This window comes from Amphiprion ocellaris, chromosome 7 (assembly GCF_022539595.1).
Source record: "Amphiprion ocellaris isolate individual 3 ecotype Okinawa chromosome 7, ASM2253959v1, whole genome shotgun sequence".
NCBI classification, from domain to species: Eukaryota; Metazoa; Chordata; class Actinopteri; family Pomacentridae; genus Amphiprion; species Amphiprion ocellaris.
Genome location: NC_072772.1, coordinates 21,335,703 through 21,457,598, shown reverse-complemented (window position 1 = coordinate 21,457,598; position 121,896 = coordinate 21,335,703). Strand labels below are relative to the sequence as shown.

Below are 121,896 nucleotides of genomic sequence, written 5' to 3'. Positions count from 1 at the left end.
ACGTGGAATCTTCCACTTCCTGTTTGTCAAAGTGGCCTTCTACCTGGACAGGTTTTGTTGGAGCTCATGCAACAAACATTTTGGGTAACTGCACTTTAATATGGATGCATGACACTGAATTAGAGTCTGTTTTAATGAGACTGAGTTAAGATGTGTAGCTCTGTCATTAAATAGGAAATTATTTCTCAGAATTCACAGAGGAAAGTCTGAAATGTTTGCTAGGTTAGCGTCCCACATGTTCTTTGGCTCAGCTAAAGCTAACTCTCTCCAACTTCTGGATCTCTTGAGTTGCTTGTTGTTAAAATATCTTGCTGTAGGTGCTGAAGCTCAGAAAGTCTGAGATGTTTGTTCAAAATAAGCTCATTCTCAGGTCTTATCTGAACTGTCCTCTTTTGTTTGAACTTTCCCTAAACTTAGGAGTTAATGACAGAGCAGCACATCCAGACTCACTCTCATTTATGTAGAGATTAAACTTCAGTGTCATTCATTGATGTTAAAGTGCAGTTTTTCAAATGTTTGTTGCACATGCTCCCGACCAAACCAGTCCAGGTGGAAGACGATGTGAAGAGAAAGCTCCAGAGGATGAATATCACACATTTACGTTGGAAATAAATGTCCTTTAATTTGACGTTGTCATGCAAAAGTTGGATTTCCCTTTAATGATGTTCAAATCTTTGTTGAGTGTTTCGTGGATGTTGGTTTCTAAATGTTTTTTGACACTCGGCCCCAAAGATTAAAACCTTTTACAGCTCGCAAGCTGCAAAAATTCACACATTATCAACTATGTTTCTGACTAAACTAAGATAAAAAGTGAAAAACTGCCTGACTCCTGCATCATGAATGTAAATCTTTTTGGTTTTTATGACAGTAAACTGAATATATTTGGGTTTGACATTTTATAAACCAAAACAAGAAATGAATTACTGGAGAAAACAATCAACAGATTAATGGACAAAGAAAATGTGTTTTCCAACATATATGGCTGAATTACTCCAACATTACAAGATACATACAATTTTAATTCAATTTTATTTATATAACGCCAATTACAGGTGAAATATTCTCAAGACACTTTATTTTTCCATTTTCTGTCACATTTAAAATATTACAAAGTAAGAAATTTAAACCTCTTGACTAATCCAATTTATTATTTGGTTTTTAAGAGACTAATGGACAACTAAAATAACTTTCTCCACTAAAACTAATAAACATGAGGTCAAATAGAAGGAACAGTTTTAAATACTGCAGTCCCACGATGACAAGAATAAAGTTTCTCAACAAAAACTAAATCTGCTGGTGGATTCCGATAAAGTCCTAATAAATGATAATAAAGTGTGATACTAAAGGTTTGTGGTGCTAAAAATCTCCAAGTAAAGATATGAAGTTGAACATCTGGATGGAGGTTGATAAAAAATTGACCTCCCTTCATTTCTCTGGAGTCGACTCCATGGATTTCATGGATGGTGGTTAAAGACCTGCTCTTCTAGTCGTCTTCCTTCTAGTCGCTGTAAAAAGTCAGTCCATGCTGGCCGACTTCAACACCTCTTCATGACAACTTGTTCTGCCTCCGACCTCGTGGAAACTCCAGAAACTCGGGAAAACCTGTCGAGACTCGAAGAACTCGTGGAGACTCGAAGAACTTGTTGGGTGGGGGAAGGTGTGGTGGGTGGTGGGGGGAGGTGGGGGAGTAGATGGGGGAGGCCGCCACCCACCTCCCTGCCTACTCTCCGCCCTGGCTCCACCCAGACTCCGCCTTGGCTCCACCCATGTGGTCGCTTCGGAAACTACGATGCCAAAGGGACGACGAAATTATTTCTTTTTATCTGATCTGTAGCTCAATGAGTTAAGGATTTGCCTGTGGAGCTGCAGGTCGCCGGTTCAAGACCAGATACTTCTTAAATTTTTTCAAAATCCTGACAAAGACAAACAAAGAAAAAGGCCGGTGGCGGGTCTTGAACCTGCGACCTTCCAGTTGGTAGTCTTCTTCTTATCCTCCTGAGCTACTCGCTCAGATACTAATTTTTCTTTTTTTTGCGCATTTGTCATCGATTTTTTGTTGTTTTCGAGTTTTTTTTTATCTCGAGTCTCGACTCGACCGTTTTTCTCAGGAGGTTGGACTTCAGCCTTTGTGCTGGAGGGTTGAACCCTCAGTTCCAAGACTTTCCAAAGCCTCCAGACCTCCCGAGTCCTCAGGACCTGAGCTTTCACACAGTCTGAGGGCTGAAATTTTCTAAGTCCCACAGTAGTTCTCTGTTAGATTTAACTTTCACACAGTCTGAGGGCTGAAATTTTCTAAGTCCCACAGTAGTTCTCTGTTAGATTGAACTTTCAGACAGTCCAAGTACTGATATCTTCGAAGTTCCTGAGTAGTTCTCTGTTCGTTTGAACCTTTAGACAGTCTGAGGACTGAAATCTTAAAAGTTTCTCAGTACTTCTGTTAGTTTGAACTTTCTGGTTAACAGAAGCCTTAAAACTTGTGACCATGAGTCTTGATTTCACATTTAGACCATCCATCTGAGTTCTTCTCAGACCTTCACCTGTGGGTTTTTTAGAAATCCTCAACAAACTTTGATTCTCTTCACTGAACAGTCAAGTTTGTGGAGATCAGAAGGTAACATTAGTTTGATAAATGCCTTCAACTACTAGTAGACTTTATCTGGAAAGCAGTTTTCTGAAATGAGTTCTTAGTAAATCTGTCCACAATCAAACAAAGAACATAGAAAGAGGAAATGTTTGAAGAAACAACGTGATGTTTTCATTTCAGACTAGAAAACGCTTTCAGACCTTTATCTTTTTTTGCTCTTTTGATCATTTTATTGTTTCTTCTGTTTAATTTGATCTTCTAAAGTTTAACTGGTGTCTTTTCAAATGTTTTGTCTTTAGTTTGATTCTTCTTAAACGTTTAGTTTTGCTCTTTTCTCACCTTTTATTCTTTTCTAATGTCTGATTTGATTTCCAAATGTTTTATCTTTTTAATGTTTAATTGTTTTTTCAAATGTTTTATCGGCTTGTTTGAAAAATTTCCTTTTCTTTCCCCGTGTTTAATTTTTCGATTAAATCTTTAAGGTTTTTCTTTTTAAATGTTTTACCACCTTTTAATGTTTAATTTTCTTTTTAAATGCTTCATTGTATTTTCTGTTTAATTCCTATTTAAAGTTTTATTGTCTTTAAGATTTAATTTTCCAATTAAACATTTAATTTTTAATTCAATGTTTTGTATTTTTAAAGGTTTAATAATCTAATTTAATGTTTTGTATTTTAAAAAAATGTGTAATATTCTTGTTTAATTTTATTTTTTAAATGTTTAATTATCTAAAATATTTAATCTTCAATGTTTCATATTTTTGTTTAATAAATTTTGTTTAATTTCATAATTACGTTTTGTATCTTCTGTTTATTTATTTTGTCTGTTTAATATAATTTAATTGTATTTAATGTTTAATTTTCTTTTTAAAAGTTTTGTTGTATTAAATGTTTTTTTCCTTTGATTTAATTGCTTTTTTAAAATGTAGTGCATTTCTTTAATCTTTTTTTCTGTCAAGATTTTAACCTCAACCTTAGAAATGAAACAAACCCTTAAATCACAATGAAAATACTTCTGTTGTCACAATCATGAGTTAGTCAATTATTCAGTTTATCAATTGAGCTTTATTTGTTCAGCACCTTTTACACAGATGACAAAACTGTGAAAAAAGAGAAAAAAATATGCTAAAACTATGATTAAAACAAAAAACATATTTTTTTATAAAAAAAAAGATTTAACATCATAATAAAATCTGTTGTGTCCAGGGGATGGAGGGACTTTATTGAAGTCTTCTTGGGCTCACATGGGAAATCATTTAATATATAAACTTTATTTTCAGTCTAAGGAAACTGCAGAGTGACAGAAGAACCAACGTCTCCTGTTTTCTCCTTTAATGAGTCGATTCTTGTGCTTTCAGACCAAAGAACTACAGACTCTTCACAACCTGCTCAAACTCTTAGTACAGGACCTCACCACACGGGTCAAGAAGGTTTCCTTCTCATTTCTACTCTGAAGCTCACCTTCTCCTGCTCAAACTGCTGACAAATGTTTCTGCTGCTCTAAAGTCTGGTCTCCAGAACTTCCTAAAAACTCTCAAAGTCTCTTCTGCTGCAGGTTGCTTTGTAGAACTGTTCCAGAAAACCTCACTAAACCACATGGAGGGGCCTCAAGATAGTCGTCCAAATGAAACCGTACAAAAACCAAACTAGCACAACCCAAACGCTAAAGTCTCCTGCAGCCTACCAGAGAACCTCTGAGAACAGAGAATCAGGACAGGAACTCTTACCTTCTGGACAACCAACGATGGTTCTCAAACAAGAATACAGAATGTGTCTGACCAAAAACCTCTAAAGACTCACTACAGCCAAGACAAAGAAACAACTCAGCTGCACCAAATCCACTAATCACTGCACACATTAGCACCATGTGCTAACTGTGGCTAAAGAACCACATTTACCAAGACAACTATCCAGTACAAAGCCCTAAAACACACCAAGAAACACATTAAAGATGATTTTACTGCTGGAAGCTGCAAGCCAACACCTAAAGAACAAACTAAAGCAATGGAGCCAAACCCAGTTCACTGGTGAAGAGAAGCAGAGGAAATGTTTGTCTGCAGCTAAATAAAGCAGGAAGACACTGAGCTGCTCAGGTGTTCCTGATAACACCAAGCTGCTCAGGTGTTCCTGATAACACCAAGCAGCCACCTGGACAGCCAATAGGAACACAGCTTACTGGAAGTCCAGAGGGTTGGGTTAGTGAAGGAAATTTAGTTTAAAGTTGAGGCAGAAAGTTAACAAAGAAAGTTGAAAACCATCTTCTGATACCTGAAATCTCTGAGTTTTCACACAAAGAACGCCTGAACATGTCAAACTGGTTTCATAGTAGAACCATCATTGTAAAAACGTCATAGTATTGTGTGTTGCTCAAAAAACATTACGACCCGGCTGTCTAGGGTCGCCGAGGAGCAACACAAAAACAGGTGGTATATTCCACCCAACATCCTTGAACGTAAACTTAAAAAGTTCATTCAAAGGAATATTCCACCCAAAATCCTTCAATGTAGACCAAAAAAATCTTGGTGTAAAGGAGTATTCCACCTTAAATGTAGAGCTAAAGGATGGTTTGGAGTAATATTCTACTCTAAAATCTTCCAATGTAGACCTAAAAGGTTGGTTTAATGGTATATTCCCAGAAGAACCCTTGAACATTGGGCTTAATGGTATATTCCACCCAAAATACTTGTACATATACCAAGAAGTCAGTGTAAAGGAAATGTAGACCTAAAAGGATTGTTTAAAGGAATATTTAAACAATTATTTTCATTATTTAATAATCTGTTATCAGTCAGAACCCTGGCAAACTTATTTTCATCAGTTTTTTAGTGGAAGTCACAAATAAAGGAGCTCTTGGTTTTTCCCGGCATTAGTGAGTCAAAAGCTGCTGTTTCAACACAGACATGTTCACATGCATCCACAAACCTCTCAGCACTCAAACACCCACAGACAGGAGGTCAGCTGGACCGAGGCTCGGCGGCGTCCTCAGACCCACGAGTCGGGGAGTCGGTGAACTTGTTGGTCCGGTTTGAAGGCCTCCATGTGGTCCAGTAGAAGTCCACGTAGTCGGTGTTGGCTTTGAACCGCAGTGACTGGCCACCATCAGGTGGACCGGCTCATCCTCGTAGGACTCCTCCTGTAATCTTGAGGGAACCACAGGAACATTCAGTAGCTGTTGGAGTTCTTCCTGTCAGGCTCGTGGTAGAACGGCTCTGAAGAATCTTGTACTTGTCTTATCTGGAACAATCTAACAGCCTAAACTGTTAACAGTGGTGTAAAGAAGCAAACACACAGGCATAGATTAGGACTCAAACTAGATTTATTTTAGAAAACAAATCAGCTTAGAGGCATTTGTTCACACATGTGGCTGAATAGGAGGCCGTCCAATCAAGATTCAAGGTCTTCACTCTGTAGGTTGTTTGTTTGGTGAGACTCTTGGACCTCCATCAGCTGACGTGGATGTTTGATGGTCTTCCTCTCTAGTGGCAGATGATTCATCCATGAATTCAGCAGCTACAGACTGAAATGAAGCTCATGCTGCTGTTATTGAATTCCTGTTCCAGATCAAATGTTCAGAGCTCACCTTGAATGCAGCCGTCTGCTGTCTGATAGTTTTTCTCATTGTAGTCTTCAATAAAGTCTTTTTCCTCATGTCAGGATGTGGTGAGACTCTTTCTCAGTCTCTGCAGACGTCCCTCATTGTGCATCTCCAGAGAAGAAACAGAAAAACTGGTCACTGCTTCAGCATCACAAACGCTCTCCAGCATTGAGAGTGTTTTAGGAATTCATTCATTGTGTTGTGAACTTTGAAGGAGCAGAAACTTTACAGCTGCCAAAGATATGAGCTCCAATTCTGGATGTTTTAGGAAATGAAGTTCATCAAATGAACACTTGATTTTTGCTGATAACTCTCATTAAATTACTGAAGAAATCCAACATAAAAACCTGTAAACTCTCAGGCAGCTTTTGTTAAAGTTTGTCTATAATTCTATCATCATGTTCTGGAACCAGGACTCTGCAGAAGTTCCTTCAATCAGATACTTGTGTGTTTCTATTTAAGGCCTCAGGTTTGAACGTACAGCAGAGGATTAGAAAGGAGTGATTTTAATATTTAAATCAGTCCAGTAAATGTTTGGAGTAAAAATGATTAAAATTTTGATTTAGATAGATTTGTGTCAAAGAATATTGTAGAGTCTCACTTAAATATATCCAAATGAGTTCAGTGTATTTACATTTTATAGAATATTTGATTTCTTAATCTTAATACTGTAGAGTCTGACCCTAAATATTATAATAATGATGTAAATCTAAATAATAAATAATATTGTAGTGCAGAGTCATTAAATTTAATCAGTTAAACTTACATAATAAATATCACTGTACAATCTTAACCTGAACATTCATATTATTGAGGTAAACTTACATAAATCATGATATTCTAGTCTTAACTGGAATATGTCTAACATGAATCTTTTTGTATTGTGCTGATAAAAAACAATAACCCGACTTTCAGATAATATCTATTCACTGTGTATTGGCTAGTACAGAAGTATTAGTACAGAATATTATTTCTTGTTTTATGTGTGATAATTGGCAGGAAACATTCTAAGAAGTGGAAATTGTCAGGGTTGTAATAGTGCTGTTCTTGCACAATATTTGTCACTTAATTGCCCTCAGGATGCTGTCGTTGAGCTACCAGTTTTACAGAACAGGCAGATGTTGCAGCTAATGATGTTGTAATTCACATAAACAAGGAAACAAGTCCATCATAATTTGAATGTTAACAGTCCAAAATGAAAAGGTCATATACAGCTTTCCTATTGGGTTAAAGAGCCAAAAAAAAAAACATGAAAAAAAACTTTGTAAAAGCGAGAGGTCGGTAGCAGCTTTAATTTTTTCTTACAACCCCCCCAAAATATCTGTTGTACCCCCCTGTGACCCCCGCCCCACACTAAAATTAATCTGGATCCGCCCCTGTCTGACATGAAAGCTGGGATCGTTCTGCAGTTACTGTCCTCAACAAGCAGCAGGTGGCGCTGTGAGCTCCTCCCCTTCCCAAAGCACAGGGGGTCAGTCTAGTGACCTGCAGCATCCCACTGTCTGATTAGAGGAGACCCACATCACTCCATGTCCAGACGGCAGATAAATCAAAGTCTCTGCAGATCCTGTCCTGCTTACAGAGCGGGATGGAAATGAAAATGTTTCTTCACTGTCACACTAAAATAAATCACTGCATTTAGCCTCTAGTTCAGAAACATATTTTGGGTATTTTAAACTCACTTTTTGTCTCTCCCGCAATGTTGATTACAATTACATGCAAACGGGAAATTATGAAAATTAGGCGATGACATCATTTAGCGACTTCTAGTGACTTTTAGGACAGCCAATAGCTACTTTCCTTACTGAGGAGTTGGCAACACTGGTCAAAACATAAACGATGCCTCTTTCCCACCGTTGTAAGGTAGACAATGTGCTACAAGCCCAGTTTTATCAACAGTAGCTGTCTTTCAAGCTGCACGAATACCATTGATGTCTATGGAGTGAACAGGGACCGTGTGCAAATTGCAAAACTGCTGCAACAGCAAAGAGAGACACAAATATTCAACAGTTTCTCTCTGATACACTGTAGTGTCACCAAAATCACTGCAGCCTTCAACTGGCTCCTGTTGACACCAATGTTATTTCTGCAGCTTGAAAGACAGCTACTGTTGATAAAACTAGGCTTGTAGCACATTGTCTACCTTACAGCGATGGAAAAGAGGCATCGTTTATAATGAGTTATTGATGGTGGAATTCTGAATCTATGAATATCTTTCCGATTTTACTGAACTGTGGCCCCAAGGAGCCGTGGTGGGCGTCCTTTATTTTCATTTCTGAAAGGTGGCAACCCTACTGCTCTGTGACTTAACTGCATTTTTGGGCGCATAAATCACACTTCCACCCATTTGTGCGTTTATAAAATTGTTACTCAACTACCCAGCTGCAGAACGTGCTGTCTGTATGACCTCATTACTGTGCTAGCGCGGCTAACACTGTATTAGCGCGGCTAACACTGTATTAGCGCGGCTAGCGCGGCTAACGCTGTGATAGCGCTGTGCTAGCGGTGTATTAGCGCGGCTAACGCTGTGATAGCGCTGTGCTAGCGTTGTATTAGCGCGGCTAACGCTGTGCTAGCGCTGTATTAGCGCGGCTAACGCTGTGCTAGCGCAGCTAACGGCATGCATTACAGCTAACTGACTCTCACAAAAACAAACCACATACAGGACAAAAAGGATTAATACACTCACTGAAACGCCGTCGTTCATGCTGGTAGCCGTGGTTGACCCCGGTCTTGTGAGGTGAACCGTCTGCGTCACATGACCGGAGGAGCGCCACGTGATTGGCTGGGCATTGGTTCGATTTTGGCCAGGATCGATTGTTTACTCCTGAGTCCCCCAGATGTGAACAGCGAATTTTTGACAGCGAATTTTTTAACACTGAATTTTTTGATGGCGAATTTTGAACACTGAATTTTTTGATGGCGAATTTTGAACATTGAATTTTTTGATGGTGAATTTTGAACACATCGAATTTTTTTGATGGCGAATTTTGAAGACATTGAATTTTTTTGATGGCGAATTTTGAAGACATTGAATTTTTAACTGGTTTTTAGAATTTCGATGAGCTAAATTCAGGCATAAAAAAATTCACATACGAAATTTTGATGCAAAAAAATTCAAAGTAAGAAATTCAGCAGCTTTTAAAATTCAGAATCTGATGAGTCTGATTTGCTGCCATAGATTCAGTATTCATACATAACGTACACATGTATAACACACGCCTGTGTCAGTGCAAGGTGATTTTTTATTAAAGATTTAATCTGTTGAAAATGATACAAAGACTGAGCAGCCTTTGCAGAGTACTGCGCTCTCTGAGTGCTTTCCTTGTTTCTACATTTGACTGTCAATCAGACAGTTACTGGCACTGGATTATATATTATTATATGTGAATTACTAGCACAATATCAATGTCTAATAGTTCAAATACTACTGCTATCATTAGGGCAGTATGTTGCGACACTCCTAGTTGCAAAATTGTTATAAAATCTATTTTTTCATAAATCAAGTCATTATTTAAAGGTCAAAATTTTTCTCCTCTCTCTGCTCCTGAAAACAAATATGAGAAAATAAAAGTTTCATTTAAAACAAATAAACAATAACACCCAGTAATATAATTTTATTCAGGTAGGAGAGTTCATCAGTGTGTTTGGAAATGGTCCAAAAATTGAGTCTTGTATATAAACAGAAAATATATGACAATATAATTAGATGCAACTGTAATTTTATAATTTATGTCTTTATAGAAATGACATAAGTGCTTCTTATGTGTAGGTACTTCAGAACGTTCTTTGGCATCACCCTGGAAAAACAGCCATAGCTCACAGTGGGCCATAACTGTATCCTATAAAACCTTACTGTTGAAAATAACTCAAATGTTTAGATAGACTTTAAAACTTTTATTGATCCTGCAGCGGGGAAATTTTAGGTGTTACAGTTTGAAGTCTGATGTGTTAACAGTTTGAAGCAGTCAAAGAAAAAAAGGAGAAGAAAGCTTCCATCTGGCTGCTGTTGCTCCAGGACAATGTATCCGTTCACACAGCTCAGACAACAGAAGCAGCCAAATGTGGCTTTGAACTGTTGCCCCACGAACTACCCAGCCTGCACCATCTGACTTCTGTTTCCCCAAATGAAGCCCCATGTGCAAGCTTAACATTTTCAGAGTGTTGATAACTTCATGCTGTTGAAGAGAATCTAGAGGCTAAAGATGTGACTGAAAAGGGACTTGAACCTGAACACTGGTGGGCAAAGTGTATTGAAATTAAAGGAGACTATGTTGAAAAATAATCCAAGAACAATATCTTTCTCCTGTGATGTTCTCCGGTTAGGCCATGAACTTTTTGAAGCACTCTCATAACTATTACTGAAATTGCAGTTGCAATTATTTGCTTTTGTTGCCACAGCCAAGAAAATTGATTCCTTGAAACATTACTTTAAGGAGCTTTTAATGATCTTGTCTCCTTCTGGACCTGACTGCTGCCTCTGACGCTGTGGATTCCTATTGAGTGTCTTGAACAGTGTGCCCTGCAGTACTGTCCTCAAATGAACCTCAGTTATCTGACAGACAGGAGCTTCTCAGTTCACCTGGGAGAATTTTCTTCAGCTGCAGGTCTGTTTAGTTTGCAGGGTCCTTCAAGGTTCCACTTTGGTCCCAGTCCTCTTTTAATTTTATATATGGCCTTTGGGAATCACTCATTGTTTTGCAGATGAAATACAAGTCTATCTGACCGTAAAAATAAGATTGCCTAAATGATAGAACCTGGATGGATCTAAACGTTCTCAATTTTAATGAAAATGAGACTAAAATCATTATGTTTGGTCAACCAAACCTTTTGAATAAACCTGACAGCACTCCTGACTCTGGCTTCATACAGTTGATCTTTTGTGGAAAAACTGGAGTGATTTTTGACAGCTCCTTCAGATTTGTCAGACAGATCAATGCAGTGGTTAAAACTCGCTTTTTACTATTTTGATTTTTTAGTCAAGGCAAAGGCCTATATAAAAAAGTTATTAATGGCTATATTACTACTCAGTTAGACTATTGTAGCTCTTTCTATGCAGGTGTAGAACAGTCATCACCTCCACATCAGCAGCTGGTATAAATATGCATCCTCTTGCAGGAGAGAGAAAACGTGATCACACCAGTACCAGTACTGTCCTCTCTCCACTGGCTGCCTGTCCGTCTCAGGATTGATTTTAGTATATTTTTTGTCTGTTTATAAGGCTTTGAATTAACTGTGTTATTATACCCCATTTATATCACTGAGGTCGACCAACCAGATGTTTTGGGATATTGAGAGACCCAGACACAAAAATAGAGGTCAAATGTGGCTGCCCAGAATCTCTGGAACAGCTTACTTTTGTCTTGTAAGAACTGCTAAAACTTTAGAGACTTTTAAGTTACTGCTCAACACCCACATCTTCTCTTTGGCATTCAAGTAGAACTTGACACGCTGGCTTCATCTCATATTGTGTGGCAATTTTATTGTCTTTTTATTAACATTTGCCTTTTAGTAAATGTATTTTAATGTATTTTATACTACTTTAATTGTACAGCATTTCAGTTCAACTCTTGTAGGTCTTCAAGATGTTTGATAAATAAATTTGATAACTTTGTAATTATTACTGTGCCAGTATTTTTGAGATATTTAGCATAGCTTAGCATAAATATTACAAGCAGAAGGAAAACTTCACCTAACTTTCTATAAACTAAAATGGTCATTTCTACATTTCTTCTTGTGACCCAAATAAAGATAGATAGATACAGCATATGAATTAATGAGCTTTAGAGATTATAGGTAAGAGTCTTTTTGAACTTTAGACAGAGGCAGGCTCACTGCTTCCAGTATTTATGCTAATCTAGGCTAATCTCTCCTTAGCTCTACATTCATACTTATTATACAGACACCAGAGTCTGTAATATTATTTAATTCCTGGCAGGAAAGAAAAAAGATTCAGTTCACAAGACACTGGTGAACGTTTAATAGCCATTAAAAAGTATTAATTAGCACCTAGAGTAAAGTTCTTCTGAGAGAGGTAAAGTACCAAGCATAAATGTAGTTGATGTATGGTATTTGTCTCATTTCTATGAAGTAAAACATTTTTGCATTTTTCTAATTTAATAAATTGTTACTCCTGTTTTTTTTTTTTTTTTTTATAATAAACAAAGATTCTGAAAGTGAACGTCTAACCACAGCAGTGAGGTATGTTTTAATAGTGTTTGACTGACACCTAGTGGTCATTAATACAAATTGCAACTCATCCGTTATACTTTGGAAGTTAGAAATGCGAGGTATTATTTGAGAGATAATAAATGATTGTGAGTGCAAAACCTAAAGTGTCCACACTGTAATTACTCTACCGCTGCTGATCTGGTGCAATAATGAGGTAAGCTGCGGGTTTCACAATAACACGAAGGACAGACTGTCAAGTGCAACAGCGTTATTTCGAGCAGAGAAAGCGGTCTACTGACTGTTACCAACATAAAAGCTTACAAATGTGGCTCTTTTCTAAACTAAGTAAAACGTCCAAATACTGGGCGATAAACGACAGCAGCGTTACATAGTAAGATTTACCAAACGCGGCTGTCATATTTGTACGGTATCTGTCAAGTATATTTGCAAAAAGGCGTCTCTGTAAAATGAAGTTTTATTTTGAAATAGGAGTCGCTTAATGTTCGTTTGGCTGTTTGACACGTCAGTACGTCACATCCGGTGAGTGGGGTCTTTTTTTGTTTTCGCGTATCCGCCATTTCAGTTTTTGAAGTTAGTTGTCATCGGCGGCTGGATTGTAGCTGGAATTCTGCCGCTAAAACCTCCTGTGTGACTGATAGAGCTGAATTCTGACCTCAAACCAAACAAGAGTCCCTTTTACAACACAGTTGAGCTCCTGTATCGGCGAATTGATGCCCAAACGGCCAGCTGCGGAGGTCGCCTGTTTACTAAACGTGCTCTAGGCGCTAAAGTTTTTGTATGAGTTGAAGGCTCTGCTTCTGGATAACGGGAGGGAGAGCAGGGAAGGCCCCGGTGAAGCCTCGGCTTTGGAGTGGATATCATGGCCGGAAATTTTGACGCGGAGGACCGCGGCAGCTGGTACTGGGGTCGGCTGAGCAGGCAGGAGGCTGTGTCTCTGTTGCAGGGACAGCGGCACGGCGTGTTTCTGGTCCGGGACTCCATCACCAGCCCCGGCGACTACGTGCTGTCGGTGTCAGAGAACTCCAAAGTCTCGCATTATATAATTAACAGCATCAGCAACAACCGACAGTCCGGTCCAGGTAAGACAGCGGAGGTGGAGGGGCTCGGTGTATGGGGATGCTGATGTGACCATTCTTGCATGACTTGCACCAAAGGAGATGCGCAATAGTGCCTTTTCCAGTCTCCAGTGTGGGAATACGGCAGGCCAGACTCGGGGAAACGTGTTCAGTTCAACGTTGGCTTATGAAAAGGCAAATCATACCTATAGTGATGATTTCAGTGTTAAGACAGACCACTCAGTACATATTATACAACACATTGTTGGAGAAAATCATACATTGACGGACGTCTATGTCACTATAGACACCGTGGTGGGCGGTGTGACTTCTGAAATAGCAGACTGTACCAGTATGACTTCTGGCCTGGGCACCGTTCATATTAGCTGAATGTACCAACTGGGAGAGTTGCAGATGTTTAAAAGTCTCTCATTTCATGTTGCCAGGTTGTGACAGACTGTGACCAGACGCTGCCCCTTCTGGATTTTTTTATCCTGTATTTGAATTGCAGCAGAGTATTTGTTGTATTTCCTCATATCTTTTTTTTCAGAATTACGCAGGCTTTTTTTTAAGGAACAAAACAAACACGCATGGGGGGAAAATGGGAAAATAAGGAAACAATAATACTTCCTGGTCATTCTGGAAATCACCTCCATCATACTTTGGTGCATAAATAGCCCAGAGTTCAGATCACCCTGATGTGAGCATGTCTGAGCAGGTGTGGTGTGTTTTAGATAACAAATGATACCGTTTTGTGTTTCTGCCTCATCTTTCTCTTCCATCTTCCTGATTTTTTTTTTTTTAACCAGGTTTGGCTCCTCCGAGGTTCCGTATTGGTGACCAGGAGTTTGAGGCTCTCCCCGCTTTGTTAGAGTTTTACAAAATCCACTACTTGGATACTACGACCTTGATAGAACCCATCAACAAGTCTAAACACCCAACCTTCATGAGCAGTGGCCCCGGTGGAGGCCCCCCACCACGCCTGGAAGACGAGTATGTCCGAGCGCTTTTCGATTTCCCCGGCAATGATGAAGAGGATCTCCCGTTTAGGAAGGGTGATATACTCCGAGTTCTGGAGAAGCCAGAGGAGCAGTGGTGGAACGCCCAGAACTCTGAAGGCCGGACGGGGATGATCCCAGTGCCATATGTAGAGAAGTACCGACCGGCATCTCCAAGTTCGGTGGCAGGGCCTGGCGCACCTGGAGGTGCACTGGGTGGGATGGGGATGCTAGGGAACTCTGATGGCTCTGCAGCCCAGTCTGGTGCTCCACTACTGGGAGACCCCAGTCAGTACGCCCAGCCCACCCCCCTCCCAAATCTGCAGAATGGACCTGTGTATGCCAGGGCCATACAGAAGAGGGTGCCCAATGCCTACGACAAGACTGCCCTGGCCTTAGAGGTAAATATGGATGCGAATCAAGTCTTTTTCTTGAACCTATACATTAATTTTCCATGCATCGGAAAATAGGAGACCGTTAGGAATAAGGCTGTAGGACCAGCTCTTTAAGCTTATCAAGACTGAGCTCATATTCTTTGGCTTTCTTTCCCTGTTGGGATTTTGGTTGTTTCTTCCTTGTGGTTGTTCAGCCTGGTGAAGAGCAGTCAGGGTCAGAAGGTGCTCAGCTAGTTAGGTTTTCTTGATAATCTGGTAATTTTATTTCTCTTTCTCACAGATCAATCTAGTGACATTACGGATTAACCTGCATGAAGTTTGTCCATGATAGTTACTAACTCATCCTAGTGGACTTCTGCTTTTGTCAGATGAGGGGCACTTGGTCTCTTGCTTAGATCTGAACCTAACAGGCTACTCAAATATGAAAACAGCCATTAAGCTGTGCTTGCTGCTCACAGTGGCTGGGCTGTTAAACTGTCCGGAAGTGAGAGCGGGGCTCCCACGGAGCAGGTCATTGGGGGAAGGAAATAGTTTGTGTTTGGGAACAGCACCATTTCCTCTGGTCTCTGTGAAGCCAGGAGTCCAGCTGAGCCAGGAGAGGGACTAGGAGGCAGGCTGGGCTGAGCATGCTCTCTTCACTCCTAAAGATACCAGCACATATCCAGTCTTGAACCACTTAAATCTGCATGCATATTTTACTTTTTGTGTGGAATCGAACCACTAGAGAGCTTTTGCTGGATGATTTGGAGTTTTTTTCCAGCTCATTTTTTACGTTTTTTTTTTTTTTAATTTATGACAGGGAAATCTTTTGTACGAGTTGGTTTCTACCACTCCCACCTGTGGTAGTCTTCTCTGGGTTTGGCCCATGTAAGGCAATCTGTTTTCTGACTCTAGTTGGCCATTAGTGACTCAGCATGGCGGCACTGGACAGTTAATAATTAGCTTGCGTTTCCTCGTCTCAGTAAACCCACAGATTGCAAAGATCTTTCTTTATCTTAAACAACTGAAACAAATTTGCAGTGTGTAATTTCTGTTTCATGCAGTTATATGAAAGTCTTCCTCTGTTACTTGATTTCTAAACCCCAACATGTAAAATGTGTCAGCATCATGGAGTTCCCATTTATTATAAAGTTGTATTTAAGCTCCAATTCCAATCTTTGCAAAGCTCAAAGTCCATGCATATAGTTGGAGATAAGGGCAGTGAGCATTATACATGAACGCCTGTGCAAATTTGATCAGTCCACGTCAGAAGCCCTGGAATAAATTAGCACTGCAGCTACTAGTTCTTTACATGATAGTTTTATTTTCTGGTCTGTAAGTTGCCTGTCACATTGTGAAAAATATCTATAACAATTTCTTACAGCCCAATTTCCACCAGGTATTAACATATTTGCATAAAGGCTTTAAAACTTTCAAATCAATAGATGTGAGAAATGTTAAAGATGCTGAAAACATTCTACTTCATTAAACGACTAAAATGAGCAGCAGACTTTGACACGTGAGAACCGGAGAGTACAGAACTGTTTGAAATATGACGAGAACAATAAAATCAATCTTCGGAATAGTTGATCATTGAATTGCATAACACTGGTGTTTGCAGTATTTTGTGTCCCTCCTACATATGTAGGGAGTCAAACACCTTCCGGTACTTTGTGAACAAATGACTGTGATCAATAATATCAATATGTGATCTTTATGTCTTGTTATGTAAGAATGATAGTTTCTAAAGGTGGAGCCTGTGATTCACTATTCCTGTGTTCGTCAGTGCTCGTGCACAGAACAAGGGCAAAGGGGGCAGTTGGAGCAAAAGGGATGCTAACTTTGACACATTCTAACTATCCAAATATGCTAACAAGCTAAATCTCAACAATCTTTCCCCGGAATCACAGACTCTAGAGGTAAAGCATTTCACAGACCCCTCAGCACCTGTATTTAAAGCCTCCTGAATGTAATGCTTGGGGATGTCCTGGGCTGAACCTCGGCTCTGAGATGGTTTGCATTCAGTATTTTTTCAAAATGCTTTGCCACCTGCTGACTAAAGATTTAGCAACCGCTGGTCTTTTTGTCATTGTACGTCAGGTGCGCCATCTTTGGAAAACACTGACTAAACACTGACTAAAACACTGGAATTGTTTCCTAATGCAAAATTATTACAAGGGACCCACAAAACACACAGACAGCAGCCAGCAGTTTTAATTAATGATATCCACGAGCAGCAGTGAGGCACACACACACACAGTCACTTTGAGTTAATATTGTCGTTTTGCATCACAAAAGATTAGAGCTGAAACCGTACTTGTCAGTTATTTTCTTAAGTCAATTTTCAAGCACAGATGGCGGACTTCTCCTGTTTCGGGTTCGTGATTGTGAAGAGCTGCTATTTTTTGACTTATGTGAAAATATTTTTGGTGAGAAAATTAGAATTTAGTTTACTGGAAAAGAGTTGTAGACAGCTAAAAAAAAAAAAAAAACATTTGTGGCTGTCTTGTCATTTTGAATGTGTTTTTTCTGATGTTGTTTACTTGTATGTTTTATTATGTGACTTAAATTCACAAGATAAAGCACTATAAATATTAAGCATACAATTGCTGACAACCTTAATATTCATGAACAATTACAATCTTTGTTCTTTACCCATATGTGAGGTTGAAGTTTTTATTATTCGTCTAAAATGTTTTTTCTTTAAGCATTCTTTTTCAAACAACGTACAGAAAATACATTTTAAAGTTGATCTTCATGTTCTTCCTTAACCTGAAGTTCCAACTGCTCTCAAAGAATTCCTGTACTTTGATCACTTATATAATCCACAGCAAACTATTGGTGGGACAAAACAAGCTTTTTGCCTCAACCCTTTCGTTCTGACTTTAAAGAACAAATAATTCATGTAAAAGATTCCACAGTTTTTAGTTGCAGCCCTACATATGATGGAATCATACCCAGGACATTCAAACATGTCCTGCAAATGCTGCTAGTCAGACATTTAACACCAGCATGTTTGTCAGCACTGGTAACAGGTTATCAGACTGATCCTTTGCTGACTATTCAGTCGTCGCTCGTATAGACTTGAACTTTGGAACTGTCTGTTAGTAATTGTTTGCTCAGGTTCAGTGACACAGGAGCAGCCACTCCTCTGCCTGTGCAGGTCAACTGTAATCAAACATGTTTCCACCCAACTGCTTCCCCACAATTATGGATCATTTTCACATCGTCCACTAATTTATTTTGAATATTTTTCCAACAGATAGTGGATGATCATAGATCAAACACAAAAAGTAGAGAGAAGCACAAATGCTAGCACACGTCTACATTTCTCTTTTTTTTAGTCCATTTAGAGCTATAACAATTAAACATCTGTTCAATTGAAAAAGACTTGGGAACTGCTTTGAATGAGTCCATTAGTTATTTTCCAAATCAACATTCCAAATATTCCTTGATTTCAGCCTCAATGGGACAGGTCCTCCTTTACCTTGACATGCATGACAGTGGACAGCATATCTTCGGGTTTTAGACTGGTGTCCAGATAAAAGAGTCAGAACACACGAAGAGTGGTTGTGTGAAATTTGTCTTCTTTTTTTATATATATATTTTGTAGACTAGACATGAATTAATTAGGCAGGGAAATTTCTATGTACCCTTGACACATGGCCTGTCTGAGCTGGCATATTTACTTGCTAAATAACTGAAGTGATTAATATATTGCTGATTAATTTTCTGTTGACTGTGCCATCTCTGGATTACATCAGTGTACCTGGAAAGACAGTTGATTATGTACATGTGAGTTGTTGTTGCTTCTGCTGCACACATTTCTGCACTCTCACACCGTCTGTCCTCTGCCTCCCCAGGTGGGCGACATGGTGAAGGTGACCAAAATAAACGTGAACGGCCAGTGGGAGGGGGAATGTAAAGGCAAGCGTGGCCACTTTCCCTTCACACACGTCAAACTGCTGGACCAGCACAACGCTGAGGACGAACTGAGCTGAGAGTGGACAGCCGGGCCGCTACCTGGACACTAGTATTAGACCCTTCCTCTCTTCTCCCTCTCTTCCTTCCTTCCTTCCTTCCCATTCTGCACACCCACTCGCCTCCCCCCTCTCCCTCAGCGTTGTCTCCAGCTTCTACCTGCACCAAGTATGGTTTCAGAGAATCACTGAGAACAAAACCGGCCCTTGTTGGACCCTTGTACTGCACACATCCTCCATTTTTACCCACCTAAATAATCATACCCACCCTCCTCCTCCACCTGCTTTCACTGACGGACTGACTCGGATCATATTCTCTACTGCGGAACACGGAAGATAAACTGAATCTCCTGTTCCATGGATATGGCAACACCCTCTAGTCCCTCCCTCTGTCGTGTCCCGACCACAGACACGTTATCAACACTCACTCCTCAGGAGACTCCTCGCCTCAGAGTTCAACCACTTCCTCTTCCTGTGTCGGAGCCAGTAGATAACTGCTCAGCACTGTGGCGTTTCTCATCCTCATCCGTCATGACGGTTTCAACGCTGTAGCGTCACTCATGCTGCATTCATGTCGATTGGAATACACTAATAACCTGAATAATAACAACACAGTTTTTATGTGTTTTCTCTACAGGGTGTCCCTAAAGTCTGGACACATAGGAAATCTCATCAACTAAGATTAAATATGGTTTTGTTGAAAGATTAAATCCATCTGCTCTCTTTCCATATGTCCGTCCTTCACATCTACTGAGAAGTACCAGTTTATATTTAATCCATGGAGGCAAAAAAATGATAGAAATTTCCTGTGTCCAGACTCTAGGGACACCCTGTAGTTTGTCATATTGAGATGCTTGTTTGCTGTCTTGCCAAGAGTGAAGTAAGAAGATTAATTCCCATCTTATGTGCACTGAAAACATGAAGCTGCAACCAGGAGATGTTAACTTAGCATGGACTGAAAGAAGGGGGAAACAGCTAAATGTTGAGTTGTTTCCTTTACACTTTGGATTAAGCAAACTGGATTTGACATGTTAATTAGTGAGCTTAAGGAGTTCTAGTGTTACCTTTGGACTGAGCCACACTGGCTGCTGTTTGCAGTCTTGGTGCTATGCTAACTGCATCCTGGCTCTAGTTTCATATTTAGTGCACCAGCATCAGAGTTCTCATCTGACTCTCATCAAGAAAGCAAGTAACCATATTTGCCAAAATGTACAACTGTTCTTTTAATCCTGACCTTCTTTCACACTTACAGTGCATGTATGAAGGAAGTGATGAATCTGAACACAGTAAAGCTACATTTGCCTTTCATCTGTTAAGACTGCTATGTCTGGTGGAGATATCCTGGTCTTCACTAACATTCATTCTACCAGACAGTTATTGAAGGGATTTAAGTTTCTTTACATCAAATGAGCATTTAATGAGTGAATAATGTTTCCTGGTTGAGGTGAAAGGTATTTTGAAGTTTAAAAGTATGCATCTAACAACATTCAAATTAGACATGAATGCAGCATTACTTTGGGTTAAACCAAGACTGTGAAAGATGGGAACAGCAAGGCTCAAATACAACATTTTGGAGAGAAGATTTAACCGACAAATACTGCACCTCAGAAAGAAATGAAAGCTCAGTCAGCTGGAGGTGTACAGTTCTTCTGGAGGAGCAGACCAAGGACCAGTCCAGCATTCACCCCACCCTCCCACCAAGTACTAAATGGAGAACATAAAACTGAGTTAAGACCAGCAGCTAGGAGCGACTTCATGTAGTTATAGCCATACAGCAGGCCCCAGCAGCAAACCAGAGAAACTGCAACACTGTTGTGGAGGTGGCGATAAAGCCAAACACTACATTCTCTCACCTCCCAGCCCGGCTTACCTCAGCCCCCAACCACCCGTCACCTACGACCAAGTACCACCAAGTAGTCTTTTGTAAGAAAAAAAGAACATATTGTTATGAAATGATGTACTATGTGATTATCATTACATGCTAAATATTGGTTTTTGTTATCTTTGTAGTTTTCTTCATAGCTGGTTTTGTCCGGGGGAAACACTTTTTACTGCTGCATGTTGGGAGGCAGTGATGGGTCGGTGGTGCAAAATGGATGAACTGACTCGGGATGGGGCACATCTGTTTGCCCCCAGCCCTCACAAGGCCATGTGTTCTCTTTCTGCGTCTGATGTACATGATTGAAGTTGAACAGAGTGAATGTAGGCTGTCCACCATGTTAGTTAGTACTGTCTTCTCATATTAGTGCTCTCCATTCAGCTCACTAAATATACCTTAGCAACACAGACTGCGCCATGTTCACATCTTGTCAAATGTGTGCAAGAAAAGACTAACTGGTAGTATTTGGTACCTACCCTTTGTTTTTAACCTTTTAATAATCTTATTGCCACCTTGCACCGGTTAGTCCTTTTAATCCTCGGCCTTATCAGCCTGTGTTTCCTTTGTGCTTCCTCAGTTAATCTTCTTCCACTCTTTTATTTAAAGCCTCATCCAGTTGAAGTGCACAAGCCAAAATGGACTTTTCCTTTTACTGTTTTATCTCTTCCCTGTGCCATTTCCTCATTGCCAAGAAATTAAGTTGTAGTTCAAATTGCCTTTTTTTCCCCCTTCAAAAGGTTGTTTTCTGTTGAGATTGAATCAGTCTGCTTGTTGACACCTGACAATCATCACCCTCATGTATCATAATGCACACTGGTTGGGATTGAAGCAGGCTGGGAGTGTAGCATAGACCTTTGCCAGAGCGAACTTTATCTCGTTTAAATTTGACCTGTGAGAACTCTGTGTCTCTTCCAAGTGCAGAGTTCCTCTCAGGTGTCATGCTACAGTATTTCTGGCCAGCACCTCATGTCACCTTTAGGTGGCACTGTTACAATATTCAGAAAGATGAGGTCCTTGAAGGCATTCTCTACCAGTGCTTATGAGATTAAAGGAGATGAAATTTGACTTTTAACAGAATGCACTTACTGTGCTCTCCTTTTTAGGGTTGTAATTATCCTTAATTGCTCCCACACATTAGTCTCTGACCGTTATAGCTTTTCCTGACAAGCCCTGTCCTGCTTTCACATTTAATTTTCAAGTTGGCCGTATCCCAGACCCATGTTATATATAAGATCTACTATTTAAAAATAATTGGCTGACGTCTCGGAAATTAACATTTGCGTTTACTGCCAGCTTTTGACACAGTCCATTTTTATCTGTGTAGTTGTGATCAAATCATGCTTCTTTGTCACTCACGCTGCACATCGCAGGTGATTAGCTGCATAAATCATTATCTTATGAATTGGGTTGCCGATGAAACCACCAAGAAGTATTTTTTTAGTAACCTTGCATGAAGTCATTCATTTCCTTTCATACAAAGGAAGGGGTGGCGAAATGCCAGTGGAAATTGTGTTAATATCAAAAGGTGCCATTTTATTATAACACTATATTCTTTCAAGACAATTGAAATTACCTTTTTATTTTCTGTAGCATGTAATGTGTTAATATACTAGTAAATAAAGTCAAGCCCATGACAAATGATTTGTTTAACATTGTGGATTTTTGTATGCAGATGAAAAGTGTGAACATGTCCTGTGTTGCTGAATCAAGAAAGCTTATTACCACTATCACAGGAGACTATTTTAATACTGTCCGTTTTAATTCATGACCAGAAACCAGTTTTCATTCACGCTGCATATGGCAGTTGCCTAGCTACAGGAATGATTGCCATGCATAGTACTGTGACATATTTTTAGTAAGACTGTATGAAGTCAGTGTACAGTAGGAGTATATTCAAACATGTAAAGCTAACATGGACTCCCTTATACACAGTAATACTGCTTGCAAAAGAAAAAAAGACGGCTCTGAAAGAAGTGTTCTACTCTGTTGCTTTTGGCAGTGATAAGATATTTCATAATGAATTACATATTAAGGAGCCTAAACAAAGGACACTGTTGTTGCGAATTGAAATTGTACAGAACTTGTTGAAAATATTTGGCTTGAATTTATTTTTAATGGTAATTTAATGGTAATAACTGAAGGTGTAAATTTTCATTTGCTTTAATATCTAAGTTTTCCAATTCCCTTGGCTTTTACTAAACAGCTATGTTTCCCCTAAAAACCTCTAATGAGAGAAATTTGAGATAATATCTACCTATTAATTATACACTTGAAAAGCACATGGAAGTTGCTTGGTCAGTGTGTATTTTAAGATAGTAATTATAAAGGCCCTGCATGCGGCCCCCTGTCACAATATTTGACTATTGCTGAATATACTTTGAGCGGCGGATGGCCTATTGTCCCTTTTGTGTGTTATTCTAACATAACAGCACTTTCTACTCCTTCATATTAACATTAAAATATTGTCTATTAGAATGTCAGTTCACCTGAACCACAAAAGTATTTTCTCGCTAACCGTGCAGATATGTAAAGAATTGAGATGTCACCACTGAAACACACACTACCATTCAAAAGTTTGGGGTCACCCAGACAATTTCATGTTTTCCATGAAAACTCACACTTTTATTCATGTACTAACATAATTGCACAAGGGTTTTCTAATCATCAATTAGCCTTTCAACACCATTAGCTAACACAATGTAGCATTAGAACACAGGAGTGATGCTTGCTGGAAATGTTCCTCCGTACTCCTATATAGATATTCCATTAAAAATCAGCTGTTTCCAGGTAGAATAGTCATTTACCATATTAACAATGTCTACACTGGATTTATCATTCATTTAATGTTAACTTCATGTAAAAAAAACTGCATTTCTTTCAAAAATAAGGACATTTCTAAGTGATCCTAAACCTCTGAACGGTAGTGTACTTAGAGTGCCACAGTCACATGATGTTAAGTTGATCTACAGCTACTGATCCCACAAATTTATCCAGCGCTTATGTTCTCCTGTTTGTTGTCTACTTCTCTCTGTTTTCCTTTTCTCTCTCCCCTCTACCCTCAACCCAACAGTCTAGGCAGATGGCCGCCCTCTCTACCCTGGTTCTGCTGAAGGTATGCTGCTGAAGGTCTTAAACTCAATTTTTCAGTCAGTCAGGTAATTTGTTAGGCTCTATAATATTGTAGGTTCTTCCCCTTAACACTTAAGTGGGGTTCATCTGTATTATACTGTATATAATATTTTGAAATGAGTCAAGTAATTTGTTGAAATGTATAATATTGTAAGATCTTCACTTAAATGTTTTAATTAGTCAAATAATTTTTTAGGCTATGTAATGTTGTAGGGTCCTAACCTTAATTTTAAAATAACACATGTAATTTGTTGGACTATATAAAAAAAAATACAGGTTGTTAACATTTAGGTTAGGTAAGTTTGGATTATACAGGGCTTTGTGGAAAGAAGAAAGAGTTGAACTGGTTCTTCTCAGTGGACGTGAAGGATGGACATATGGAAAGACAGCAGATGAATTTAATGCACATCATCCAAGGAGGATTCCACTTGGCTTTTCCACGGTGGTGAAGGTGGTTAAAAAGTTTAAAGAAATGGGCAGCATCATGGACAAACCCCGTTCTGGATGACCAAATGTATCAGCCCAAACTAAAGAATTGGTCATGACTAAAATTCATGCTAGCCCCATAAAATCACATCCCTAACCCTAACCCTGTCTTTCCATATGTCCATCCTTCACGTCCACTGAGAAGTAACAGTTCAGCTCTTTCTTCTTTCGACAAAGCCATATTTAATCCATGGAGGGGGAAAAAGATGATAGTTAATGAGATTTCCTATGAGTCCAGACTATAGGGACACCCTGGATATATTACTGCAGAGTCAAAGTTAACCTTAACTTTAAAATTAGTCTGGTAATTTATTAGACTGCATAGTTTTGTCGGGTCTTAACATTTAAGTTAGTCAGGTTAATTTGTAATATATATAAGGGTCTTAACCTTAAATAAGTCAGTTAGATAAATTCTTAACAATTAGGTTAGTCAGTGTAATTTGTATTATATATAATGCTGTAGGGTCTTAACTGCAACATTTTATTTAGTCAGCTAAATTTGCGTTAAATGTAGTACTGTAGTCTTAACCATAATATTCAAATTAGTCATGTGGATTTGCAATATAGTATTGTAGAGTTTTAACCATATTTAATATACTCGGACACATTTCCATAATAAACCATACTGTGGAGTCTTAACCTTAGTATTTAAACTTGATAGGTAAATCTTATTTCTCTTCTGTAAAGCACTTCGGCACAATTTTTAATATGCTCTGTGTAAATGACACCTGTACTTGGGCCACCTTGAGTAATTGTTTTTGTTTGTTTGTTGTTATTGTTTGCTTTATTGTTCATTTATTTTAAAAACGGGACAGAATTGCTGTTGCTATGAGTTCAGTAGACTAGTAGTTCAAAAATAGCTGCGGGTTTAACACACTGATTACAGATGTAACGAACGAACTCATTCAGTGTTACTCTTTAATAGGAGGCTACAGCAGCTCTGCCTGCAGCGCTACAGAAAAAAAACAGAAAGAAACGGGGACCAATCAGAGGTTCTGGTTCGTGTGCGTATGTGCAGGACCCGGATGAGGCCGGTCGCCATCTTTGCTCCATCCCAGCAGCGCAGCGCAGCCGGCGGGGCGGAACACCACTCATCGACCCAGTCGGTTTCTAGGAACCGCCGACACACCGGGCACACCGCCGTGTTTATCACTAAAGACTTGCCACTTTGATCAGCTAGTCTGCTACTCTACCCGCATCTCGATACACAATGGGAGAGCGAGAGTGCCACGTTTATGAGGCGAAACTTGCCGAGCAGGCGGAGCGATATGACGGTAAGGCACACTTTCAAGGCCGGCTCGGAGCGTCGGCCGCTGGGACTTTTTTCTGTGAGCTTGCGAACAGCAGCGCTACACTGGAGAGCTTTGCTGTGGTTAGCTACAGAGCTGACTTAGGTACCACTTCTGTTTGTGAGCAAGCTGTTTGTTGACACGACATGTGGGCTCTTGTTGGAGAAAAGTACAGCGACATTAGTAGAATGGCCAAGCCAGAAAGCCTTTTTGTTTTCGGATAAGTACACACGGTAGTGACAGACACTGGCTAACATTAGCGAAAGGGGCTATAACAAAATGGCGGATTACTGGAGCGTGAGCTGTCAGGGGTTGCCTCCCCTGCACCATGCTAACTCTGTAGCTTCACACTTGAGCTCGGTTAGCCACTATAGCTGCTCCCAGGGTCATATATTTGTAATTATATTAAGCTACCAAGCTTTGCGTTACTCCATTAAAAAGGCTAGTCGGCTTCAACATTAGATAGGCATAGTAAGATTAGCTACTTGAAGCCTGCCGTGTGTTAGCAGGGAGTGGGAGGGCAGCTGTTCGCTTTGTGGGGTGTTCCCCTTCTGCAAGCAGGCTGCATAGATCGATTAGCGAAAATGACTCCCTCTTCCTCTATCTGGTTCACTCCTGTCAGCCTGTCGTGCCATTACAGGCCTTGTAGAGGCTGTTTTTAGACGACAGCCTTTGCCACCGGTCATACGTTGCCCAGTAACGTTAAGTGAATGTACCATGACTCATTCACGGGATTTGGACCGAGTGTATTTACAGAGTGATTTATGGTTTACTGGCTGAATGGTAATCTGGCTGGAATGTAGTCTATTTCATATTGTTATTCTGCAGTAGGTTATCAAATTGTAATATGCTGTTAAAGAATTAATTTGCAGAGTGGGGAGAAAGTCAGATATTTTTAGATTGCTTCAGCCACTGGCCCAGGCTGTCCTCTTTAGCCCACAAAGTTAGTCATCATTATCAAAAGGTGATATCCCACCAGCTGTAAATGATGGCATACAGCTTTAACAGGAAAGTGCGTTACATGTCGTTGATTTTCATGTGAATGTGTTTGCTGGATTGGTGCCAATAGGTAGGCTGAGGTTTAGTAAAGAAGCAGCCTCAGCTTATACCCTGAACACCCTCTGTCATGTCACACCTAAACCTGTCTTGCACATTTTTTAAGGCATAAATTATTATTCCTGAGCACAACTTCACAGCCGGCTGAATGCTTCATTCGTTATGCACTTTTTTCCCGAACCGAAGACCCATGGATTTGTGAAATACATCTACATTGCCAGTTAAATGACAGTATTTTTCAGTAAGTATTCAGAGATAGCATAGATAAGATGTTAGATATTTTATTGTTTTTGAACATTAATTGTGATTTAGTCAGCCACTATAGTAAGAAGCTCCACTGTCCAGTGTACCCTGTGGATGCACAGTTAATTCAAAACAAGTTCTTCATGTTACAAATCACAAGCCTCAAAGGAGTGTTACACATGCTTCCTCAACAGAGATGGTGGAGGCAATGAAGAAGGTGGCAAGTATGGATGTGGAGCTCACAGTTGAGGAGAGGAACCTACTGTCAGTGGCCTACAAGAATGTGATCGGAGCTCGGAGAGCCTCCTGGAGGATAATCAGCAGTATCGAACAGAGGGAAGAAAACAAGGGCAGGGACGAATGCAAGGGCGGAGAAGAAAGACTGAAGATGATCCGGGAATACAGACAAATGGTAAAGCACTCTATAAAGGCTCAGTATGCCACTTCATATAAACAAGTTTAGAATTTGTATTTAGACTGTGTCTGCCAGGAGCATTTATATGATTTCACTGTGTCTCCTCTTCCCCGATATGTTTGTCATTTCAAAGCATTTCAGATTTGCTGTGTTAATGTGTGATCACAAACTCATGTTAATGATATACGCTATGAGCAGCTACTGGACAGACTGCATCTGAGTCATAGTTGGCATGTCCTCCACTCTTGCTTGCTTTTATGAAGGGAAATAAGAGCTGCTATTATTCTGGGAGAGGCTAGAGTGTGTTAGAAAGATGGGAGATGCAGCTGGACTGCAGTCAATAACCTAATGGGATTCAACAATGGGTACACCTTGATTTCGTTAGATGCTCTCTACCTCCCTGTGGGGACGCATTTCTTTTATCACTTTGGAAATTTTACATCTGCTAGCTGATCATGAGAATGTTGTTAGCATGGAAGTTAATCATGCGGTTAATGTTCCAAAATACATGGACTCTCACTGACACTGTAGCAGGAAGTATGATTTGTACTTAAGCGAGGGCTTCAGTGGTTAATGATCAAATTGTTGTTTCTGATGGAATAATTGTCTTTGTTTTCAGATTGAAAAGGAGCTGATGGACATCTGTAGTGACATCCTGGATAAGCTGGAAAGGCATCTACTCCCCTCCGCTGTCTCTGGAGAGTCTAAAGTCTTCTACAACAAAATGTATGAGCTTTGTGATCTGAATAAAGAGGCTAGTGACTAAACATGCTGGCACTGACACAGCATGTCTAATACACTTTTGTTTTTGAGATAGCTAATTATTTAAGAAGTACATTCAAGGCAGCAAATGTCATGGAATTGTTTAGTCTCAGACAAAATTATATTAATATCAGGGAATTCAGAAATTGTACACTAACTGTATAAAACAGCATATGTTCCAAGTGACTCCACAAAGACCATTACAGCACTGCAACTTACTTGTTATTTTGGTAAACGATAGAGAAAGTCAATTTGGTCTACCCCTGTTTTTTACTCCCAATTCCAGGAAGGGTGACTACCACAGGTATCTGGCAGAGTTTGCCACTGGCAACAACAGAAAGGAAGCAGCAGAGAACAGTCTGGTGGCCTACAAAAGTGCCACCGATATAGCCTCAACGGACCTGCCACCCACGCACCCCATCCGTCTTGGCCTTGCCCTCAACTTCTCCGTCTTCTACTACGAGATACTCAACTCACCTGACCGCGCTTGCAGGTTAATGTTTCTTCAGTACAGTGTCACTATCAGTATATGTCTTTTGCCTCATTAAGTAATAATAATAATGGATTAGATTTATATAGCGCTTTTCAAGGCACTCAAAGCGCTTCACATTGAATCCATTATTCATTCACTCACACATTCTCACTCGGTGGTGGTAAACTACATCTGTAGCCACAGCTGCCCTGGGGCAGACTGACGGAAGCGTGGCTGCCAATGTGCGACCACCACCAACATTCACACGCATTCATACTCCAGTGTGAGTAGCAGCACTGGAGGCAAAAAAGGACACAACAGCACATGACTAGGACAGAGCGGGAATCGAACCGCCGACCCTTCGATCATTGGACGACCCGCTCTACCACCTGAGCCACAGCCGCCCCTAGTGTGAAGAATGGCAGTGTTTTTATTGCATAATACTTGAACTACCACCTCAGAGTTGAGTCAGCAGTCTGAAGAACCCCTGACTAAAATCTCTTTCTCAGTTGACCCCCATCCCCATCAGTACCTTGTTCTGCCTTGGATTTAGAATTAGACTCAGACTTGGCAACATCAGGGCATTAACATTGTCTTTTCAAAGCCATTTTTGTGTGACTTTGGCTTCATGTCACATATACGTAAAGGAATATTTAACAGGAACTCTTGGTAGATGAACATGACCTGAGTTTCATAAGCAGAATCTCGAACACATATAGATGTTGTAGAATATAGCTGAACATGTCCACCTTTAAACTGCAGTGTGCCAGTGACAGTCTAAGATTCAGACAGCTAGGGTCTCAGGCGCAGCAAACCTAAGAATTCGATGCTGTCTACTTACAGAGTGGGGGCTTTTATTCAGGTCATTATTGTTCTTCAGAATTGGTTTCTAGTCTAAGCTTGTACAGCTGAGTTACGCCAATATTCCAACTTGACACTGTGCAGCGTAGAGTAGTTTTACAGTGTTGGAGCAAATTACAGGTGAGGTAGCAGCTGGAGTGGTGGGTGGGATTTATAGATTTCTAAAGGAAACAATGGTTTAGAATTATATTAAAGCCGTTTTAAAGAAGGAAGATGATTTTTTTTTTCATTGCAAAAACTTATAAATGTCTAACTTTGATACAGAGAGATTACTTTTTAGGGGTTTAATCAGTGACCAGAGATAAACTTTAAATATATTTCCTGACTGTTCAAACATACATGTTGAAGTATGAGGTGATTTCAACAAAAGTGTGTTTGCTCAGGTTGGCAAAGGCTGCGTTTGATGACGCCATCGCAGAACTGGACACACTGAGTGAAGATTGCTACAAGGACTCCACACTTATCATGCAGTTGTTACGTGACAACCTGACACTATGGACTTCAGATATGCAGGGAGAGGGTAAGAGTCTCATACCATGGATCTTTTTCTAACACTAGCATAATGTTTTATATGACACTGTATTTAAATTTTTCTTTTTCTGCTGTGGATCTACCTATCTGTTACTGCAGAACCTCTCTTTTCAGGACTAGCTGCTGATGAACTAACTCACTCATCTCCTGTTACACTCCTACAAAACATTTTACACTGGATTTACACCATGTTTTAATGCAGTGAGCAACTTCATTAATGTTCTGTTGTTGTCACACTCACTGCTTGTATGTAATGTTCCGCTTCCATTTTTAATGAGCTTCATGTTTGTCGTCATGTTTTATGTGATATTCAAGTAAAAGCAGCAGCAACAGTCTAAATAGAAAATGTAAAATATCATGTTAATCGAAACGGTCTGTTACGACTGTGTCCAGAGGCTGTTGTTTGTTAAAAAATCTCTTTGCTCAGCTTTGTGTATTGAACCAAATAGTGCAATAAGTGCAACTGGTAAACAGGCAAAAGGATTAGTTGTAATCGGATGTTTTTATCTTGTCTCTACGTCAGGCTACGTAGTTTCAGTTTTACCTTGTTATCTTAATTCTGCATATATCCCTTAGAGAAATGCTATAGTACCCCTGCTGAAAGTCTGTTCTTACAACATTCAACCACTTAAAAAGCTAGAAAGCCACAGAGGATCAGAGGTTAATGTCTTCTGATCGTAAGGTCCTTTTCCACAAACTTCCAGGAGCTTTGTCAGAGGCAAAAGTTCCTGGATATTACAGCACATTATGTTTTGTGTTTCACAGCAGGGTCAAAAATTGCACAGAGTTTCTGCAGAAACCTTAATATACTTGACCAGTCAGTGGCATTCCCTGTTAAAAGCTCCACCCCAAAACTTCCTGAACCTTCATGAACACTGGCCAGGGACTTTTTGGGGGGTGAAATTATCTGCCTGGAATTTAGACCTTGTTTCCTCCTGTGGAAATGCAGTTAGAAGAATTGATTTCCTCAAAAGGTTCCTGTTCTCCAAGGAAAGTTCCTTTAGTTGAAACACACTTCTTGATGTAAATTTGAAACTGTTTATGAAAAAATATATTTGCTGAAAGTGAGAGACAGTAAAGCTCAGACATAATTTTCAAATGATCTACTGACAGCAGTTGAAGCAGCGAGGGCTTCAATCGTGGTGCTCACAGTGTGCACGTCCAGGTGCAGAGTTAGTTGTTATGAGGGTAAACTGGAGTCATCCTACCTAACAAACGTCACCTGCTTTCCTAACCTTTGGTATTTTAATGTAGGGCTGAGTTATTTGATGAAAATTTCAAATTGGGACTTTTTTAACTCTGATGTTGTGGTTAATGTGTGGATACATTTCTAGAAATAAAATTACACACCAGATAAACTTAGGGTAACAGATGGAGAAGTACAAATGCGTGGTTCAATTTTTAACCACCATGAGAAAAATTTGGAAGTAATTTTTCCTGTCGACCTTTTTGCGCACATTTACTATGAATTAACAGTTGGACAGTTACAGTAATGCGTACAAACTGCTGGTAAATCTAATCTAACATGTGGATCTCTGCCAGCCCTTAATGCTACTTATGAAAGCTCTTCACTTCAGCTGTTTGACCAGATGTTAGCTTTGCAGACTGACAATACAAACTGCTTCACCCTGACAGATCTTGGAAGTGGTCAATTAGAGCTTTTCAGGTTATAAACTTAGAGCAATGTGATGGGCTTAAATATTTAATTGGAAGACTCCAACAACTCTGTTTAAATCTGTCTGTCTGCAGAGCCACTTCCTGACTGCTAAGGTGTGAGTAGCTACCTGAAACTGACATGCGGTTAACACGTAACGCTAGCAAGTTTATGCAGGAAAAGACATGTCACTGTTTAGTTCTCTCACCATCAGTGGAGAGACACAGTCCACCCTGTTTAAAACCTGAACATTTACATGTCTCTTCCTCTATTTCTTCCACTGAAAAAGCATAAAGCGTTTAGTCATCGGCACACACATCAGAGTTTGCATCTGACAAGAGGCAACATATTACTGCTGTCTACCCAAGTCAGAAAGATTAGTAAGTTAGTTGTCTTCGTAGCTGCTGAATTGCTACAGCTCAAGGGTAAGACATTGTTAATTATCTAAGGTAAAGTAGAAGCTTGTGGCATAAAACATGCAACTTGGATATAAATGCATCAAATCATTCAGCCCTGTTTGATTCATTCTTTCTCTTCCTCCATTCATTGCAGCAGTTTGCATTAGCTGCGTTGCAGAACATCCTCACCTTTTTATTTGACGGTGACTCATCATCTCTCTTGTCTTTTTTTCTCATTCTCTCTGCTGTAGAGTCCTAAAGGAAACAAACCTGTTCATTTCCCATGTTAACTGTACTTTGTAAGTGTTGCTCACCCACGCCTTGCTGTGTGTGTGTGGCTGCCTTATTTTTACTCTCTGCACTAACTCAGGGATTAATGATTCAGTCCACTCACCTGTTGCTTTGTCGCTCACTCATTCCGCTCAATCCTTTATTCACTTGTGGTAACTTAGATCTTATGGCTCCATCTTAGATCTTCCCCCACAGTCAGATGCAAGCTGCTCTTTTTGAGATGGTTCTGCTCAGCCTCACTTATGTTTGTACAGAGTGTGTGTCCACATAGTTGCCTGATAAACCTGTACATACACCAAGAAGCAGAGGTTTAGATCATTGTATTGGCATGCTGGACTGCTTGCACACACTGAACAGTTCAGTCGACCATTTTAATAAGTGCCGCCCTCCAGTTACGACGTGTACAAAAGTGTGGTTCATGAAATTTAGATGGTGAAGTATTTGGTCCTCTCCAGTAAGAAGACTTAGTTGAGCTTGTCACTGTACATGTGAATGCATGTCTTTTTTTTGTAAAAGCTTAACTGACTGAATTTTCAAACTCTGTTCACTCTGATTTGTTTCTCCCCTCACACTGTATCAGCTCTGTTTTCACTCAATTACACATTTTACCAAACACTGGTGAAAGTTATTTTTGGCATGCAGGTTTTTTTGGACAGATATTGCCACTTGATGCAGTTTTTGCTAAGTTCCACTTGGGGAAGTTTTTTTTTCTGAAGGAGCGGGTTAATTTAAACAGATCTGACCTGAGATAATGTTTCCATGCCACACCCATTTAAAAGTTGTTTTTCCTGCTGCAAGATGACACTGCTCATCAGCAGGGGTTTATTCAGACAGAGAACTGTGCTTAAGTACGGTTTTGAACTAGTTGTACTTGAGTATTTTTAGTTTCTGCTACATTATATTTTGGCCTCACTGTGTTCCAAAAGTAAAAATTGTTCTCTTTAATCCACTACATTTATTTGTCAGTTGGTAGCAGAGTTCTTAAAGTCTCACGTTCTTAGAAAGGAGAGGAAATGCAAGTGCTGCAACAGTTCTCAAACTAGTATTCAGTGAAAATCAGCTTGTTCTGTAAAAGCATTTTTGGTTTTACTAGTGCTCCTAAACCTGCCTTATTCATTTTAATCTGAAGCTACATGCACAAAGTTCTTGCAGATTCTTACAACAAGGTGGCTGAAATGACAAAACAGACGGAACAGACAGAAGGTTTTGAAGACCAAAATATCTTTGAGATTTTGCAGGTTAAACTGCCCAGCAGCTATAACACAATAAAATCAGCCTCACTAGAACTTGTCACAGCAACTGAATATATGTCTCTTAAATTTCAGGGTACTTGCACATAAATGCATTTGTAATAGTAACCCCGTAATCGAAGTACTTTGCATATATTTATATTGCAACACTACAAACACACCTTTTGCCTGCATGAGTGCTGTCACTTCTACTGTAGTACTGCTTTTACTTAAAGAATCAGATATTTCATTTGCTAGTATTCACCAGTAACCATAAACAAGACTGTCTTGCAGCAAAGACGGAGGGAAACGAGGGATAAACGCAGAAATGAAAGCTCATTACACCTGCAGCAGACTGTTGTTTTATCAGTTCATATATAGTGTTTAGTTTTTAGGTCTGAGACTACAAATACATGAAGCAGTCTTAATTTTACCACACTTTTATTCTTTGTAAACACCTTCATCTACATTAAAACAAAAAAATGCTCCTTTGATTGGTCATACATAAAGAGCACATGAGCAAAGTAGCAAGAGAAAACCACAGAAGAGGAGTTTCCCCAGCACAACCTGATGTCAAATTATTTTGGGGAAATTCCAGTGAGTTCAAAATTAGTCGTCTTCCTCTTTAAGGTTTAATTTAATAAAACAATGAAGCGCTTCACTACTGCCACCATCTGTTTTGCCAGTGATTACGTTTAACCCTCTGAACTCCGGTCAGCTTCTGTGTGTTTTTAAAAAAACTTTAATCACAACTTGGCTAATTTTTCACTGCAATATATTCCAGCACGACTGTGGAAACGGCACAACCTGGCTATAAGTGGAAGGAACCCAAAAATCAGTGAAGAGAATAAACAAAAAGCACTCTTTTTACTTATTTTACAAAAAATAAAAAACCTGCAATCAACATGTCCAGCATTTTCCCAAGTGTCCACAGGTGCTACCAATGCTAATAAATGGTGGCTCCACACGCTGTAGATGTATGACTATTTCTATTTTTAGCAAGATATTTCTCCATGCTGAATGTTGTGCAGCAACCTTCCAACTATGTACTCCTCTGTACACCCAATTTTATCCATACTTTATTTACTTTATAATCAACTGTGTTTTATTTCTCTACAATGCCAAGCCCACTGCTTCAGACAAAACACAGAAAACGGCCAATATGTTAACGCTGCTTAAAGTGGACGTGGCCTCAGGTCCCCAGTGTTTCAGTTGCTGTGTCACAGTTGGTTGGTTTGTACGTTAGACCTGCCTGCCACTCGGTCACTGTTAGGGTTGGAACCTTGTGAAATTTCTATTCCACAAACACTCACAGTCAGTTTTCTCTCCGCCAGGCGAAGAACAGAACAAAGAGGCACTGCAAGACGTTGAGGATGAGGCCCAGTGAGACTACGCCACCAACAGCCAACAACTTGAGACCCTCCCCTCTTCTCACCTCCTCACACTCCTCATCCGCCCCTCCTTCACCCTCCTCATCCTCCCCCTCCATCTTTCCTCCCTGCGAGTCACCTTCCTCCTCCTCCTCTTTCCCTCCTTTTCCTTTTCTTCCCCCCCTGCAGCTCCAGGACCCAGCAGGGCCATGGAGTTAACAAGTTTATTTTTCTTCTTCTTTTTTATTTTTATATTAGCCCTTGCATCATTCAAGTAAATACCACTTAATTGAGACAGGAAATACAACGTTAGAAAGACAAAGATAAAGAAAGAGGTCCCTGGATTGTTTTGTGTTTTTTGTCCTGGTACAAGCGGTTCTGAAAATGTTATCTTTGTTTTCGTTATTGTATTTTTGTTTGGTTTTGCTTTTTTTTCCTCTATTTTTATCAGTTGCTGGATGTATTGAGAATTTTTCTTAATGTAATTACAGAAATTAACTTTTATTACTGATAATGTTGACTTAGTTATGGGAGCTGTTTTATCTCTGTTTTTAGTGAAATGTCATGCAGATCATTTTACCTTTTTATGGGCAGTTTGGAAAACTACAAGTGCCCTTTTTGTTAACTTAGTTTTTCAAAGGAAGTTGGCAAAATTCGCGATATCCACGTGGGGCAAAGAAGTGCTTAACTTTTACACCATAGTGATTCTGTTGTCATGTTTTTGTAGTTGTCCTTGGACTGTACTTTGTGCTGAAATACTGTAACTGTGCACACATGCTGAATCTCTGAAGGTTGATTTATCTGTAGCTTGTGCTTTTAATGGGGGGAGAAAAAAAAACTTGGGAGATTTCTCACTCGTCTTCAATTTGACCCCACTCCTACGACAGAGAGCCCTAAAATCAAAATGGTCAGTGGTTGCATGAGTTAACAATAATAATTAATATTCTTTTCTGCTGCTTCACCCCTGCTTTTTACTAAAACTCTTCTAGGTTCAGAGGGTTTCTTTCTTTTGCGGTTTCCTTCGTTGCTCTTCTTGTTTTGCTTCATTATGTGTAACTTGGAGCTGATTTGTACTACTGGATATCTGACTGGAGCCACAGACAGGGAATCTGTATTGTTCTTACTGAAACACAGCATGGAATTAACATTAAACAATCTAAATTAAACATTACTATTTGACTTGTGTTGATTTTTTTATTTGTTTTTTTTGCCTTTAGAAGACAAAAATGCAACAGAGTAACAAAATAATTAATGGAATCAAAATGTTCTACATGTTGTAACTATTGCAATCTTCATCATGAGTTGGACACAGCTTTATTTACAGCTGCAAATTTCAGAGTGGATATTGGTATTTAAAAACCTTGTGTTGCCACGCAGAGCAGATGTTTCTCCTGGAGTCTGAGTTGGCAACTGCATAATCATAAATTCATATGTTCTATTTATAGTGTTGGAGAGACAAATGCAATCTTAATGTGTGGTTCTGCAGTGGATCTGCTGCTGTGTGACGATCAGAACTCTGGTGACCTCAACGGATCAGCAACCGGCTCAGAGCAGCCACTTACAGTAGACCAGGGGTTCAAACTGATCTGGGTTCAGGGGCCACATTCAGCACAATCTGATCTCAAGTGACCAGTAAAATCAGAACATAATAACCTATAAAGAACCACAACGCCTAATTTTTCCTTTGTTTTAGTGCAAAAAAGCACATTCTGAAAATATTTCCATTTAAGGAATTATGTTTTCACAAAACATCGTTAAAAGTAAATTCAATTTCAACAACATTATGGCTCCGTTTATCATTTCCACATTACAACTTACAGATCAGAGTGCCTACAAAGTCACAAAACATTTAGTCACAGGCATCTGGAACTGAGTGATACAGTATTTTACTTTTAAAATGACAAAAAAGACAAGATATAAAAATGAGACACAAAACTATAGACGCGAGAAACAAAATGACAAAAAATGAGACAACACGCAACAACAAAAAGACAAAAAATTAGACAAAAAAACTGCAGAGCAACAAAAAAATGGACAAATGAGACAAAAAATCACACATGACACAAACAGGACAAAAAATGACAAAAGCATGAAGCAAAAACGATGCAAAAAACAATGAATAAATCAAAACACAAAATGACAAAACAAGACAAAAAACACCAGTGAGACAAAAAGGAAACAAAAAGACAAAAACATGAAACAAACAACAAAAGTCAGACAAGAAAAGACAAACAACAAAAGCAAGACAAAATGTGACAAAAATGAGAGGCAAAATAAAAACGAGACACAAAATGGCAAAAAATGAGACAAATGACACGAAACAAAAAAAAAAGTTGCAAAGCGACAAAAAAATGGACAAACGTAAAAGCGAGAAGCAAAATGACAAAAAAGTAGACAACACAAGCGAGACAAAAAAACAAAACAATACACAAAACGATAAAGCGAAACACAAAATGACAAAAACGAGAAACAACAAAAATCAGACAACAAAAGGCAAAAAACCCCAACAAAAACAAGAAAATTTATTACAAAAATGAGCCAAAATGACAAATGAACAATATAGTATTTTATCATCAAAACAACTTGTCAAGGGCTAGGAATTATTTAAAATTTATAGCTTTACAAATGTACAATTTGCAGTTAATGTCTTCTCTGTAATTTTTACACTTTACAAAGTCGTTCTAGGGGCCGGATTGAATGCTCTGGAGGGCCGGTTTTGGGCCGCGGGCCGCATGTTTGACACCCGTGCATCAGACAGTGCTAACATGTCGAGAGCCACACTTGAGACTGAAAACAAAGATGGTTCCACATTTTATCTGACACGAGTGACTGAAATGTGTTGGAGTGTGAGTTGTGGGCTCATGTGAAGTCCTCTTCTGTTACTCGGTATCTTGTTTTACACTCACACATGTTCAACCTGAGAGAGCCCTGAGGCTTTAACCTTTTGCCTTCCTATTTCAGTTTCTTGTAACCTCTGTAGCAGTTGCAGCCTTTTCTACTGTTACATCATCCGTGGTAACAGCCTGAACTCCATGTCTGGCCTAAATTTAGACTCCCAGGTGAAAGTGGAGGAGCCTGTCGGACAGATAGCAGGCAGCAAGCGCTAGCAGCCAGCCCAAGTGACGTCCTACCTGCAGCGGGAGGCGCTCCACCTGCCAGGTCGCCGTTTGAGTCTCCTGCTGACGAGAGAAGCTGATCAAGACGTCTGATCGGGACAAGTGGGTGACCTCCTGACCTTTGATGTAGCTTGCTGTCAAGCCAGATTCTCCTCCTGACCAACCGGAAGGGTAAAGATGCAGTAGCTTGAAAACAAATGACTGGATTTTGTTTACATTTGCAGTGAATATTTATGCTCCCCAGAGGACTGATTTCACTGCATTTTTGCTCTAAAAGCACCAGTCTTTCATCAAGACAAACCAGCAGGCAAAACTTTTTCAAGAATTTTGAAAGCCTACTAAAATCTTCACCATGCACCTCAGAGGATTAGCATTTTCCATTTCTCCATTTTTTTTTTATAACTTCAAGCAATATTTTTATTGTGCTAAAGTAATAATCTTCTGTTGTACATACACTAGCATTTAAAAGTTTGGGGTCACCCAGACAATTTCATGTTTGCCATGAAAACTCCCACTTTTATTCATGTGCTAACATAACTGCACAAGGGTTTTCTAATCATCAATTAGCCTTTCAACACCATTAGCTAACACAATGTAGCATTAGAACACAGGAGTGATGGTTGCTGGAAATGTTCCTCTGTACCTCTATGGAGATATTCCATTAAAAATCAGCTGTTTCCAGCTAGAATAGTCATTTACAACATTAACAATGTCTAGACTGGATTTATCATTCATTTAACGTTATCTTCATTGAAAAAAAGCTTTTCTTTCGAAAATCAGGACATTTCTAAGTGACCCCAAACTTTTGAGAGTTTGTTTTTTTAAATTGGATTACACATTTTTAATTATGTGTGTTTGTGCCCCCAAACCGATAAACCCTCATGTTTCTGGAAACCGTCTGACCTTTCAGATACTAACAAGGCTCTAGGACTGGTCGTGTCAGTGGAGATGGGCCCATCACTTGATCAAAACTAGTATCTCAGCAAACCGTAAGACTGACAGTCTTGATACAAATATGTTTTTTTCATGTTTCACAGAGGATAGATCCTGCTGTCCTTGGTGTGTCACCATAAGGTTGATGTTTTAAGGTGTGAGTATGTCTATGCCATGGATTTCAGTGAAGCTTGGTGCAGACACTCAAGAGTCCCAGAGGATAATCATTATCACGAGCATCACTGAACCTTCATGGGTCTTGCGACCTTCAGTGATCCCTTGACTTTTAATTACAAGTGTGGATTTCAGGGAGGCTGCAGCAGATTGTGTGCCTCAGTATTAAGAACGAGTGCATCAATCCACTCCTGTAAGAACATGACAGAAGCTAAAGACCGTTTTGGAATGAATTTAGTGTTTTCTTTCCATGAATAAAGACATTTTAGTTCTAGATTGATTCAAAGAATGCACAAATCAATGCATAAAACTAGAATGTACCAAATTAATAAAAATATCCTGGGGAAGAATGCCCAGAACCATGTCTGATCTATAACCCTAAAAGTTTAAAAGAAATTAATGCCCACGATCATCGGGTTTTAATTTTATTTTGTAGTTTACCTAAGACTTACAGAATGACTGTAGACAGGACTTTTGGGCTTATTCATTGTAATTTTCTCTCTCCATTTTCTCAGCATAGAGTGAAGGCGTGATCATAGTGACTTGCAGCCAATCAGAAAGCGGCAGTGAAGTGTCCCCTGTGATGTGAGATGAATTACAAGTCCCTCTTTTGCTTGTCAGACCTGTTGAAAGCTTCCATCCTTGACTGGAAAACAAATCAAGAGCTCTGTAGTGTATGTGAAGCGTCTCATATATAGTATGTAAGTCTGGGGAAACAGCTGATTGAAAAACTCAAGGTAGACTCACACGACTGGATGACTGTGCAGCAGCTGCTCTATCGCCCTCTGCAGGTCAAATCTGTCACTCGCAAGAGATTCTCACAAAACACTGCTGTTCCCCAATGAGGTGTTTATGTGATGAGAAGTGGAGGGTCAGGGGATCAGAAACTAATAGGGCGTCATATGACTGTATAACAGGCAGAATCTGCCATATTCAGAAGTGACAGTGGAGTCGTCCTTTGCTACATCAGGACATAAGTAGTAGCATTTTGAAATATAAACACTGATGCTTCATTGCCGAATTAAATGTGACACAGAGGGCCAATGCTGAGGTGACTGGGAGCATAATTTATAATTAACATTTGAGACTCTGTTGTGGTATTAGAAGTTTAAAACAAATACAGCTCAGACTTTTCCCCAGACAACCACAAACCAATTGCAACTCCTATAACTTTTAACTGAGCTAAAACAGTTCAGGTTTTAGGGTGAGACTGTATCTCAGGACCTAGTTGATGTATTCCCAGTGTTCTTAGTATAAAACTAAAATCTGTCTAAGAATCTAGTCTTGAGCAGAATGTGCTAATCATCTCAGAAATAGAGCAATTACAGTAATTACACTGTATAGTACTGTACACTTTGTTCTGCCTTTTGCAGTGAAGGTTGCTGCCATACAACAAACTCTTCAGCAACATTATATATTACTGTCATACATGTTCATCTCACTTTTATCTTTCTGTCATTTTCATGTAAGACCAGAAGCTCTTTCCGCTTTTCACACATTACTCAAACAAGAAGATGTTCTATAGACGTTCTATATCCCTGCGATGACTGAGGGGTTGGTTGATTTGGACCATTTTTTCATAGGCTATTCAATTCACATACTGGACTGAGATTACATGAAAATTAAATAGTAAATTAAGTAGCCATAAATGGTTCGCTAAAATAACAGACTAAAACAGTTGAAACCAAGAAATAAATGGCTGAAGTAGCTAAAAGTAAGAGACGTTTGACACTGATATCTAAAGGCAATGAATAAATTGTTTAAATAGATGAAATTAATGAATGAATGGCCAAAATAGCTTATAGAAATGGATAAATGGTTAGCTAAAACAAATGGCTATAATAGTTCAAACTAAACAACAAATTGTTGAAGTAGCTAAAAATAAGGAATAAATAGTTGAAATTGATTAATAAAAGTAATGAACAAATGGTGAAGATAGCCATAAAATGAAATGGTTAGCTAGAAGTAATAAATGGTTAGCTAAGAAGCAATGTTGAAATGGTTAGCTAAAGCTTACAGGTAGTTAGAAGTAAAGGACAAATTGCTGATACAGCTTAAAGTTATACAATAAATACTTGGTTAAAATAATAAGAAAATCAAATTTGAAAAAGCTAAAAGTAGTGAATAGAGGGTAGCAGTATTTGAAAACAACCATTAAGTAGTTATCTAATGGTAATGGATCAATGGTTGAAATTGCTAAAAGTACATATAGTTGGTTAAAATGTCCAGCCTTAGCCACTCCATGGTAGCAGTATGGATGTACAGTTGACCAAACTGAAGCGAAAGTTCAATTTTATAAAGTTATTCACAGTAGCAATGGTATCTACCATACAGTAATATGTAATGTTTAAAATTTGGAACATGATGCGTGACGTCGTCAGGTTGAGTTCCCCTGACTGGAGTTCATCAGACTAAACAGGTTGGGGACCAGTGTTACACACAGCTGGTAGAAATGATCTTCTGTGCTACACAAAACTAAATCTTTTGTGTGGCAATTTTTCTTCTGAGGATTTGTTTGGTCAGGTGATGCTGCACATGTTGTCTCAGTGATCTGTCACACTAACAGACCCTCACGAACCTCTCAGGGATGTGTATGGTTTCTCCTCCAGTGAGCTGCCTGTTGTAACATGAAACCTCAAGAGGGCAGCAGGTTCCAGCTGATCTGACAATACATCACCCATCCTAAAATAAAGTCCATATTTCCACCAGAGATGTTGCTGGATGTGCTGGAAGGGAACATAACAAATTGCAGCAGTTTAACTTTCCATTCGTTACTTCTGAAGCCACTGTTCTCCAGGAGATGTGTTTTGGTTGGAGAGTCAGTGGCTCCCTCCTCGACACCGGCAGCCTAATCGGCGTCCTCGAGCTTCCTCTGCCTTCCTGTGGAAACTGGAAACTGCCTCAGTGTTCTGTTGTCGGAGCAAGATTACTGCTCTCAGAGTGGGACCTGGGGAACAAACGTCAATGAAATATTATGAACTTCCTCTTCTGCTGCAGAGACAGCAGTTATAAATAGCTGAGGTTATTTTCAGGCAACACTTGTGAGATTTACTCAGCCCTGGTCTGATCTGGTCTGGGCTGAGCCTCCATGTGGCATCTGGTTACAGGACTGCACCACAAATACACAGCAGGATGAACCTGTGAACTCACTCTGTCCTGATCCATGCCCTTCAAATCGCCCTGCAGTGCCCAAGTGCCATTTTTCAATGCAGCAGACATATATTTATCTGTGTTTTACAGTGTATCTGTGCATGACGAGCACACTGCTGCAACTTGCTGTCACAAACAGGGCTAATCCCAGGAGCTGTGTGGGGTAAACCAACATCCATCCACATTCCAACAACCAGCTGAATCACACTCTTGTTCATCCCAGAGGTAAAGGATGTAGTGCACCTGCTTTTAACAGCGATTCTGGCTGCCAACGTTTTTAGTCCGATGTTTCCCACAGTCATTACGATGAATTCAGATAAAGCATCATTCATTTTCACAGCACAAGCTGTTTGCATTTCAACTGATTTCTAAATTGGATGGTATAAAACATCTTTACTAGAATAGTTTATATGTAAAATATGCATACTGCCGTTCACCCAGGCAATTTCATATTTTCCATGAAAACTCACACTTTCATTCATGTGCTAACATAATTACACAAGGGTTTTCTAATCATCAATTAGCCTTTCAACACCATTAGCTAACACAATGTAGCATTAGAACACAGGAGTGATGGTTGCTGGAAATGTTCCTCTGTACCCCTATCCATAATGGAATTAAAGTGTCTCATTGGTTGGTTTTATGACAGCTGCAGGTGGCTTCAGTCAGATTTCCGTCTTTGCCTTGAAAATTCCATATTACTGCCACAGTCTCTGAACTGCCTCTGTTTCCTCACAATGACTCACCTTCAGTCTGTGGAAACAAAGGAAGCACAGTGACACACACTATAGAGAACATCCTTTGTGATGCAGCATTAAGATGGAAAAAAGTGGCATCCGACCTGCTTTCACTGCTGTCAGTCTGTGGCAAAGGGAAAAAAAATCAAAGGAAGTGAAGTGTAATCTTCACATTGTGAGTATGAAAGCGGATATGATGGTCTAGGCAGGAAAATAGAACAACAAGTGTTTTCTACAAGATCAACGTTCTCATTTCCTCATATTAAATTTATTTTAAGGTATCGTATTTATGTTAATCTTATCTCTTTCTCTAGGATAAACTGTAAATATCAATTAACAGCCAATGGCATTACTGGGATTTGTGCATTATTATACAATTAGATTTGCAAGTTCTCAACATGGAGACTTATTTTATCCGTATTACTTCAAATAATCTGTGTTTGTGGTCACAGTTTATTTTCATTTGCATTTAAAATTAGACAACAATAATGTGATTTAGTCCATGGGCCCCGGACCCAAAATCTCCAGTATCGGTACCACTCAAGGTGACCAATTCTTTTTGGTATTTTTATAGCTATATGTCTCTAGTTTGCATTTTGATATGATAGCCGTTGCAGACTCACGGCTTGATATGTTTTATCACTCATTTAATGGACACAATGAAAGGGTCTGAGTCAAAAGTCAAGTTCGATAGGATTATTCCTCATTATGAAAAAATAAGAAGTGCCACATGTCACACATCATCATCTGCATTAATAACTTTACAGCACTGAACAATACTGTAACAAACTTGAGTCTGAGAAAGATTTTGCTGCTCTGGTAACAAAAACAAGAAACAGGATGACAAAACAAGGCACAAAATGACAAAAACAAGACACAAGAAGACAAAAACAAGGCACAAAAAGAAAAAACAGCACAAAACAACAAAAACAAGACACAAAAAGACAAAAACAAGGCACAAAACAACAAAAACAAGACACAAAATGACAAAAACAAGGCACAAAATGACAAAGCAAGACAAAACGATAGAAACAATACACAAAATGACAAAAACAAGACACAAAACGACAAAAAAGACACAAAAAGACAAAAACAAGACACCAAATTACAAAACAGGACACAAAATGACAGAAACAAGACACAAAATAACAAAATAAGAATCAAATCGACCAAAACAAATAAGCATGAAAAGAAAGTACAGACAAACAAGAAATGCATTCATCTGAGTCTGATGTTTAATTATTCTGCCCTTTCTCAAAAAGTTTTATTTGATTATTGACTCATATTACATGTGATCTTTGCATACGGTGAGATTTAAATGAATTGTGCAATACCACAGTTATGGTGAATGTGACCGTTTCACTAATAAGTGATAAAGCTGCCCGTGTGGAAAGGCTATCACATCCTGATGTACTCATAATAACCCAACATACATTTAGTACCACTTAGGTTTGGTCACCTGAGGTGGTACCAATATCTGGTCTGGCCCATGGACTAATTATCTTAGAAGCCAACTATGTGTTCTTATTTTAAAGTAGAACTGGGCAGAAGTGCGTGCGTGTGTGTGTGTGTGTGTGAAGGCCACGGGTTTCCTGTTGATGCCAGGCTGTCAGTAATGCCTCCAGCTGGGGTCAGAGGTGGAAGGATGTGTGTCTCTGCATGTTCCCCTCCTCCAGCAGCAGCAGCAGCAGCAGCAGCAGCAGCCTGTGATGCCTCCTCCATACCAAACACAGATGCTGTGCCACTCTCACACTGAAAGACAGAATCCTCACAGAACATGCACGTGTAAGGCATAAAACTTTTTGAGTACTGCCGCTCATTTAATATTTATTAGAACATGTGAGACAGACGAGAGTGCAATCTGCCCAAGAAAGCAGCTCTGAGAAACACATAGAAGCTGCAGAGGAGCAGCATATTGGTGCACTGAAATAACCCTCATGTGGACTTAACATCCTGAACACTCCCCTTGTCCGAAGCGTCAAACATGACCCGCCTCCACTGAGCCTCTAAAGTAAAGCAGCTTAATTGAATTTTCTACCAAAAATCTATTTTACATGAAGAAACAACCTCTCATGCATCACACACTTTGTGAAGGTCTGGTTTTTCCCTCTTCAGAGGGCAGAAAGACTGTATTTAATCAGTGGACACCACTGGTTTTTTATTACAGCACACGTTATAACTGTTTCTTTGCTAAAGTAGAGGTTTATTATCACTATCATTGCTGCTAAAGGTACTGCATAGGTGTAAACATTATTTGTTTAGCAAGACATAGTACTTGTACAGCCTAACAAAGTATCAGAAATGTGTAGAAAGTAGCTTTAAATGCATTTTTTGAAGGGAAACAACCACAGTGTACTGTATACTGTACAATGGAATTCAACTACAAAAACTCTTTTGAATCATTGCTCCACCCACAAGGTGCATAATCTACAACAATATTAAGAATAAAATATAATAATAGATGTAAAACAAAAATATGAAGAACATCTTGCTATAGTTGGGCTGCACAGTGGCTTGGTGGTTAGCACTGTCGCCTTGCAGCTAGGAGATCCCCAGATCACCAGGATCTTTCTGCATTGAGTTTGCATGTTCTCCCTGTGCATGTGTAGGTTTTCTCCAGGTTCTCTAGCTTCCACCCACAGTCCAAAAACATGCTGAGGTTAGTTGGTGGTTCTACTGGTGACCTGTCCAGGGTGTCCCCTGTCTTCACCCCAAGTGTGCTGGGATAGACTCCAGCCCCCCATGTGACCCTAATGAGGAGGAAGCGGTGTATAGATGATGGGTGGATGGATGTTTGGATGGGTGATGTGGCACCTGCACATGAAAGGTTTAGTTTTTTGACATCAATCAGTAGCACACATAATCTCAGTTTCTCAGTGTGTGTGTGTGGTTTTGAGAGGTGTGTGTGTGGGATGTGAATGTGTGTTTTAGTCCAAAATGACCCAAAGACAATCTTTGTATCCTGGTGATGTACAGCTTTGATGAAAACATAAACAAAGACAATGCTTCACTTTTTCTAAAGGTGGGGTCACTTTAGGAAAAGTCATTGAATTTCAAGTTGAAAAAAGGTCATTTAGAGGTTTTTCTCAGCTATTCAACATAATGGCACATGGTTTAAACCTAGTGAAAATAGAACATTTGGTATTAACATGAAATAAACATCCTGTAAAATCACTATTACTATGTGAGCTTGCAGTTGAGTTTTAATCTTGACTAGTTTAAACAAAGACATTCCCCTTATCAAGACTGCAATTGAAACTCTAACATTGGTTTATTGGAATTATTATAGACATCTGAAGAGGTATAATTATCACATGATGCTAAAATAAAGTGAAGTAAACTATTTCCCTTGCATAAATGAATAATTGTTCTGTTTTTCTGTGCTGTTAATCATCTTGCAACCCCTCGCATGTATCCTATGACCCCTTTAGGAGGCTCTGATTCCCATGTTACAAGCCACTGCTCTAAAGCTGTCCTCTCTGTGGCTCCCTTATTGCAAGGTTTGGTCAGATTTCACCCCACAAATTATGAGGAATACAGCAAATTGCATGATGAGCACAAATAACTGGATGCGTCCCGCAGGGCTGGCCATGAGTGAACAGGAACGCAGGGAGGGCTCTGGAATCATCTGACAGGTCAGGAAGGTCATCCAAATGATGTATGTTTATCTGTCAGTGTGTGAACCAGTGTGTGTGAGTCGAGTGTCGAGGCCCTGGTTAGCGCAGTCCTTGGAGACAGGAAGTGTGGTACTAAGAGAGCACAAGTCCCTTATTTGTTTTTAGGAAGCGTGTGGTGCAAAGGCATGCCTCGTGCTCGTGTATCCTCAGGGAAGACAGTTCCGTCATGCACATATTCAAACACGCATGTACGTCACACACACACACTAAATCTGCTGGGTGGATACGAGGACTGTCTGAGGCAGGATGCTGGTTCTAGGAGGAAACTCTGCTCACACCAGCACTCTCTCTCTCTCTCTCTGTGTGTGTGTGTGTGTGTGTGTGTGTGTGTGTGTGTAATGTTAAAAACCTGTAAGCAGTGCCATCATTTATATAATAGGAGCCAAGGAAAACAAAAGGTTGAGCGAGACTAGTGATTTCCAACCAGGGATTTTTGTGCATAAGAGGGTACCTCTGCCATGGCGTCAGTGGAAAGATAGTGGACTTGCTCAGCTAATTAAAAAAAAAAAAAAAAAAAAAGGAGAATGTTAATTGAAAAAGTATTATATTATGAGGTATAAAATATTACAACCAAGAGTGTGTGGAGACTAATTAACAAGTATGCATGAAAGGCTAAATTTAGCTTAAAAACAACTGGTAAGCATGTAATGAATAGCTAAAATAGCAAAAGTAATGGATAAATATTAAATAAAGAAAGAAAGAAAGAAAGAAAGAACTAGCACCACCACCCTCAAGCTAGAAAATCTCCGGTTCGTATCCCGGTCTGGGATCTTTCTGTGTGGAGTTTGCATACTCTCCCTGTGCATGTATGGGTTTTCTCCAGCTTCCTCCCACAGTCCAAAAACATGCTGAGGTCAACTGATGATTTTAAATTCTCCAATTGTTTGTCTCTATATGTATCCCTGTGATAGACTGGTGACCTGTCTAGGGTGTCCCCTGCCTTCACCCGAGTCAGCTGGGATAGACTCCAGCCCCCCCCGCGACCCTAGTGAGGATTAAGCGGTGTATAGATAATGGATGGATGGATGCTAAATGTTAGCTAAAAGTAATTGTAAAGATTATTGTTGAAATACTAGTTAAAACTAATGGATACTGGTTGAAATGTTAGCTTAAGGTAATGAATAATAGTTTAAGGAAAGCATAACATAAGCATTGTAAAGAGAGTAATGGTTGATTATAGTTAGCTGCATGTAAAGGAAAAAATGGTTGAAAAAGTTAGCTAAAGCCAATGTTTAAAACATCCCAAAACTCTATTACTTCGAGTAGTACAACTGCAAACTGAAACCATATTGTATACTGACAGCTAAACTGAAAGGATTTTTTTCAAACAATATCCATGCTTCTATAATTAGCAGTGTTAAATGAAGTCCAGTTTAAAATCAGCTCAGATGAGCACATGAGCTGAGCTGAGTGATTGGATATTTGTGACAGGGCTGTGGAGGTACTTCAGATAAGAAATGTTGGGAACCACTTACATGGGCTGCTCCCTTTATTACTATTCTGGGATTTAAATCAAAAGAAGAAAAAAAAATGTGTTCACCTGCTAAGACTAATAGATAGCTTCTTTCATTCCAGACCCAACTGTGTTTGCTACTTCCTATGAGCACATACATATTTATCTCCCAAGCTCACACACGCACGCAATTGTAAGACAAAAGACACATATCCTCTGCATGTGACATCCATCTTGAGTCAGGCTGAGCTCCATATCCTCCCCATGATCCCTCAGCCAGAGAGGAAATATCCTCTAGCTGCAGTGAAGGGAAGCTGGCCTCACTGTGACTCTCTGCTCTGCAACAGGTAACACCCCAACCTTCAATTCCCAATGCTCGAAACTGCCAGTCGCTGCTTTCCGCTTGTTGATCCGCGTGTTAGGAAGTAAAAATTTCTCTGTCAGGTAAGAGTTTCTACTGTACCATAAGGTGTGTCTCTGCATGTAGGAGAGAGGTTTGTGATTTGCTTGCTTGTGTACAGTAGTGTTTTTGCTTTACAGGCCTCTCTGGGGATGGTCCTCTGCCTGACTTGAAGATTTGTTGACAGACCTGAGGGAAGCAGTGTGTTATTTTCACCCGGACACGCTTGACAAAGTTGAAGAGGAATAGCGAGCACAGCAACACAAGACGGCAACGCTCTGAGAGAAAGTGAAGGAGTGGAAAAAAGGAACAATGATGGAGCTGAAGATCCAGCTGATCCCAACAGGGGAAATCATCCTTCCTCCGGGGAAGAACGGAGAAAACTTCTGCCACAACTGCAAGGTTAGTTCACACGCCGTGGCCATGTCTGAGGCCAGATCTGGAGTCAGATTTTTCCACTCATCCTTCATTCCACTGGGTTTTATGCAGTCCAGTGGGCAGAAATTGATGCTGACACAGCTGGAGGTTACAGGGTTCATTTTAAGAGCTGTAAATTGCTTCAGAGTATTCCGTCTGTCAAGTAAATTGCACTGATAAATCAAAAAAATATGTGGTTAGTAAATAAGTTTAAATCCTGTTTGGCCCTGATACAAAAACGCTACACAAGATAACGAATAAAACAAAACACAAGATGACAAAAATGAGACAAAGAAACAGGCGAGACAAAAAGGACACACAAGGCGACAAAAATGAGAAACAAAACAGCAAAAACATGAGACAAACAACCCCAAAAAAACAACAAAAACAAGACAAAGTATTATAAAAATATGACAAAAATGAGACAAGCGACAGAAGTCAGACAAAAAGTGACAAAAAATGAGACAAAATGTTACAAAAATGAGACACAAAACAAACATGAACAATCTCTTTATGATCAAAACAACTTCCAGACAATATTCCAAGACACGAGACACAAAATGACAAAAATGAGGAAAAAAAAGACAAAAAATGAGACCAATGACTCGAAACAAAACAAAAAACGGACAAGAAATTAGAAGAAAGTTACAAAGCGACAAAACAATGGGCAAATGACACAAGTGAGATAAAAAAAAACACAAAACGACAAAAACGAGAAACAGAATGACAAAAACATGAGAGAAACAGCAAAAGCCAGGCAAAAAAAGACAAAAAAACCCCAACAAAAGCATGCTGAACCAACTGTAGCTTCAGTAGACCAAACTGGAATGAAGCTGCACAGGAAATGCTGTATTTTAAAGCTGCTGTAATCAGTTTAAAAAAGCATCCAAAAGAAATGAAATAAGAGTGTTTCATAACGAACAGAGAATTATGACCAGACTGAACTAATTTAAAAGTCAAAGAATCACACATTTCCAATAGAATTTTTTTGAAAACCAAAAGCAGAGCCAAAAGCAGGGTGAATATTAGCCTTAATCATACGGCCAGAGACATGACTCCAAATGAACAGCAAACACTGCTCCATAGCTGCTGCATGTGCAAATAAGTGACTAATTGCTAACAGGTTCAACTTAAAATCTACTGATACATGTTGTTGACGCCTTGTTTGCGTTGCCCCCATGTGGGAAATAAACTCGTATTGCAGGTGTAAGTAAAAAGTACAATCACAGACACTCCCATTTTACGAAAGTAGCTGGTTTGGTAGGTGTTTCCCACAACACAAGCATTATTATAGTTAGGGCAGGGACTTTAACGCGTTGATTTTGATTAATTAATTACAACGAAAATAACGCCTTAAATAAATTAACGTATTAAATTGCACTTTTCTCAGTTCCCTAATTTCTGGCACACCAGTATCTCTGATGAACACTCCAGCCCAGTAGGTGGCGGTAATGAACCTCAAGTCTGTTTGTAGCCATGAAGAAGAAGCACAGGAAGCACTGAGTGAAGTCAGGCACTGGTGAACAGTGAAGGAAGATGAGATTGAGCTTGTTGGGCAGAAAATTTTCTTGTAAAAATCTTCCTGATGGCAGCTTGGATAAAAGCCTGGTTGTGCGCAAATCGTGCAACAAAGAGTTTTCTGATCACTTCAATGCTGAACATGTTGCTGTTAGCACCAGAACTAACGTTAGCTACGACAATCCTGCTAACAACTAACGGTGTAGCCATCCCATAATAGACCACTTTTCAAGACAGTGCTTGAGTTTACAAAAAGTCTTAAAATGTTGAATATAATCACTATAATTGCACTTTGAGTTTGCAGTAATCTGTGAATGTAGCAGACAAATGAAAAATGCAGATAAATAGAAATGAAACAAACAATTTTGTTTAAGTTTTTACACTGTCGAGGCTCCACCTCCTTGGAGGAGTAATAACTTAAACAACAAAAATATCTGTATTTTAATAACTTAATTATAAACTTTTTGTTTATAAAAAATACACAAATAAATCTTTATATTCCTATAAAATGTACCATCAAAATGACACCATTTATCAGACCCAGAAACTATGAAAACAGAATAAATCTGTGGATTTTCAACTTTCTGAAGCTCCTTGAATGACTTATGCTTTTATTATATGCCATACAGTGGGAAAATTTTTTCTAAATTTTAAATTATAAACATGTACATGTCTATTCATTGATTCAACTGTCAACCACAATTTTATTTGAATTGAAAAACTTCACTTATTGTGTCAAATATTGCTGTTTGACAAAAGTGCGATTAATTGTGATTAATTAATTCCAAAGCCTGTAATTAATTAGATTAAATTTTTGAATCGCGTCCCACCACTATTATAATTATTATCAATAAATAATAATAATAAAAAAGCTGAGCGTTGGTCCAAAACACTGGAAGTCACTAATTTAAAATCAGAGAGTTTCAGAGACACTTAGTAAATTCTAAGAAAATAACCCTGATGATGGATGCGTATATTTACAGTAGAAAGCCTGTGTTGTTAACTCGGGGCAAAGACCTACATCTTTTTTTTATCTGCCTCTGGCGAGATCATCAACTTCATGCAGACTGGAATAAACCTTTAAGTCAGAATTACGTTTATCTTTAAATGAGCAAATGTTGGTGTCCTGTTGGATGTTCTTGTCTGAGCCTGAGAGACATGTGTTGCTCTAAAACACTGAGGCATGTGTAGCATTCTGTATGTGTTGAACTCATGTAGGAGGGTAGTAATAAAGACAGCTGATGACCAATATCTATATATGTAAAGTATCTCAGGAATGAAGGGAGTGAGCTTTTTTGAAAGCAGTCCTCCCGTGGTATAAGGTACCATTTGGTACAGTTAAAGCATGGGCTGACACGGGATTTGGATTTATAGTCGAAGGAATGTGGCATGGCCAATGTAGCCTGCTGTGTGCTGGTTAGCTATGATTTGGGAGGTGTGGAATGTACCGTAGCCTGGACGGGAGGAAACGACAAAGACATTCCTGTGCACAGCTTCACTTGTTCCCCTTACCACATTCCTCTAAGGTCAAACCACCCTGGGTCTGTCGATGTGTGTGAAAGGTGTGTTACGTTTCCTATTTATACAGACTAGATTTCTAGAGACAGCATTAGAGTCCACAATTTAGCTTCCAGATATATTTTTGACAAGTTCTATTGGACTTTTTTTCTGTATTACAGTGGATATTCCAGTGACAAATTGAAGTTGGGTGAGGTTTTGTGAAGTTGAATCTGGAAAATATGATCTGAACTGACACCGAAACGAATATTTGACACTGTTTGGTGATTTTGGCTCCACGGTAATGGGCTGAAGAGGAGACAAAGTTGAGTCTGGAGGTGTGGGCTCGGTGTCAGCAGCCTCTCCCTCTAGCACAGTCTGTCTGTTTAACATTGCCTTGTCAACAGGATACAACCTGTGTGTGTGTGTAGGTGTGTGTGTGTTGGTGTGTGTGAATGCTGAATCGACCACTCCCCCCTCTGGCAGGACAGCCATATTACAGTGGGGCTCCAGCAGTGACACCCACCTGTCCAGCTGGTTGAGGTCACCTTCACACAGCACATGTTGCATAACTGCAGTAACATCCGACATGGTACACAGGCTGTCTGAGCTGCTGACATTTACTTTGTCATTTGAGGAACCCACACACACGTGTTCCCCTGTCATCACTGAGGTCATAACTTTGGCGTTTTAGATTGATTTAGAAAAAAGAGTAGGAATTTTTTTGAGCTTTTGCATGAGTTTAACCCTCGTGTCATCCTGCGGGTAAAAACTGACCTGTTTTAAAGTTTGAAAATGTGGAAAAATATATATATTTTCACAGTGAAACTTCTGATGTCCACATTTTCAACATTTTTGGTAAATCTTTGAACATTTTTTGGTGGAAAAAAAAGAAATGTTAAAAGTGTTTCTTAAGAACATTCACAAAAAAAAAAATAAATAAATAAAAAAAATCAACCAAAATCCAGCGAATTGATTTTTTTGGGGAACGTTCTTAAAGAAAATATTAGAAGTCTTACTAATATATATGTAATCAGTTTAGATATTTTTAGGATTTTTTTGGAAGATTTTTATTCATTTTTTGAAAATATTTACAAGAATTTTCTTGCCAAATTTGGGGGATTTTTAAAAAAAAAAAAAACTTTGAAGGGAAACTTTTAAGGACTTATTGGAATTTTCTTCCTGAAAACTTTGCAAATTTTCAGAAATTTGGGGAATTTTTTGCTGAATTTTTGGATTTTTTTCAGACAAGGAAAATATTTTTTGGTGCCCGTATATGAGGACAACAGGAGGGTTAAATGTGTAGTATGTTTAAGACTAACCAATGCAAAGAATGTATAAAGAATTGGGAAATGTCACAATGAACTATCAACTGAATACAAAAAAATTAATAGCCTAATCAGTTAAAGAGATCAGGGAAAGTTTAATTTGTGATTTGTTAGTAAAGCTTTATATGAAGGAGGGGGCTGGACTGATGCTGTGAAGCTGCAGTAGCTTCTGTACTGACGGTAGAGGGTACAAGAGCTCTTTGAAACTGATATGAGGCAGCTCGATGCAAACCCTTGTCACGCCTCTGTGGTGCAATTTGCAGCGGAATGGCATCTGGTAACCTTTGTGAAAGAGAAAGATGAACTCACAGTGGCAGCGCCAGGCTCCATTTAAATATCTACTCATTTAATATTTGTTTTCTGTGTGTGTGTGCCTTACTTCCTGCTGTTCACCTCTGAGAGGGAGCAGCTGTGCAGGTCGAAAGTTGTCCTTATGGAGGACTGTCTTTTGCTGATGTGTGCAGGAGTCTAACTTGTGCTCAGATGGGTGTGTCAGTTTGCAGACAAGGATCAAACAATAAATGTCTACTTTTTTTGAATAGAGTTTGGCTTTGATGTGTAGGGAGCATGTTATTGTTCTATTCTGTATATGAGCCCAAGGCGAATTAAATTAAACCACCATAATTTGCTTTCCAGGACTAAAGCATGTGATAAATGAGGAGCAGTGAAGCTGTGTGCAGAAGATAACATATGGCTGTCTATTTTTGCTATGAGGAGAGTTTGTAGGGATGACGACATGGTGCGTGGCTTGGCTAAATTAAACTCAGAGCAGTGGGATGGGTTTTTGGTGAACTTCCTGGTGTTACTGAGCTGTGCTGCCCTTCAATGAAAGAAAAGGAAGGGGGAAATCACCACACCACTCCCACAGAGGGTTTAGGGGAACTGAGTCCTGCACACTGACAGTCTGTTTCATATTTACACCATTATACGTCCCTTCATCCGTGGTATGAGTGTGACTGGTGGCTGAAGTCTCGCGCTGAGGCTGTGGTGTGGGTGAAGCAGAGTCCACAGTGGGAGCGCTGGTGTGTACTGGGAGTGGTGGGAGGGTCAGGAGAACCGGCATAGTACGTTACCTACCGACAGACCGGACTAACACTCACAGAGGAGGGACTCCGCTGTGAGCAGATTTCCCCCGGACTGTCTGGACGGTAGAAGCCGGTCAGAGAAGAGCAACGCACCGCTGTAGAGCTCGGCTGTTTCCAGGTATGTTTATGTCAGTACCAACTGTTATCGGTCCGCTGCTAACTGTTAACTTTCGCTACGCTCTTTGTAATGACAGGAGAGCTGTATTTGTCACAGCTGGAACATTTGGACGCTTTCTGCTTAGTAAGTTGTGACATTGCAGCATGTTTGAGTGAGTGGGCTGAGAGATCTCATGTGTGCCATATGGAAAAAAAATCCCTCATGCCAACTGCCGTTCAAAAATGTAGCGTTTTAACGCGGCGCTGCCTCATACTAACTGATTTTACACAATAAAACACTAAAAAAAGAGCAGCTAACAAACAACCGGGAGCTTCTGTCCAATTCTATATCTTCCAGAGTATCAGTGTTTATGACTTTCACAATATTTCGGTGTTTACAGTCGACATGTGCACCGCTACTCAGTCTTCAGCTGAGGTTTAACTGCAGTGGTAGTGTATCGTTAGCTAACCTAGCTACCTTCTTAAGTTTAAAACTACGTGTAAAAGTGTAGCAGTGGTGTACTGTATGTATGCCGGTTTAAAGACTCAATAACCATTGATTTCTACAAGTTTTCTGCTTTAGTTATCGCCGGCCAGCACTCAAAGAGAAATAAATCTTATTTTCGGCCGGTTTTTGAATGTATTTTGGTGAGAGGCTGTCTACCTGAAGAGTCAGTCATCAGGGCTAGTATCTCCAGTGGACTGGCTAACTGGCGGGCATTGAAGGCAACCGTGAACTTTTAGCCACATACTGATTTGGCTTTTAGCCCACAACATCAAATCCCTCAGGCAGGGGCTGTCTTTTTATAGACACCAGACAGACACAGATTAAGACAGTTGACTGAAGAGCGATCACACCTCAGTACAAAGGTGCTGTTAAGTTACTGGGTGTGACCTTCTATGAAGGAATGGAGTATTTGCAATAGAAGCTATTAATATAACCAGTATTGTAGTACTCTAAATGAACAGCTGGCAACCATCTCCAACACAGGATCACCCACTTACAGACTGTTTTCTCTGAAAATACATAGAATTTCGGCATGGTTTAGATGATTTTAAATAGCAGGTAGCTGGTGATTTCACAGAAGAAAAAAGTAGGCTAAACTGACTTTATCCCATCTCCTAAAGAAACTTTTAAAGAGGCTGTGTGAAGTTGCCAGTAGCTGGCTGGACTTCAGCTGTCTGGCTGTGGCTGAGAAAGTGTCTCTGCAGTTGACGAAAGCGTGGTCAACAAGCTGGTCCACCTGTTAATGTGTGTGGTTTGTAAGTGTAATCACACGGGAACCACCCAGCGTCTAATGCAGCCAGTTAATACCAGAGCCTGTTAAGGGATGAGCAATCATTTCTGATCACGGAAATAATTCTGCTGTAATCAAAAATTCTGACGTGCAAATATAAAATGAGTATGCAGATGTGGAACTGGCTCATCTGGGTCTTCTTGTTCACTGTCTGCACAGGTCTACAGTTTTCTCTCAGAGAGATGTTCTCTTTTGGGTTTATAATCTGTTCACCTCCAGCCTGATAATCAGTGAGGTAGATTACCCACCCAGCGGGAAAGGGAAGACAAACTAGCCTTGTGCTGACATTAGAAAGATGCACATGTAGACTGAAACCAGAAGAGAGAAGTGTGAAGAAATGATCTAGCATGGGTGGGACAGTCCTCAGGGTTCAAGCTGCTTAGAGCAGCTGACCTGTTGCTTGAAGGTCACCTGGAGGGCAGGACTCCCAGTGTTCACAGACTGTCTGCAGCTGCCATTAAGTTGACTGTCACTCTGCTGAAAGTTTGATAAAGGCTCCTTTAAATGACAGCTTGTTATTGTAGAGGACTGGTTTTGAAGCAGGACTGTATGGGGTGGCTCTGACCACAGTGTTGCATCAACCTACAGAGAATGTTTGCCTGTAATGAACAGGTCTAATTTAAGAAGAAACTGCTCATTGCAGACTATTCAGCACACAGTCTGCACCGTTATCCTACTTTGCCCAAAACACACATCAATAAATGTTTCCAAAGCAGATGCCCCAGTTGTACATTCGTGGCTGAGATTGATTTAGCTGCAGTTTCAGTTGCACTGATGTGGTTCAGATTCCTAAAGGCAGTTTGTTTCCCCTTAGTGCTGTGCTTCATTTTTTAGAGCTTGATGGGCTGGGTTTTTGGTGATATTTCTGGTTCCCAGCTGTCACAGAGTTGTGGTGAGAGTGGTGTTGGGCAGTTTGGGGTTTTAAAGAGCCTTTTCCCTAAATGTGTGCCTGTTTCTTCATATTTGGGCATTTTCATTTTGGGTCTGTATGCTTATGTAAGCGCAAACACAATACGGGGGTTGGTGAAATGCTTATGGGTATGTTTATTTTAGATTAAGATCATTTAGATCAAGCACAGAGGCTTACAAGCTGATTTTGCCCACAATCTCCTTCCACTACTGGGGCTTCAGGGGTTTCACAAGAAAAAACAAACTCCGCTAACTGGTCCTGGCTTGCTGTTTGACTGTTTATCTGATCAAATATCAGTATTTTCCTGCTCCACATTGTTATGCCGGTTAGTTGACTCCTCCATGGCAGATTTTACTTTCTCTTACAGACCAGCTAGTGAAATACAATAAAGTGACATGATGTGTAAGGGTATCCCATAGAGCCTAATAACTTGAATATAAATGAACTCCAGGTGTTTGGCCTATACTCAGACCTTTATTTTAGCAGATATAGAACCTGTTGTTGACAGGGTGAAGGTTTCCCTGTTTATGTGGTCTCTACACTACATGTCAGGAGGATCCTGGGAGGAACCCAGTAGGACACACCTGACTGCCCGGCTGTTCTCCACCATCACCTCTACAACAGGAAAGACAGTCATGCATTCATTTGTCCTCACACACACTCATGGTCTTCCACTGTGCTATAGGAAATGCCCAGTGGGGTTTTATTTCCACTTTATTGACCTTGTACTGTGACCTTGTGCTGTGAACTTGTCCCATCAAACGTGTGGACGTCAGCGAGTGGCATGACAGTTAAGGACATTGTTGTCACACTGAAGGAAGTTTTCATTTAACACAACTGAAAGAAATGAGCAAAACACTGGAAGAGTTTGTGGATGGGAAGCCGGTGAAGGATCATGACTGCACTTGGGGTTTGGATTTAGCCGCACTCGTAGTTTTTTGATTGTTAGGAAATTTCACTTCTCCCTATCATTTGCCTAGGCTAACTGTAGATAACACACTCTTATTTTCTGCTGCCTCTACAGATTATTAATGCAGTGTATGTGGTTCCTTCAAACTGCACCAAGACTGAAGTGTCAAAATGATGTGTTATTTAACAGGGTGTTGTGTGGGACTGTTTCTTAGCTGTGACTTCCTGGAGTCTCAGGGTTTCTTGGCAACCTTGCAGTGATGACGAGACTGAATTAAGTGTTAGAGATAATTTGTACCACTGGTCACTCGCAGTAGTACAAATAAAATATCTCCCACCTTAAGACCATTTTGCACAGACATCTATAAAACACCTCCAACTTTAAACAAGGTTTATTATTATTCTTTGTATTATGAATTTTAATCCATGGAGGCTTTATATCTGTTCAACTTTCCTAGGGGCTAGCAGAGCATATTTATTTGCATGGTGTTATTCCAGTGTAAACTCTGGGGCAGCAGGGAAATCACTAATGCACTTCTGCAGTGGATTGCCCACAGCATTTTTTGACTTATATATCAGGTGAGCAAATTTCGTTGAAGTGTGTGGTGAGCTTCTTTGAGTCTGGTATCCAGTTATTATAATACATCCATGAATACAGGTTGGACGGGTTTTACTCTCAGTGGACAGAGCCTGGCTACTGGAGCCGTTTCCCTTGATTCCCAATGGTTTGCCAGATCAAATTAATCTGCCTGTTGCTTCACATTTAACACCCCTTTAAAAACACCTATTTTTTTTCACCATATCAACATGCCCGTGTGTTTCTTTTTTATATGCTAGAAGACATGAGATAAATAATCAGTCAACGCTAATACAGTTTACTGATGACAGTCTTAAAAACACAGATTCAGACTATCAGAGTTTCTTATGTAACAAACCTAAAGAACCAATCCTGTCTACTTGCATTGATGAGCTTCTTGTGTCATTATTCTTCTTCAGAACTGGGCTCCAGTTCAAACATGTATGTCTACTCCAGTATTATAACTTGACTTCAGGTGGTTAAGTCAGCAACCATAGAGGGACTTTAAAATACGCACTTTATTTTCCTAAACATTGAGCTATTCCATTAAGATGTATCATTTTCAAATGGAAAAAGTAGCAACAGGGGAAAAGGTCAGATAATTGCCAACATAACTCTGGTCAGTCATGAAGTATGCAGCTGTGCCTTGTCCTACACATTCAGTTAGTTTAAAACCTGGTGTCTATGACTACTTTATAAACCCAAGCATGAATATACTGCCAGGGATTTGGACACTTTGCTCTGATAACATTAAGTATAGATATCACTTTAGACTAAGCCAAGAGTAGGGCCGATAAGGTCCTAACGCAACGGCAGTTAGCAATTTAAAGTGGTTTATGAACTTTGTACCCATTTCCTAAGACACTGAAGGGTAAAGTCAAACCAGGGAGGGCCAGATCACATTTTATGAATAAGAGCCCTGATAGCTGACCACAAAATCTTTGAATGTGACTATTATTCCAAAAAATATAAGCAAGGGTGGTTAAATCTGTTTTTCCTCTCTATGTTTTTTTTTTTAACACTCTCCTTGCGGCAGTACAGCTATGCCTTTGCATTTCTTGTGAGAGATTTTGAATTACAACACATATATTAAACTGTCAGCCATCTGTGAAATGTATCACACAATTTCTATTTCAGCTATCATTATGATGAGCCTCCATCAGCGGTGATGATATAAACAGGCTGGTATCCGCACAAGTGTCTACAAACTGCTGATAAATTCATCTAACACTCCATTAGCACTTCATTATTTCCTGTGAGGGGAAAACTAATAAATGCAAGATAAGATAAATGAAAGATCAGGTCAAGTGATAATTACATTGAGTGAATAAAATGACATCCAGTTAGTAATGTTGGTGGTATGCGTGGTAGGTCGTTTGGATGATGACTACTCCCTGTGTCTATGGGAAATTGAGTCAGACTTTGAAATGTTAATGTGCTGGAGATGCTGGAGGGGAATGGCTATTGATCTAACCTTTGGAGACAGAGAGATGCATGATGAGCACATTAACGTGGCTGCTGATGTTCAAATGCAGGATAAACGTCACTATCCAGTAATGTTTTAGTCGTGTGGTCAGTTATGTTTAAACATGAAATTTTAAGAACATTTGTTGACTTTTACATGAAAATCAAACATATTTACTCTCTGATTCTTATTACAATATTATTGATGTAAACAAACCTTGAACAAGAACTAGAATTTTATGTGTTTGCTGCTAAAATTTTACTGGAAGATTTTGAAACATGGGTTGAAGGGACATTTGAAATACAGATATTACAATTTGTTGAATGAATGAATGAATGAATGAATGAATGAATGAATGAATGAAAGTATTCAAAGTAGTTCAGTTAACATTTAAGTACTGAAGGAACTGCAGTTGAAGAATCTTTGCTGAATTAGTCCCTTTTCAAATGATAGTGTCAGTTAAAGTGTAAGCATTAAAGGAGCTACAGTATTTTGGGTAAATCTGGATAAAAGTCCAACATGTTATGTAGCGAGCATTGCTCTTTCTACCCTTACAGCACCACTTTTGATGTGTTTTTAGTAAGATTTTAGTGCAGCTTTGTGTGTCTGATGGCAGACACATGCAGAATGTGTTGGAAATGATGCAGAAACACTAGCAGAATGGAAGCAATGAGAGCTGGTGTCTGGCAGTGAATCAGACTATGTGTTACCTGTGTGATGATGACTCACAGTCTTGGAGGGTGTATATGTACAGTATGTGTGTGCCTGGTCAGTTTTATTCCTCTGCTGTGGGCAGCTGCTTTAGCTTTTCCATGCGATTCTTTTCCCACATCCCAGAGCTGGCTCAGCAGCACAGTGAGCCCCGCCCTGCTGGGAATAAATGCTCTGAGTGATCGCGTCCTGCTTCTCCTCCGTATTACAGCCTTGACTGCTGTGGGACTGGAAACCACCCTGGATGTGAGTCAAAATCCACGCCAGCTTCACTGCCATTTTTGTACATGCAGTGTGGCTGCAGAAGATGGGAAGTCCTCAAGCGACTTGAATTTGAATGCTTATGACAAAGGTTTCAGAAACACACTGCAACAGTGAATATACTGAAGATGGCTGCTGGATGAGAGGTGAAATGTCTTCAAGAACCAAAAAGAAGTCCAGCTGCTTTCTACTGGTGCACTAAGGACTTACAGCTTGTGTGTCCTTGATCTAATGAAACAATTTGTTGGCACTGATCTGTTTTTATTGTTCAGAACTTTAACAATTGGTAGAGTTTAACACAGACATCCAGCACCAGGAATCTAACCAAAACAGCTGAGATATTAGCATCCATAAATTAATTCTTGTGGTTTCTGCCTGACAGCTGCATCTCTTGGCCTGACGGGGTGAAGTTGGCGTCAGCTAAGGATAGAATTGCTCACTCATGTTTACTTACCACAGTGCTGACTAAGTCACTTCCTAATCCTGTCCTGTTGTACACACACCCTCACCTGCACAGCTTCACTGGGATTAACCCGACGATACAGGACAACTGGTAATCCATTTCATCTGCTGTTGTACTTGAGTGCACTCTGCCAGGCTAGCGGGAGAGAAACTCTGTGGGTGTTTGTGTGGTGTGGGTGTGTTATGTGAATGTTTTGTTGAACAGGGCTGTTTAATCCTGTTGTAACATTTTGGGTATTTTACTGGGACATTAGGGCACGACTGTTTAGTTTCTTCAGTACCTTTTGGATGTTACTCAAGCGCTGAGCCTCATGTTAGCTACAACAATAATTCATGTACAATAATAGATGTTTATTTGAATACCTCTTAATGTGAGTCATTGTATTTCAGCTCTGCCTCCCACACATGGAGAAGGTAGGTGGTCTGAAGAATAAAAGCAGTCCTTATCCCCATACTGTGCAAAGTGAACTGGTGTAAACCATCCCAAAATATTCCAAGAATACCTGTAGTTGTACTTTTAGTGAGCTAAATATTTAGGCCTCATTTAGACACATTGTTCATCATAGTATCCATTTACCTGCTGCAGTTTGAATGTTTACTGCCCTCTGTGTGTGTTTTTGTATATGTGTGTGTGTGTGTGTGTGCGTGTATGCGTGCGTGCGTGCGTGCGTGCGTGCGTGCGTGCGTCATAACTAACTGACCTAAGCCCTGTGGATCATGTAGTACATCATACCTGCTCCTCTGCTGGGCATGTACCTGTGATTTTCCAACTGCTTTGTAACCACACTTCTGTGACACACCCACCTGCTCGGTGTTTGCTGCGATATGACACCAAAGGCAAATCTCAGTGTTTGTTGAAACAGGAGTTCATATGGTGTGTCAGTGTTTCTGTATGTTTGTGTTGGGTTGATGTGGGACTGTGGAGCACACTGGAACATTTAAGGCCGTTCCTACTGAGCAAAATCCAAACTGACGGATACAATCAACAAATACATTCCTATCCTTCACCCTCCCACAACCCCTTTTACACTAAGATAAGTTTTACTATTTTTAACTCGCGCATATCTTTCATGGAAGTTAGATGTGTTCACATTTTAAAACGGAGAATGAAGCAGAGGCTGAGAGAGCGGTAGCAAGAGAAACTGGAATCTAGGGAAAAAAGTGGGAAAAAGTTAAATACACTTAGCTTAACGTAATTCCATTTCAACACAGTTAACCTTTCACTCTGGTGTGGATGCTACTTGTACTTTTTTAAGTCTGTTTTGATGTTTGCCATGTAGATTAGCTTGTCAAAATAATTCCCCTTTCTCCATTCTTGCACAACTGTATGTTCTACATCTTGATTTCAATACGTAGAACACCAAAAAAGTGGAACAGGGAAATGTATCTGATGCAAAATAGGAGGTGCTATTTACGATCCCATGGCATGTTGTTCTTAAGTATAGTTTAGTATAGTTTCTCACTCAATTAAAATCTCCTGAAGAGGTGACAAAGAGCAAACTGGCTTGCTAACTGTGAGTCTGAAAGCTTCTTAGCCCAGTCTCTAATGTTCAAACAGCTCATTTAAGAAGTGAGTTAATCCTGCAGCTCCTGTCTCATAACTGTCAAAAAATCCTGAGCATTTTGTGGAGCAGCTTATGCTATCACTAAAGAGCAGCAAATGAAAATGAATAGTGCAACACAGCTGATAAGCTTTGTTAGCTTTCATTTTTAACCCTTCAGATCTCTGTTCCTTTAAGGTTAGCACTGCCTGGATGACTTGTTATCAGTTATCGAGGCAAATTCAGGAATCAAAATACAGTGAAGTTGAACTCGATGTGAAAATTCTCAACATAATCCTAATTACTATTGAATTGAATGATTGTGGTCAGGGTTAGGGATTTATATCTGATCTACACACATTTGTTGTCATTTTTACAGTATTTCCACAATGGTTTAATCTGTGCTTAATATGAAAAGACTGACAATTTAAGTTTTAAAAAGAGAACATTTTTATTGCAACTTAAATGATTCTGCACGTCGGTAAGAGTTCTCTGAATTGTCAGTGTACCTTACCGGAAAGAAGCTCTTTGTGTGTTTTCCATTGCCTTGACTGTGGTGGTGATAAAGTGTCCTTGGTTAAGCCTACAAAAGCTTTCGTTCCCACTCAGTACAGTTTTGTTAACCTTTAACCAAAGGTCTTTCCATGGAGCTTGGATATTGTCAGTACCAGTACAGGCAGGTGTGGCCTTGGACCTTGAAAAGAGAAATGACTGAGTAGTGGGAGGAGTTCTATGAGTTGGTGAAGGAGGAGATAGAATGCAAGAAATATTTTTTAAAAAAAGTGTATAAATAATGGAAACTTACTTGCAAGGTGGTAAGAAGAAAAAGTAGATGTGGCACAAAAGTAAAGCCAAATACCAGCAGGAGGAAAGAAAGAACATTAAAGCAGCATCCATAGTCTGAAGGAATGCAAACAAGAGATGATAAATGAGATTAGGATGCCTGGCACACATTAAGCTTCTGACTGATGCGGGTTTCTGATGTCTAATACTGATATCTGAACAATATTCATTCATTCCTTGTCTTCACCTGCTCATTGCCATTGAATGTAAAACTATGCTGACGTGTGTACAAGCATGCATTTGGATGTAAAGCAGAGTAACACACCGTACAAGTGAACAGTCCATGACAAAGTTGACAAAGATGATCACATGAACCCTGATCAGACCACACTCTGCCATTGTTGTCTGTATTAGTGACCCATGAGAACCAGGTTGTTGTGCTCTTTGGGTTAGGTGGTTGGTATTCACCTGTTTAGTCACAGTCTTAGTCATGCCCACTGCTGCTCTGCCCATTTTAGGCTGTAGAAACCTGAAAGTGAGTGTATAGGGTGTCCTAGGTTAATGTCTTATTGTGTTGAACTCTCCCTTCTTATGCTAACGCCATTAAGATTTGGTGCAATCCAGAGGTTGATGTCATATGTTTGTTAAAAAACATTGGTTTTACAGTTTGATGACTCACTGCTTTGGTGGGAAGGAATGTCTAGTTGCACCTGTATGATGGTGCATTGGATCTAGGATATTCATGGTCCCCTGACCTTTCCACAAGATCCAAGCCAAAATTTTTACTCATCCTGTCATAGAAGTTTGACTTAAACCAGAAAATTCACATTCACATTCACAGCTGCCAAGAATGAGTCCATTCTTTTAGCTAAGCTAAGCTAGTTGTCTGCTGCTTTTGCTTCTTATGCTCCACACTTGTGTGAAAGTGGTATTGAGCTGGTCTTCTAATAAGTCAGTTTACCAAAACAGTTTCTTTAAGGTGGGGTTATCCAAGTTTATACAGAAATATATATAAATACACTCCCATTTAAAAGGTTAGGGTCACTTAGAAATGCCCTTATTTTCAAAAGAAAAGCATTTTTTGAATGAAGATAACATTAAATGAATCAGAAATCCAGTCTAGACATTGTTAATGTGGTAAATGACTATTCTAGCTGGAAACGGCTGATTTTTAATGGAATATCTCCATAGGGGTACAGAGGAACATTTCCAGCAACCATCACTCCTGTGTTCTAATGCTACATTGTGTTAGCTAATGGTGTTGAAAGGCAAATTAATGATTAGAAAACCCTTGCGCAGTTATGTTAGTACATGAATAAAAGTGTGAGTTTTCATGGAAAATACGAAATTGTCTGGGTGAGCCCAAACTTTTGAATGGTAGTGTATATTTAAAACTGACATTTCCCTCAGCCTTTGTCGTACTTTGTTTAGTGCTAATTAGCAAATGTTAGAATGCTCATATTAATGGTCATGAAAATGCTAGGTGTCATGCTGTTTAGCTTGAAGCACAGCTGTGTCAAAGTGCAACCTCATGACTCTTAGTCTTTATTTACTACTATTTCAAAGCTCATTGTCACATTTTACAAGATTTCCAAAATCAGAGGAATTATTACATTGTCACTGCCTCAAACTTGTAAACTGTATATAAGGATGGATATAGGAAGTGATGACGTCACCCATTGTTTTGCGTTGGACCCAAATTAAAACCTAAAGAATGGCCTTATGGTTGATGTCATCAGTTCCAGTTGGAGTTGGGACCTTCCAGATATGGGAAGCTTGGCGGAGCAGGGGCAGCGACACTTTGAACCTGATTTGAACCTGATTTGAACACGTAGCTAACATACTGATGAAGTTGTACACATTACTTAATAGGCAAGGGGTACTGTACACATTATACGTAATGGTACTTTGTGTGAGAATGTGAAGCAGTGTACATGTTTTAATGGTGTTTTTGATGCCAATATGTGAAGACATTGTAATGCGGCTTAAAAAACTAGCTATGCCACACTGTTTCACTTACTTATAACAGTCTGTAGACAAAGGATGTGATATTTATGCAGGGTCCCAAGTGCCTTACCTCAGTGGCTCTGTTCCGCTCCCCATGACACCCACAGTGTGCAACACAAACTAATATTAGCTTAAAATAAGTTGTATCGACTGAAGGCTGACTGGCCAAATGGGGCTTGACAGATGTTGGGGTGAAAAACTAGGATCAACAGGTGCCAGTGCTGGAGAGTAAATTGGCTTCATATAGTTTAATGTCATCCTGATTTCTGTTTGATCGCAGACCTCTAGCATATTTAGCAGAACAAGTGAATTTACCTAATGATATCATAATGACTAAGAAAAAAAATATCAACTTACTATTTCATGTGAGAAGTTGACACTTTTAAATGGGAGTCTAATGGAAGCAGAGATTTTTTTTTAAACCTGTACCTAGCAACTCTCAGTGGTATTACACTGAAAGGTACTTCCGCAATAGCTTCAAATTCAAGCCATGGTTGCTTAAGCCCTTAGGCATCTACGATTCCCCAGTTTTCTAATTGATGTACAGTATTTTTGTCCACATCTCAGCTGCTGTGAGCTGCATACCTCCCTAATAAGCACAACAAATGACCAACCTTACTATCTAACATGCTCCAAGAGCCCTGCCCAGTCTAACTATGAGTAGTTTAGATAATGTAGTGTGTGTATGTGTGAGGGAATCCTCTGCTGTTTTAAAGGAAGGGTTAGAACAGCTGTTCATTTAGAACTGTTCCCAGTGGGATTGAATTATTGTGAGTGTGACACTGGGATGAACTTCACAGAAGGCATTCTTGGGGGGATATTTAACTGCATTACCTCTAAATGTAAAATGCCAATCTTACTATTTATCAGACCTTTAATATGGACATAATCACTCTGTTACCATGTGCTGTGTTCATCATTTTAGCAGCACAAAATGCTTACCAAACAAATGCTGAGTCAGTAGTATATTTACTGTTGAGAACGTAATCTAGAATCTCTATAGGCCTCTACACTACTTTTCCCATAAATCTGCAGGCACATTTATTTCGTCTTTAATTTTAAGAAATGAATACTACAGGTGTGTGATGAAGGCATGTTCTCATTGTTTACATTCTGTAACATCCACACATATGCACCCCCTCTGTTTCATTCATCCCAACCCTTTCAGAGAATGCCTCTCTGTTTTTGTCTCTCAGTTTAAGGGGATACTAGTAATGCTTTCAAGTGCATAACATTTCATGTTCATCATGGGAGCGGCTTCAAAAATGGTGTGTGTGTCATAAGGTTTGTATCGCTGTCTTGCCACTGCTGGCTGACTGTAACCAAATGACCGACAACATCGTCAGTGTGCACACTGCATGTCTGTTTATTTCTGCTCTGTTCCATTATTTTCACTAGAAACTGAGGTTTTTTACAAGTTAGTGAACATGAAAATGTCAGTAATATAAAAGACAAAATTAGAGCATGATGTAGTTGTAGTCAGTGGAGGACATTCTTAGTACAGCTCATGAACATGTGCGTTTCTGTGGAACAGTTGTGTGTGTATTTTCTGTCTCAGCAGCCCAACCCTTGGTAGTAAATCTCAGAGGACAAGATTCTAGAGATGTTGCAATGAACTATGTGTGACCAAATTGCTGAGCCATCCTCTTGTGTTGGGAGAGGGTCTGTGTTAAGTTACTCTGTCCAGATTGTGCTCAGAGTTCAAGCTGTTCGCACATAAATTTCCAGTCATTTGTCAGGTTTAGTGTAGGTGCATGCTGACATGTCAACAGCACTTAAATGAGAAACCGATGGCCTCTAAGGAGCCATTTATCCAATCTGTCGCACTTTTCAAATCATTGCTTCTTTTTCACATTTTTCTGTAGAAAATAACCCTCTCTGTGGCTGTCTCGCCCCATCCATATAGACAGCTGAACACTTCAGTGCTGTATGTCAGAGTGTGTAAATGTAAATGCCAGCTGATGGGATTGCCACACCCATGCCCTAGTTGATGTAAGAACATAACAGCTGAATTTGACTCCACGTACCGTTAAATCTTAAAGTAGAAAAATGGATGAAAGGGAAGGGACAGGAAAAAATAGAGACCGAAGTAAGAAAAATGGTTTTGAAAAGAACGCAGTGTGATGTGTTCTAATCATCAGTTTTTTGTTTTGTCCCACAACTCAGCTGTTCATATTGTTCAATCAGCAAAGAGGATGTGCTCAGAGTAAACAGGAAATTCATGTTTGAAAACTTCGCAACTTAGTCCAAGCTGTTGTAATGTCCTGTGGGCTGGATACATGTTGATAAGCCTAATTTTCTTGCTATCAGTCAAGTCTGATGAATTACTTCTCGGCTTATTTGGTGAAGCCTAAACATCAACAACTGTGTGTTGCTGTTTGTGCGATGGCCCTGAGCGCCTCAGTGCACTGCTACAGCACATGCGGATACACAAACCCCCCACGACTGAGAGCTTCTTCTTTATTTTGACAACACATGCAGTGTTTGGAAGAAAGTGCAGCAAAGTGAGAAAACGCAACCAAAGAGGACCAGGGATTTGGAATGTGAAGCTATGTGACACACACATTTCATATTAAAGAATGGTGTTGTGGTAGTGACTTTAGAAATTGATTTTGTCCTCCTATAGACAGTCACACTTTTTAATGGTGTTCCAGGAGGTAATGTTCCATCATGTTTTTAATCTATTACACAGTAGGAAAGTAGGAAAGTGAAACTTGACTTTAAAAAATGATACTGCACATCAAATTACAATATTTGTCTGAAAAATTGCAATGAGATCTATTTCTCAAGTTGTTCAGTCCTTTTGAGAGACAGATTATTGTCACTGTTCTAGGTTTGTCAGCAGTTTCAAAGCAGGAAGAGACAGGCTTCATTACAGGGATCATCATTCAGAAAAATCAATCCTTTCTTTGTCATAGCACACAGACTGACTGAATAGTGTGTTCAATAAAGGTTTTATCAGGTCAGACTAGCCAGTGGTTTTGGTAAAATAAGCCCATACTAGTTCCTTAGTCTGTTGTGGTGGTCTGTATGATGGGCTGAGGAGCAGGGTGCAGTCAGGCAGCATTGTGTTTTCACCTACAGCTACAGCTTCTCTCCATATAAGGCCTGCTGGGTATAAATAAGACTAAGAGGCTCTCTATCCATAGGAGAGCAGGGACAGATGTGAAAGAGAGAGGGTAGGGAAGATAAAAAGGTGTGGGATGAGTAAAAGTAAAAGGAGTCAGGTGGAGGGTAATGAAGAAAGAGGCTGTGAAGGACGAAGTAGAGGAGCAGCAGCAGCAGCATAGATATGCACTGGATAAAAAAGGGTGGGAATGGGGGTTGGAGAGGCAGAATGTTTTGAGTTCCTTCTCAGCAAGTCACCACCTGCCCCTGTTGTTGCTGGAATTGTCTGACGGTCGTGGCAGAATGTGTGTCTGTCATGAACTGTGCATTCCAGTATCCACACTACCATATTATATAGTATGCCAAAAGAAGATTCATTATGTCCTGATACATGGTACGTCAAATGTAATATGCTAAAAATACCAGGATTTCATGCTACATCCAGTTTCTGCCTCTCTGGGCATTCTGACCCACAATCATCTGCACAGTGGAAGATAAGCCACGTATGTCACAGTGTCTCTGTCGACTAACAAGACTGAGTGCACAAATGGCTAATCTCACACTCCAGACTGCAATTGATGTACAAGCAAGACAGTTGAAGCTTAAGGTGCAATACTATGATGAATTTATGTCCCAGTTATTTGCATACTTCATGCAACGGTACGTACTCTGTGAGGGCACCTCTGCAGTACAAACTGAAAGTAAAAAGTAATTTAAATGCAGGATTGACTTTTGTCAATTCATGCTTTCTGCAAGATGTTTGTTTATGCTATGAGTTATGATTAGAAAAATAAAGATATACTTGTTGAGAGTGGTTATCTTACCATTTTCCTTTACTTTTGTGTTACATGTACACTAATTTAATTTCCCATTGCTAGATATAGCTGCCGGCACGGCGTCACTGTAACCATGACGTGAACACTGTGTCAGTTACCTGCTGATGATCACACGATTGCGATCCTACTACAAATTGACTGTGATTTATCAGTTGGAAATCATTCAAGGAACAAATGATTAAACTGTGGGGTGTTTCTGAGTCCCATCAATTCCTGCTGCCCGCTACATATTTAGGTCATGTGATGTAGCAAACCCCAGCCAGACAATGGTGAAGCTCCTGATGTTTCACAAAGCCTTTATTTAGGTTCAGCCTCAGCCTTATTTTGAACACAAATTCACCTTTCTGTCCTTCACTCATTTCTTCACCATAAGAGCTTGTCTCCATTCCAGCTAGGTGCTTCTAAGTTTAGACACATCCTTTGCTAGACAGCAACAGCGTGGAACCGTTTTCTTTCATCTTTATGTGAATTTTTGGACTTTTCAGCAACGTCTTCATCGTGTCAAGAAATCGCTTCTTAGATAAACACTTCCTGTGCCGCTGGAATAGTGACAAAATAAAAGTCCATAACATTGAAAATACGCCTTCAAAATAAAAGCAGTTATTTTTAACACTAGCAAAACAAAGGCTTGCAAAAAGTGATGAACTGATCAACAGACCTTTGTAAGAGTAAATTACATGCAATTCGGTATCCATACATAACATGCACATGCATAACACATGCCTGTGTTCAGCGCAAGGTCATTTTTTATTAAAGATTTCATCTGTTGGAAATTACACGTCAACTGAGCAGCCTTGGCGGAGTACTGCGCTCTCTGAGTGCTTTTCTAGTTTGTATTATTCTCTACATTTTAGATTAATGCTAAAGATTAACACTTTTTTGTTTACAACATAATTTCATATGTATTCTTGTATAGTTTTGATGTCTTCAGTATTAATCTACAATGTATGAATGCATGAATTAAATAAAAAACATTGAATGAGAAGGTGTGTCCATATTTTTGACTGGTACTGCATTTTTGTATTCTACTTGCGCTGTGTACATGATGTGTTCTGCATCAATAATCATTCTTTTGGCTTGATTTCCTATAGCAGAATAGTTTCTAATAATGTGAAAATGGTATACTGAAAATAACAATTTGAAGCCGGTGCATGCTTGATTAGAAAAATTCGGACATTGATCATACCCAACATCAATACCAAAAGAGACAGATGTGTACCATTTCTTATCATTTTTGTGTCATATTTATACAAGCAAAAACTTTTGCCTTTAACATAAAGATGTTACAGTCCCATAAAGATTGAACACAGGCTTTCAAGATTTTTTACATGTATAAATCACATTGCACAATAATTATTTAGATTCCTCTATTATTTATGCAATCATGTTGCATGCACATCTGTCAAATAGAAGTCTGCAGAAGTATTGCAGTACTGCAGCCATATTTAAAGTATTGATTTTTAGTTGTGTGCTATCATCGATTACAGTGAGCTAATGATTGACCTGCAAATCTAGAGCCACGACCTGTCAGATACAGGGATGATATCGTGTTAATGAGATACAAGTCTGTTTGACTTCTTATCAGTTGTGCAACACTGGTTTATCAGCACATATAATTCTCCAGACAGCATTATGGAAAGTCCTTTTATTATTTAAATGTTTGAAGTATTGCTCAGCAACCACCCTGATTTGTCATAGTAGGAAAGTGCATAGCTTTAACTGTTAAAGTCTTCCAGTAAGCTGTCACAGTGAGCCATGTACAGTACTAGTGCTTGAATTAGAACTAAGCCGTCATCAGTTTGTGTGGTTTTCCTAATGTGACATGTCAAAACTTCTCCTGGTAAAAATGACTATTTCATAGTGTATATCCCCATAAAAAATTCCTTCTGCAATCTGTGTTTGTAAGCAGACTCACCAAACTCATTGACCTTGTACAGTGCCTGTATCACAGTGACAACACCAGCTGTAAAAACCCACAGTTTAAAATAGAGTGTTAATTTAGAGCAGTGTTTCATGGTTGGAGCCACGTATCTGAGGCTATTATCGGTCTGAAAATTCAGTGGAAGAACCCACTGTAATCTAAAGCCTTCTGGTAGTGGCTTGGATGGACTCACAACCTTGCTCCATTCACAGAGAAACCTTCTATGCAAGATTTTTAACTGCCTGCTCAGTTCAGCTCAGGATTATGCCTTTCTGGAAGATGCTAGACACTTAAGGAAATGCCTGCATGACCAAAGTGCTGCCACAGTGGAAAAGTGGGAGTGTATGTGTGTGAAGGACAGGGAGTGTCTCCATATTTGGTGTGTGTGAACTGAAAAAAACCCCAAAAAACTGCTGCTCGGTTTCCCTTATTAACTCATTTTCAAGCCTGCTGCTCTTGTCTTTTGTCACTTGGTGTCATATCTGCTCACAGTGGCAGCATCTCACTTTGCTATGGTCTGGTACACATGGACACACACACGCTAACACACCCACTGTGGTGACTCACTTAACCCAGAGCACTGGGGCCAGCTAGAAAGAGGCACACTAAGTAGGTGGCAGGGAGAGAGAAACAGGAACAGCTTGAGTGTGTTTGGCCCCTGAGAACCTCCTTGTGTCAATATAGTGCTAGGCCACCATAAGCTGACAGACCGCTGGTTATGTCAGAAAACACACACACACACACACACACACACACACACACACACACACACACACACACACACACACACACACACACACACACACATTCGCCCTCATTTAATAACTTCATTCCTCCTCACTGTGACACTTTCACCATCTGTCACCAACTTCCTGCATCTCATCCTCTTTTTCTGATACTTCTCTTTCGTCGTATTTCTCTCTCTCCTGCCCCCTCGTCTCTGTTTCCCTGGTCTTGTTTGCCGCCCACATGGCTTGCATTCTTTCGCTCTGACATCACAGCCGCCCTGCACTGCCATTTATTTTTTCTCCTCATTTTTTTTTCTGTCTCATTCTCTTTGGTCCCTTGCCTCCTTTGGCAGCCCAGTAAAACTGATATACAAGGTTGAAATGGTGAGAAAAAGAATGAAGAGTGAGAGAGGGCGGGAAAGTGGAAGCTTGAGGGCAGAAGATGCTGCTGGAATGACAGTCTGGCTAATGTCAAGATCTTCTGTGTAATGATGTGTTTTGATGGGGGGAGTAACATCTAGATTTAGAGGTACTTTAAGCAGACATTTAATGGTTCAAAGGGGCACTTTGGATTTTCTTCATTCAGTGATTTATGGCTGCTGAGTTTGGGTTTGATCCTTCTCTGGCTTTTGTCTCACAGCTTTCAATGACAGTTGTACTCTACAGCAAAGGAAGGCCAAAAGTTCATGTAATATTTATTGTTAAAGTTATTGTAATGACTCGTATTAGTAGCAATTACAAGCGGTGCTTTGTTATGATGGAGGAACCTGCGGAGTGTCAGGAGGAAAGCCAGGCCTGCTGAAAAGGAAACAATACATAGAAACAGACAGAGAAAGGCGTGTGATGACGAGACTCAAAAATCATCTTAAAGTACTGTGTGAGGCTTTATTAAGCTTAGATGGAGATACAAAAACACCAAACCTCACCACTTAGCTTTAGAACTAATAATATTCTCATTTTTTTTAAATTGCCAAAGACAAGATGTTCTTCATAAATCATTGGACAATCTCTCACGTCACAGTTCAGAGGACTACGGAGCCAAATTCCCCTAAATTAGGTGTGTTCCTCTAACATGACTTATAGCTTTGCTGAAGAATGCAGACATATTGCTTTTGGTTGAAGTCCAGCTATAGCGTAATTCCGCCCACTGGGACTGAGGTTTTAGATGACGTGTAACGTGATTCTTGAGCGCACTGTAATGGACACGGGTGGGGTCATCATATGGACTGTATGTCTGTCTGATAGAGGACATTTTTATAGAGGATGTTTGTGCTTTCAAACCTACCATCTAATTTTATTCCGGTATCCTGTCTTAATATTATCTGTGCAAACTTGAACATATTTTTCTCCCTCCTGATTAAGCAGAATCAATTAATCCTGGGCTAATCTTCCTGACGCCAAACATGATGTTGGTTCATGCTGCTATTTAGTAACAAGGTCTGGCCTCTAGTGGTATTACTGATGTCACAGCCTGGTATATATCGACATCCTTAATGCCTGGGATTCGTCAGTATGATGAAACCTTTGCAGCAATCTGAATGCGAACCGTGTGACTTTATGATGAAGGGTGTGCTTAGTGTGATGCAACAGTGCAGCATTGATAGAAAGTGCATCCCAAAAGCTTATGAGTAATGTTAAAGCTATTGCTAGCAATAGGATTTCACTGATGTAGGCTTTTCAGAGCTGATTCTACAGATTTGTGCATGAGGGTACTTGTATACATAAAATATTTGACATTAAGTATCTTTAATTTTTATCATTTTATACCAAAAAAACCATCACTACCTCCTAAAATACTATTTTGTTACTGTCAGAACCAACAGGAGTAATGTTTGTAATCACAATTACAAATACTAATTGTTTTGTGTGTATCTTTGAGGTTGAATAAAGGGGTTGAGCTCATGAGTCAACATTTGTAAAGTTGATTTCTTATAGTTCTTTAAATTGTGCACTGCATATATGTGTATTTGCTTGAAGTGTTCTTTGATGCCTGCTAGGTGTGTTTGCTCATCACCCCCACCAACAGTTCGTTAGTGAAACAGCATGACACTGACAACAAATAAGCATCTGTGGCGTTACTAGTCCTACAAAACTTCACAGGGGACTTTTATAGCAGTAGATTAATCTCAGAGGTATGTGTCACTGGCTCGTGATATTTATTTGGATTGCAACAATCCTGCTTATTCCACTTTTGTACCTCTTGGTACTGTCAATTTCAGATTGTTATTATAATTACTGATTTCAGTTCAGTCCAGTACCAGTTTACTTAACAGCGTGGAAAATACTGTAATAACTTTTTGTAATGACGTTCAGACATTTCAGTGGTTTTTAAAGCTCAGCCACAGCCTGTTGAATGTCATAACACTGAGAACGAATCTGTATTTGATGTGGGTTACTCATGTTAAAATTAGTTCACATAATAAGGTCAGCATCTGTGCTACTACTGATCAGGCCAATCAGATCTGTGCATCCCTAGTGAATTATTTTTACCTTGTGTAAAAGCAAACAGTACAGCAGTGTAATATTACTTTAGTGAACTATAGTTTTATGATGCTAGAAAATGGTTGTCATGCCTCTGTAGTGTTTTTGCTCATAGTTAGGGTCAAGGTTTGCTGAACAGAGGAAGTGCATACTTAACATGCACTGCATATTTAGCATTAGTGTAATAGTTTAAGGCATTGCAAATGACAACTTTCATAACAAATATTTGGTGTATGAGTCATTACTATGAACACACTAGCACAGATGTAAATTTATTGAGCATATACAGGATGGTGTGATGAGGCTTAGCAATCAGTTGGTGGCACGCTCCACTGTGGGTTTAGAGGGCAAACGACACTGTGTGGTAGCAGTTGTCTTTTGTTTACTTGAAGCAGCTGCTGGAGACATCACTTTTAGCTACACTTTAGCTGTTTGTTGCAGTTTCCCTCTGCTGTGATGAATGAATGAGTCTAATGGCATGGAGTAATGTCAGGAAGGAAAAGATTACACAACGTTACACATTCTTTAGTTGTGCTGAAGCACGAGAAGAACAGTCATGCAGATAAGCGTTCTACAGGCTAAGTCACATCAGAGTAGTACAGTGCCTTTCAGTGTTAGCTCCTAATAAACATGGCAAATTAGTGCCGTATGATGTTACATGACGACATGTTCCCAGGACATGTTTGTGGACCATATGGGCAATGCAGGGAGAGTGGAAAATTTCTATATATATCCAAGATAATTCTGAGCAAACTCTGTTGAAGAGGAAGTGAGAGAGGAAAGAAGAATTTAAGGGGAGGGGAGCCGAGGAGAGAGAGGGTGCTCGAGGGGAAAGTGAAGTTCCCATTTCTGATTTCCCACGGAGTCGAGATCACATGCAATTCAGGCAATGGCACTTAAGTTTTTCTTTTTAAATTCCCTCAATCTAAACAACATGATGTTTAATTTGGTGTTTTCACTACACTAGTGTGTATGTGTGCAAACCAGCACAGGCTGTGTTGTAAGTAGGAAGGAAGGGCACACACATAAGCACACATATTGAGTGTTTGGTAAAACCCTGCAATCATTAACCCTTCACGGACCTCAGACCTGGACCATATAACCATATGTCTTGTACAAATAAAATAAATTAGATGCACCTCCTGTGATGCACCGGCTGTGTTAGGTATCAAAGCCTGCAATTGAAAAGATCCACTGATGGTGCAAGGGCAGGTATAAAACAATGTTTGTATTGTTTCCATGGCTTTATGACCCTCGTGCAACTTTTGTGCCATATCATTTATAGATTCACAGTCGTAAAAGACACCCTGAATGTGCTGTATTGTTGTCTCTGCTGGTGCTTAGGAGCAGGAGTGGTTATCAGGTAGTATGCTCCATCTGCTGCTAGTGAATCATTGAGGATGATAAGAATCTGCTGTTTTGTGAGGAGAAAAAAAAAACAGCCCTGATCGATGCAATGTCCACCTACCCTTAAACAGTTAACCTGATCCAAGAGGCATGGAATATTAGTGTGGACAAGAGCAGGGGATAATAAAGGGTTAAAGGCTGACAGCTGAGCAAGATACTGGTGGTCAGATAGAGCCCCTCCTCCCTCCAACTCAGCACAAATATGCTGCTTCAGCATGTGCCTGCAGAAACACACACTGATCCACACACCTTTACAACCCTCACACTTGCCAAAAGTCTTTTTGAGCCAGAGACATTAGCACACATGAATAAATGAAAGAATCCAGCGAGATATGATGGGTGTTTAACAACTGTAACTCTCTATCTTCTCTTGTATCTTTGCCTGTTTCCTGCTGTCTGTCCAGTGTATCTCATACACTGGTGAGAGAGAGACACCCACAGAAAGGGAGAGAGAGAAAGAGAGGGGGAGAGCGTCTGGAAAACATTACTGGGATTCCTGCAGCAGGGGCTCTGATTATACTGGCAGTGGAGAAAGAGAGAGAGATTGGAGTGAGAGGGGCATCAAACGAGGTGTGCAGAGTTTAAATTCTGGCACAAACACTGAGAAGCCCAGTACAAAGTGTTTGTTTTTTTCTTGCTCCATCTGATTACACATTTAGAGTTATCTTCAGGCTTTTCGATTCATGCCTCTGCAAAACTTAATAGCTCCTCTGTTCAAAGTAAATGGATCTGACCAGTAGAGGGCAGTGTGGAGGAGAAACAGTGTGTTTGTTAGTGGGTGTCTCCTTCTGTGGCCCTACTCTTTGATAAGAGATGTTGGTAATGTTCCTCATCTGCAGATGAGCACACTGAGCCTTTTTGCTGCTATAGAGGTCCACTGGTAATGAATATGTGTGGTGCAGTCATGTATGCTGTTGTCAAGAGCTGTGATAGTGAGTGAAACCTGAGTTTCTTTTCCTCAGTTGAGCAGTTTGTGAAAAGAGCCTTTGTGCTAAATGAAAGACTTATGAAGCATCTTTATTTTCTGGGTTTAGGAGCTTCAAGGAAAAGTAATTAGAAGCATGAATAGAATGACCTTGGCCAAGACTCGAGCTGAGCCCTGTGAGCCTCAGAGCTGACGAGGTAAATGGAGACTTAGAAGGCAGTTTAGGTTTCTGCAAAGAGAGGAAAAACCTCTTTCTCTGTCCCTAAGTCTCATTTATTTCTCCTGTTTTCATTTCCAGTTCCTTCCTACTTTTCACACACATACACTTTTGGCACAAAATCTGGACTTGTTCAGGTGTGTGTAGGTAGCAGACAAAGATATCTACGTCTGATGTTGAGACATGTAATATGAAGTACCAGCAAGCTCTAATTCCTTGGATTTATGGGCTTATTCTGTTAGATCTGCAGGAAGGAGCGAGTCATCCTAATGAGGCCTATAAAACCTGGCTTTCCTGCTGCTGCTCTGCTCTTTGAAGCTGCAGCTTGTAGCTTCTTCCACCTATTTAAAATGCCCTGCTTTAGCCTTTTACCCTGTTTTTATGGTTGTGTTGCATGTTGACAACTAGATGTCTCAGAAAAGAAATGTGTCTTACTTTTCAGGGTTTTTTGCACATTAAAAGGGAAATAGAGGAAAAACAATGAGATGCTTAGCTTAGCATGATGACTGGGGTGAGCACCAAACCTCTGTCCAACTGTTAAAACAATTTGCGGTTGTCAACTCTGAGAAGTCACTGGAGTGGAAGAATTAGTCCATTCTTTTAGCTAAGCTAAGCTAGTTGTCTGCTGCTTTTGCTTCTTATGCTTCACACTTGTGTGAAAGTGGTATTGAGCTGGTCTTCTAATAAGTCAGTTTACCAAAACAATTTCTTTAAGGCGGGGTTATCCAACTTTATACAGAAATTTATTTAAATACGCTACCATTTAAAAGGTGAGGGCCACTTAGAAATGCCCTTACTTTTGAAAGAAAAGTTGTTGTTTTCAATGAAGATAACATTAAATGAATGATAAATCCAGTCTAGACATTGTTAATGTGGTAAATGACTATTCTGGCTGGAAACGGCTGATTTTTAATGGAATATCTCCATAGAGGAACAGAGGAACATTTCCAGCAACCATCACTCCTGTGTTCTAATGCTACATTGTGTTAGCTAATGGTGTTGAAAGGTTAATTGATGATTAGAAAACCCTTGTGCAATTATGTTAGCACATGAATAAAAGTGTGAGTTTTCATGGAAAACATGAAATTGTCTGGGTGACCCTCAAACTTTTGAACAGTAGTGTAGTTGTTTTGCCAAAACAGAAATTAAGCAATTAAGCACGTTCTGCTGATCAAAAACAAGGTTTGTACGCACATGCTAAGCTTACTAACAGGTGATTGCAAGACTCATATCACTGTCAAATTTTCAACTAGCCCTCATTAATGTCTGTGTATTAGTCAGCAAGTGTAGTGGAAACTTGTCTTCCTCTTTGTTCTCAGCAGCACACGCCCATTGCCTGTAATATGTCAGTTGTTATTAGTGTTAACAAGCAGATGCATTAGACTGCTGAGGCCTTTGATCTGCAGCAGCCGGGTGTACGTGTGCAGCAGTGGTCTGGAGTAATTATCCTCCTTGTAATGATGTTGGGGTAATGATGGGAAGTCCTCATGCATGCATGCATGCGTGCATCATTATACACATGTATGTTGTGGGTGTGTATTATATGTTTGAGCTGGATGCAGCGAGGATCAAGAGCTATGTTTATGACAGGGGGACTGCTGTCTGGTTTGTGCTCCGGCTTGTAAATCTCAGAGTGGAGGAAAGCAGGGAGCGAGGGAGGAGGGAGGGAAGGAAAAGGAAACCCAAAGCTTCAAATAAATGATTATTTATCGGCTCATGCAGCATTTACTACTTAAGAGTTTCCCTTTTTCACACAGTCACACTTGGATGCACACACACACAGCCTTTACCCCTTTGGCATCGAGACACATTTTTCCTTTCTCATCCTTTTTTTTCTCTCCAGGGGTGGTTAAAGCCAGATGTATGTGTGTGCATATTGATGTGGGATGTGTAATCTCTCTTGTACCCCTTTTCCCTTTTTTTTAAAGGCAGACAAAGAGCAAGCAAGTAAGTTTTGAGCTTGTAAGTATTGGATTGAGGAGAGGGCGACAGGGAAAACAAGCAATGAGGGAGAGTCAAGGAGGGGGGTTGTGTGTCACCCAACACAGGGACTATTTCCTCTGAAGGGAGGGAGAAGAAAAGTGGGTGAACGAGTGGCGAGCAAGAGAGACAGAGTGAGGTGTGTGTTGAGTGTGTGCGAGCAGCAGTAAGAGGAGAAGCTATGGCAGCTGGCTCTCAGGACGGAGGGGAGAGCTTCTAAAAACAAACTCTCGGCTAAATAGTGGTCGTGACGCGGCGCTGGAGGCCACATTCTTATAGCCGGACTGTCGGAGCTGTGGGAAACAAAAAACCCTGTCCAAATCACTCGAGAGCGGGGCAGGAGCCATGAAGTACAGACCGCTGGTAAGACCCCAGGGCACACGTTCATCTTGCACAAAAAGTCGCTCAGAACATGGTGAAGTCACTTTTTAGTGTGAATCCATGAGGTGAGCAAGTTTGGACTCAGGAGTAAAAGGTAAGGCGTTATCTGCATGATGGGCTTGCTTGTGGCCAGGGTCTTTAAGTTGTGAATGGAATTTATTAGAGTGCAAGAGGAAGTTTTCGGGAGCTGCTCTATTAGTAGCAAGTACCTAGACGGGTATTCAAATTGCGTAACAGCCTTGATAATGTGCTTGTGAGCCTGAAGGACACAGGTGAGGGCAATACAGGTGAAAGTGAAATTCTCCAGTGTGGTTGGCTTCACGTTCACCTGACAGGTCTTTCTCTTGCTATTTTCAGTCAGTCTCCTCCTTGATCTCAGCATCCTCACCCATCTTGACTCTGTATTTGTCATATTGATGCTAGATTTGTTTGATATCTGAAAAGGCATGTCCTCATCTGTGTGTGTGTGTGTGTGTTTGCACTGCCCCAGGGCGAGGCAGTCACATGGTGGTGTTGTATGGCTGGACGGCATTCTTTGGTATTCATTGAAATTAAGAGTGACCATGTTAATGAAAAACATGTGTGACTTTAAATCATTTATTTTCTATTATTAATAATCAACAGTGTGCTTGAAGTCAGGAAAAACCCCACATTCTGGCATCCAGAAGGTTTTGATCAACTTTAGGATCCCTCTCTGACTCTGTGTGTGTGTGTGTGTGTGTGTGTGTGTGTGTGTGTGTGTGTGTGTGTGTGTGTGTGTGTGTGTGTGTGTGTGTGTGTGTGTGTGTGTGTGTGTGTGTGTGTGTGTGTGTGTGTGTGTGTGTGCGCACGCATGTGAATGAAGATGGAAGTTTGACACATTTGTCAGGATCGTACAATCCACCTAGAGATTCCTGACACAGTTGTCATTGTTGCCTGCAGGGCATCATCTGACTTCAGTTCAGTAGGTAGTTTATGTTGGGCTCGTCTCGCTCTCTTCAGACTTTCCTCTACAGTCACCATCTAGATTCCGTTCAGTCTTAGCTGTGATGAAGTGAAAAGCTTCTAGATTTCTCAATAAACCAGCTTATTGCGCCTGGAAGACAAATCTAATGTCGGGTCGGGTAAGTTAAAGTTAGTACATTCTTTTGGATTGACTGATTGATTAATGAACAGCTCATGAATATAACTTGCAATAACTTAAACGTATGTAGCTTACCTTAAAGGTAAAGGGAAGTCACTGAAGTTGAATGGGCTAGTCAATGATTCTTGTCATTTTCAAGTAAAGCTATTCACAAGCGAGTTTCAGTGTTACCCGCATGCTGTGCTACAAGGTATGTGCCTCCTCTGCCTGTTGAGTATCGATGAATGAACAGGAACTCGCCTGTACTAAAATGTCTGGTTCAGTGTCAGTACTATTCAGTATTTGAGTTTCTGCTTTGGACATTGGAGCAATCTGTGTTCTTTTGAAATCCACCACTGTTGCTCTTGGTGAAGTAGATTCTAACACGCACGGCAGCTTATTTGTTGATATGTCACAAAGAGATAGAAAATAGAAAAATGTGATGCTTAAGTGAGTCCAGACTAGAGATATTGTCCTTTCATTTGCTCCCTGCCCCCTCCAGAAAGATCAAAGTTCAGGGAAAGCTAAAGAATGGCACACCTAGCGCTAATAGGAATGCAGAAAAGTTGCAACTTGCTCAGGTGTTGCTGCTGGTCTTTAATGATGTATTGACCAGAAATGCTATAGAGAGTACTCCCAGCTGCTGCTGGCAGGGTGATTTTTGCAGCATGCAGGAGACTCAGTTAGCTCACCACACCTGTCTGACTGCTCTGCAGAACTACAGTATCTCACTGTCTCTTCACAATGATATGAACACACTCCTGTGAAGCCCGGAGGTGTGTCACCATGGTAATAATAATCTAAATGTTAAAAAGCTTGGATCCTATCTCTAACCCTGTACAGGTGAGCAATGGGAAAATGCTTCAGCGTTGATTTATCATCTGTGTTCAGTTTTACCTGCACAGGCTTGTGTTAACTTGGGCTGTGCTTCACTTACACCTGCTTGCTAAAGTATTCTATCTTTAGAGCTTAGTGAAAGTCTGATAGGGAACTCCCCATGTAGTCATTTGTTGTAATTTGTTGACCACTTCCCTGTATAATTAAGCATTATGATTCGAACCTAACCAAGCAAAAACAGAGCACCATCAGCTCTTGCACAGCTCACACTTGGCATCATTATGTCCTCACTATATTTTCACAAGAGCAACATTCATGTCTCAAAAACCAGTCGGTATTTCTTCCCTTCATGCCCTTTCGTTTCTACCCGCTAGTGCAGAACAGAGGAGAGAAGAACAGAAATCGGTGCCAGACATCTGATTCACAGTGGAAAAATGTAGGAAAAAAGGGTAAAACATTCTGGAAGCAGCTAACTTCAATTTGGTTATCATTACAGAACATTCACAAATCATGTGAAACAGAAGCCAGGAGAAAATGTTTTTCCCTCAAACAGCAGTGACTTCTATGCTTCTCCATCCCCCCATTTTTTGCATATTTAACCTGCATCTTTTACATGCGCAGATGTGCGACTCCAGTTGGTTTAAGCAATCTGGAGCCTGATTTGTTTATTAGCCCATTAAATCCATTCTGTCTGAGAAAGATACATTACATGCAGGATTGCTCTGTATGGCTGTGTTTTACAAATGGAAAAAATGTTTTAGAATGCAAATTTATTTTACAAACACTGACCATGATGATGTTTTAATGAAGTTCCAAAAGGGGCACTACTAATTTTGTACAGGGTGTTGATGGGAGGCATGTCTCAGCCTATGAAACAGTTTTATTTCTTAAACGCTCCAAAATTGAAAAAAATATAAGATTGTATGTTTAAAAAAAAAAAAAAAAAAAAAAAGGACAGCGCTACTCTGATGTCACCCATTGGCTCATGGATTACCATTTTAAAGCCTTGAGTTTGGAATTTTTTGCCATCACCATTTTACGCTTTTGACACTGGGCATAATGGGCGAGTTTTGGATCCACCTGAAACTTGAGGACGTTGCATATAACAGTTTGGTAGTCACAAGGTGGCCCTGCCCTAGAACGTACCCTGCTTTATCATCTATTTTCCTCTAAATGGGACTATAATTTACAAAAAGAACACCATGCTATAATCAAAGACCTCTCAAAAATGAAAGGAAAATGTTTGGTGAGGGAACAAATCCAGTGAGAGGTAGGGTCACTTTCTCAAAGACATCTATACAGTCTTGGTTCTTATTGTAATCAGAGGAGTCGCTTCTTGTGGCTGTTAGAAAGAGCGCAGCTTTAAGGCACTTTTATATTGTCTTTACTTTTCAGACATTTTTTTGTCCATCTTTTACGTACAGTCTAAAAATATACAGAAGACAGCTAATTAGTTGCTTTATGGGAATTACTGGATCTGGAAGTTGAAGAGATTGACCCATATTGGGGACCTTAAAAATATATCTAGGCTTCTGCTGCTTGATTTTGACTGTTCTTTTGTTGGTCTGTCCCTTCTCAGTCCCTCAAACTTCTGAAGAGCAATACTAAACCCTGAAATGTCTTCGTGATAACAATCTAGATAATTCAGTCTGTATTTATGTGGAACTGCAAGTAACCTTTTTTTTTTATAGATTAATGTGAAATATTCCGTATGAATTGCAAAAGGCTGTTCTTAGCTTGCCATAATATTCTGAAGACCAAAGCTCAAGGAACGGAAAACTATTTTCACATTTGAGCAGCTTGAACAAGCACTTTTGACTGAATAATTTAATTGAGTAAATTGTTCAGGCATGAAGTGTTATAAAAGTTACAAATAAAGAAAATGCGTCTAATTTAACATTGTTGAAAGTTTATGCACATTAAACAATACTATGTGCTAGAACTATGATAGAGTTATGTGTAATTAAATGGAGTTGACTGACACTTTTGTAGAATCTACACCATAGAAAGACACTTTAAAATTAACTTTAAATGTAGAAAAAAATTTTGGATCCTATCCAGAAACCTAAAACTGTTTTCTGACAGGTACGTATAAAGCTTAAAAAAGCAAAAGGATAAGATTATTGCTTGATATTGACCAGTAAGATGCGGGAGTGTCAGTACTGATAAAGCAGCACTGGTGTAACACAGGTGAGTCGTCGGAGTGGAAACACTGTCAGGTTTGTCATATTTCACGCCTGGTTTTGCAAGTATTGCCATCTGTTATGTCTTAGAATTCTCATCAGTCTCCATCCACACTTCCATCATGTCCTCTGTATGGTGCATTGAAAGCAGCAGGTTAGAGGAGGTTTACATAAACAGTGTGACATCTGAGCTCTGTGAGCGCACCCAGGGCGATGTAAAGGTCAAGCAGAGAGCTGCTATTGTTCACAGGCTGGCTGGATGATCAAATCCCTCTGCTTTCTCCCCCTTTCTCTGCTTCTCTTAGATGTGGTTGCCTGTTCGGTGTCATTTCAGAGAGGACAGGTTTACTGAATGGAGGAGGAACGACTTACGAAACATGAAATGTTGGTGCAAAATATAGTCAGAAAAAGTGAGATTCAGTAAACTGTGGTTAAAATAGGTGGTGAAAAATACTGAGTGGCCTGATGGACTATTTCGTCTGAATAGTCCCTACACTGGCCCGTACAGATTCTGATAAATGTAGTGTCCTTGTACCAGTTTTTAACAAGAGGTAAGACTGTATATGCCTCACATATCTCTGCACTCACACCAAGTCTCAGTCTACGTATGGATCTAACCAATAGTTTGTGTGAAAATGTTTTGGTAGCACTTTGTATTGAAAACAGCTGATTTTGAATGCAGGTGAGATTTCTATTCTTGTTCTAATTTTTCCTGATTTAAGTCAATATTTTATAGGTTTTAAAAAAGTTGTATTCCTTAAAATAAGGCTTCTAAAATCCTTTAATATTTATATTAGAACTCAGATATTGTATGGTCGTAGAACAATGAGACTAAGAGTCTCTAAGAGTTTCTCCTAACTGACCCATTTATACCTGAGACAAATTTCATGGCAATTCAAGCAGTTATTGCTGAGATATTTCACTCAAAACCACATATTTGCCTCACAGTAGCGTGATTTAAAATTCAGAGTCAAACTTGAAGGACACCAGTCTGTACGATTCATCGTCTGAGAACCACAATTGCCTGTGCAAAAATTCCTAATCCATCCCATAGATGTTTAGATATTGCAGCTGGACCAAAGCAGTGAATTAACCAACCAGTACTACCATCCAATCATATGGGTCAGACGCTAGTGAAAATGGAAGTGCTGGCAGAGAGAGCTGTACCTCTTCAATTCTCTTCTCGCTAACCTGGCTCCAAGCTGCCTTGTTTGCTACACAGGAACTGGAAAACCTGACGACATGTAGGGACCGGGTAGGCACGTACTTGGTGTGTTCCTGAGACCGGGTGGAGGTCCAGTGTGTGGCATTACCCGCAGGAAAGCCAAACAGTGAAAGAAGCTTTGGGAAACAATGAAGTAATGGAGAGTGAGGGTGAGAGACTAACAAGGAGTGAAAGTGAATGAGACATGAGAATGTATAGAAGAGGAAGAGGAGGGGAGAGGTGGGGAAATAAGGCTCTGGTTTCTTTCCTTCCAGACGCCATAATATTTGGAGGGTTTTGGAATAAACCATGACACCTTAATGTAAATGAATGTCATATACTTGCTACAGTGATGTAACCTGTTCCCTGATGATGAATTTCTTTAAATTTCATCTGATCACCCACGCTAAGTCTTTCCCAGGAAAAATCCTCTGCTAAGCAGGAAGTCGTATGTGTCCAGCTGCAGCAACAGCAGCATGTTTGGATTAAGAAAATCAACTGGACAGTTAGCATGAGCCGCGACTGCTAAACTGGCTGAACAGATTCATGACGAAAATCTTTATCACCAGACAATCTTAACCTCTAAGTTAAGAGGGCAAAACACCATCAATACTTTCATTCACAGATGAGAAGAGTGGCGTAAAATTGTCACAGCAATGGCTGATAACAACGACAACACACTTGACACTCTTGATGCACACACACACACACACACACACACACACACACACACACACTCACACACAGCTGCAGTTTCTTTGCTTTCTGAAGAGATGTGTGAAACAAAAGGTCACCAGAGCTCATGGTGACCAGGGAGAGCTGATGGGTGGGAGAGACAGGGATGTATGGGATAGAGTTACCACACATACAAAGTCCCACGTGCACACAAGCTTGTATTAATAAATAATATTAATACCCAAAGGTGTGGACTTGAACCATGTGACTTGGACTGGAGTCGTGAATCTGATGACTTTTGACTCTTGACTGTGCTTTGATTTTAGTTTTCTGATATAACGTTAACTCGATTTCCTCTTCATATATTGAAAATGATGTAAAAAGAATGATCCCAAAAAATCAAGTGAATGGATGTCCTTTGATTCAGTTAAACAACCAATCACAACACAGTAAGTAGCAGGTGCATATTGGTAATATACACAAGGAAATGATCACATGCAGACAACTCCTTAGATGGAAAACTGTGTGAACTGTCATCAATCAATGCCAGTATTGGTGTCCAGTTGCCCATTTGGCAAAATAAAACCTCTTCCTGTTAACTGGTTAATGTTTCTCTGCAAGCTTTTCAAGATTTTCATACAATTTGTTCAAAGACTTGGGCCTGAATGGTCTCGTTAAGGAAATTGACTTGCGACTTGCTGGTCATATTTATTAACAGGACTTGTTGGTCTTGATTAGAAATTTACTGGTTTGAGCAGAAACTTGACTTGGCATTTGTTGATCTTGATTCTGGACATACTGGTTTTGACTGGGAACCTAACATGGGGCTTGCTGGTCTTGAATGTGAAGTTTCAAGCTGAGTCTCAACTTCATAGTTAAGATTTGAGACTTACATTTGACCTGGAAAAGCAACAATTTTGTCCCATTTCTGTCAATACTTCTATTACTGCGGGTGCAGTCCAGAGCTACCTGCTCCTCTCTTTCCTCTCCTATAAATACATCTTTTCTTCTTTGTCTAATACCTGCACCACCCAGTTCTGTCAGTCTGTCAGCATCTTTCCACTGCACTTGTCACTCTTCTTGATGTGCAGCTTGCCTTGAAGCTGCATTTACCACAGTCTGACACCTAGATGTCTAAAAGCCTCCACAGGTGCTGAAGAAGCTTACAGTGAAGGTAACCACTGTGGAATAAAAGGTACAGTTGTACTAATCTTCATTTCATAATCTATTCATAGTCACTTTAGTGTGGTTGTTGTATAGCAAAGGGTCCTATAAAATCCAATAATAAAAGCCTTGTTTTATGAAGAGATTAAATTGAATTGCCCCCCCTTTGGATTTGCGCAATTGTTGCATATTTATGAGGACATGTGAGCCCAAACACACATGCCCACACACATCTTATAGCTTTGATTAAGAAGCACAAGAGGTGGCAGTGAAATCTTGACTCATCATCACAACATATAGTGAGGTGAGTCAGCGCTAATAGCCTCCCCCTTAGCCAGCCCACTTGCCTGTTTAAAAGGCTGTAAAGATAAAATACAGGGTGGTTCAGTTAATTAAAGAGCATAAACAGAACAGGCAATACTAGCTAATGTTATTATGTTTATAGGAACCTGCTGGGGTGGCAGCTCTGTTTCCCTGAAGTTGCACTGTGGACTTAAACACAAAGACCAAGGTCCACAACAGCATCCCATGGTTTCTCCCCATGTGTGAAGCTCCATGGGACACTGCAGCTCTCCTTTGAAAGCATGGATCAAACATATTCATGCATACTTGTGTGAAATTTGAACAAGATGTTGTGCACGTGTGTGTCTGTTCTGCAGTGAAAAGACAAGCTATGCAGTGATTTAATGGACTTGGTGTTGTTGAGGGCGCTGCTGTGTGGAATTTCAGGGAGTATCGTTAACTTTCCAGTACTGTTTAAATAGAGCGATGGGGCAGGACTGCAGTCATAACCTCATATCCGTTATCCTCTCTCTTTATCACCTTTATTCTCCCCTCTGTGTTTTTCCCTCTTGTCTCACTAAGTGCTAATTAATATGTTCTGCCTATCTCCATCTCTTCTCTGTGGTCTCCTGAGGGTTGGAGACTGTTGTACTGCATAACACAACAACAACACCTGCTGTACTTGTGTGTGTGTGTGTGTGTGTGTGTGTGTGTGTGTGTGTGTGTGTGTGTGTGTGTGTGTGTGTGTGTGTGTGTGTGTGTGTGTTTTCTGTCCCTGTACTGGCTGTTGCTGCCTCTACCCTCCAGCACAAGATTTATTGGTTGTACTTTTGTCCAGCTCAGTACATCATAAACATGGATGTCAGTAACATTCGCAATCTTATGCGCAAAACTCAAGCCTGTATTTTAGAAAACGGCTTCCTGAACATACGCGCTGATGACTTCAATCATGTAAGTGCTGCTATTTAACTCAGCATCTGATGCTAAATCTGTCCTCTGTATTTTTTTTGACTTTGTGAAACCTGGGTGGGGTGCACTTGGTCACTTGGGTTGAAGTGATAACTTCTCCCCTCCACATCTTGGCTCCATCTAAGTTTCTAGATGGAAGGATCACTGTTGTAGTCTGTTCTGAAGAAAACTTTGGTTGTTGTGCAAACAGAAACTCTTCCTTTGTTTCTCTGTATGTTTTAGAATGAATGCGAGGTCTGGGAGTGGCTTTTACACTTCAAACAGTGCTTCTTGGCATTGGTCTTCATGTTCTCTACTGGAGGTTGAACAGTCTGGAGGGTCTTGGGATTTTCTCTAAGACCTAGAAGTTGTGATGGGAGCTCATAGGACAGGAGGGACTTGATGAACCTTTTCGAAATATATTTGTGCATTGCAGTGGTAAAATGTGTTGTTTCCAGACTGCAACACATTTATTTATTGTTTTTGTTTTAAAATGTAAAATAAATATCTAAAAACGGACATTTGAAAGCATCATCTTGGACCCTGAATAATTTATGATTGACTGACTATTCCTGTGACATTTTGCTGACTATACAACTGGATGGATGGATGGATGGATGGATGGATGGACAAATGCTTTATTAATCCGGAGGGAAATTCAAGTTTTTTACTTGAGTACTTTTTACAACTAAGTGATGAATCATAATAAGGTAGGTATAATAGTACAGGGTTCCTACACCATATGGAAAAGTATGGTATTAGATTTTAATATCGTCTAGGTTTGGGTAAAAGAGAAGAGAGTCTGAAAAGTACGTGTGTTTTCAGACTATTGTCCCTGTTCTTTTTTTTCTAAAGTTTCTTAGAACAGAATTTCAAAAATCACTGATGTTAGAGACAGTTAGATGTCCCAAAGAGTGTTTTTCATGGCACTTGAAGCAGGCAGCCAGAAAGTTTTAGTGTTGTCAAAAGCAAGACAAGAAATATGGTGTGCGACTAAACACCCACTCCTCTGCACAGCTGCCTCTACACCTGTATGTCACACCCCTATATCTGCGTTCATCATCGTTTCCATGGATACTGTGAATAAAGCAGCACAGATGCAGTGAAAATTGAAATATTTAACTTTGTAACTCAATTCATTTTTCATTCTGATTCATACAGGAGACAGAAATATGGGGGAAGAATAACATTATTTATTCAATATGTTAAGGAAAAAAAATACAAATACAGGTAGCTGGGGTCCTTTAGGCAGAGATATATTGCTCTTCCATGTTGCTGACTGTTTCAGCATTGCATCTTGAATGAAATGTGGTTTACTGAACCTGTCTGGATTAGATGTTGATTAATTTATATGACCTACAATACTTAGAGCTGCAGTCTTCTGATAACTATTTGGCAACATAATCGTGTACACGGTCCATGTAAAACCATTTATCTATTTGTACTCACATGTCAAATATGTTCTGAAAAGCTACAGAGATTTTGAGAAAGCATATTGAAAAGGAAAATATTTTGGAACCCGCTTGACTGCTTAGATTCATTACCTTTAAATGTTTGACAATGTTGCAATTTATACACATAAAAGGAACAGAGTATTAACTATGTAGGACTAAAGCTTAGAAAAGACATATTCTTGTTGAATCTGTTTTTAAGCTTATCTGAAACACTACTTTGAGCTACAATTGCAAGCAAAAAACCACAAGTGACAGTTAATGGATTAGGGAAAAACAGCAGCACAAGGAGAGAAGAGTCATATAGGAAGTGAAACAGTAGTGAGTAGTCTGTATGCTAACGTTAGCACCACTGGTCATTACACATCAAAGACAGCAGCAAAACATCAGTGTACTGAGTTAAGCAAGTGTGTCTGTGTTCAACTTTCCATTTGTAAGAAGAAGATTTTGATTGCTATTTCAAAAGTTGTGGATTGTTGCTTTAAGGTATTCTGAAAGTCTACCAATGGGATATTTTACTGGGACAATATAACAAACAAACTGCAACATGTCGTCTACAACATGTTTGATTTTTATGCAACAGCGGATTGATTAGAATCTGTTACTCCATCATGTACTGTAAAAACAGTACTGTATCTCTTCCTGCTTCTTTGAGTCATATGTTGGGGGTATTTTACAGAGTACTTCCCTATATCCTCTCTAATTCTTCGCCAATGAAGATGGATCATGTGTGAGTGATGTGGAGTTTCTGTTCCTCCATGTGTGGGTCAGGCAGAGTGTGATTTATCAGGTGTTAGTCTACATTGTTATGTAGCTGTGTTCATTCATTAACCACACCTACTCCTACTCCTTTCTCCTGCTCTAGGTGGTGGCGAGTGACGGGGTGCGGGCTATGATGGAGTCGGCCCTGACAGCCAGAGACCGGGTGGGGGTCCAGGACTTTGTCCTGCTGGAGAACTACACCAGTGAGGCCGCCTTCATAGAGAACCTGCGCAAGCGCTTCAAGGAGAACCTCATTTATGTGAGTGAATGTAGTGAGGAGCTTTTGACAGCATGCTTATGTCCATGAGACTGTCCGATACTATATTCAGGAGACTGATAATTACATTTGAGAGCAACTGTGCATTTTCACCATTTTAACACAAAAGAGACACATTTTTTTAAAGGATTTCCTTAAACTTGGTTATTGTAGAATTTAGTTTATATAGATGACTGTGACTCAGTGGTATGTTTTACAGTTTTAAATCCTGCTCATTTACAGTTTTTCATTTATCTCCTGCAATTCCTTTTTAATTATTGACCAAAAAAACCATACAAATTCACGTCATTTTTGTGCTAAATTGTCTTATTTTCTAAACAAAACCACAGAGGAAAAATGGTCAGCTCCAAGCAAGCATTTATCTTGATGACAGTGATGTGGCAATTTCTTTTCTGTGTCTAGTATCTCAGTGGAAAATGTACCTCATTGCATGTGCAAATTTGGTTCATTTACAGTATAAACCTTTAGGTGAATTTGAGCATGTAAGCAAAATCACAAGAACTGTTTTCTTACTAGAGGAGAGATTTGAAGATTTTTTCTAAGCATGATAACAATTAGATCTTAAAATGACTGCCACTGCTGTTTATTTGCAGTTAAAAATGCGACCAAATGGTGCATAAGCATCTCATTATAACCCTGTAGCTTTGAGCTTTTAGGACTGTTTCGTGTAATAGATTAGGATTTCACAGTTTTTTGTTTTTTTTTCTTCAATAACCAGTATTATCATTGATTTGGAAAAGAAGACCAATGGATAGTGCAGACTTCTTTGTGTTTTTGCTGTCCTTACATGCCAGCCTAGAAAAACAAAGTGGAACAGTAAGGTTTGAGTTAAATACTCACAGCACGCCTGTAATGAACGCAGAAAAGGCAGCAAAATTGAGGTAATCCCACAAAACAGTGAGAGGTAAAGATAGGTGTAGTTCTCTCTAATATTTGCTCTCAGTCATAAAGTTTACTGTACAGTACTATAAGTTGTTATCATTTATTGACACCTTATGTTCCCTTTTCATCAGACATACATTGGTTCAGTACTGGTGTCAGTTAACCCATACAAAGACCTGGAGATCTACACCAAGAACCACATGGAGCGATACCGTGGGGTCAACTTCTACGAGGTCTCACCACACATGTAAGTACACAGACACTACAAACCCGACAGTCTGCAGTTACACACATTCATGTTGCAATTTTTAGCATTTGAAGTCTATTTAAATGCCCTCATGTAGTTTGACAGGTTGGATGTAGATGACACATAAAAGTCTGCATTTCATGAGGCTTGTTGTTTTGAGCCTGTCTGTAAGTCCAGGACTTTGAGAGAAAGCAGGGAGGAGTGATTCATAGCAATTACAGGTGAAAAGTATTTTATGAATTGGCGCAAACACTGACTGTATCATTCATGGTAGACAGTCTGTTTACCGTTGCGTAATTTTTGCTGCTACACTCTAAAAGAAAGAATTTGTTAAAGCTTTTTCCCCCTAGAATGACATAACAGTGTTCCAAATATTGTCACAGTCTATATGAGCACATGGGAATATTTGTCCTAATCGCCACTTTTCCAGAGTCAGCTAGCTACGTAATGCTCTCATGGTCAGACTGTCCCTTTCTCTATCCGTTAAACTGTTAGCAAGATGTCATGGCATAAAGCCGAGTGTTTGTTTGAAGGATTGTCAGGGAATTCCGTACTAAATCCTCCCAGAACTCATGGCAGTGAAACAGTCAAGTGCATTATGAAGACCCTGAATGGCGTCATCGAAACATTTCAGAATATCTCACTAGTTTTCTGTCTCCCCTCTGACTGCTGGTAGTTTTTTTTCCCCTCCTGTCTCTTGACTTCAGCACTTGAGCATGTGGCCAAATGTTTTCTCTCTCTCTGAGTGGAAAGAAAGATGTGCTTTGGCAAAGAGAGGTGAATGGTCGGAGAGAGCAAATGGGAGGGAGAGGTGGAAAGAAAAGTAAGCAAATGATGGTACCAGGCGAGAGATTTCCTCCCTTGAGAGGGAATTCCTCTGACCTAAACCTGACCCCTCAGCCCCCAGCCCTCCCTGCTACCACACACATACACTGTGCACACATGCAGTGTGATGCAGCTATGGGCTAGCTGCCTGTTTTTTATCTTCCAGCAATTAGTCTGGTGTCAGAAATATGTCCAAACAGGCTGAAACAACATAGCAGTGGTGATAGCAGCACAGGGCTGATAAATTATACTGTAACTAAAGCAAGCTGTATTCCACTGTGGCTTTTGTGAATCATACTGGTAGTTCACTATCTTTCCATGTTCACACACTACGACACGCTATCGTGCTACCTTCCAAACACAAGCGGACCAAGACATTCCAAAAGCTCCATTTTTTAAATAGAACATCATGATGATGATGAACAAAAATTGCATCTTTTTCTGTCACTGTGTTGCAACTGATGTGGATTTCCATTAAACTTACTAATTTATTCCACTTTTAATATTAAGCAAAAAGCTCTGTGTCAAACACTGAAGTGACACATTGAGTCTATACTTTTTTTTTTTTTTTAACCTGTGTGACTGTGTTAACTAAAAACTTTTTTTCCCCACCCATTCCAGTAATTTTGGATGAAAGTTGCAAATGAACTATACATACACTACAGTTGTCCAATAGGGCTATCAGCTGTGTACCAGCCTGACTTCTGCACAACACAACTGATGGTCCCAACCCCATTAAGAAGGCAAGAAATGCCACAAATGAACCTTGACAAGGCACACCTGTGAAATGAAAACCATTCCAGGTGACTACCTCATGAAGCTTATCCAGAGAATACCCAGAGTGTGTAAAGCAGTAATCAAAGCAAAGGGTGGCTATTTTGAAGAATCTGTAATATAAAACACGTTTTGACTTATTTCACACTTTTTTGTTTACTGCAGAATTCCGTGTGTGTCCATTCATAGTTTTGATGCCTTCAGTGAGAATCTACAATGTAAATAGTCATGAAAATAAAGAAAAAACATTAACTGAGAAGGTGTGTCCAAACGTTTGACTGGTTTTGTACTTTAAATATTTAAAGCTGCTTTAAATGTTCTGATAAAGTCATGTACACTACCTGCCCAGCACCCACAGCAGACCGACATAGTTGACAACTAGCTGGTGAACATGAGGCAGCTTTCCACTACAGGAACTCGGGGCGGGTGTAAAGGTAGTGCAAACATTTACAGGAACGGCCACCTAATCTGCCTTTTCAGCCTTTCTGTTCCCACTGTAGCGTTGGATCCAACAGCTTCAACCATGACGTTAACTCCGACTGCGGTAAAACAACAACAAATAGTCGTTACTGGACGTAGTTCCCATTCTAGCACGTAGGAAAGAGAACAATGGAGGTTTGTTATGCTTGCCTATATGTTGAATTTTATGTTGTTGATGGTGATTTTACGGAAAACAGTAGTACTCAGTGAAGACATCAAGAGAGCAGAGAAACTGATAGATGTCATCCTCTCCGAGTTAAATCAGTCAGAACTGAGGCCCGTATAGCAATTTTTTCCAAGGTTTTCTCTAAAGTACCTGTCCTGCAGTGGGTCATTTTTTCCTCTCCCTGAAAGAGATTCCATAGGGGCACTTCCTGCAATCACACAAAGGTTTGGGCTGCTCTGAAACGAAGTGGAAAACAGCTAATAGACGGGCACTTAGCAACTAAAGAGAAACATATTTCTCGTGAAATAGGAGCTAAAATGAGAATAAGTATTGAACCTGAGATGGTGAAGTGTACAGGACAAAATCCAAGCATTTACAATATGAACTTTATAAGGTGATATTTAAATTGTCTTTACATCTTTTTTTGGTTATTGTAAATTCAGTCAATATTTAAAGTGCACGTTTCTTTTTTCTCTTTACTTATTACTTGTTTGCTTAACCTTTGTAGGCTTTTTTGTACTTAATATCTTGAAAGTTTTTATGACAAACCATGACAAACATTTGATGTCTCATAAAATAAACTATAAACCACGCTGAAATTGTTTTTAATGCATAACCACAGTACCACAATTTTGTTTTTTAAGAATTATACTCGTCTTTGTATGCAGTACAGTTACTACAGTAAACTGGCAACAGTATAGCAGAGTTAATATGATTTACATCTAATGTCTTTATATCTGCATAATATTGCTAAAGGTTTAAATAATTGAATCTAATAATTTCTGTTGCTGTACTAAACACCACAGTAACAGTACACATTTTTGATCTTTGCCTTAAACAGATCAAAGTTAGTAACATGACATGTTCCTGCATCAACTCTGCTGATCTGACATCTCCCCCTCCAGCTATGCGGTGGCAGACAACTCGTACCGTTCCATGAGGACGGAGGGGAAGGACCAATGCATCCTGATCTCAGGGGAGAGTGGTGCCGGGAAGACGGAGGCGTCCAAGAAGATCCTGCAGTACTACGCTATCACCTGTCCTGCCAGTGAGCAGGTGCAGACTGTCAAAGATCGCCTGCTGCAGTCCAACCCTGTGCTGGAGGTGAGACACATTCCAGTAATCTGGACCACACTGAGAGAAAGCCTTTCAGCACGGTGTTGCACAGCAGGACTTATTGAATTGTTAAAATGGGTACTCCTCCTAACATTAAAGTAGTGTTGATGAATGTGTCTTGGTAGATAGTGTATATTGGTCGGAGGATAAATTTGCTGCTGCTTTTATTAAAAATAATAACAGCCTGTCAGCAGTGCTTAAAATAAACATGAACTAAAGATTAAGACGGATTTATTGGTAAGGATGTATCTGAAGGCTGGATGTCACGCTATCATGAAATATGTTGTACTTTCTTTTTATTTGAGCAGAAATCTGTCATCATAATCTTGACAAGTATTATTGCCTTTTTTGTAGCTGAGGGTAACCAGCAGACAGTCAGGGACTAGTTTGATAAAGACACAGAGGAGGTCGGGCATCTACATTTTTCTCAACAGGCCTCTCCACCCTCACAGGGATCGACAGAAGCAACTTTATAACTATACATTTTTGTTGTTTTGGTTAATTGTTGCTGATTTTCTTTCATTTAAAAAGCACTATCATTTCTACATAAATATGTTTTAAAATCATCTTGCTCCGTTCTTACAAAGTCCCACATCAGTTAAACACAGTTGGAATCCAAAATCATGTATTTGCAAAAACACACAGTAGATATAAGCGTTGTGAGCATTCTGGCACAAAGTCTGGTTGGAGATGTTTTTGTAGCATTTTGTAAAGAACAGAGTGGTGAATATGAACGTCTGTGTTTGGTTCAAAACCATTGTTTTGGGGAATGAAGCTGCACAGTGGTACTGCAGTTAACAGAAGTGCTCGTTTAGGTGTCTGCCTGTCTCAGCCAGATGTGTTCCAGATGTGTTTGTGTGTGTGTGCTTCTTACAGTCTTTACTGCTGTCTTAGACGGACACTGCAGGGGTTCTGATGCCCATGGCTTTCACCTTGTTCCACTGCTTTTTCTTTGTCATGTCATCATTTCTTTATCACACTGTATCTCTTTGTTCTCCTGTTATCGCTGCCTCTTAATTCATCCATCATCACACCTCTCCTTATCCCACTCTCTCCTCTCTCCAGGCCTTTGGCAATGCCAAGACGTTGCGTAACGACAACTCAAGCCGCTTTGGCAAGTACATGGATATTCAGTTTGACTTCAAGGTGAGCGCAACATTCAGTCTCTTTAAACAAAAGAGATTATTGTTGAAATATTACTAGCTTCATATTTTTATGAAGGTACCCTTTTACTTGTTGTGATGGTAATAAAGGAAATTTTAAAAGTCTAAATACACTTAGTCTTTGTTCATAAAATCTGAGTTCAGATTCCTTTCATTTCATTATTTACACCACTCGTTCCACAATATTTTTCATGGGCTACAAATTCCATGTGGATTCTGCATGTTGTATCAACCCCACATCACACCTCAGTACCCCAGCCTTACCCTCTCCTCCTCTTCCTCCTCCTCTTCCTCCCCTCACCCTCCTTGGCCTTTGACCCGTCGACAGGGTGCCCCGGTGGGAGGCCACATCATCAACTACCTGCTGGAGAAGTCGCGGGTGGTTCACCAGAACCACGGAGAGAGGAACTTCCACATTTTCTATCAGCTGATCGAAGGAGGGGAGGAAGACTTACTGAGACGCCTGGGGCTGGAGAGGAGCCCCCTGCAGTACCAGTACCTGGTCAAAGTAAGAATGCAGTACTTTTATTTATGCCACTGTGGCATAGTAACAGAAAGTGGTCAGTGCAAGTGTCTAATTCGTTCAGTGTTTATTAATTGCATTTATGTGATAAAAGCCCTCAGGATCAGCGACAGCCACAACTCATATGTTAACTACACACTACCTGTTTGAACCATCTGACTACAGTTTCCCTTCAGTGTTTTTTGTGCTGAAAACATTAAAAACTACAGAGTGGTGTGCATCCTTCAGTAGAGAGCTGAGTGGAAACTTTTGTAAATGGTGCTGTTGATATACTATATGAATTTGTTCAGTGTTCAACAGTCTTTTATTAGGGAATACTAATTTGCTACAAAACCCCAAAATGATAATTTATGAGCTAATTTGCTAATTAATTGAGGGCAAAGTATTTTTTCCTGTGAACACACAGGTATTCTATATGGAGTTAGATTCTGGTGTCTCTTGCTGCATAAGTTAGCATGTCAATAAGGTGACACTGTTGTTTTTCAGGCTTCAGGTAGTGTTCTTATTGACAAACTACCAATACAGTGAGTGTTATAATATAGATCACAATGGGGCATTAGGCGATACAAGCACCTCTTGCTCTTCACTCAACAAACAACCTCATTTTAAACACATTCATTTTCAAATATCTTTATAGTTTTTATATTTATTCTTTAGGTTTTTCTGCCTTTTTTCCAAAAATTGGATCAGGGATGTGCTTCTCAGGGTGCATGGATGTACATAGTGTGTGTTGTCCACCTTTGAGAAACGTTAGCTAAACACAAGCAATCATATAAGAACTTTACATAAATAAGATGCAGTGTAGACTTTGTCAAAGCAACACTTAAATCAGGTCATATCTAAGTAATATGTGGTGGCGATGGTCATATGGTTAAGACACATCACCACCATAAGCAGCACTGTAACCACAGTGTTCCTGGTTCACTTCTGCTGGATGATCTTTGCTGCAAGTCATTCCCATTCTTTCTCTCATCCTTCATTTCCTATCAGCTCTCCAGAGCCATCTGCAAGTACAGACAAAAATAGAATATACACAAAATCTGAATACAACAAGTAACTCTTCATCAAGATTGCTGAGACGGTTATAAAGTATGGTGGCTATTAGTTTTACAGACTAAAGCAGATGTGTCAGGGGCCACATTCAGTCTAATTTGATTTCAAGTGGGCCGGACCAGTAAAATCATAATATAATAACTTATAAATAATCACAACTCCGCATTGTTCCTTTTGTTTTAGTCCAAAATAGTACATTCTGAAAATGTTCACTTTTAAGAATCTGTCTTTTTGCAACTTTTTAATTTCCTTTTTTATGAACAAATTGAAATTTCTTAAGAAAAATAAGTTAAACTTCAACAATATTTTGCCTCAGTTTATCATTTATACATTAAAACTTACAGATTACAGTGTATCTACACGGGCACAAAACATTTGGTCACAGCTATCTGGAACTGAACAATCTAGTATTTTACTTTATGATTCAAACGACTTGTCAAGGTCTGGAAATTATTTTAGACTTACAGTTTTACAAATTTACAATTTGCAGTTGATGTCTTGGCCGTAATTTTTACACTTTGCAAAGTCATTTCTTGGGCCACATTGGACTGTATGTTTGACACCCCTGGTCTAAAGTGTGGTTCCATCGTCCACATTTGTTTTTATGTTACATTCATAATGGCATCTTGTTGAACCAAAATATTGAATCAAGAATGCATACAGTTGTTATTTCCTATATATGTAAATACGTCTGTCTGTCTGTCTGTCTGTCTGTCTGTCTGTCTGTAATATATTAATTTCTCTATTTTTTTTCCAAATTTGGTTCAAGTTTTGGCTGTACTTAACAGAACTACAATATCATAACTGAACGGGAGTAACTGGTATCTGTGTGAGTGTGTGTGAGTGTGTGTGAGTGTGTGAGTGTGTGTGTGCGTGTGTGTGTGTGTGTGTGTGTGTGTCCCAGTGGGAGTTCTGGTTAATAGGCTCTCACTCAGGGTCTCTCTGTACAGTGAGTGGAGCTTTTCTCAGGGGAGAAATCTGCCTTAAGGCTCAAGCTGAACCCTCCCATTCAGTGAACACACACACTCCAACCTCTACTGAGCAAAAACACCTGACATAGCTGTTTACATCACATATAAGTAGGTGTTTACTTTACCTGTAAACAGCAATTTACACATTACCAGCTCTGTGGATTTTGTCGGACATGTTCGTAACACCACAAGGGCTTTAAAATCAAATCTAGAAGGTAAGTAAGTAGCATGTTCACAGTGCTTTACCAGTGATTTTGTGGTTGTTTTCCACAGGGTAACTGTCCCAAAGTGAGCTCCATCAACGACCGCAGTGATTGGAAGGTGGTGAGGAAAGCCTTGACGGTGATTGGCTTCAACGAGGACGAGGTGGAGGTGAGGACCGAGTCCAACCGTGCAAATCAGCCATGACTTGTTTGTTTTGCCTTAAACAAGTGTGAAAATATTAGCGATGATCTCTGTTTCCATGAGGTAAACAGGCAGATGACTGGGCAGTATATGTTGCATTTACACCTCTGACAAGAGCAATCTTGAAAGAAAAAAGTTTACCCCACACACATGTAAATTAACATTGCTGCTTGGACTGTGTGCATTAATGGCTGCACAACAATCTTTGCCACAAGTTTCACTGCAAACACTGAAGTCCTCCGTGTGCCTGAGGCTGTTCCTGTCTCACTGCGGATGTTGGTTAGACAGAACTGTGTGTGTGTGTGTGTGTGGCTAGTATTATGTAGTGAGAACTTATTTGTGCACATCGTGGGAGTCTTCCTACATGTTCATGAGTCTGGGCTTGTCTCCAACACTCTTTTCAGATCTCACACAGCTCATAGAAAGAAGCACAGGTGTGAGAGTGTGCAGCTCTAGTATGACACTAGATTCCTACATTCTGGTTCAAATCTTGATGTAATTTTAATCAAAACCACACTTATCAGTTAAGTCACTAATAAAGATATGAGCAGAGAGTTAAGTAAAATGTTATCATGCGGCAGCTGCCTTTGTTCTCTTCCTCCTCTTCATTTTTCTCTCCTTATCCATCGGCCTTTCTCTGTTTTTATCACTCTCATTCCCTCCTTCTCTGTGTTTTATTGTGTAGGAGTTGCTGAACATAATCGCCAGTGTGCTCCATCTTGGCAACGTGCAGTACGGTGGTGAAGAAGGCAGTGCTTGCATAACTTCTGATACACAGATAAAGTATCTGGCCAGGGTAAGACGCTGCACCAAGCAACACTACTAACAGAGAGTAAACAAGCACAAGGCCTGAACCCACATTTATCAAACATCACAGCAGAGGAATCATGGTTAAAGTTAAAACAGCAATAAAGTGGGTATGGAGGGTCACATATCAACTCCTACGTGCGAGGAGGATGATTACTTTTAGTAGAAGGTTTACATTTTAATACACTAAATGAAAAAGTTATCGTGAATACGTATTTTAGTTATCTGACAGCTGTGTTTGTTTACAAAATAAGGATAAAACTGTAAATGCAGAAAAGAAAGTTGATTTCAACTAGACGTCATTTGAAACTATTGATTATATAAAAGTGGATATTGTTAGAGTTATTTTTTCAAGCTGGATTTAGTTAAGTCTCCAATCTTAACCCTTCCGCTTAAAAGGCAGAAACTAGACTTTAACTCCCACTTTCAGTCAAGTTTCAGCTGTTATATTATTAGTATATTTGGGTTTATTTGAATCATTTATCAATTACATTTTAACTGTCCCATTACTTTCAGCATGTGTCAACCATTTATCCACTACTTTAGACAAACTGTTTCAACTGTTTACCCATTGCCTCTAACTGTTTCGACTTTTCTAGTCAAATTTTCTCTTGCAACATGTAGAAATCAGGTGTTGCGGAGGTGGAAATCACTGCCCTGATCCAACTTTAACTAATTTTGAGTACACTGCTGTTCAAAACTTTGGGATCACACAGACTATTTCATGTTTTCCATGAAAACTCACACTTTTATTCATGTGCTAACATAATTGCACAAGGGTTTTCTAATCATCAATTAGCCTTTCAACACCATTAGCTAACACAATGTAGCATTAGAACACAGGAGTGATGGTTGCTGGAAATGTTCCTCTGTACCTCTATGTAGATATTCCATTAAAAATCAGCTGTTTCCAGCTAGAATAGTCATTTACCACATTAACAATGTCTAGACTGGATTTATCATTCATTTAATATCACCTTCACTGAAAAAAAGGCTTTTCTGTCAAAAATAAGGACATTTCTAATTGATCCCAAACTTTTGATCGGTAGTATATGTAAAAATATTGTAATCATTTTATTAATCCCTGGAGGGAAATAGTTTTGTAACTGCTGCTTAAGATTGAGGAAGTTGTAAAGCTATACAAGAAATACAAGAAAGCAGCAGAGTCTGGAGTGTTGCTGTGAGAGAGAGAATGACATCACACACCTACCTGGTTAGCAAAGAGAGGGAGGGATGTGAATGACGGCTAAGATGGCAAATAAAAACTCCCTGCATGAACATAGCCACACAGCTAACAGTTGAGTATTTCAGTTGCAGAAACAATCCTCTGTGATAATGAGACCAGAGCGGCATCATGTGTTGTTAATATAAGCGATGAGCCCTCTGCCTCTCTTTCCACACGAACCATCAGTAATAACGATTAGGTGGGGGGCACTCAGTTAGCTCAGCTGGTTGAGCGGACGACCCAGAAACAGGGCTATAGTTCCCGACACAGCGGTCATGAGTTCAAATCCAGCTCATGGCCCTTTGCTGCAGGTCTTCCTCCCATTCTTCTCCCCTACTTTCTTGTCAGCCTCTCAATTTAACCAGTCAAATAAAGCTGAAAAGTGGCCAAAAAAATAACTTTAAAAAAAATTGATTAAGGTCTAGAATATGTAATCAAGTCTCTCTTACTCACAAGATTCCCCACGAGGGCTGTTAGCTCATCTGTCCTTCAGATATTGTCCAGGGAGTTTTTATTCACTCTATTTTTCCCAAATCCCAATCTTTTCATTCATCTCTTCAAATGTGTTGCTAAAATGAATCCATTGCTTCAATCTCATATTATGTGTCAACTTTCCATTTGCATAATCAGTCGTAAGTTAATACTTTTATTATTTAGAGTAGTATATTTTTAAATATGTTATAAAAATGATTAATTCTTTTGGTAATGTAATTAAAATAATAGATATATCTGTAAAACTGCAGAAACTGGTGATGATTGCAGATGCAGAATATGTTCTGTAACAAGAAATTATTCCGTTTATTGTCAAAAATATGTTTTTATAAGCTCTTTTTCTTCAAGTGTTGCCAAAGCATCTCTCTTCCCACCCTCTGGTGACTCCTGACAGGTTCTCCTGAATGTTGACAATGCTGAGATAGCTTTACTGACCAGACATGCTTCACTCACAGATTCTGACCAATCAGGACTGATTTTCACAAATACGGTCCCTGTTTCTAATTTTCACAGCACTGCTGATGAAGTCATACCCAATTAACCAGTGTGCACATAGAAAAACAAAATCACTGAATGTGATGCTTTCTCTTGAAAAAGCTCCCATTCTTTTCTTCCTCGGTCTTGTACTGAATGTCAGACGTAATGAACAGATAACGTAGCAGGATGTCGCTGCTGCTGACAGCCGTGACGTCTGTCTGGTGACTGGAGGGGATGTATTTGTCACTGGTGGAGCTGCGGTGCTAACTAAGGTTGTTGTGCTTTTCCAGTTGTTAGGAGTGAATGGCTCAGTGCTGACAGAAGCACTCACACACAAGAAGATAATTGCCAAGGGAGAGGAGGTAGGTTTGGATACACACTCTCATTGTGTGATAAGCACTTGTATACAAGGCTTTCCTGTCTATGTCATGTCTGGTCCTCTGCAGTGTAATAACATTGTAGCTTGTCTAACTGTTACTGCTGAACTTTGTGTTACTCTGTTATTGTGCGTCTTTGCCTGTCTCCACTGGCCGCTCACCTTCCTGTGTGTGTGTGTGTGTGTGTGTGTGTGTTTTTGTGTGTTTCTCGATCAGCTGATGAGCCCATTGAATCTAGAGCAGGCGTCGTCGGCTCGGGATGCTTTGTCCAAGGCAGTGTACGGACGCACCTTCACATGGCTGGTTAACAAGATCAACGCTTCACTGGCATACACGGTACGCACACACACACACGCACACACACACACTCACTCAGCTGACTGTGTCTCAGTATGGCTGAACAGTTGACAGCTTTCCATTTGAAGATGTGCATTTTTTCATAAACATTTAGCTCACCTTACTTAATTGACTTTTTGACTTGAAATCATCCAGTAATACATCTGTCAAACAAAAATCAAACATCACCCAACACTATTGTGCACATGTGGACGTCTCCCCTTCATTCTATGACAGCACAGCTCCACCTTGTGGACATTTACAAGTCCGCAGCACTACTCAGTATTATGTTATATGTTGGAACACAATCATCATCACTTGGGATTTCATTTGCAGTGGTATTTATTACATGCCAGATTAGACCAATAGCCTCAATTTAAACTCAACACCACCACAAAATATTATCTTTCCTGAATATAGCTGCACAAAATCACTGTTTAAAACCTGTAGTGGAACTACATTGAACTATAGTGCACATTTCGTTGATAAAATTTTTAATAAAATGTTTCCTAAACTGTGAAAATGATGCATATTGAGATTTCTTGTATGTTTTTTTTCATACAGATCTAAAGATTAATTTTCTCATTTCATTAACAGGATGACTCTCACAAACATTACTCTGTCATTGGCCTGCTGGACATCTATGGCTTTGAGGTCTTCCAGCACAACAGGTACAATTACTGTTACTGAAATTATAAAAGTCCAAGGGTTCGGACACCCAGAACATTTCATATGTTTACATAATTGTACTCCCCTATACTAAATTTGGGTAGCGTAAAAGACTAGTGAGCGTTAGTTGTTTGGGTTGTTTTTACAAGCTCTGATGAACCATAGAGCCGGCTGCAGATACCATCATTTCCCTCTTGACTGGCTGGAATAGTGTCGTATAGATCAGTCCAGAGCACTTGGCTTATTTCCCGTTTACAAAGCCAGGGCTGTGAACTAACACCAGATTTGATTTTATTTCTGTTTTGATACTTTACTTTAGTCTTGTCACGTTTAAAAATAATTGTATTTATCCTATTTTAACTACCACATGCCTGCTGCTACTTTTGTACCATTGTTTCTACAATCCTGTGTCCAACTTTTTTATGTGCCCTGAATTATCCCCAGGAGACAAATAGAGTTTTTTTTTTTTTTTTTTAATTGGATTGAATTCACTGAATTTGTGTATTAGATTAGAATGGCTTAGGCCACCTTTAAACACTGACAAATATATTACAGACTATTTTATCTTTAATCCTGTATCCTAGCTGTGCCTTATTTGGTTGAGTGTGATGTTTAATTGTTCTTCCTTCATAATTAATGCGCTTAAAGTAAATTAGGCACTTAAAGTTATTCCATTATTACGGAAGTCATTACTAACTCTGTGACTGTGTTTGCATTAATTCAGCTGATGTGTGGGTTGTTGTGTGTTGCAGCTTTGAGCAGTTCTGCATCAACTACTGCAATGAGAAACTGCAGCAGCTCTTCATCGAGCTCACCCTCAAGTCAGAGCAGGAGGAGTACGAGGCTGAAGGCATCACGGTCAGACACCACTTTCTGTCTTAGTACCCCCTGCCCCCTCATCACCGGATAATGTGTAAAACTGTCGTTTGCTTCCTAAGTTGTTTCGTGTACACACTTTGTTAGTTTATCTTGAGTCCGCTTTCACCTCTTCTGTGCATTTTAAGCCCCACTCTGTGCTCCTCTGTCCTCCTCCACAGAGGGGTTTTCATATCTTGTTGCAGCCTGCGACTACCATACTGTTCCTCCTCCCTCTGGCTCAGAGCTCCTAATGTGATTGTTGTTGCGGTTGTGTTTTCCAAAATGAAATTGATAATTTAATTTATTATCTGCTTTTTTCACCGGTGCTTTTGCCTCAGAGTAATTTACAGTAAGTGCACATATTTATAGAAGATGCTGCTCCATTAGAATTGAACCCTGTCGTTGTTAGAGTCACAGGTTTTATTTATTTGCTGATAAAATCTTAAAGCTCTTAAGAAGATTACATGTCAAAGCAGGTCTGCATTGAAGATCTTTGTCTTCAGTTTTCTCTTCAGTTGCTCCCTTTCGTCTATTTCCCATTTGCATTCATTGCATTTATATTGTTTTGTTTTGCTTCTTGGGAACAAAGGCCTCTTGTTTTCTCTCTAATATAAATGCATTTGTTCAGAGAGCAAACAGGTTGTGGGAGAAACTTGGATTCACCTCTCAAAGAGCCCATTATCATCTGACATCAGGACCGTGGGCGCTCATGTCTGTGGAAATTATGTGACCGTTAGCGCTAACGTAACCTAATACTGCCACGTTTAGCCTGCGGAGCTCTGCCTTCATATGAGTGTGTCCACATACAAGTGGGTGAACGGCGTGTCTGCATGCCAGGATTCCATGAATTTTGCAGATGATTGAGTTTATGGTCGCTAAATAGTGGTGGCGTAACAACTTTCCATCCTCATGAGAGTACAATTTCAAAGTGAACACTCAGTCAGATGTTTTTTTTTTTTTTTTTTAAAATAAGGCTATAGCCTTTTTTAAAACACACTGGCTTTTTTTGGCCACCAACCATTGTCGATGGCATTAGTCTTTCAAGGATCGATAAGTGTTATTCTGAACTTCAACCCATCGATGGCAGTTCAGGTTTTTAGTGGAAACAATCCATCCATTATCTATACACCGCTTAATCCTTGTTAGGGTCTCTGGGGTCTGGAGTCTATCCCAGCTGACTTAGGGTGAAGGCAGGGGACACCTGGACAGGTCACCAGTCTATCACAGGGATACATATAGAGACAAACAATTGGATAATTTAGAATCATCAGTTGACCTCTGCATGTTTTTGGACTGTGGGAGGAAGCTGGAGAAAACCCATACATGCACAGGGAGAGTATGCAAACTCCACACAGAAGATCCCAGACCGGGATACGAACCGGAGATTTTCTAGCTTGAGGGTGGTGGTGCTAACCACTGGGCCACTGTGGAAACAATCTATTCAATTAATTTGCTCTTCTTGTCTGGCACAGCAGACCACTGAGCTCTTCCACATTCAGTGTCATTATGTTCATTATGGCAGCTGAGGTGATAGTTGTTTTGTTTTCACATCATCTCTAACCAGCAATTGTGTGATTCCAGTGGGAACCGGTGCAGTATTTCAACAACAAGATCATCTGTGACCTGGTGGAGGAGAAGTTCAAAGGCATCATCTCCATTCTGGTGAGGAGACATGCTGCACTGAGGACCCATTTCGAATGAAAACAGAGTTCATCTATAATTGTGTTTACTCTGGAAGATGATCTCTGCCAAAATATTTGAAGAACTTACAGCAACATCAACAGATGTATTAAAGGAATAGTTCCACATTTTGGGAGGTTGCCCCACAAGTAGTAGAGACTCCAGAGAGTCACTGCACCTGACCAAGAAATAGCCCAGCACAAAACACTGAACAACCACAACTTAGTTTATACAGTTTTAGTGCAGAACAAACATCAACTAAACATCTCCTGGTTCCAGCTTCATATTTAGTCTGCAGACATGAGAGTGACCTCATCCATGCCTCCTCAATAAGGACATCGATTTGATCTCAGGCATATGTGATTATATATTGTATATTTTCAAACCTGAAATAAGGCAGAGGAGGGATTTCCTACGTTTGTGTCCTGAGTCCTCTGATCTTCCAGCATGTAGATAAAACACAACACACTCGCTGCTGCACTAAAATAACTTAAGGCAATTCAGATGTCTCCAAATGAATTCTGACATAGACTTATGGGTTCTCTGAGGACACTGCTTAGAAAGATTTTAATGAAAATCCAATCAGAAGCTATAAAATTGAAAGGGAGGAGATAGTAGTCTGGGGGTTATAGTCCTCCTAACCTCTGTTAAAACCACTCCTTTAGTTGGCTAATAAGCCACAGAAATTCTCATAATATTGAACTAGTCCTTTACTGCTTAGCCATCGTATAACTATGTAATTGTTTTGTAGGCACAGTCTTTAAAATAGTTTCTCCCTTTTGTGAGATACTGACTGCCTGCTGCTCTTTCTACCTCTGACAGGATGAGGAATGTCTGAGGCCTGGAGATGCCAGTGATTTCACCTTCCTGGAGAAGCTGGAGGACACTGTTGGAGGACACCCTCACTTTGTCACGTTAGTCGGCTACCCACTCTTAGTTTCTGCAACTTTGGTCTCACAGTGAACAGAACTGTTTGCTCTGGTACCAGACTGTGAGCTTTTGGATTTGTGTCTATTGCATTTCCTGATAAATCCATGCTCTGTCTGTGTGTTTTTCTGCAGTCACAAACTGGCTGATGGAAAGACCCGGAAGGTAATGGGCCGTGAAGAATTCAGACTGCTACATTACGCTGGAGAGGTCAACTACAATGTCAACGGTGTGTGTGTGTGTTTGTGTGTATGTGTGCGCGCTGCTGTAAACGTTATCAAAATAGTGGTCCCCTTTATGTAGCTGGAAACAAACAGGTGAAGCATAGCAGCCAAGGCTGTGTGGCCTTGTGTCCTTGGATGTTAGGTGCTGTGGTGAATTTGGCATAGAGGTCAGCATGCCAAACTACTCTCCAGTACTGAAAACCAATACTGTTTTCTACATGTAACCTGTTTTCATACCCAAACAACTTAATTGTACAGCATTCAGCCACAACATTATAACCACTGACAGCTGAAGCGAACAGCATCAGTATCTCGGTTCTGTGGGGCCTGCCAGTGGGTTTGATGCATCAGAAACTAAACACTCGATATATTCAAGTTGATGTGTTAGAAGCAGGAGAAATTGATAGCATTAGAATCTAGGTGATTTTGACAAATTCAAATTGAGACGAAATGACGGGTCAGAGCATCTCCAAAACCTCAAGTGTATGCAGTTTTCTGAAGAAGGGAACCCAGTGAACCAGCGCCAGGGTCATGGGGCCCAATCATCACTGATGTTGTGGTTGGAGTGAGGGCTGTGGTCTGATCCCACAGAAGAACTACTTTAGCACAGATTGCTGAAGACCTTAAAGCTGCTATAATAGAATGACATCAGAACACAAAAAACATCACATCACCTCTGTCCACTGGAAGAGCACCTACAGTGGACACATGAGATGGCAGCAAGATGCACTAGAGAAAGAAGCAAGCTGATGCTGAGAGCAATGTTCTGCTGGGAAACCATTGATCTTCATACACCCCTTCATGGCAGCAGTATTTCCTGATGGCAGTCACCTCTCGGCAAGATAATGCTTCCTACCACACTGCAAATACTGTTCAGGAACGATGTAAGGAACCTGATAAAGAGCTGAAGATGTTGACTTGGACTCTGTAAAATTCTGTAGAAATGGCTGGGATAAAAAGTCAGACTCCTTCAGTCTCCACCTCACAAATTCCAGGACTTAAAGGATCTGCTGCCTACTGTGCGTCTGATACCACAAGACACCTTTTAAAGTCTGTGGCATCCAGGCCTCAGTGGGTCTGACCTGCAGAATATTAGGTGGTTTAACGTTGGGGCTGATCTGTCTATTGTTTCATCACAGTATGAAGGGTGTTGCTGTAATTTTCCCAGTAAAATTCAGTATTCAAATAATGGCCAGCACAAATAAACAAAAGCTTGCTGCTGAAAAAGAGAAAGTAAAAGCACTGTGAGGAGAGTTAGTTTTCCTTTAATACTTCACATGATGAATCCAGTCCAAATCATTAGTAATATGCTGTTTCTCTTAGTCCAGACAGCTATTCTGAGTCACAGACTACATTATTGTGTCAGATTGCAGGCTATAAAAAAGCCCCATTCGTGACTAGCCCATACACTGTGTAGTACTTGGTGTATCTCAGTAGTATTTATTACTTATGTATCAGAGTAGCAGCTCAATCCTGCTCTGTTTAATCCGAAGAAAGTTTACCAGCCAGATTGATTGTCCATAACAGAATTACGATTACGTCATACTGGTTAGTGTTCATCTTAAAGGGCCACTGTGCTTTAATGTTAAAAAGTATGTACATACCATAAGCATCTGAACAAAAGTGAAACTCCAGTCTGATCTCTGATTGTTTTTCATTATTTTCGTTATTAAATTAATAGCATGAATTCTGACCAAAATATGATAAAATACACTTAAGGAAATAAAATCCTGTCTCGAACATAAACCTGTGTCTCCAAAAGATGCAAAGAAATTTACAGGAAGGCTGACTCAGGACCTGTTACGACTGTTTATGTAATGACTTTTTGACTACATTAAATGAACACATTCGACAGTGGGATCAGACTTTACTGGTTATAGCTGGTATGAGGTGATATTGTGGGGTTCTGTATTTGTCACATGAATCAAAAATAAAACTCCGTCTTCTGTCTTTCAGGATTTTTGGACAAGAACAACGACCTGCTCTTCAGGAACTTAAAAGAGGTGAGGCTGAATTGAGGTGAAATGGGAGGAGAATGAATTGTGAGCCGTCACTTTGTAATGGAAGTTCGGGGGTTAAAGATGTCCTGTATGTGTCCTGTATGTGTCCTCAGGTCATGGTTATGTCTGAGAACAATATCCTGACACAGTGCTTTGACAGAGAGGAGCTGAGTGATAAGAAACGTCCGGACACGGTGAGACACCTCACTGTGTTTGTGCTCTCTGCTGGTTTTCCACACTCTTATAAATCTTACTGTCATGCATCCCGGCATGTTTTCCCACAGCAAAACAAACAGTGGTGTGTTTCCCCTCTCCTGTGTTGAGTGGGCGGTCTGATGGGGATTCTCTGCGGCTGCCCACTCACTGAGGAATGCCCTGACACTTGTATGCCCTGCACACACTCTCACATAGGCTACTGTCACAGGCTGGCAAGTCAGAGTCCTAGTCGTCCACACTGGGCCCAGTGTTCAGGCTCTGCTGGGCTGCCTGTCACATCAGCCACCCCTCTGCTTACGTAGCTCTTCTTAGGTCATCATCTCTGTCTGAGGGCTTCAGTTTGCATCCCTACGCTCCTCACCTCCTCAGTTTCTACGCTCTTTTAAGACCACTTACTGACTAGCAGCCTTTTCCCCTCCTCTTACCTTCATCTCTCCATCCCTTCCTCATCAGCTTTCATCTATCTTTTGCCTGCCTGTTTGTGTCTGCCCTTCCAGGCAGCCACCCAGTTCAAAGCCAGTCTGGCGAAACTCATGGAGATCCTCATGTCTAAGGAGCCGTCGTACGTTCGCTGCATCAAGCCCAATGACTCCAAGCAAGCAGGTATGGAATTAAGTTTTGTTTTGTTGGTTGAGATGAATACTTACATACTGTCAGATGAGATATTCAAATCAAAAACACCTCAATTCAGGAACTAAAAACATCTCATCTCAACACAACAGCTGCTGTGACTAGTGTGTCGATTTACATTGCAAATAAACCTTATTTTAGTACTTAACCGCATGATTTCCAACTTTTTGAACGTCCTGGAGTATCAAAATGTCACCTCAGTATCCTTGTACAGGAGAGAAATCCAGCAGTGTTTCTTTTTGAAGAAGTTATCAGAACACAACTGTAACTTTCTGTAACTTTTCCAAAAAAAAATTTAAAAATGCACGGACTAACATAATTCTGTAAAAGTAACTGAACTGGACATTTGCAGAGAAGTGGTGCTTTTGTTGGAGTGATAATTGGAGAAACTGCAACTTTGCTGTTTTGTTTTAGTGTCCAAGTGTGACATTTAACCCTTAGAGTCTCAAACTCACAAACTCACCCTTCTTGTAAGTTGAATTGGTCTTCAAGTATTTATTGTACCTAGTTGTGGTGAATATCAAATAAAATCACTCCACTGGACCTTTACATCAAATTACTTGTCTGTGCAATAACGAGTCGACGAGAAAATTGATTTTGCTCTTATCTCAAATGTAATCATAAATACAGACTGTATGTAGTGAAGTAATAATGTTATGAAGACAGATCAAACTAAAGCAAAGTACTATCTTTACTAATGTCTTAGCCCCTTTTCACACTCTTGCTTTTCTATCTTGAGGTTGTTTCATACTGTAGGCCAGCAGTATATCAAAATAAAAAGCAGAATGCATCCAATCTAGTGATACCAGTAGTTTTGTCAGTGACACAAAATGTAACCCAGTCATGAATTATAGCAGACTTTCACATTTCTTCCAAAATGCTGTAATTCTGAAATTACATTGCAGTTTGTGTGTAAAATAAGCACAAAATAATAGATTTGAAAGTTGTGATAAAAGACAAGCGCAGGTCTCTTATGGGACAGAAAGGGGGCCCCTTATTTGGAGGCCTGATTTACCATCTCTGCACATACTATATGGGAACACCCCAGTTATTACGGTAATGACATTTATTTCTGTTACTAAGCACAGATTTCTCCCAATTTCTAAGTAATACAGTGTCCCAACATCGTGGTTCTCATATTGTCAGATTCCAGATAGTCTCCCCTACACAGCTGTGAATAGATACCTCTTCTGCTGGGATATATGTTTAAAACATAACAGTTTCACCATATGAATTGTGTTATTTCCCACATATAAAGGCTTATATAAAATGTGAAAATATAGATGAAGATGATGAAGGTTCTGGAAAACCTAAAAAGCAAGGTACAGCATGTATAACTAGTCCTGGCTTATAGTGACCAATATAGAAGCTTGAAAGTCAATGTTGTGAAATCACCCTGAAAATAGATTAGGGTTCAATTCAGAAAGTCAACTCATGAAAGCGTCTGCTGAAAATTTCACATTATAGAAATGTGTGTTTTCAGAATTAAATAACTGAGTGCTACATATTCAATGGTATTTTAACTTTAAAGTAATGTGCAGATTGTAACTTTTACAGTTGATTCAGAGTCTTCTGGTTGTTTGCGTCTGTCTGCTGGTAGTTTTCAAAGGATTCCTGCCACATTTATGTAGGAGTTCCTGTAAACACAGCAGAAGCAGCTTAGCAGCTCATCAAGCTAATACAGTATTTTTTCCCCACAAACATCATGCTAATCCTGAGCTTTCACTAATTCCAACCCAAACAGTTTGTTTTCTGCTGCATCAGAAGCCACAGTGTAGCTCACCGTGTGGTCGTCAGTATATCGGGCCGGCCTTTGTTTCCCTCCACAGTCGACCTTTTGTTGGTTTCACACTGTTTCTCTGTCCTCTGTCACTCCTACTCCTGCTGCTTTGCATTTACTGGTTCTCTCTGGTTCATTTTGCCCAGCAGGCTTTAACATTTTTCCTCAGTGCGAGTTGACCCCACTCTCCCTCTCCTCCCCGTCCCAGGTCGATTTGACGAAGTGCTGATCCGTCACCAGGTCAAGTATCTGGGACTGATGGAGAATCTGAGGGTGAGGAGAGCCGGCTTTGCCTACAGACGTCGCTACGAGGTCTTCCTGCAGAGGTGATCGGGCACTTTTTCTTTGCTTTTTTACCAACGAGGTGCAAACTCAGGTCAACACTAATTGTACCAACACTCGTCACAGCTGACATCACATGTATGATATATATTGACATTCTTGTGTTATAGTACACAACCTGTAAACACCCACAGGTACATCAAGCTAAAACAAAACAATCTAATACAACAGTCGCACCTTCATCAAGGCTATACTGTACAGGTTTTATGTTATATTTGGAATGAAGTCTGCCGTTTTTGATATATATGGGGTGGACAAATACTAGAAATAGACATTAGCTGGACTAAATACAATGTGGTAACTGAGTGTACATTATTAATTTAGTACAACTGTCCATACTAGTACTGCTAAGAGATACACAAGATGACTCGATGCAGAGTTTTTAATTCAGTTCAAAAACAATCCACTGCAAACCACAGAAACCACAAACCAATCAGAAACCTTTCAGAAATAGTGTTGTAGTAGTCAGAGACTAAAACCCAGAGTCCAGTCACTTTTGATTATTAATATGTAAAACTGAACTGAGAAAGTTCAGAGTAATGGTTGGAGTTATAACTAACTGAAGCACATTTGCCTTTGACAGAGGATTTATTTGGGCTGATTAACAGATTTAACAGAATTGCAGCATAACAATGAAATATTCCTTTGATCTCAGCATGATTGAAACCACACAATCTGGAGTACATGCTGTAGTGATAATATTATTCCTCCAGGTGCAACAAGATTTAGTGACTCATCATTATGTAATGGAATAGTCTCTGGTTAAATCTTAAGACATTTCCCGTCCTGTACAGATGTCCTTACCAAGACACTAACTCCTACTAGCTCATCCGTTGCTCTCAATAAGACTGTCAAGTGTATTTATAGGGTGAAAATCTTCAAAATAGAAATAGTAAAAATGCCCGTCACAGTTTCTCAAACCCCACAAAGACTTCATAAAATCCTTTATTTTGTCTTAGCAACAGACCAAATTCTAAAGATATTCCAGCTACTCACATTCAGCAGTGAAAAGTAGTAAATTTAAACTCATCAGAGGCTGGAACAAGGGAAAAAAGACTTAACACAATCAAATATGGGTATATTTTATCTATTGATCAGTGATTTGGCTCTCAGATGTCCCAGGACTCTATCAACAAGCTTAGCATATACACTGATGTTGGTACAGAACCTCCCTCAGGCTCATCACTGTAGTGTAGCAGTGGTGGAGACCAGAGACTTTCAGCTAGAGGATTCTGTTTTCAACCTTCAGGGGTTATTGCTAGTGTTTATTTGTGTTTATTAACTTTGTTTCTGGCCTCTTGTCTGTTTAGGTACAAGTCCCTGTGTCCAGACACGTGGCCTAACTGGCAGGGGAAGCTGGCAGATGGAGTGTCCACACTGGTCAAACATCTGGGATACAAGCCTGAAGAGTACAAACTGGGCAGGTCAGCAGCACACTTATGTGTCAGATGAAGATATAAAAATGTACATTTTCATGAATCAGATAGACGTCTCAGAGCAGATGCTTTTGTAGAAATGTAAGAGGTACGGTTCTACTTAGTTCCTTCTCTATTTTTTAAATTCATTTGTTGTCATTTATGATGTTTAAAAATCCTTCTTTTGCTTTTTTTGGACTGATATTCACGCAGCTGTTTTTTGCTGATTTTTAATGTTGCATCAAGTGCATTTGATTGAATATGTTTTGCTTTTTAATCCTATAGATCCAAAATCTTTATCCGTTTCCCAAAGACTTTGTTTGCCACCGAGGATGCACTGGAGACCAGGAAACATAGTCTTGGTAAGAGTCAATAACATGACAGATTGTTTGTGCCTTGTGTATTCAGGAAATTTTGTGCTGCAGATTTGACCTGTTGTCTCTTTGTTGCCACACAGCCACCAAGCTACAGGCAGGATGGAAAGGCTACAGCCAAAAGTCCAAATACCAAAAACTCAGAACCTCAGGTGAGGGAGCTGACACTGTGTCTTATCCATGACTTGTGTTTAAAACAAACTACAGAAGTTTATTTGTTGGTTTAAAGGTATGTGTTAAGTGTATTTTGTTTGCCGTCCCTTGCAGCTATTGCGGTCCAGGCGTGGTGGAGGGGGATCCTGGCTAAGAGGAGGGCCCAGCGCAGACGGCAGGCTGCCAACACTATACGCAGGTACACACCATACAAGAGCCGGCCAGCAGATGGCACAATACACTGCTTACTGAGAAAGCAAGTGTGTGTAAACATCAGCTAGTAAAATGCTAAGGACAGAAATCTGGGTTTCATATTTCATGGTTGTCTACATTTCATAGACACCAGCTTTAATTTAGTTTTTCAGACGTCATATTTTATTCAGAAGACTGTATGACAATCAGCTTTGTGTTGTTACAGGACAGATAACTTGTGTGAAGATAATGTAAACCTTTCAAAACCCTTATTTTATTCCTGCTCCTCTGTCATCCTCAGGTTTGTCAAAGGCTTCATCTACCGCCACAAGGAGCGCTGTCCAGAGAACGAGTATTTCCTGGATTACGTGCGCTACTCCTTCCTCATGAACCTGCGCAGAAACCTGCCCAAGAATGTTCTGGACAAGAGCTGGCCGACTCCTCCAGCTGCTCTCAAAGAGGTGGGAATTTAAACTTGATCAGGTACTGTTAAAGCTTTTAAGCTTTAGCCTTTGTCAGACAGTCATATATTAAACCTGATATTTTCTGTTAATATTCACTTACATTTTTACTTTATTAGGACACTGTAACTCGCAGATGTAAATAATTTGTATTATTATGTCATATCATTTTGTTCACACCTGAATTCATGAAGCAAAAATTCAGTGGTTGATTTACTCACACTTCCAGTGAGGGGTCTCATATACATCAATCAGGTATAACATTATGTTGGTTTCCTTTATGCTGCTAAAACTCCTCTGATCCAGTGGGGCATGGACGCAGAACCTCTGCGGATGGCTCCAGTGAATTCTGTGGGTTGTGGGTTGCAGGGTGGGAAGTACCTAGATCAGGCTGATCCTGAGACATCCCTAGTTGCTCATTAAGATTCGAATCTGGGGAGTGTGGAACCCGGGTGAACATCTTAACTCTGTCGTGTTCCTGGGCCACTAATGAACAGTTTTTGGGGTGTGTTGGGGTGCATTGTCCTGCTGAGGATGGAAACTGGCATCAAGGACTGCTGTTGCCATGGGGTTTGGGGGGTTGCTTGACCTGCAATGTTTAGGTAGGTGGTACATGTCAAACATCCACATGAATGTCAGGACTCAAGGTTTCCCAGCAGAACGTTGCGTTATAACAAGATGATCGATGTTATTCACTTCACCTGTCAGTGGTCAGAATGTTGTGGCTGATCAGTTTATAACTACTGAAAATTGAAGATGTTCAGCCAGCAGACATGTTCTGACAAAATCTCTGTGTGTCTGTAGGCATCAGAGCATTTGCGCAAGCTGTGCATGCAGAACATGGTGTGGAGTTACTGCAAGAAGATCAGTCCTGAGTGGAAACATCAGGTAAAATCATCCCATCACCAGTCAAGACATGCTCTTTGTAATCTGACTGTCAGTTTTTTTCTTCCTGCATTTTTTTCACTGTCATCAAACCTGTTTGATAGATGGAGCAGAAAATGATCGCCAGCGAGCTCTTCAAGGACAAGAAGGACAACTACCCACAGAGCGTGCCCAAACTGTTTGTCAGCACGAGGCTTAGTAAGACTCCAGCATTTTTCCTGATGCAATCGATCAGCTCCATGCTTCATACTGTACACGTTAAAACAAATCAACATGTTTGTTTGCTCAGATGGTGAGGATATCAACCCCAAGGTGCTGCAGGCTCTGGGCAGCGAGAAGATGAAGGTTTGTAAACCTCTGAGCAAAATCCATTTGAAATGTTATCTGTAAGTTCACCATGAGCGGCGTGCTGACCTTCATCCCCTCTGATTGCAGTATGCAGTGCCAGTCACCAAGTATGACAGGAAAGGTTACAAGCCTCGGCCCCGCCAGCTGCTGCTCACTGGTAGCAGTGCCATCATCGCAGAGGAAGGCAAACTCAAGCAGCGCATCGATTATGGAGCCCTGAAAGGTCAGAGGCCAACGGAAAAGTTATTTCCTTGGGTAGTGACGGTGGTGGAGTTGCCATCCATTACCGACTCACTTCTAGCTGCCAGTCATCACAGTACTTGTAGTGCTGGTTGTCATTACACCAAAACAATCACCAAAGTTCATTTTAGTTTAAATGTGAAAAATCTACTGTTTTGTTCCATGGAAATGATCAGCTGAATGCAGTAAAGGTGAAACAGGTTTTCCCTGTTTTGCCACTTAAGGTCAGCTTCCTCAATATGTTTTCTTTTCATGTGAGGTAGTTAGAGCCTCGGCTAGCTAATCTGCTGATGCTAGGATCATTGTAGATATTTTACTGGTGTCTCCTGTAACGTGATGGCTGTAGTCCATCTAGAAGTGCTCTGCTAAATCACCATACTCATGTCATTTGAACTGTCTGTTCCCCCTGCAGGCATCTCAGTCAGCTCTCTCAGTGATGGCTTGTTTGTCCTGCATGTGCCCAGTGATGACAACAAACAGAAGGTGAAGCCAAGATCATGGAACTGCTTTGCAGCTGCAGGATCACGCAAGATCACGTGTAGTATTTTTTGTAAACGTGTGAGTTTTCACTGTGTGATGTGTCCTTCCAGGGAGACGTGGTTCTGCAGAGCGACCATGTGATCGAGACCTTGACCAAGATTGCCATCTGTGCCGAGAAAATCAACAACATCAACATCAACCAGGGCAGGTGAGAAGCAGAGCACTGACACAGAAAACACCTAGAGCACCCAGAGATCCTTGCTTGTGTTGAGTCTACTCTCAGATGTATGCACTGTAGTTTGGCACGTTTTATGTATGTAGGTGCTTAAAATATGCCAACAGATTCAACAGTGAAAATACATCTTCTTCACACTGTACCCCAAAGCTGTGAAAAGTCTTCACTTATAGCCTTTAATTCACGTAACCTGAATCACCCTGAAGTGTAGAGAGCACATGGATGGAGGAGCTCCAGCAGCATCTTTACTCAGTCACCTGCTTTAAGAACTGAAATAAATGTAACCCAGTCTAACAGCCCCTCTGTTGCCCCACAGTATAAAGTTTACAGTGGGTCAGGGGAAAGAGGGGATCATAGACTTCACGCCCGGATCAGAACTACTGGTGGCCAAGGCTAAGAACGGACACCTGTCTGTGGTGAGTGGACTCAATCTGTCAGCTGTGAGTCAGACTCTTCCTGTTGACCTCTGATGTGACATTTTCCTCTTGTGGGTTTCTTCCAGACGGCTCCCAGACTGAACTCCAGATGATGGCCACTCTGACCACACACACCAGGAGCTCCCAACCTCTCCCATCCTCCAATCACACAACCGCAGACCCGCTCTGCCTAAGCCAATCAGATGCCAGCTGTCACTACACCAGTGGCATGTGCTTCCAATGAAAAAAAAGAAAACAAATAAAAATCCAGCAAGACTAATTGATATATTTATGTTTATATATAATATTTTTGGGATTAATACTGTTGCTGTTTGAATATTCAGATTTTATATATGAGGCCAAGGAATAACAAATATTTTGGTGCATTTTTCTTGCACTGTGCTTGTTAATTGTGCTTTATTTGGGAACATGACCAAGAAAACAATGAGGGAAGAGTTGGAATAAGAGAGAAGAAGGGGACTGTTGTTGATCAAAGTCAGAGTTAGCTGTTGCCTATTGCCTCTTTCTTCCTGTTTACTTTATCTGCTTGATTCATAGACTTGATTGGCTTCCTGAGACTACTTTTCTAACCGGGGCAGATGGCATGTTATTGACGTGTAGAGGTGTTGAGATCAAGGCTGACAGTATGTAGGACCGCTGTTGAAAGGTTCAAGCATGAGGAAGAACAACTTTTTAATCATACAGTGATGCTTTGGTGCAAAGGAAACTCCTAGTGTCCGACTGTATCTCACCAAATCTGAATAAATAGTTGGATGTACTACTGAATATATTTCACAAATATTAATGTGTACAGATTTTGATTAGGAAGGACACTGATTGTGGGGAAATCACTACAACCTATGCAGCAAATGCTGCTAAAAAGATGATCTAAGTATGTGCGACATGGGTGAGGTAGAGGCAAAAGAAAGGTGAAGGGAAAGAAGAGAGAAAGCAGCAGTCATTTGCCTTGACGCCAGGTGCTTGTGCCTTTCTCCTTGACTAATTCATTCGTAACAGTTCAAGAGGTCTTGATTGATGTGTGAAAACCATGACACTCAAGAATGAGTCGAGTTCAGTGTAGATAGAAACCCGTCATCCTCTGACTGACTGTTGGACCAGCAGCAGCTGCATGTACAGCTCACTGCCCTCGTTCACGACCACAAAGGCCCAGAATCTCTCTACGTACTCGGCTACATCTTCTCTACGCTGCTGTTCTACACTCTAACTTAATCTTGTTTGCAAGTCACCTGTAGAGGCCGAGTTGTACTTGTTGGAGGTTGGCCTGACATGAATTTTGTTATCTATCCAAGTTTGTGTTGACCCTTCTGCATATGTGTCTGCACAGCTATTACGCTACAGGAGCAATAGTTCGCCAGTCATGTGTATGATCAGAGTACGTAGACACGACCTGCTGTGCATGAATGCAACAAGGTCTTCAGGCAGAATACCACGGATTACAAAAATAGTACAATGGCAACTCCATGTCTGTAGGTGTCACAGCTGTCTGTGTTCACGTCTACACTGTTGTATGGTCAAGGCTTTAGACCAGTGTCCTTGTCTGTGAGAATGCAAAAGGTTCATGTGACGTAAATTTCATCGTCTCCCTGAGTCCATGCAGAGCCCTTCCAAAAACTGTATCAGCACCGTGACTACGCTATAAGGGGCGATAGCACACATGTTCAGAACATGTGGATAGATGTATGTGTGGAAGAGTCCCCGAAGCAAGTCTGCTAGGGAGTTTAATAAGGCTTCAGTAGCTTCTGTCTAGCTGCGACTACGCATGACTAGTCTTAGACCAATATGAATTCACAGCAGTTTTTTTCTTAAAATATCTCTTAGTTTTTACCACCATACCCCTGTGCAAGACTGAGAGTCACACTTTAAAGCTCTATTCAATGCAGTAGCTAGTGCTCTTCACAACTGGGTTTAGCTAAAATGCTAGAGGAGACCAAAAGTAGTAGTTTTAGACCGAAGCTTGTAAGAGCTCTATGTTATATAGATGTTTCTTTTAACGGAAATAGTTTGACATTGTAGGTTGTCTAGCCAAGAGTCACATGAGAAGATTGGTGTCGGTGTCACGACTGTACGCTAAATATGAAGCTACACCACAGAGACAGCTAGCTTAGCTGAATGAGCAAGTTAGCTCTCTAACTTGCTCATTCAGCTAAGCTAAGCTAAGCTAGCCGTCAAATGGATTTAGCTGTGACTAAAGATTTTTTAAAATACAAAAACTACTTCTTACGTATTTTAAACATGTTATCCAAATGAAATGTAATCTCAAATGTGTTTCATGGTCCTGTGCAGCCTGTTGGAAGACTAGCTTTTTCCTTTTTACACTGAGCCTAGCTAACTGTTCTGTGGCTGACATTGAATTAACCCAGTTTCTCATTTCAATAAGAAGGCTTTCCAGGGTAGAAAATATTCTCTTATAGCTAAAGTATGTCATGTGACACTAAAATCTTTGATAAATCTGTACATAGAAGATGGATGTAGCCTGCGGGTCTGAAAAGTGATTCTATCGTGAAAGTGTCCTAAAACTGTATTTTTTCTAACAGCCAGCAGGGGGCGACTCCTGGTTGCAAAAAGGAAGTTTAGTTGCAATGAAGTTTGTTAGAAAAGCTCCACTTAGTTTATTCCCTCAGTGAGCATTATCTCAGTGAGTTTATGGGATGAATTTACTTCATGGTTGCTACATCCATCTTTTAGCTGCAATTTCATAGCAAAGTGGCTCTAGCTCTGGTGTCAGGCCTCCTACAGACCAGTCCTACATTAAACCTCTCTCTCTAACCCTAACTCTGCTTGAAGCCTGCAGGTGAGACCAAAGACTGGCGGAGAAAAAGTTGTGTTACCAAAAACCTTTGAGAGGAGCTCCAAAATGTTTCCAAGTTGTTGTTTCTTTTCCTGTTTGCCCGACATCACGTAGTGGCAGAACTTTCTCTCCGCATGGCTCTGGGTGGCGAGGCGGGTGCAATACACCGAGGCAGGACTGTGCTGCTGCACTTATTAGCCAAAGACCCTGTTGATTTTCTAGTGATTCTGTGTTGTATGATTAATATGATATTATTGTGTCAATGTTTATTTTGCAGGAGGGAGATGTATTTGTACAGTTTGTGTTCTGTGTTATAAAATGAGAGTTTCAAGCCAAGTGAGGTTTGATGATGTGAAACATTTGGGGAGAAAACGCTTTTAGTGTCGTTTGTTAACGCAAACTTGTTCATGTGCCTTTGTTGGATAGCAATACTGTGTGGGGAGAGAAATACCTCTTTGATTGTTAGTGTGTCCAAAGGTTTGCCCTCTCTGTGTATAAGCTTTATTCAAACCAAGTCCCATGTCTGTCTGTCGATTTACAGATGGACTCCTGTTATCAGTCCTGACTTACTGTATGCACCGAACCTATGTATAATTATGCCAACACACTAAAAATAAAACACCTAAGATTTGAAAAAAATAAATTTGAAAAGTAAATACAAACCTTCCTGGATGTTTATTGTCTTCAGTCTCAGGTTTGTGTGGCTTCCAGGCTTTACTAATCCTCACAGGTTTTTAACAGATTGTTTTAAACCAAAGTTGACAGGAAGTATTTGAAGCACTCGGGAAATTTTTAACTTGCTGGCTTGATTTAGAGTTTCATGGATGTGGTGGATATAGTTGGGCAGCATGTGGAGCAGTGGTTTGCACTGTCGCCTCAGCTAGAAGGTCCTGGGTTTGATTCTGGGTCTGTGGTCGTCCTGAGTGGAGTTTACATGCTCTCCCTGTGTGGGTTCTCACTGGATGCTCCAGCTTCCTCCCACAGTCCACTGAACAAAATGCAGAGGAGCATGTACAGGGTGTCCCTAAAGTCTGGACACATAGGAAATCTCATTAAGTATATATAATATATATATTGCCTCCACAGATTAAATATGGCTTTGTTGAAAAAAGAAAGAGTTGAACTGGTACTTCTCAGTGGACGTGAAGGACGGACATATGGAAAGACAGCAGATGAATTTAATGCACATCATCCAAGGAGGATTCCACTTGGCTTTTCCACGGTGGTGAAGGTGGTTAAAAAGTTTAAAGAAATGGGCAGTGTTATGGACAAACCCTGTTCTGGATGACTAAATGTATCAGCCCAAACTAAAGAATTGGTCAAGACTAAAATTCATGCTAGCTCCAAAAAATGACTTCCCTAGCACTAACCCTGTCTTTCCATATGTCCATCCTTCTGCCGATCCACCGCTTCATCATCTCTCTGTGTCTTGATCCCACTTTGAGACTTTCATTTCAGTTTTGTGCCTCAGCTCCACACAATCCTGAAATATTTGATTCAAATGTTGTGTTAGATGATATTTAATATCAATAAACATTTCAGTACGGGAGGTAGTTAACAGGGAACTCAGGTCCTTGCTAATTGTGTTCGATATTTTGGTGTCATACAGAAACGAGTTATCGAGACACAAGCACAGGCACAAATAAATTCTACAATATTACAATCTAATAGTAAAATCCCTCCTGGTTCTTAAAAACAAAGAGTAATAAAGAGGAGAATAAGGCCTGGATTATAGTGAAAGCATAATAGAGTTCCTTCTATAATAAATACCCAGTCTAACTTCAGGAAATCTGTGTTTTCCTGAAAACAGTGAAGAATGCCAGATTTCATCATCACTACTTTTGCCTGTTTCTACTCAGTTTTCACAGAGAAATGTTAATAAGAGTCTCTTCACACTCAGGCTCTGGCTTAGGGGCCCTTCTGGCCCCTGAATCTGTGCCAGGTAGTCCTGAGTTTTAATCCATCAGCAGCAGTGACATGTAACAATATGCATTTAGTAACACTCACTCATTTGGATCATTTCCATA

The 121,896-nt window shown here is 40.0% G+C and overlaps 3 protein-coding genes and 1 long non-coding RNA gene across 9 annotated transcripts; 3 read left to right on the top strand and 1 right to left on the bottom strand.

The window, feature by feature from the left end:
- Nucleotides 1-5,881: 5,881 nt before the first annotated feature.
- Nucleotides 5,882-6,914, bottom strand: LOC129349255 (uncharacterized). The gene is made up of 2 exons (XR_008602186.1): nt 6,164-6,914; nt 5,882-6,100 (listed from the first exon to the last, which is right to left on the bottom strand). It is a non-coding gene; the product is annotated as an uncharacterized LOC129349255 (long non-coding RNA).
- A 5,994-nt stretch (nt 6,915-12,908) lies between these two features.
- crk (v-crk avian sarcoma virus CT10 oncogene homolog) lies at nt 12,909-22,297 on the top strand. The gene is made up of 3 exons (XM_023261390.3): nt 12,909-13,449; nt 14,235-14,824; nt 18,661-22,297. The coding sequence occupies exons 1-3, from the start codon at nt 13,230-13,232 to the stop codon at nt 18,796-18,798; spliced, it is 948 nt and encodes a 315-aa protein (XP_023117158.1). The 5' UTR covers nt 12,909-13,229; the 3' UTR covers nt 18,799-22,297.
- Nucleotides 22,298-25,313: 3,016 nt separating this feature from the next.
- ywhae1 (tyrosine 3-monooxygenase/tryptophan 5-monooxygenase activation protein, epsilon polypeptide 1) lies at nt 25,314-36,013 on the top strand. Of its 2 annotated transcripts, XM_023261376.3 has the most exons (7): nt 25,314-25,545; nt 27,054-27,271; nt 27,894-28,000; nt 28,323-28,529; nt 29,753-29,889; nt 32,204-32,251; nt 34,807-36,013. In XM_023261376.3, exons 1-6 carry the CDS (start codon nt 25,482-25,484, stop codon nt 32,209-32,211), a joined length of 741 nt encoding a protein of 246 aa, XP_023117144.1. In that variant the 5' UTR covers nt 25,314-25,481; the 3' UTR covers nt 32,212-32,251; nt 34,807-36,013. The 2 variants fall into 2 exon arrangements, with proteins under 2 accessions (XP_023117144.1, XP_023117143.1); XM_023261375.3 differs by lacking the exon at nt 32,204-32,251.
- A 12,384-nt stretch (nt 36,014-48,397) lies between these two features.
- On the top strand, nt 48,398-117,316 carry LOC111562717 (unconventional myosin-Ic). Of its 5 annotated transcripts, XM_023261397.3 has the most exons (33): nt 48,398-48,526; nt 48,623-48,884; nt 90,043-90,198; nt 91,230-91,345; nt 94,496-94,694; nt 95,772-95,852; nt 96,198-96,377; nt 98,690-98,788; nt 99,507-99,617; nt 102,113-102,184; nt 102,416-102,535; nt 103,133-103,206; nt 103,957-104,062; nt 105,644-105,724; nt 106,565-106,656; nt 106,804-106,898; nt 108,850-108,896; nt 109,007-109,087; nt 109,607-109,712; nt 111,728-111,845; nt 113,172-113,285; nt 113,562-113,638; nt 113,734-113,802; nt 113,918-114,002; nt 114,297-114,456; nt 115,261-115,344; nt 115,446-115,539; nt 115,631-115,686; nt 115,777-115,912; nt 116,342-116,412; nt 116,520-116,617; nt 116,961-117,060; nt 117,147-117,316. In XM_023261397.3, the coding sequence occupies exons 2-33, from the start codon at nt 48,795-48,797 to the stop codon at nt 117,171-117,173; spliced, it is 3,195 nt and encodes a 1,064-aa protein (XP_023117165.2). In that variant the 5' UTR covers nt 48,398-48,526; nt 48,623-48,794; the 3' UTR covers nt 117,174-117,316. The 5 variants fall into 5 exon arrangements, with proteins under 5 accessions (XP_023117165.2, XP_023117169.2, XP_023117166.2 ...); XM_023261401.3 differs by lacking the exons at nt 48,398-48,526; nt 48,623-48,884 and adding an exon at nt 54,103-54,445; XM_023261398.3 differs by lacking the exons at nt 48,398-48,526; nt 48,623-48,884 and adding an exon at nt 79,107-79,313.
- The last annotated feature ends 4,580 nt before the right edge of the window (nt 117,317-121,896 follow it).

Coding starts and splice junctions, on each gene's coding strand:
- crk (XM_023261390.3), top strand. CDS start 13,230: ATGGCCGGAAATTTTGACGCGGAGGACCGCGGCAGCTGGTACTGGGGT. Junction 13,450..14,234: donor CAACCGACAGTCCGGTCCAG/GTAAGACAGCGG, acceptor TTTTTTAACCAG/GTTTGGCTCCTCCGAGGTTC. Junction 14,825..18,660: donor AGACTGCCCTGGCCTTAGAG/GTAAATATGGAT, acceptor CTGCCTCCCCAG/GTGGGCGACATGGTGAAGGT.
- ywhae1 (XM_023261375.3), top strand. CDS start 25,482: ATGGGAGAGCGAGAGTGCCACGTTTATGAGGCGAAACTTGCCGAGCAG. Junction 27,272..27,893: donor TCCGGGAATACAGACAAATG/GTAAAGCACTCT, acceptor CTTTGTTTTCAG/ATTGAAAAGGAGCTGATGGA. Junction 28,001..28,322: donor AAAGTCTTCTACAACAAAAT/GTATGAGCTTTG, acceptor TCCCAATTCCAG/GAAGGGTGACTACCACAGGT.
- LOC111562717 (XM_023261397.3), top strand. CDS start 48,795: ATGATGGAGCTGAAGATCCAGCTGATCCCAACAGGGGAAATCATCCTT. Junction 94,695..95,771: donor AGTCCAACCCTGTGCTGGAG/GTGAGACACATT, acceptor TCCTCTCTCCAG/GCCTTTGGCAATGCCAAGAC. Junction 115,687..115,776: donor TGGGCAGCGAGAAGATGAAG/GTTTGTAAACCT, acceptor CTCTGATTGCAG/TATGCAGTGCCAGTCACCAA.